Source organism: Gossypium arboreum, chromosome 8 (genome assembly GCF_025698485.1).
Source record: "Gossypium arboreum isolate Shixiya-1 chromosome 8, ASM2569848v2, whole genome shotgun sequence".
Taxonomy (NCBI): Eukaryota; Viridiplantae; Streptophyta; class Magnoliopsida; order Malvales; family Malvaceae; genus Gossypium; species Gossypium arboreum.
Window position 1 is genome coordinate 65,523,336 of NC_069077.1, and position 144,179 is coordinate 65,667,514.

The following is a 144,179-nucleotide window of genomic DNA, read 5'->3' on the forward strand; positions in this document are numbered from 1 at the left end:
AACAAAACTTTAAAGTAAGTTTAGAAGCCTTCTAATCATGTTAAAACTAATTGAAAAACATTTTGAAACCACGTTTTTACTCAAAATCCTAAAATTCGCCATTAACGACCCAATTTTTAGCTTTTATTTAAAACATGCGATTTAACAGCTACTAATTCAATTTTAGGACTAGATAACATTAAAAACTCATAAGGATTTGAATAGTTGCCTTAGATGATGAAAATGGAGCATTTGATTGAAAACCCAAAAAACCAACAAACTTGACAATGGAGGAAACTATAGCGTTTTGGGTTCTTTTTCTTGGTTTTTATTGAGGTTTATAACTTAAGAGATGATAAAAAAGAAAAGGAATTAGGATTTGGAGTTCAAAATTGATTAAAATAGAAAGAGAGAATCAGGGGACTACAAATACAAATTTTGGGTAGTTTTTACATGAAATAACTGGGAGAAAAGAGGTTTCTTTAGCTTGAATTTTTAAATTTGATTAAATTGCTTCATAAAAACACTCAATTTTTACTCTTTTACAAATTATTCCTATTTTCAAAATTAAAGGTATTTAAAACTCATTTTCAAAAATTGATTTAATTTTGTAAAAACAAAAATTGAAAACATTACCAATATGCCATGTCACAAAATTCCAAACACTCTAAGGCTAAAATTCTTAAAAGACCTCTAAAACTCTTAGGCCCTATTTTGGGGTGTTACATCAATAAAGTTGAGTTCCCATTCTATAGCTAAATCCCCTAACTTAGATACTACAGAATAATCATCAATTGTGTTAGGGAATTTCATAGACTTAAAAACATTAAAAGTTACTTGATTCTCCTTAACACGCATAGTAAGCTTGCCCTTCTGCATATCAATAAGGATCCTTCCAGTTGTTAAGAAAGGCCTTCCTATGATGGCTGTACCTCTTTATCTGCTTCAAAGTCTAAAATAACAAAGCCAGTAGGAAAAATAAATTTGTCTACACGTACCAATACATCCTCAATTTTTCATTCTGGATGTGCTAAGGATCGATATACTATCTAAAGCGTAACTGTAGTTGGTCTAACTTCACCTATCACAAATTCTATAAATGCAGACATGGTCATCAAGTTGATGCTTGCATCCAAATCACATAATGTATTACCACAATAAATTGCTACAATGTTGCAAGGTATGGTAAAACTTCGAGGGTTCTACATCTTTAGGGGTAATTTATTTTGAAGGTATGCAGTCATTCCTTCGTCAGAGCTACAGTCACAAATTCTCTAAGTCTCTATTTCTTGGATAGGATATCCTTCATGAACTTAACATACTTTGGCATCTGCTCAAGTGCTTCTACCAATAGGATGTTGATATGAAGTTGCTTGAGTACGTCTAGGAATTTCTTAAACTAAACTTCTTACTTCTGCTACTAAAGTCTTTGAGGGTAGGGTGGTGGAGGATTCTTCACTTGAATTGATTGATTCATCTTTTATGGTAATTCTGCATCTAATGAAGTTGTTAGTTTATCAGAGTTGACTGGTTCAAAAGTTACCTTATCGGGTTTTGCATATTGTAGTTCCTGTGAAGCTGAGATATCAACACTTGGTTGAACTTTCACTTTATCTCGAGCATCAGTTTGCTCTTCCTCAACTTTAACAATGTTGGGCTTTATAATCTTTCCACTCCTTAGTTTCAATGCTTTACAATGATCTTTCCCCAGATTTATCGAGTTCTTCGTATCATTAGGTAAACCACTTTATGGTCAGTTCTTCAGTTTAGTTGCAAGCTGGCCCATTTGGTTTTCCAAGTTTTTTAATGTGGCTGCTTGGCTTTGGATTAACGCATCATTTGTTTCTATGTATGCCTTCAACAAGTTTTCTAAGCCATTAGAAGGTTCATCTTGAGCTTGTTTCTGAACCTGTTGGGTAAATACAAGTGGTTGGGCGGTCTAGGTTATGCATAAGTTTTACTAGGTCCAACTTTTTGGTTACTCTAAGAGAAATTAGGATGGTTTCATTAAGCTGGGTTATAAAAATTAGATTGCAGTCCTTGCTTTCCTTGATTCTCATTCATTTTACCCATGTAATACCCAAATTCTGTGTTTGATGGGCATTTTTCAATCAAGTGCCCTTCCCCACAATAAACACGGGCTACATTTTCAAATTGATTTGGTAGCTAAGCTGCAATATTATAAAACCCATTAGTAATAAAGTTTTTAAGCATTGAGAATATCGAGGATACCTGAGATGCAAGTGAAGTTCGAGCATCCACTTCATGTACTCCAGCAACTCATCTTCCTAACACTACTTGATTGGTTGGCTATTGATAATTGTTGCTGGCAATCCTCTCAATGATTTCATAAGCCTAGTTATAAGACATAAAATGGAGAGCACCATTAGCAAAAGTTTCCACTACCATCCTTGTGTGAGCATTGCGACCATTATAGAACTTCTCTAATTGGATGTAGTGATGGATTCTGTGATGAAGGCATCTTCATAATAGTTCTTTAAACCTTTCCCATACCTCATACAATGATTCGTCATCCATCTGTTGGAGGTAATGACCTCGTTCCTCAACTTAGTATTCTTACTAGGTGGGAAGTACTTAATAAGGAATCGTTCTGCTAAATCTTGCTATATGCTAATGGAGTTTTGTGGGAATGTGTTCGACCAAGCTCGAGCTCTATCCCTTAGTGAATTTGGGAACAGCTTTAATCATAGTGCATCTTCGGGTACTCTGGCTTATTTCAAAGAATCACTCACCTCCATAAATAATATTAAGTGAAGGTGAGGATCTTCGGAAGGCATTCCACTGAATTGGCCCATTGTCTGAAGCATCTGAAACATGACTCGCTTCAGCTTGAACTATTGTACCTTGATTTTAGGTCGCCTAAGACCCAGATTAAGCTCATGAAACACTAGCTCGACATACTGTCTTAAAGCTCTATCCCTATCATCAGCAATAAGGATAGCATTTTGAGCATGATTTGCTCTATTTCCTTTATTCAGATTTTCAAAGTTCATTTCTTCAGTCCTTCTCTGAACTGCTTGTCTTTTTCTTAGTGAAAAAGTTCATTCTATCTCAGGGTCTACAGGTAGTAAGTCGATAATTCTATCAATACTCATAAACACCTAAAACAATCACAGAAAAAAAAAAACAAAAATGATCAATTAGAAATTCCACAAATAGCGTCTTTTAAAACAGTCCCCAACAACGGCGCCAAAAACTTGGAATGATGAAAATATGCAAGTGTACACAAACACAAAAAATAATAAAGTTACAAGTAAGTCGAGTAATCATACCCATAGGGATTGTGAAAGAAAAATATTTATGAAATGTAAATCAAACACTTTGGTGATGTGAAAATTATGTTGTTTTGAAAAAGTGAGTTAAACTAAAAATTATTTAAGTAATAAAAATAAAAAGTAAAAATTTCAATGCAAGATTTCAAGAAGATGAGTTTTAATCAATATGATATAATTGTGTTGGATCAATTACATTCCTTAACTTAGAATTACTAAACCCATGTTCACGTTGTTACTAATATTTTCATGGCAACTTGGTAATTTGTTAACTACTGCACATACATACTTACTAAATTAACCAATCTCTTGAACATTTCTCAATGCCAATTCAAGCAATTAATCAATCTTCACAAGCACATATAAGATTAAGTGAAGTAACAATATATTTCTATATTGAAACAGTTTAATCACAATAATCTTACAAGTTATGCAAGGCTAACGTATCATTAATATCGTCGTTAATTTAACCTTCATCTACCTTAGAATATTAAACGTGCAATAATTAAATAATGTGTCAATTAATTACAATTTTAATACGTTTAATAATTAATTCATTTGTTACCTTACATTTATAATACAAGTATAACATAAACATGGTTTTATTTAATTGAACAACTTACCAAGGCCTATAACAACACAAAGTCCAACATGAATTAAATTTAAGCCATTTTAATTAGAACACGAAAAACACCAAAACAATTATTCATATTCATAATCACAACATAAATAAGAAAATTAAAGAGAAGGGAACTAGGAAGCAAAATAAGTATTTCTCTGAAGCTAGACTAGTGCACTCCTCTTCTTCTCTGCTCATTTTGTTGAACCAAGGCCTCTACGAACAATTGAATGCTACTATTCCAAGGTGGAAGAAGACTCATTTTCAAGAGGGAAATCAGAAAGGGAATGGATAAGAAAAATGGGGAAATAAAGAAGGAAATGGAAGAGAGAAAGTGAGTGAAAAAGAGAGATGTGTGGGAAATTAATGGTGTCTTGAATGAGGCAACAGAGGGGACATTTATAGGTGGGAGTGGTTGCTAAAAATATAAAATAATTAGCAACCATACACTCTTCCTTGGCCGTCCACAAAAGGAGAAAGTTTTTATAATTCAAACTTTGCTATATTTAGCTTGGGGCAAATTTTCAAACACACAAAAAGTAGAGGGGTTTGAATGGAGTTTAAAGAAACTTTGAAAGCTATTTTGCAAGTAATAAAATCAGTTAAATAACCAAATTGGTTTTGCTTATTGAACGGTTTTCGTCTACCATTTCTCTTGTTGGATCAGACTTCTTTTATTAGAATAATTGGGCCAGTTTCTCCTTCAGACTTTATATTAATATTTAACCTAATTAACTTTGGATAAAAATTAAATATAAAGTACATTAAATAATCATCATTTGGACCATCCTTGGCTGGAACATAAAATAATCATCATTTGGACCGTCCTTGGCTAGAAAAACATTCAGCCTTGCTCTTGCTCCATTTGATGCAAAGAATCACCCCAACGGTTCAAGCTTTCCAAAGTGTCTACCGAGCCAATTTTCACATTTTGTGTAAAATTGTTGAAAATAAACCAAATTTGTCTAAAATTATTATAAAAATAATTAAAATTAAATATTTTAATAATTTAAGTTCAATTTAATTATGTTATAATTAAAGTATGAATTTTGAAAAAAATTACTATGAAACTACATGAACTAGAGCTCAAAAGGTGCTAAAAAAGTCTATATATATTTTTGTTTCTAGTAAGCTATGACTTTTCCTTCTTGCATTAGTATACATCCTAGCCCTGTGTGAGAAGGATCGCTGTAAAGCACAAACTCCTTCCCTGCTTTTGGTTGAGTCAACAGAGGTGCTTTTGTGAGGATCGCCTTAAGCTTGTTCAAGCTTTGCTGCCTTTCTTCTCTCCATGTGAACTTTTCTTTCTTTTTGAGCAACTTTGTTAGGGTGCTGCTATAGTGGTGAACCCCTTAACAAACCTACGATAGTACCCTGTGAGCCCAAAGAAGCTTTATACTTTAGTAACATCTTTTGCCAATCTCAACTCTACAATGGCTTCAATCTTATTTGGGTCTACACAAACACCTTCAACTAAAACTAGTTACTCAAAAAATGCAACTTCCTTAAGCCAAAACTCAAACTTGCTGAACTTCACAAATAATTTCTTCTCTCATAGAACTTACAACACAGTTCGCAGATGAGTGATGTGCTCTTCTTCAGTTCACGAATGCAGTAGGATGTCATCAATGAAAACCACCATACAACGATCTAAGTATTCATGGAACACTCGGTTTATCAGGGCTATGAGAGTACCAGGTGCATTTGTTAACCTAAAGGGCATCACCAAAAACTCATAGCGCCCATACCTCATTCTAAGTGTTGTCTTCAAGATATAAACTTCTTTACCTTGAGTTAGTGGTAACCATATGGCAAATCAATCTTTGAAAATATTGTGGCACCTCACAACTGGTCAAAGAAATCATCAATTCTTGGCAATGGGTACTTATTTTTCTATAGTTAATTTATTCAACTACCTATAGTCAATGAACATCGACATACTACCATCTTTTTTCTTCACAAACAGCACTAGCAAATCCTACGGTGAAGTATTTGATCAAATGAGGACTCTATCAAGAAATTCTTGAAGTTGTATCTTTAGTTCCTTAAGTTCCTTGAGTGCCATACAATACGGCACAATGGACACTGGTGAACTACTAGGGTACAACTCTATGGTGAACTCCATATTGCGGTCTAGAGGTAACCCAGGTAACTCGTCAGGAAACACAGCAGGAAAGTCTTTCACAATTCATAACTCGCGAACACCTTTCTTCGAATCTTCTGAACCCATCACAAAAGTGAGATAGCCTTCGCAACCTTTGCCCAACATCTTTTATGCCTTTGTCACTGAGACCACATTAGACATAAACTCAGCTCGCTCACCAACCACAACAATTTCCCTACCTTCGTTGCTTTGTAAGATGACTCTTTTCAGCTTGAAGTCAATCATGGCTTCATGTTCTGCCAGCCAATCGATCCCCAAAATCATGTTAAACCCATAGAATGGCAATTTGATTAAGTTCACATAGAATATTTGACCTTGGATCATCAGTAGACACCTATGGTACACTCTATTGACCAACACACCCTTATTTATGGTTTCAACTGGAATTCCCAACTCATTAGCTAATTTTCTCAAAACTTATGAGTGCATGAAACTAGAGCCAATCAAGGAAAACAAGGGAATATTTTATAGAGTAAAAGTAATTGTAATAACAATAGTGGCACATTTCTCATCAGGTTCCCTTACAGCATAGACTTGTGTGAGATCCCCTGATTCATCTTGGGTCACAACTGTATGAGCTAATGTATGCTGCCCAAGTAACAGTCCGATTTTGACCCTAGTCGAAACAATGGTTTCGGGACCACATATCCGAGTCAAAAAAATATTTTAAATAATATTTTCTATATTTCTAATATGTGAATGAGCATGTGTGAAAGTCTCGTATGAAAATTTAATCGTTTGTGTGCCGATTCGATAATAAGGACTTAATCATGTAAAATATAAAAGTTGTCTGTTGTTTGTTAAAGTGTTGTATTGACACGTCTTTTTAAGTATGAAGTCCTTATGATGCAATTGGACCATTTAATTAATGCATGACAAGTATGGACATGAGTTAGTGAATTTTGAATGAAATTAAAAAGGTTATATTAGTAATTGATAAATAAATGTTGATTTAATAAAACAAATACATAAAATTTGTCCATTATCATCATCCTTGCCAAAATTTTGAAGAAAAAATTAGGGTTCTTAAGCTTTGAACATTCAGAAATTACAAGCATTAATTAGGTATGTGTTTTTGATCGGTTTTTGATAATTTCTACGTTTTTGTAATCGTTGCTTTGAATACTATCAAACCCATGCCTCAATTTCTAATTTTGATGATGATTTTTTAAATGTGCCATTGATGAAATTATGAGTTTTGTGAAGTTAGTTGTTGATAAATGGAAGTTTGATGTTAGGTTTACATGTTTTGTCTTTGGATTTTTTATGATTTTGAGTAAAATGGACTAAATAGTGAAATTTGTAAATGAGAGACTAAAATGTGAAATAAATGAAATGTGTGGACTTGTATGAGAGCTATGAAAATTCGTCTAAGCTTGTGTACAAGTAAACTTTGTGTATTTTGTGATTTTGTGAATTAGGGACTAAAGTGTCGAAATGTGAAAATGTGAAGGCTAGTTTGCAATATGCCTTAATTGTGTGTATTTGGATTGGTTTGAATGATTTAGTAAATAAAAGGGTTAATTTTGAATACATATAGATCAAGAAAAGAGGAATTCAGATTTAAAACAAGGGAAGTCGAAGGTTATTGAGTCAACAATCCGAGTTGGCAACTCTGAGTACGAGGTAAGTTCATACGTAAAACATGATGTTATAAGTATGTTTTGATGCTTTGTTTATACATAGATTGTATATACATTTAGTTTGGATGAATACGATGATAAATCAATGGTATTTGGCACTAAGCGTGCGATTTAAACTAACTTCGACTATATGAGGCACTAAGTGTGCGATACCGAGATAGCTTCGGTTAATTGAAAAAGCACTAAGTGTGCGAAATTATTATAGCTTCATCTAATCTTTAAAGCACCAAGTGTACGGATGTTTAAGCATTGGTAATCTTTGGAAAGTCTTAAAATATCTGAACAAGAGGTGAAAATGAAAATGAATGAATATGGGAATGTTTAGGTAAGTTTAATACCTATGTGGTTGGTGTAAACATATGGATGATGTTGGCATGAAATTGATAGATAAGTTGAGAATTTATAAGTTCTTATCTGTTGTCGTTTCATATTTTATATACTGCTGATGATTTTGGTATGAACTTACTAAGATTTTGAAAGCTTACTTTATGTGTGTTTGCTTTGTTTTATAGATATCGAAGCTACTGTGAGCTTGAGGATCGTCAAGTATCATCACCACACTATCGAACCTCATTCTGGTACTTTGAAAATGTATATATTAAAGTATGGCATATATAGGCTAGAAGTTGTGGGATTATGTTTTGTGATGTATATATTTAGCCATGTGATATGGCTTGGTATGGTTGTGGATATGTCATGGTTTCGGTATAATATATATGATGCCATATAATATATTTGATATGTTTTAGTTGAACAAAAGAAATGGTAAATGTTGGTAAGTTTTGACAAGCTTTTGACTTATGTTTTGATATAGATTGGTAAGGTTTATGAGTATGTATTTGATTGGAATTGATATGCTATGAGTGGTTTATGTTTTGGTTTGGAATTTGACTGAATTGGATGTGCATTTATGCTTATTTCTTTGCTTGTAGGTTGACCCAAATTGGGGTGGAAAATTGGCTATTCAAATGGCCTATTTTTGTTCACATGGGCAGAGACATGGATGGTGTGTCTCAGCCGTGTGCGACACACGGTTACGTTACACGGCCGTATGCCTCCTGGGGTACCCTACGAATTAAAGGCAGTATACCTGTAACACCCCATACATGTACACGAGATCGGGACCAAGTACGAGGCGTTACCAGACATGTACTCAAACATTTTGGGGAAATACGAATTATAAAATTCGTTCCAATTTGAACCCAATCAAACAACATCTTAGTGTCCGTAATATGGGCCTATGAGGCCCAAAACATACATTGAGAAAGGTCCGAGACTAAACTGAGGACCTAAGAAAGTTCTTGAAAAATTTTCCAAGTTAAGCCTCACACGCCCGTGTAGAGGCAATGCACACCCCCGTGTGCTTTGGGACACGTCTGTGTCCCTACCCGTGTAAAATTAATTGAATTTATTTTGTATTTCAAACCTACAGGGGTTTTCACACGGCCAAGCACATGCCTGTGTCCCTGGCCCGTGTCCTTCACATGGCCTAGACACGCTCGTGTGGTCGTCCATGTCCAAAAACTCGAGCATTTTGTTTAAGACGTTAGCATGCATTTAAGGGCATATGGCCAAGAAAGACTCCCGTGTGCTAGGTCGTGCCCTTTACACGGTTGAGACACACGGTCGTGTCTCTACTCGTGTGTTTACTTCCATGCATTCTGACTTAATATTTTTAGGGGGAGGGGACACACGACCATTTCACATGCCCATAGGGCGGTCTGTGTGTCACACACGGCCTAGACACATGCCCGTGTATCCACCCGTGTGGACCTTGTTAGGGTATTTTCCAAGCCTTAGGTCACCCTCTAGTAACCATATCCACTTATAGTTTTCAATAACACTTAACATGGTCTAATTATACTCTTAAATGGCCTTAATATACCTCATTACATGTAAGCCTCATCTCATCGGTTTTTATACATGCTAGGTTGTCCCTTTTATATTAAAGATTTCCATGACTTGTAATTCAATTAAGATTGGCTCGTTATCTTAACTCATTGCCAAAATTGTGGCCTAATCACCCCATGTGATTTGGTCATGCTACATATGACTAATTGTAATACACCATATATAATCATCACAAGAACATTGGAACATAACATGCACAATTTGGTAGGTCATAACCTACACCACCATGAGCCAATTTCCATGGCCATATACAAGTGAATATGTATACTTTTATAAGCCTTCATATTGGCTAATCAAATGACACATATAACAAAATAACAGAAGGCCTATACATGGTATTGAACAAAATAAGAGTATCTATTTACCAAAGTTAGACAAGATGATAGTGTGTTGACTTTTCGACCGTCTCCCAATTTTCGCAAGTCCATGAGCTCTGTAAGATAGGGAAAAGAGAGGGGTAAGCATTTACATGCTTAGTAAGCCCGAATAACTGGAAAGTAAACTTACCGATTAATTAGCATGCATCCATATTAGGCAATAAAACCAACAAGCATGAAATAATTTCCCTATCACATGCACTCAATCAACAAGTTAGTCTCATAACAGTACACCATGTAATTTTTCTTAGATGAGCTCATCATTCAGCATTTTCATTTTTATATCTCATGTTAATAATCTCGATGGATTACCCATTTACCATCAAGTCATAAATGCGATCATCTCATGTACGCACTCACGTGAACCTCGCATCTTATGGCGGGATTACCAGTTTAGGCTAAATCCCTCGTAATATCAACTCATAAGGTGATGTCGGGATTACCAGTCCAGGCTAAATCTCTTATAGCGACAAACACCCTTAATAAGCTTGGATCTGAATTACCAGTCCAGGCTAAATTCAGACCCTAATTAGATTGCCCGTCCGGGATAAATCCAAAATGCACACATATTCTTCGAAAGGCTCGATCACTCAAGGAACACCCGTCTGGGCTAGATCCTTTCTATATTTGAGATCAACGGATTACCCGTCTAGGCTAAATCCTTTCTACAACACATGCAGGATCCCAAGTCACATGTAAATCATGGTTTACCCATCGAACTTGCTTTTTAACCTCAACCGGGACATTTATCATAATGTCATTATTAATAACACATTTCATGCCATCAAATGCAATATTCATACATTCATGAAACATGCAATTAGGTATATTATGATTATACTTTAAGTTATTCGAATTTACCTGGTACTCGTTCCGGTATCATGTTTTAGTTATTCCGAAACCTTTTGTTTTCCTCGATTGACCTCCTGAATTTGTTCCTCAAGGTCTATAAAAATAAAAATGAATCATTAACACCTTACATTATACTATTCGAGTCTAATTTTCACCCCCGGTCCAAATGATCGTTTTGCTCCTAACCTTTCACATTTTTATGATTTAGTCCCTAAGCTCATACAATGAAATGCATGCAATTTTACCTTACCCAAGCATAGCTGAATGTTTTTCACTCTTATAGCATCCCACATCTTTCCATTATTTCACATTTCTACCACATATTTTACACCTTTTGCAAAAAGGTCATTTTAGGGTTTTTTTCATGAAAATCACCTAAGAAAAGATGTTTAACACACATCCAGCTTTCATATTCCTCCATAAAACATCAAAGAATAAACATGTCACACATGGGTCATTTTGAAAACATGAACCCTAACTCAAAATATAGGTAGAAATGGAGAGAGTAAGCTACCGGGATTTCAAAAATACAAAGAACATTAAAAACGGGGCTTGAGAGCAGTTACTGTTGAGCTTAAAAATGTTGAAAACCCTAGGTATAGAGACTTGAGAATTTTGACTGGACAAGGGAGAAGAATGGCTGATTTTTGCCTTCATTTTCCCATTTTATTTCATTAATTAGCCAAATGACCAAAATGCCCTTACCCCTTTCTTTAAAATTTCATCCATACATGCACATTTTTGTTCAAAAACTTAGAAATTGGGAAAATTTCTCTTTAAGACCTTCTAATTAATAATATAAAGCAATTTCATGCAAATTGCTTCTAGAATCCAAGTTTTACAATTTATTCAATTTGGTCCTTATTTTCCAATTGGACATCTTACTCATAAAATTTCTTAATGAAACTTTAACACATGCATATTATCATATTCTAGACCTCATAATAATCATAAAACAAATATTTCAATGTTGGATTTGTGGTCCTGAAACCAGTGTTCTGACTAGGCCCTATTTTAGGATGTTACAATACCCTCTAGTTTTGACACAGCTTAGACACACGGGCGTGTCTATTGGTTGTGTGTGGCACACGTGTTGGAACACGGACGTGTGGATAGCCGTGTGGCCAAGTCAGTATCCTCCCTAATTTTCACACTACCTAGAACACGGGCGTGTCTTGTGGCCATGTCGACAAGTAAGAATGTATGCTCTGTTTCACCACGGCTTAGACACATAGGCGTGTCTAATGCCGTGTGAGGCACACGGCCTGTTCACACAGGTGTGTGACCTTTTAAAAGTTGAAAATTTTTATAAGTTTTGAAAAGTTCACATGTTATAGATTTAGTCCCAGATGCATGGTTTAGACCTTGTATGCTCGGTTTAAGTTCATAATGAACATGAATGAATGGTATTTTATTGAATTGAGATGGTATTTGATATTTGGTTGTTTCGGTTTAAGCTACGAGTCTGATAATGCCTCTTAACCTATTCCGGCAACGGATACGGGTTAGGGGTGTTACATTTTATTGGTATCAGAGTTATGGTTTAGTCGGTTCTAGGACTACCATAGCGTATGTGAGTCTAGCTATACATACCATATTTATGAATTGTGATGGTGTGATGAATCCTGACATTGAAATGTGCTTTTATATAGAAAACGGATCCCAAAAGAGCCATAGTGGATGATGTCAAAACCAATGCGCCTACTCCTACGTAAGGGATGGCGCCATCTGATTCTCAACTGGCTACGAGTAGCCGTGATGGTGAGGCTAGACACGCTTTCTATCAGATGATGAATGATTGGTTCACCCAATATATTAGAACCAATCCAGCAGTACAACAACCTCTACCCCCGGTTAATTCTCCTCAAACTCCTATTATGCCACCAGTGAATCTGGTTTAGTTCAGTAGACCACCAGTCGATAAAATTAGAAAATATGAGGATAAAGAGTTCTGAGCTACAATGAGCGATGATGCTAAAAAAGCCAAGTTTTGGCTAGAGAACACGATAAAAGTGTTTGACGAATTATCATTACATCTTGAAGAATGTATAAAATGTGTTGTTTCCCTTCTGAGAGATATGGCGTACCATTAGTGGAAGACTTTGACATGTGTGGTTCCGAGTGAACATGTTACCTGGGATTTCTTCCAAGCTGAATTCCGGAAGAAATATATTAGTCAGAGATACATCGATCAGAAACGTAAAGAGTTTCTTGAGCTAAAACAAGGCCATATGTCTGTCATAGAATATGAACGAGAATTCGTAAGATTAAGTCAGTATGCTCATGAATGTGTATCTACGGAAGCAATAATGTGCAAAAGATTCGAGGATGGATTAAACGAAGATATTCGTCTGCTAGTCGAGATTCTAGAAATCAAAGAATTTGTCGTGCTTATTGAACGAGCATGTAAAGCTGAAGATCTAGGGAAAGAGAAAAGAAAAGCTAATTATGAAGCTAGAGAGGTACGAAAGAGATCATCAGCCAAGTCATTTCAATCTGGATCAAAGAAATTCAGAGATGATAATAGCCGTTCAAAGGCTACTTTGGGACATTCAAACAGAGATCGTGCTAGATCGCAATTGAACATTAAATGTAACACCTCATACCCATATCCTAAGTCGAGGTGGAATACGAGGCATTACCTAGCTAGAACTCATACTTACAACCAATTCTGAGTCATCATGACTTGGAAAATTTAAAACTTTCTTAAACTTATCAATATATTCCTAATATGGGCTTACAAAGCCCAAACACAAATCGAAAATCATTTGGGACCAATCTGGGTCCTTTTTCCAATTATAGAGAAATGTCACTCGACATAGGGGCACACTCCCGTGTGGGAGGGGCAACACGCCTTTGTGAGCAATCCAACATGGTCGTGCTTGTAACACCCCGTACCCGAGTCCGTTACCGGAGTAGAACACAAGGTGCACACAGACTTAACTTAATTATTTTCATAGTCCATAAAAAAAAAATTTTTTCCAGACAATTTCCAGACAAGCTGGTTACTGCGTCACTGTCTCCTTAAAAATCATATCTTGAGTTTCAAAGCTCGAAAATCAGTTTCGAATTTTTTCCCTGAAATTAAACTCATATTTCCATCTACATATTTTTTTCTAGAATTTTTGGTCGGGCCAATTAGTACAGTTTATTAGTTAAATTCTCCCCTGATTCTGGGTTCGACTACTCTGACCTTCATGTATTACGACTTGGATATCTCCATGTAAAGAGCTTCAATACTCATACCGTTTATTTCTAATGAAACTAGACTCAAAGGGGAATCTATAAATATAAGGCATGACTTCTAATTGTCTCTGGGTAATTTATGGTAAATTTTCAAAGTTGAAACAGGGGATCCAGAAACCGTTCTGGCCCTGTTTCACGAGAATTTCAATATCTCTTAATATACTGTTCATATGATCGTTTCGTTACTTTCATATGAAAATAGATTCATCATGGTTGGATTAAATAATTTATTCACTATTTAATTCCATTCCTACAAATTTTAGTGATTTTTCAAATCCACACCACTGCTGCTGTCAGCATCTGTTTTCAAGGTAAACTTTACCTATTTCGTGGTTTCCATGGACCAACTAGAGTTTTGTCATACATAGGTCCACATATAATCATATTTAGCCATTCCAATGGCTGATCATTTGCCCAACACTTCCATTCCAGTCCATAGTCACATCATGAAACCATACATATATACATAAACACAAATGGTCTAATGCTATACTCCACTTTTACGAGCCATTTTCGCATGGCTGTACACACATACATCACAAAACGTACTTGAAAAACAGCAAAGGGTAGTCCTATACATGCCATTTCAAAGCTCAACCAAAATTGTACCAAAAAGGGGCTTTGATAGTGTGGGAGACTTGACTTCCAAAAATCCCGAGTCCGATGGTGACGAGCCAAAATCTATAAAACAGAGAGCAAAGAAACGAAGTAAGCAATTTATGCTTAGTAAGTTTTGAGCAAGGATTCCAACACAACAAAAGCATAGCATTCATATAGCTAAACGGATAATTTCATATGCACACATTCTCAATATCATACTTACTTCACATTACCAACCCTTATGTTCATACACAAAAGATCAACTTAGCTAAAGGCGGTAGCTCGTTTATCAACCGGCGAATACTTATTTGTAAGGGCTCAACTAATTCAAAGCACATCTGAAACATACCTCATTGCTGGAATTTTGCAAGCGTATTAACTGAAATTTTTACAGCAAGATTGCTCATTCTGAATCGGTACCTTGGATTTTATCCGGATATAGCGACTTCGCTCAAAAGCCTTGGGACATAGCCCGGTTATAATAGCTCACACAAATGCCTTGGGACTTAACCCGGATTTGGGAACTCGCACAAATGCCTTCGGATCTTAGTCCGGATATGGTCACTTAGCACAAAGCCTTGGGACTTAGCCGGATATCATTCGAATAACCATGCACATTTAACACTAAATCATGACACATTCGCATTTCATTTTCATTAGCACAACTCAAACACAATACACTTATCACTCTTGCGAATTTCGGCTCAATATCCACACACAAAGAGCATGATTTTGATTTGCTTAAAACATGATCTAATCCAATCATAATTTAAGCTCTATTACTCAAGAACTTACCTCGGATGTGGTCGAGCGATTTCGACGGCTATTCGATCACTTTTTCCTTCCCCTTATCCAAATGTGGTCCTCTAAGCTCTTGACCTAATTCACACAAATTTAACTTATTAAAGTCTCATTATGCTAGCTTATGGACGAATATGACAAGGAGTTTAAAAGGTCATATGGCCACCCTTTAGCTCAAATACACAATGGTCATGCACATTTTTAATCACATCAAGCAATTCAATACAATTCATTCGAACATCAAAGAGAAGCTCAAGGTACTTAGCCCATATATACATTAGATATTAGAGTCACATGCGTACGAAATCACGAATCTAATTCAACATACTAGTTAATATTTCCCTTTAGCCGAATTTTCTAAGTCAAGCTAAAGCCATCAATAGGCTACCTATAGCCGAGCATACACATCAACTTACGTACTCATTCATGTGGCCGAACATACATGTCTATGTTGAGGCCGATTACGACACTTGATGCATTCTACAAGTATGGTCACTTGTATCGACTAAACACCATTTTGTTTCAAGTTCAAAACTAGGCTAATACACACATATACACTAGTAAATCAAACAGTAACATTTGTACCTCACCTTACTACCATTTCTCATTCAAATAACATGAACAACGACCATAGTTTTCTTTTACTTCCCACCATGGCCGAATGCCATACAACACCATACCATTTCAATTTTGGTCATGGTTGAACAAGGAACATAATGCCTCACTCAAAAATGCTAAAAAGAAGATTTAAGAGTCATCAATCCACCATCCCATGCATCATTACAAGCTTTACTTTTAGCATGCAAATGACATCCACAAATCCACCTTAGCCGAACATTATCTCCATGACATAGTGAAGATTTGAACCATGGGCTAGTTAGAACTCAAGCTAACTACTAAAACATGCTTGAATCTCAAGGCACAACATCAAACTTACCTTAATAGTGACCTAGGATAGCCGAATGCTTCACTCCCTTCTTCCCTTTTTCCTTCAATTTTTTTCAGCCAAAGATGTTCAAAGATGAACACTTTTTTTTTTGTTTTCTTTCTTACCTTCACGGCAATGGGGAGGGGGGGAGATGCCATCACACACATTTTTTATTTTTCCATACTCCTTATTTTATTTATTCCAACATAAACCACTTACAAAACATGTTTCATGACATGTTTTGCCCATCCCCCTTTGTCATGGCCGGCCACTAGTTCTTAAATGGGGAAATTTGACATGCAAACCCCTCATTTTTGCATGCATGATCAACTAGTCATCACACATTTCCCCATCATACTTTCAAAGTTTACTACTAGGTCCTTTCTAGTGAAATTCACATTTATAACTCTAAATCAAAACATCAAAAATGTCACACATGAGTTAACACACATTATAGGCATCAAAATAAAATTTAAATTATTTTTATGCCTCGGTTTTGTGGTCCCGAAACCACATTCTGACTAGGGTCATTTTAAGGCTGTCACAACTCTCCCCCACTTTAGAAATTTTCGTCCCCGAAAATCTTACCGGTAAATAGGTTTGGGTATTGCTCTTTCATAGACTTCTCGGGTTCCCAAGTAACTTCTTTTATCCCGTGTTTGAGCCATAACACTTTCACTAGCGGAACCCTTTTGTTTCGCAACTCTTTCATTTCACGTGCTAGGATATGAATCGGTTCTTCTTCATAACTCATATTGGCTTGAATTTCAACCTCTGATGGACTAATTACGTGCGACGGATCAGATCTATAACGTCGAAGCATCGAAACATGAAAGACGTCGTGAATCTTTTCGAGTTCAGGGGGCAAAATCAATCGATACGCAACTAGACCGACTCGTTCGGATATTTCATATGGCCCGATGAACCTCGGACTCAATTTGCCCTTACGCCCAAATCTGAGTATCTTTTTCCAAGGTGAAACTTTAAGAAACACTTTGTCTCCCACCCGATACTCAATGTCTTTTCGTTTCAGACCCGCGTACGACTTCTGGCGATCTGTGGCTACCTTCAGACTTTCACGGATTACTTTTACTTTCCGTTCAGCATCTTCAATCAAATCAACTCCGAAAATTTTACTTTCACCGAGCTCGGTCCAGAATAATGGTGTACGGCATTTACGCCCGTACAAGGCCTCGTAAGGTGCCATCTTAATACTTGATTGAAAACTATTGTTGTAAGTGAATTCAATCAAAGGTAAATACCGTTCCCATGAACCACTGAACTCGAGGATGCAACATCTCAACATATCCTCAAGTATCTGAATTATCCGCTCGGATTGACCATCGGTTTGGGGGTGAAAGGCGGTGCTGAAATGCAACTTGGTACTCAAAGCTTCTTGCAATTTCTTCCAAAATCGTGAGGTGAATCTCGGATCTCTATCCGACACGATAGAAATAGGTACCCCGTGTAATCTCAGAATCTGAGAAACATACAATTCAGCTAGTTTATCCATTGAAAAATCCGCGCGTACGGGGATAAAGTGAGCCGACTTAGTCAGTCTATCAACAACAACCCAAATCGCATCCTTCTTACTTGCTGACAATGGCAGTCTGGACACAAAGTCCATTGTGACTCGATCCCATTTCCACTCGGGTATCGTGATCGGTGAAGTAACCACAAGGCACTTGATGTTCCGCTTTCACTTGTTGACATATTAAACATCTCGAAACAAAGTCGGAGATGTCTCGTTTCATACTATGCCACCAAAACCGACGTTTCAAATCGTTGTACATCTTCGTACTCCCCGGGTGAATTGACATTTGGCTACAATGGGCTTCGTTCAGAATCATCGAAATGAGTTCCAAATTCCTTGGAACACACAGACGACTTCTGAACCTCAAACAATCATCATCATCAATTTGAAACTCCGATTCCTTGTTCGGAACACACTCAGCCTGTTTTGCAACCAACTCATCGTCAACTTTCTGAGCTTCACGAATTTGATGAGTCAATAATGGTTTGGCCTTTAATTTAGCTATTAACACATTTTCGGGTAGAATAGACAAGTGTACATTCATCGCTCGTAAAGCAAACAGTGATTTTTGGCTTAAGGCGTCCGCAACCACATTAGCCTTTCCCGAGTGATAATCAATGACCAGCTCATAATCTTTCAACAACTCAAGCCAACGCCTTTGTCTTAGATTCAAGTCTCTTTGAGTCATCAAATATTTGAGACTTTTGTGATCCGAAAATACATGGCACTTCTCACCAAATAAGTAGTGTCGCCATATTTTCAAGGCGAATACGATGGCAGCTAATTCGAGATCATGGGTCGGATAATTCTTCTCATGTGGCTTTAATTGTCTCGACGATAGGCCACAACTCGACCTTCTTGCATCAATCGCAACCTAACCCAAGTAGGGAGGCGTCACTATAGATGACAAACTCTTTGCACGATTCAGTCGCACTAAAATTAGACTTCGGTCAAATAAGTTTTCAATTGGTCAAAACTTTTCGACATTTTTCCGTCCATTCGAACTTAACATCTTTTGAAGTAGCCGTCATGGGTGTGGCTATCATCGAAAGCTTTACAAACCGTCGTAGTAATGCGGCAAGCCCCAAAAAGCTCGAACCTCGTAATATTTCTCGGAGGCTTCTAGTTAAGTATGGCTGAAATTTTGCTCGGTCGACTCGAATACCGATCTGAGATACCACATGACCCAAGAAGCTAACCTCTCTTAACCGAACTCACACTTGCTGAACTTAGCATATAAGCGCTTATCCGTAAAATTTGCAACACTAATCTCGGTGTTCAGCATGTTCGGTCTCATCTCTTGAATAGACCAAGATGTCATCGATGAACACAACTACGAACCGGTCCAAATCGTCATTCAAGATCCGATTCATCAAATCCATAAATCTGCGAGGGCATTAGTGAGCCCGAGCGGCATCACTAATAACTCGTAGTGACCGTACCTCGTTAAAGCGGTTTTGGGTGCGTCCGAATCTCGAATCCAGAATCGATAATAACCCGATCTCAAATCTATCTTTGAAAACACCGAGGCTCCCTTTAGTTGATCAAACAAATCATTAATCTGTGATAGCGGATATTTATTCTTTATCGTCACTTTACTCAGCTAACGATAGTCAATACACAACCTCATGGTTCCGTCCTTCTTTTTCACAAACAATACTGGTGCACCCCAAGGTGAGAAACTTGGTCGAGCGAAAGCTCTATCTGTCAATTCTTGCAACTGAGCTTTCAACTCTTTTAACTCGGTTGGTGCCATACGATACGGAGCTATCGAAATCGGCGTAGTCCCAGGTACAAGCTCAATACCAAACTCTATCTCCCGAATAGGTGGCAAACCCGGTAATTCTTCGGGAAAAAATCCGGGTATTCACAAACCACCGGCACAGATTCGAGTTTCTTTTCCAATTCCTTGTCATCAAGTACATACGCAAGGTATGCTTCGTACCCCTTCCTTACATATTTCTGGGCCAACATTGCTGATATTACAGCTGGCAACCCCTTTAAGTCCGTAGACTCCACTCGGATAATCTTGTTATTCGCGCACCTCAAATCAATAGTCTTGCTTTTGCAATTCACAATCGCATCGTGCATGGTCAACCAATCCAAACCAAGAATAACATCAAATTCATCAAACGGCAGAAGCATCAAGTCCACAGGAAAACAGGAACCTCGAATTACTAGGGGACATTTCTTACACACTTTGTCGACAAGCACGTAACGACCCAAGGGATTTGACACCCGAATTACGAACTCAGTAGACTCAATAGGTAAAGTCTTACTGGATGCTAAGGTTTCACATATATAAGAATGAGTAGAACCAGGGTCAATCAAAGCAATCACATTAGTATCAAAGAGAGTAAAGGTACCGGTAATAACATCTGGCGAGGAAGCATCCTGCGTGCGCGTATAGCATAATCCTGCGTGCTATGACACAAAGAGCATGATTTCGATTTGCTTAAAAAATGATCTAATCCAATCATAATTTAAGCTCTATTACTCAAGAACTTACCTCGGATGTGGTCGAGCGATTTCGACGGCTATTCGATCACTTTTTCCTTCCCCTTATCCAAATGTGGTCCTCTAAGCTCTTGAGCTAATTCACACAAATTTAACTTATTAAAGTCTCATTATGCTAGCTTATGGCCGAATATGACAAGGAGTTTAAAAGGTCATATGGCCACCCTTTAGCTCAAATACACAATGGTCATGCACATTTTTAATCGCATCAAGCAATTCAATACAATTCATTCGAACATCAAAGAGAAGCTCAAGGTACTTAGCCCATATATACATTAGACATTAGAGTCACATGGGTACGAAATCACGAATTGAATTCAACATACTAGTTAATATTTCCCTTTAGCCGAATTTTCTAAGTCAAGCTAAAGCCATCAATAGGCTACCTATAGCCGAGCATACACATCAACTAATGTACTCATTCATGTGGCCGAACATGCATGTCTATGTTGAGGCCGATTACGACACTTGATGCATTCTACAAGTATGGTCACTTGTATCGACTAAACACCATTTTGTTTCAAGTTCAAAACTAGGCTAATACACACATATACACTAGTAAATCAAACACTAACATTTGTACCTCACCTTACTACCATTTCTCATTCAAATAACATGAACAACGACCATAGTTTTCTTTTACTTCCCACCATGGCCGAATGCCATACAACACCATACCATTTCAATTTTGGTCATGGTTGAACAAGGAACATAATGCCTCACTCAAAAATGCTAAAAAGAAGATTTAAGAGTCATCAATCCACCATCCCATGCATCATTACAAGCTTTACTTTTAGCATGCAAATGACATCCACAAATCCACCTTAGCTGAACATTATCTCCATGACATAGTGAATATTTGAACCATGGGCTAGTTAGAACTCAAGCTAACTACTAAAACATGCTTGAATCTCATGGCACAACATCAAACTTACCTTAATAGTGACCTAGGATAGCCGAATGCTTCACTCCCTTCTTCCCTTTTTCCTTCAATTTTTTTCAGCCAAAGATGTTCAAAGATGAACACTTTTTTTTTTTGTTTTCTTTCTTACTTTCACGGCAATGGGGAGGGGGGGAGAAGCCATCACACACATTTTTTCTTTTTCCATACTCCTTATTTTATTTATTCCAACATAAACCACTTACAAAACATGTTTCATGACATGTTTTGCCCATCCCCCTTTGTCATGGCCGGCCACTAGTTCTTAAATGGGGAAATTTGACATGCAAACCCCTCATTTTTGCATGCATGATCAACTAGTCATCACACATTTCCCCATCATACTTTCAAAGTTTACTACTAGGTCCTTTCTAGTGAAATTCACATTTATAACTCTAAATCAAAACATCAAAAATGTCACACATGAGTTAACACACATTATAGGCATCAAAATAAATTTTAAATTATTTTTATGCCTCGATTTTGTGGTCCCGAAACCACATTCCGACTAGGGTCGTTTTAAGGCTGTCACAGTGCTGATGGCCAATGTGTCTTACATGGCCTAAGCAAGATAGGGACACACCTATGTTCTCCACTCGTGTGGAATTAAAACTAAATGCACACCTACAGGGGTTTTCACACGGTCTAGCACACGCCCATATCTCTGGCCTGTGTCCTTCACACGGCCATGACACGCCCGTCTCCTAGACCATGTGCAAAAACTTGGACATCCTATTTCTGACGTCAGCAATTCTTAAGGGTCACACGACCAAGGCACATGCCTATGTGCTAGACCATGCCCTTCACACGACTGAGACACACGGCCGTGTCTCTGCCCGTGTGTTTATTATCATGCATATTGACTTAAAATTTTTACGTACAGGGGACACACGGTTGGACAACAGGCCCATTGTGCTGGCCGTGTGTCACATACAGCCTAGACACACTCCCGTGTGCCTACCCATGTGGACAATATAAAGCTATTTACCAAGCCCCATTGCCAGCCTTGCATATGTAGTTCTATACAAATAGCAACCAATACCAAAACAAGCATAATTCTTATAACCAAATCAGCCACAAAAGACATTCATTCAACCATGATAATGCATCTTTTATAAATTCAAAATGAATGTTAGCCATCATTCAAGGCTTAATACAAATTAAAGAGTTTCCAACCCAAGCTAATACATATGGCCAAACCTCAATGACACAAAATAATAAAGTCTAAGTCTTATACATGCCATATTCAAAAATATAAATCCAACTGTACCGAATGCTTCGATTGATAGTGTGACCGATATCTCTAACTTCCAGTGATCCTTGAGCTAGTTAGGCGGCACTGTAAGGAAATGAAAAGGGAAGGGAGTAAGCATAACAGCTTAGTAAGTTGCATATAAGTAAGTATACAACAACAATTTATCAATAATCAACATGCTCATAACACCAATGTAGGCATAAGAATAACTTACTCATTACCATCCATACAAGTCACATATTATATATTGAGCTCATATCTCAAACGTACCAATTAGGTACCTGTACCACTCATAACACGATTATACTTTTCTCATTAGCTTAAGAATATAACTTTCACCGTTGAACCATTCAGAATACTATTGGATATTACATAAGCCCCAAGCATAGGATATGGTGCCAAGGCCATGTCCTAGACACGATCATACACTGGCTCATATATCTAGTCGATGCCATGTCCTAGACATGGTCTTACATTGACTATCATCTCGTAGCCGATGCATGTCCCAGACAGGTCTTACACCGGCTTACGTCTCAAGGCCAATGCATGTCCCAGACATATCTTACACTAGCCCTCATCTCAATGCCGATGCCATGTCCTAGACATGGTCTTACACAGGATCACACACGAATGACCCAAATGTCATGGCATGAATATCCGATTTACTTCCTAAGGTTCCAACGGAAATCCTATTATCTCATTTATCATTATACATTCTCAATTTCACAATCAAGCAATTTGTGCTGTAATAATTCAAGAACATATAATTAACAATGTAGTTGTATTATTTACATACAGCTTACCTCAGTTTACAAAATGTGGCGACTAGGCGATTTAGTTGATTTGCTTGGCTTTCCCCCGGTCTAGGTTCAGATTCAGTATTTCTTGATCTATAATAAAAAAATACAATTATTAAGTCACTTTATCAACCTAAGCACTCAACAATCCACAATTAGGCTAAATGACCATTTTGCCCCTAGACTTTTACAAAATTACCATTTTACCCCTTGGCCCAAAAATTAATTTTTATCAAATTTCTTTGTTTCACAGGACTAACTGAACCTCTTTGATTCTTATAGAAACTCCAAATTCCCACTATTTCGCACATTTATTATCTATTTTACAACTTATGCTCATTAGACCTTTTAGGTGTTTTCATGCTAACACATTTCATAAAAGTTGTTTATAAGACACCTAAGACTCATTTTCTTCCATAAAAACTCAGCAAACATCACAAATCCTTTCATGGAAAAACCCTAAACTCTTAATCATTTTGCAAAATAGTTCCCTCATTTGATAGCTCATGCTTCAAGGGCCTCAAAAGTACAAAAATATTTAAGAAAAGCCATTAGGATCACTTACTTGTGAAGGCTTAAGTCGCTAAAATTTCAAGCTCTTAAAACCCAAGCTTTTAAAACTCCACTCTTTGTTGAAAGTTTCGATAGAGGAAAAAGATGAAAATTGGTGATATTATCCTTCTTTTATTAATTTCTACTTTTGGTCAAAATAAACCACCTAACCTACCAAATTTCACAATTTTGTCTCCTCTTTGACTCTATGGCCAATAATGCTCCTTTAAAAGGGTCTAATTGCCCTTTAAAATCCCCCAATTTTGATTCTCTAATAAAATAACACCTTTAACTATCAAATTAAGACTTTTTCAGTTTATGCAATTTAGTCATTTTTCACAATTGGGCTCACAAACGTTAAAATTAGCTCACCAAAATTTTCATGCACTAATATAAACATGCTATGACTCTATATTAATAATAAAATAATTTATTTAACTTTGGATTTGTGGTCTCGAGACCACTATTCTATCTAGTCCCAAAATCAGGCTATTATATTTCTCCCCCTTAAGGATTTTCGTCCTCGAAAAACTTACCGGTGAATTTGTTTGGGTACTGATCTCTCATAGTCTCCTCAGGTTCCCAGATGGCTTCCTCGACTCCATGTCTATGCCATAAAAATTTCACAAGTGCTATACTCTTATTCCTCAACTATTTGACTTCACGAGTCAATATCTTGACAGGCCTTTCGCCATAAGTTATTCCCGGATGAATTTCAACCTCTGATGACGGATCACATGCGAAGGGTCTGATCTATATCGACGTAGCATGGACATATGAAACACATCGTGGATCTTTTCCAATTCTGATGGTAAAGCCAATCAATAGGAAATCAGTCCTACTCTCTCGATAACCTCATAAGATCCTATGAAACGAGGACTCAACTTACCTCTTCTACCAAATATGAGAAATTTTCTCCACGGGGATACTTTTAAAAACACTCGATCACTGACTTGAAATTCAATCTCCTTCCATTTCAAATCCGCATAGGATTTCTGCCTATCCGAGGCAGCCTTCAAACTGTCACGAATCACTTTAACTTTTTCTTCAGAGTTCTTGACTAAATCGACCCCGTGAATCTGACTCTCTCTGAGTTCGGTCCAATATAAGGGCGTTCGACACCTTCGCCCATATAAAGCCTCATAAGGCGCCATCTTCAAACTTGATTGATAGCTATTATTGTAGGTGAATTCAACCAATGGTAAATACCTTTCCCAACTTCCTTGAAACTCAAGAACACAACACTGCAACATGTCCTCTAAGATCTGAATCACTCTTTCCCACTGACCGTCGGTTTGCGGGTGAAATGCTGTGCTAAAACTCAACTTTGTTCCCAGTGCCTCTTGTAACTTTTTCCTAAACCTCGAGGTAAATCTCGGGTCCCTATCTAAAATAATCGACAAGGGCACCCCATGTAGCCTCACAATCTCAGAAATATACAAGTCGGCCAATCTCTCAAGGGAGTAGTCGGTACGCACTGGTACGCTACTTCGGTTGCTAGTGTGGGTAACAATCGCCAAGAAAAACCTGAATGTCCACAATGTGGAAGATGACATGTAGGTGAATGTTGGGGTAAGTCTACTAACAGGGCCTGTTACAGATGCGGTTCGAAGGATCACTTCATTAGAGATTCCACGGAACTTGATGAGAAAAATAAGATGCAATGTGCAAGACCTAGTGGAACAACGACTAGAGGTAGACCACCGAGAATTTCAGGAGGTAGGGGTGGTAGTCAGAGAGGGACTTCTGATGCGGCTGTTCGATCTGAGACTCGTGCTCCTGCTAGAGCCTATGCCATCCGCGCACGAGAGGAGGCATCCTCCCCTGATGTTATCACTAGTACTTTCACTCTCTTTGATACTGATGTGATTGCATTGATTGACCCTGGTTCTACTCATTCATATGCATGTGAGACTTTAGCATCTAGTAAGAGTCTACCTGTTGAGTCTATTGAGTTTGTAATTCGAGTGTCAAATCCCTTGGGTCGATATGTACTTGTCGACAAAGTGTGTAAGAAATGTCCTCTGATAATCCGAGATTCCTGTTTTCCAGTCGATTTGATGCTTTTACCGTTTGATGAATTTGATGTTATTCTCGGTATGGATTCGTTGATCGTGCATGATGCAGTGGTGAATAGCAAAAGAAAGACCATTGATTTGAGGTGTGCAAATAATGAGATAGTCCGAGTTGAGTCTACTGATTTGAACGGAGTGCCAGAAATAATATCCTCGATGATCGCTCAGGGATATATGAGAAAGGGGAGTGAAGCATATCTTTCGTACGTACTTGATCACAAAGAGTCGAAAAGGAAACTTGAAATGGTACCGGTGGTTCGTGAGTATCCAGATGTTTTTCCTGAGGAGTTACCGGGATTACCACCCGTTCGAGAAGTAGAATTTGTCATCGAACTTGTACCTAGGACTACACCAATTTCGATAGCGACGTACCGTATGGCACCAATCGAATTAAAGGAATTGAAAGCTCAGTTGCAAGAGTTGATAGATAGAGGTTTCGCTCGACCGAGTTTTTCACCATTGGGTGCACCAGTATTGTTTGTGAAAAAGAAGGATGGGACCATGAGGTTGTGCATCGACTATCGTCAGTTGAATAAAGTGACAATAAAGAATAAATATCCGTTACCACGTATTGATGATTTGTTTGATCAATTGAAGGGAGCCTCAGTGTTTTCAAAGATAGATTTGAGATCGGGTTATTATCTGTTGTGAGTTCGAGACTCAGATATACCTAAAACTGCTTTCAGGACGAGATACGGTCACTACGAGTTTTCAGTGATGCCATTTGGGCTCACTAATGCCCTTGCGGTATTTATGGATTTGATGAACCGAATTTTCAGGCAGTATTTGGACTGGTATTTATGGGCTCACTAATGCCATTTGACGCGTCGAGACAATTGAAACCACCTGAGAAAAACTATCCAACCCATGATCTTGAATTAGCTGCCATTGTTTTCGCTTTGAAAATTTGGTGACACTACTTGTTTAGAGAGAGGTGTCATATATATTCGGATCATAAAATCCTCAAATACTTGATGACTCAAAGAGATTTGAATCTGCGGCAAAGACGTTGGCTTGAGTTGTTGAAAGATTATGAGCTTGTCATCGACTATCACCCGGGAAAGGCTAACGTGGTTGCCGATGCCTTAAGTCGCAAATCACTATTTGTTTTGCGAGCAATGAATGTACACCTATCTGTTTCACCCGACAATGTGTTGGTAGCAGAATTAAAGGCCAAACCATTATTGATTCATCAAATACGTGAATCCCAGAAAGTTGACGATGAATTGGTTGCTAAATGAGTTGAATGTGTTTCAAATGTGGAATCAGAGTTTAAAATTGATGATGACGATTGTTTGAGGTTCAGAAGTTGACTGTGTGTCCCAAGAAATTCAGAACTTATTTCTTTAATTTTAAGCGAGGCTTATAGTAGCCGCATGTCAATCCACCCGGGTAGTACGAAAATGTACAACGATCTGAAACGTCAGTTTTTGTGGCCTGGTATGAAACGAGACATTTCTGACTTTGTTTCGAAGTGTTTGATATGTCAACAAGTGAAAGCGGAACATCAAGTGCCTTCAAGGTTACTTCAGCCGATCATGTTACCCGAATGGAAATGGGATTGAGTCACGATGGATTTTGTATCTGGGTTGCCATTGTCGTCAAGTAAGGAAGATGCGATTTGGGTTGTTGTTGATAGACTGACAAAATCGGCTCATTTTATTCCTATACGTATGGATTATTCCCTTGACAAGCTAGCTGAAATGTATGTTTCTCAGATTGTAAGGTTACATGGAGTACCTATTTCTATTGTGTCGGATAGAGATCTGATATTCACATCGCGATTTTGGTTGAAATTGCAAAAAGCATTGGGTACCAGGTTGCATTTTAGCACCGCTTTTCATCCCCAGACCGATGGTCAATCCAAACGGGTAATTTAGATACTCGAGGATATGTTGAGATGTTACATCCTTGAGTTTAGTGGTTCATGGGAACAGTATTTACCTTTGATTGAATTCGCTTACAACAATAGTTTTCAATCAAGCATTAAGATGGCACCTTACGAGGATTTGTATGGTCGTAAATACCGTACACCGTTGTTTTGGACCGAACTTAGTGAAAGTAAAATATTCGGGGTTGATTTGATTAGGGCTGCTGAGCAGAAAGTTCAAGTAATTCATGAAAGTTTGAAAGCCGCTTCGGATCGTCAGAAGTCGTACGCAGATTTAAAAAGAAAAGACATTGAATATCAGGTTGGAGATAAAGTGTTTCTTAAAGTCTCACCCTGGAAAAAAGTGCTGAGATTTGGCCGTAAGGGCAAATTGAGTCCGAGGTTCATCGGGCCGTATGAAATATCTGAACGAATTGGGCCAGTCGCATACCGATTAATTTTACCCCCTGAACTTGAAAAGATTCACAACGTCTTTCATGTCTCGATGCTTCGACGATATAGGTCCAATCCATCGCACATAATTGCTCTTTTTGAGATCGAGATTCAATCTAATTTGAGCTACGAAGAAGAACTGGTTCGCATTTTAGCACGTGAAGTAAAAGAATTACGAAATAAAAAAATCTCATTAGTGAAAGTAATATGGCTTAAGCATGGGGTTGAAGAAGCTACTTGGGAGCTCGAAGAATCTATGAAAGAACGTTATCCGAATTTATTCACTGGTAAGATTTTCGGGGACGAAAATTTTTAAGAGGGGGAGAGTTGTGACAGACCTAATTTGACCCTAGTCTGAATGTGGTTTCGGGACCACAAAATCGAGTCATAAAAAAATTTACTTTAATTTTTATTGCATATACTTGATGTGTAATAGTGTGTGTAGGAAAAATTAATGTTTTAATTTATTTTAGGAATGTGAATTTTCTTGAAAGGACTTAGTGGGAAACTTAGAAAAGATGATAGGTAAATTGTAAGGATCAAATAACAACAAGGTGAGAAAACTTGGGTTTGCATGTCAAATTGCCCAAAACTCAAGTAGTGGTCGGCCAAGCAATGATGGTTCTTCCACTAGGTTGAATTTTTAATGTAATGCTTTTATTAGTAAATGGTTAAAATAAATTAACGAAAGGAAAGATGAATAAAATAAGAAAGCAAGAGAAAGTCTTCATCTTCTTTCTTTTTCAAGTGCCGTGAGCTAGGAGAAAGAAGGAAGAAATGTTCTAAGACATTCGACCATCCTAAGGGGTTGATTAAGGTAGGATTCATGTTAGTTTTGTTAAAGTTTTTGTGAAAATCTAGTTAGTAGCCAATGTCTTATTATATCCCATATGTTAATTTTCTACCTAAATAGGTAATTAAATGGCATACGGTTAGGGAGAGGTAAATGCTAAGAGTATGGTGCTTTTGATGTTGTGAATGGAAATAGTAGAAAGGTGAAAGAAAATTTAGGTAGAAATGTAGTTATATGTGGATTTATATGATGTTACAAATAGATGTGAAGCTATGCTAGATTAGGAAAAATTCGGTCAAGTGTTCATGAGAGGAAACTATGTGTTTAAAAGAATAAAAATGATATTACAATTGATAGTATATGTATCCGGCCATCTAATTAAGTGTATAGGTGATGTTAAATCTAATTTTTGCACATTCGGCTATATAAGTATGCCCATTTGTGATATTACCTTTGATTGTATAAAATCGACTAAAATGAGTAATTAGTAAGGGGGTTGCCTAATATACAAATATGTATATATGTATGTGTAATTGGATTATTGATAGTAAGGTGATATTATATGGTTATTAGCCGAATGGCTCAAAAGCATAAGGTAGAAAGATAAAAATTTACCATGTGTTTCTTATGATATGAAATCATTAATATTTTGATATAAATATTTAGCAAGACGGTTAAACTAGTTTAACTTATTCGATTAAGCTCATGAAATTAAAGGAGGGGAATCAAGCAAGGGCAAAGCAAAGAACATCGAGTAGCCGAGTTGGAACCGTTTTACCCAACACAAGGTAAGTCCTTAAGCTTTTTTGTAAGGTTGATTAGTTTGTATATAAATAATACTAGTGAATCATAAAAGAATTCCTTTTGATGAGTATTCTTTTGGAGTGATTTTCCTATTTATTAAGGTGACCATATTGTGCTATTTGAATTAAGTAAATTGCCTCATCATAATGAGTTAACATACGGCACTATGTGTGCGGAATTAAGTGGCACTATATGTGCCGATTTGGATGTTGAAGCATGAGAGAAAATCCAATGCACTGAGTGTGCGGGTTACTATGGCACTATGTGTGCGAGTGTGACGAGCACTATGTGTGCAAATACGGTTGATAATATAAAGTGTGCATGAAAAAATGAAGTGGTAGAACTAGTAACTAAAATATCGAACTTGAGACATGTGCTGAGTAGGTATAAATTTATCTAGTGCATCATGATTCCATGCTTTGAGGAATCGGGTCTAAATCAATGGGGTTGTTTTGGTATTTGATTTGATTGTAGGACTTGGCATGAGATTGAATCGAAATTCTAAGAAATTATAGCATAGTTCGGTATGGTTGGAGTGGCGATTTTGCATTATTTGCTTTCTCTTATGATCTTTTATAAATGGACGGTATGTAAGGCTTATGACTTACTGAGTTATATACTCATTTGGTGTGTTTGTTTGTTACTTATTTAGGTTTCTTTGACCCATTTTGTGTGCTCGAGACCATCGTCGAAGTCATCACACCAGCTTGCAACTTTTTGGTACCCTCTTCTTAGTTGGTCTAAGAGAACATTTCGGCATGTATAGGCTATTATGTTTTGTTTGAACTTTAATATGTAAACTTTTAGCCATGCGAATATGGCTTAAATGCTAAGTTTGGATTTGGCCTCATGGGTGCTTAGTTATAAGGTTCAGGAAGTTTGGCCTTGATAATTCGGTTTTGATTGAGTAATAGTCTAAGTCTATTTGATTATTATGTCGTATGTCATGGCTGATCATTTTTGGTGTTACACTTATGATATGGTTATTGAGTAGTATGGAAATTCTTGGTAATGACTAGCCATTGGAATGGCTAATCATGATCATATTTGGTGTTATGTATGTCAAATTACTAGCTAATCCATGGAAATCATGAAATAGGTAATTTTTTTTACCATAAAATAGATTCAGACAGCAGTAGTGATGTGAATTTGAAAAATCACTAAAAATAGAAGAAATGGAATTAAATAATGAATAAATTATGGAATCGAAGCTTGATGAGTCTATTTTCATATGGAAGAATCAAAACAGGTATATGAGCTATATTTCATGAGATGTTTAAATTTTTGAGAAACAGGGCTAGAGCGATTTCTGGATCCCCTGTTCTGACTTTGGAAATTCACCATAAATTTTACAAAAATAATTAGAAGTCATGCCTTGTATGTACAGATTCAATATTGAGTCTAGTTTTATTATAGACAAACGACATAGGCATTGAAAGCCGGTACATGGAGATATCTAATTCGTAATGCATAGAGGTCAGAGTAGTCAAACCCTGATACAGGGGAGACTTTAACTAATAAACTATACTAATTGGCCCGACCAAAAATTCTAAAAAAATTTTTATTAGATAAATATATGAGTCTAGTTTCAGGAAAAATTTACAGAATTAGATTTCGAGTTATGGAACTCGAGATATGATTTTTAAAGCAACTATGATGCAATTAGCCACCTTGTCTAGAAAATTTTAAAATTGATTATATGAGCTGTTTAAGTAATGAATTACGCCCGTTAACACCTTGTGTTCGACTCCGGCAACGGTATCGGGTACGGAGTGTTACATTTTATTGGTATCAGAGCTATGGTTTAGTTAGTTCTAGGACTACCATAGCGCGTATGAGTCTAGCTATAGATGCCTTAATGTTAGTATTTGATAGTGTGATGACTTCTGACGGTCAAATTATTGTTTTGATTAGTAAATGGAACCCAATCTAGAGAGAACCTTAGCGGATGATGTTGAAAGTGTAGCGGCTGCTCCTGCGCAAGGGACACCGCCTGTTGAACCTCAATCATCCGCGAATAATCAAGATAATGGGGCAAAACAAGCCTTCTTTACCATGATGAATGAGTGGGTCGCACAATATGCCCGAACTAACCAGGCTGCTCAACCATTTCCAAATTTAAATAATTCGCCTCAGGTGCCTATAATACCACCAGATACTGATCCTCTAAGGCCGAGTAAACCTCTTGTGGATTTGATTAGGAAGCGCGGGGCTGAGGAATTCCGAGCCATAGCTACTGATGATGCTGAAAGGGCCAAGTTTTGGCTTGATAACACCATCCGGGTTTTTGATGAGCTGTCTTGCACACCTGATGAGTGTCTAAAGTGTGCCATATCTTTGTTACGAGACTCAGCCTACTATTGGTGGAGAACCTTGATTACTATAGTCCCGAAGGAATGAGTTACTTGGGATTTCTTCCAGACGGAATTTCGAAAAAAGTATATTAGTCAACGATTCATGGATCAAAAGCGTAAAGAATTCTTGGAGCTCAAACAAGGTCGTTTGACAGTATCTGAATACGAACGTGAGTTTGTAAGACTCAGCCGATATGCTCGAGAGCGTGTAGCTGATGAAATTGCTATGTGTAAAAGATTTGAAGAAGGATTGAATGAAGATTTAAAGCTACTAGTGGGTATTTTAGAGATAAAAGAATTTGTAACACTAGTTGAACGAGCTTGCAAGGCAGAAGAACTTGGAAAGGAGAAAAAGAATGCTGAATTTGAAGCTAGAGACTTTCGTAAAAGATTGGCGGGTAAAACTTCATTCTCGGCTGTAAAGAAGTTCAGGGAAGATACTAAAAAATTGAAGACAGATGCAGGAATTTCTATTAGAGAGCGACCATCAACGGACTCTCGAGCTACTTCGGTTGCTAGTGTGGGTAACAATCGCCAAGAAAAACCTGAATGTACACAATGTGGAAGACAGCACGTAGGTGAATGTTGGGGTAAGTCTATTAACAGGGCCTGTTACAGATGCAGTTCGAAGGATCACTTCATTAGAGATTGCACGGAACTTGATGAGAAAAAATAGATGCAAGGTGCAAGACCTAGTGGAACAACGACTAGACGTAGACCACCGAGAATTTCAGGAGGTAGGGGTGGTAGTCAAAGAGGGACTTCTGATGCGGCTGTTCGATCTGAGACTCGTGCTCCTGCTAGAGCCTATGCCATCCGCGCACGAGAGGAGGCATCCTCCCCTGATGTTATCACTAGTACTTTCACTCTCTTTGATACTGATGTGATTGCATTGATTGACCCTGGCTCTACTCATTCATATGTATGTGAGACTTTAGCATCCAGTAAGACTCTACCTGTTGAGTCTACTGAGTTCGTAATTCGAGTGTCAAATCCTTTGGGTTGATATGTACTTGTCGACAAAGTGTGTAAGAAATGTCCTCTGATAATCCGAGATTCCTATTTTCCGGTCGATTTGATGCTTTTACCGTTTGATGAATTTGATGTTATTCTCGGTATGGATTCGTTGACCGTGCATGATGCAGTGGTGAATAGCAAAAGAAAGACCATTGATTTGAGGTGTGCAAATAATGAGATAGTTCGAGTTGAGTCTACTGATTTGAACGGAGTGCCAGAAATAATATCCTCGATGATCGCTCAGGGATATATGAGAAAGGGGAGTGAAGCATATCTTGCGTACGTACTTGATCACAAAGAGTCGGAAAGGAAACTTGAAACGGTACCAGTGGTTCGTGAGTATCCAGATGTTTTTCCTGAGGAGTTACGGGGATTACCACCCGTTCGAAAAGTAGAATTTGGTATCGAACTTGTACCTAGGACTACACCAATTTCGATAGCGCCGTACCGTATGGCACCAATCGAATTAAAGGAATTGAAAGCTCAGTTGCAAGAGTTGATAGATAGAGGTTTCGCTCGTCTGAGTTTTTCACCATGGGGTGCACCAGTATTGTTTGTGAAAAAGAAGGATGGGACCATGAGGTTGTGCATCGACTATCGTCAGTTGAATAAAGTGACAATAAAGAATAAATATCCGTTACCGCGTATTGATGATTTGTTTGATCAATTGAAGGGAGCCTCAGTGTTTTCAAAGATAGATTTGAGATCGAGTTATTATCTGTTGCGATTTTGAGACTCAGATATACCTAAAACTGCTTTCAGGACGAGATACGGTCACTATGAGTTTTCAGTGATGCCATTTGGGCTCACTAATGCCCCTGCGGTATTTATGGATTTGATGAACCGAATTTTCAGGCAGTATTTGGACCGGTTTGTAGTTGTGTTTATAAATGACATCTTGATTTATTCACATGATGAAACTGAACACGCTGAGCACCTGAGATTAGTGTTACAGATTTTACGGGATAAGCAGTTGTATGCTAAGTTCAGTAAATGTGAGTTCTGGTTGAGAGAAGTTAGCTTTTTAGGGCATGTAGTATCTGCATCGGGAATTCGAGTTGAACCGAGCAAAATTTCAGCCATACTTGATTGGAAACCCCCGAGAAATGTTACTGAAGTTTGAAGCTTTTTGGGGCTTGCTGGTTACTATAGACGGTTTGTAAAGGGTTTCTCGATGATAGCCACACCAATAACGAGACTACTTCAGAAAGATGTTAGGTTTGAATGGTCAGAAAAATGTCAGAAAAGTTTTGATCAGTTGAAAACTTATTTGACTGAAGCTCCAGTGCTTGTGCAGCCTGAATCCGGTAAAGAGTTTATCATTTACAGTGATGCATCTTTGCTTGGTCTAGGTTGCGTGTTGATTCAAGAAGGTCGAGTAGTAGCTTACGCGTCGAGACAATTGAAACCACGTGAGAAAAACTATCCAACCCATGATCTTGAATTAGCTGCCATTGTTTTTGCTTTGAAAATTTGGCAACACTACTTGTTTGGAGAGAGGTGTCATAAATATTCGGATCATAAAAGCCTCAAATACTTGATGACTCAAAGAGATTTGAATTTGCGGCAAAGACGTTGGCTTGAGTTGTTGAAAGATTATGAGCTTGTCATCGACTATCACCCGAGAAAGGCTAACGTGGTTTCCAATGCCTTAAGCCGCAAATCACTGTTTGTTTTGCGAGCAATGAATGTACACCTGTCCGTTTCACCCGACAATGTGTTGGTAGCAGAATTAAAGGCCAAACCATTATTGATTCATCAAATACGTGAATCCCAGAAAGTTGACGATGAATTGGTTGCTAAACGAGTTGAATGTGTTTCAAATGTGGAATCAGAGTTTAAAATTGATGATGACGATTGTTTGAGGTTCAGAAGTCGACTGTGTGTCCTAAGAAATTCAGAACTTATTTCTTTAATTTTAAGCGAGGCTCATAGTAGCCGCATGTCAATCCACCCGGGTAGTACAAAAATGTACAACGATCTGAAATGTCAATTTTGGTGGCTTGGTATTAAACGAGACATTTCTGACTTTGTTTCGAAGTGTTTGATATGTCAACAAGTGAAAGTGGAACATCAAGTGCCTTCAGGGTTACTTCAGCCGATCATGATACCCAAATGGAAATGGGATCAGTCACGATGGATTTTGTATCTGGGTTGCCATTGTCGTCAAGCAAGAAAGATACGATTTGGGTTGTTGTTGATAAACTGACAAAATTGACTCATTTTATTCCTATACGTACGGATTATTCCCTTGACAAGCTAGCTGAAATGTATGTTTCTCAGATTGTAAGGTTACATGGAGTACCTATTTCTATTGTGTCGGATAGAGATCTGAGATTCACATCGCGATTTTGGTTGAAATTGCAAGAAGCATTGGGTACCAGGTTGCATTTTAGCACCACTTTTCATCCCCAGACCGATGGTCAATCCGAACGGGTAATTCAGATACTCGAGGATATGTTGAGATGTTACATCCCTGAGTTTAGTGGTTCATGGGAACGGTATTTACCTTTGATTGAATACGCTTATAACAATAGTTTTCAATCAAGCATTAAGATGGCACCTTACGAGGCTTTGTATGGTCGTAAATGCCGTACACCGTTGTTTTGGACCGAACTTAGTGAAAGTAAAATCTTCGGGGTTGATTTGGTTAGGGATGCTGAGTAGAAAGTTCAAGTAATTCGTGAAAGTTTGAAAGCCGCTTCGGATCGTCAGAAGTCGTATGAAGATTTAAAAAGAAAAGACATTGAATATCAGGTTAGAGATAAAGTGTTTCTGGAAAAAAGTGCTGAGATTTGGCCGTAAGGGCAAATTGAGTCCGAGGTTCATCGGGCCGTATGAAATATCTGAACGAATTGGGCCAGTCGCATACCAATTAATTTTACCCCCTGAACTTGAAAAGATTCACAACGTCTTTCATGTCTCGATGCTTCGACGATATAGGTCCGATCCATCGCACATAATTGCTCCATCTAAGATCGAGATTCAATCTAATTTGAGCTACGAAGAAGAATTGGTTCGCATTTTAGCACGTGAAGTAAAAGAATTACGAAATAAAAAAATCTCATTAGTGAAAGTAATGTGGCTTAAGCATGGGGTTGAAGAAGCTACTTGGGAGCTCGAAGAATCTATGAAAGAACATTATCCGAATTTATTCGCTAGTAAGATTTTCGGGGACGAAAATTTTTAAGAGGGGGAGAGTTGTGACAGACCTAATTTGACCCTAGTCTAAATGTTGTTTTGGGACCACAAAATCGAGTCATAAAAAAATTTACTTTAATTTTTATTGCATATACTTGATGTGTAATAGTGTGTGTGACAGCCCAAAATTGACCCTAGTCGGGAAGTGGTCTCGGGACCGCTAAACCGAGTCACCAAAATGTTTGAACGTAATATTTATTGTCTAGAATATGTATTTATGAATGTGTGAAAATTTCAAGCTTCGATTTAGTTGATTGCATGTGAATTCAGTTATTAGGACTTGTGTGACACTTTTGAAATGTGATAGGCTAATCTATAAGGACCTAATAGTGCATGTAATCCAAAGGGAGGACTTGCATGTCAAATTTCCCCCCCTAATAGCTAGTGGCCGGCCATGACAAGGGATTATGGGCAAAAACATGTCATAAAACATGTTGGGACAATGGTGTATGTAAGAAAAAATAAAATAATGAGCATGGGAATTGAATAATGAAAGGAAGAAAAAAAAGAGAATGGTGAGTGTCCCCCCCCCCATTGCCGTGAGTTGAAGAAAAGAAAAGAAAAAAATTTTGTTCATCCTTTTCATTCTCTCTTGGCCGAAAATTCTAAAGAAGAAGAGGGAGTTCTTGCTTCATGTTTGGTTTGGAAGAGGATTAGGAAGAGGTTTGGCCATACTTGTATCAAGATTAAGGTATGTTTGATGTTGTGCCATGAGATTTATGCATGTTTTTGGTTGCTAACTTGATGTTCTTATTAGCCCATGGTTCAAATCCTCGCTATGTCATGGGAGTGGTATTCGGCCAAGGTGGATTTTGTGTTAATGCCATTGCATGTTGAATATGAAGCTTGTTAATGATACATGTGATGGTGGATTGATGGCTCTTGGACTTTCTTTTTAGCATTTTTGAGTGAAACATTAAGTTCTTTGTTTAACCATGACCAAAATTGAAATGGTATGGTGTTGTGATGTATTCGGCCATGGTACATCCATAAGTATAATTTATGCTTATTGCATGGTAGGTAAGATTTGTGTTTTGGATTTATGTTCATGTTTAGTTATAATCAACATTGAGATTCGGCTCTAGCATATACATATATATATATATATATGTTTGCACATGATGTATTGGTATGACATATATACTATCTCAAGGTATATATTTTCATATGATGATGTTTGGTTATGAAGTAAATGATTGATGCGTATTGAGTTACAATATGGAATCGTTAGTTAGTAAAATGTATGCCGTTTATGTGTGGTATTAAGTGTATAATTGGCCTCAACATGGACATGCATATTCGCCACATGAGGGGATTGGTGTGCTTGCATTCGGTTAGAGGCAAGCATATTGATGCCTATTCTTGGCTTGGAAAATTCGGCTAAGGAGAGTACTAACTAATGTGTTGAGTTTGATTCATGATTTCCGTACATATGTGACTTAAATGTCTAATGAAAATATGTGGGCTAAGTACCTTGAATTCCTCTTTCGATGCTCAAATGATTAAATCAATTTATTTGTTAAATTAAGCTCAAGAGCAAAGGGGAGCTAAATCCGATAAAGGGAAGGAAAAAGTGGTCGAATAGCCATCGGAATCATTCCACAATATCCGAGGTAAGTTCTTGAGTAATAGAGCTTAAATTATGATTTGATTAGATCATGTTTTAAGCAAATCGAAATCATGCTCTTTGTGTGTGGCTATTGAGCCGAAATTGTAAATATGATAAGTGTCTTGTGTTTGAGCTTTGGTAAGGAGAATGTAATAAGAATGCGTATTGATTTGTTGATATATGTGCTTGGTTATTCGAATGGTATCCGGGCTAAGTCCCGAAGGCTTTTGTGCTAAGTGACTAAATCCGGGTCAATTCCCGAAGGCATTTGTGCGAGTTACCAAAACCGGGTTAAGTCCCAAAGGCAATTGTGCGAGTTACTAAATCCGGGCTAATTCCCGAAGGCAATTGTGTGAATCACTATAATCGGGCTACGTCCCGAAGACAATCGAGTGAGTCGCTATATCCGGTTAAATTCCGAAGGTACGTGATTCGGGAATGAGCAATCTTGCTGTAAAAATTTTAGTTAATACGCTTGCAAAAATTCCAGCAATGAGGTATGTTCGTATGTGCTTGAATTAGTTGAGCCCTTACAAGTAAGTATTATTTCAGTTGATAAGCGAGCTACCGGCCTTTGGCTAAGTTGATCTTTTGTGTATGAACATAAGGGTTGGTAATGTGAAGTAAGTATGATATTGAGAATGTGTGCATATGAAATTATCCATTTAGCTATATGAATGCTATGCTTTTGTTGTGCTAGAATCCCTTGCTCAAAACTTACTAAGCATAAATTGCTTACTCCGTTTCTTTGTTCTCTGTTTTATAGATTTTGGCTCGTCAGCTATCAGACTCGGGATTTTTGGAAGTCGAAGTCTCCCACACTATCAAAGCCCCTTTTGGTACAAATTTTGGTTGAGCTTTGAAATGGCATGTATAGGACTACCCTTTGTTGTTTTTCGAGTACTTTTGTGATGTATGTGTGTACTGACCATGCGAAAATGGCGCATAGAAGTGGAGTATGGCATTAGACCATTTGTGTTTATGTATATATATATGGTTTCATGATGTGACTATGGATTGGAATGGAAGTGTTGGGCAATGATCAGCCCTTGGAATGGCTAAATATGATCATATGTGGACCTATGTATGACAAAACTCTAGTTGGTCCATGCAAACCACGAAATAGGTAAAGTTTACCTTGAAAACAGATGCTGACAGCAGTAGTGGTGTGGATGTGAAAAATCACTAAAAATATCAGGAATGGAATTAAATAGTGAATAAATTATGTAAATTAGCCTTGATGAATCTACTTTCATATGGAAGAAACGAAACGATCATATGAGTTGTATGTTAAGAGATATTTAGGTATTCGTGAAACAGGGCCAGAACGGTTTCTGGATTCCCTGTTCCGACTTTGGAAATTCATTATAAATTAACCAGATATAATTAGGAGTCATGCCATATATTTATAGATTCCTCTTTGAGTCTAGTTTCTATAGAAACAAACTGAATCAGTATTGAAGCCCTGTACAGGGAGATATTCTAGTTGTAATGCGCGAAGGTCAGTGTAGTCGACCCCTGTAACATGGGAGACTTTAACTAATAAACTGTACTAATTGGCTTGACCAAAAATTCTAGAAACAAATATGTAGATGGACATATGAGTCTAGTTTCAGGGAAAAATTACGAAACTGATTTTCGAGTTTTGAAACTCAAGATATGATTTTTAAGGCGACAGTGATGCAGTAACCAGCTTGTCTGGAAATTTTTTTATGGATTGTGAAAACAATTAAGTTAAGTCTGTGTGCACCTTGTGTTCGACTCCGGCAATGGACTCGGGTACGGGGTGTTACAATTTTATTGGTATCAGAGCTACGGTTTAGTCGATTCTAGGACTACCGTAATGCGTTTGGGTCTAGCTATACATGCCATTTTATGTGATTATTTGATAGTGTGGTGATTTCTGACATTTGCAAATGTGTTTATTTATAGTAATGGATCCCGATCCCGACCGAAGCGGTGGTGATGATCTTGACGATGTAGCGCTGCTCCCGACAAGGGACAGCGTCGGCGGACTCTCAACCTAATGCTAGTAATCCAAATGACGAAGCTAGACAAGCTTTCTATAGCGTGATGAATGATTGGTTCTACCAATACATTCGAACTAATCTACTATTCCACAACCTCCATTCCCAACAAACACATTTCGCACCAACAATGCCTCCGAATCGACCAAATAAGGTCGAATAAGCCCCAGTTGATGAATCCGAAAACATGGGGCTACTGAATTTAAAGCTACTGAGATAGCGACGATGCCGAGCAAGTTGAATTTTGGTTGGACAACACTATCCGAATTTTCGATGAGCTATCTTGTACACGATGAATGCCTAAAGTGTACTATCTCCTTGCTACGATTCGCCTACTATTGGTGGAGTACTCGACTTGTTGTGCCCGAGAGCAAGTAACTTGGGAGTTTTTCCAAAGCGAGTTTAGGAAAAAGTATATCAGTCAGAGATTTGTTGATCAAAAACGGAAGGAATTTCTTGAGCTTAAGTAAGGTTCTATGTCAGTCACTGATTACGAGCGAAAATTTGTTAGACTTAGTAGATACGCTCGGGAATGTATTTCGTCCGAGGCTATCATGTGTAAACGATTCGAGGATGGGCTGAATGAAGATATAAAAATGTTCGTTGGCATTCTTGAAATACGAGAGTTCGTAGTACTTGTCGAGCGAGCTTGTAAAGCCGAAGAGCTTAGAAAAGAAAAACAAAAAGTTGATGTGGGAACTGGAGAGTTTTGTAAAAGATCCTCGGAAAGTCTCTTCAACAGCATCGAAGAAATTTCGTGATGATGTGGGCGGTCTAGAGGCACTTGGGCCTTTTAGGCGAGATCATGATCGACCCCAATGGGTACACGAGGCACTTGATCGCCGGTGTTGGGAATGAACCGAGACGAGCGAGTGTCGACATTGTGGCAAATGGCATTCGGAAGTTGTAGATTCCGTGACCGCTCTGTTACAAGTGTGGATCGATTAACCACATCATTAAAGATTGGCCGAGGTTGTGCGAGCAGAATGTAGATCGAGTGGGAACCAGGCGCTACCACCGCCGAGGTAGACCATCTAGAAATACGGGCAATGCTAGTGGTGGTCGAGAGGATCTAGAGATGCTACAACCAGATCCGAGGCTCGCGCTCCTGCTAGGGCTTATGCTGTCTGGCGCGACGCGAGGATGTTTCCTCGCCAGATGTTATTACTGGTACTTTCACTCTCTTTGATACTAATGTGATTGCTTTAATTGACCCTGGTTCTACTCACTCTTATATATGCGAAACCTTAGCATCCAGTAAGACTTTACCTATTGAGTCTACTAAGTTCGTAATTGGTGTCAAATCCTTGGGTCGTTACGTCTTTGGTCGACAAAGTGTGTAAGAAATGTCCCCTAGTAATTCGAGGTTCCTGTTTTCGGCGGACTTGATGCTTTTGCCGTTCGATGAATTTGATGTTATTCTTGGGTTGGATTGGTTGACCGTGCATGATGCGGTTGTGAATTGCAAAAGCAAGACTATTGATTTGAGGTGCGCAAATAACGAGATGATCCGAGTTGAGTCTACGGACTTAAAGGGTTGCCATTTGTAATATCATCAATGTTGGCCCGAAATATGTAAGAAAGGGTGCGAAGCATACCTTGCGTATGTACTTGATGATAAGGAGTTAGAAATAAAACCGAATCTGCGCGGTGGTTTGTGAATACCGGATGTTTTTCAGAAGAATTACCGGGTTTGCCACTGTTAGGAGATAGAGTTTGGTATTGAGCTTATACAGGACAACGCTGATTTCGATAGCTCCATATCGTATGGCACCAACCGAGTTAAAAGAGTTGAAAGCTTCGGTTGCAAGAATTGTGAGATAGAGGTTTCGCTCGACCAAGTTTCTCACCTTGGGGTGCACCGGTATTGTTTGTGAAAAGAAGGATGGAACCATGAGGTTGTGTATTGACTATCGTCGGTGAATAAAGTGACGATAAAGAATAAATATCCGTTACAGCGTATTGATGATTTGTTTGATCAACTAAAGGGAGCCTCGGTGTTTTCAAAGATAGATTTGAGATCGGGTTATTATCGATTCTTGGATTCGAGATTCGGACGTACCCAAAGCGCTTTCGAGCGAGGTACGGTCACTCGAGTTCTTAGTGATGCCGTTCGGGCTCACTAATGCCCTACGGTATTTATCGATTTGATGAATCGGATCTTGAACGATTTGGACGGTTCGTAGTTGTGTTCATTGATGACATCTTGGTCTACTCAAGAGATGAGACCGAACATCTTGAACACACGAGATTAGTGTTGCAAATTTTACGGGATAAGCGGTTGTATGCTAAGTTCAGCAAGTGTGAGTTACGGTTAAGGGAGGTTAGCTTCTTGGGTCATCTGGTATCGCATCGGGTATTCGAGGACGACCGAGCAAAATTTCAACCATACTTAGCTGGAAGCCTCAGAAATATTCTTGAGGTTCGGAGCTTTTGGGACTTGCGGTTACTCTTGACGGTTTGTGAAAGGTTTCTCGATGATAGCCACACCCATGACGAAGCTACTTCAAAAGATGTTAAGTTGAATGGACGGAAAAATGTTAGAAAAGTTTTGATCAACTGAAAACTTATTTGTGGAAGCTCAATTTTAGTGCTGACCGAGTCGGGCAAAGAGTTTGTCATCTATAGTAACGCCTCCCTACTTGGGTTGGGTTGCGTGTTGATGCAAGAAGGTCGAGTTGTGGCCTATGCGTCGAGACAATTAAAGCCACATGAGAAATATTATCCGACCCATGATCTCGAACTAGCTGCCATCGTATTCGCTTTGAAAATATGGCGACACTACCTATTTGGGGAGAAGTGCCATGTATTTTCGGATCACAAAAGTCTCAAATATTTGATGACTCAAAGAGACTTGAATCTGCGACAAAACGTTGGCTCGAGTTGTTAAAAGATTATGAGCTTGTCATTGATTATCACCCGGGAAAGGCTAATGTGGTTGCGGACGCCTTAAGCCAGAAATTACTGTTTGCTTTACGAGCGATGAATGTACATGTGATAGCCTTAAAACGACCCTAGTCAGAATGTGGTTTCGGGACCACAAAACCGAGGCATAAAAATAATTTAATATTTATTTTGATGCCTATAATATGTGTTAACTCATGTGTGACATTTTTGATGTTTTGATTTAGAGTTATAAATGTGAATTTCACTAGAAAGGACCTAGTAGAAAACTTTGAAAGTATGATGGGGAAATGTGTGATGACTAGTTGATCATGCATGCAAAAATGAGGGGTTTACATGTCAATTTCCCCTTTAATTTGCTAATGGCCGGCCATGACAAAGAATTATGGGCAAAACATGTCATAGACATGTTTTGTTGGTGCATCATGGGTGGAAAAATAAATTAATGAGAAGGAAATAAAGAAATGAAAAAAAATTGTGAGTAGTTGTTTCCCTCCCCATTGCCGTGAATGTAAGAAGAAAACAAAAAAAGTGTCCATCTTTCTCTCATCTTCTTGGCTGAATGAAGAGGAAGAAATAAGGGGAACTTACTAAAAGAAATTCGGCATTCTTCTTTAGCTAGTAAGAGGTAAGTTTTGAATTGTTGATTTAGTTTTATGATAGGTTAAGTTAGTAATTGGAGGCACTCTTAGTAATGTTAAGACAATTGGAGCTTTTATGGTGGTTTGGGCATCATGCCGTGAATCTAAGTGCTAACATTGGAGGTCACTTGCATGTTGTTTGGGTTAGAAGGGGGATGATAGTATGGAATGAAGATTGTTGAATAAGTAAGGTTTAATTTAATTTGGTATAATCGGCCATATAGGTGTATATGTTTGTGAAAATATATTTTTTCTTTTTTGTTAACTCTTTACAATCGATTGAAGGAGTAATATTGGCTTATAAGGTTGAGTTGATTCATGATGTTGTATATTAGGATTAAAAATACTTGAGACTAGGTTAACTTAATAGTGATAATACATTCGACCTTGAAGCATTAATCGAATAATGGTTGAGGTTTTGATGTTTTGAACAAGGATAGTTGTGAAATGGGGTGAAAACCATTAAATTATACACATAAGTATCCAGCAAGAAAATTAAACTACTAAATGTATTTATTTTAGATCAAGACATCAAAGAGGGAGAATCAAACAAAGGCAAAGCAAAGATAATCTAGTAGTCGATTGGGAATCATTAAGCATATATTTTGTATTAATTTAAATGGTCATAACGTCTATGTAATGATGCTGAATGGAATGATAAATATATATATATACATGTATGCATGGGGTGATGAAAGTATTGAATGAAAAAGAAAAGAGGTGAGATGTATTGAGTTATTGGTTTCGGCACTAAGTGTGCGGGTGTAAACATTTATGATCATGAATTGGCACTAAGTGTGCGGGTTCAAATTGTATAGCACTAAGTGTGCGAGTTTGATTATATAGCACTAAGTGTGCGAGTTTGACTATTAAGCACTAAGTGTGCGGGCTTATTATACATTCTCTAATAAATATACATGCTCTAAGTGTGCGGCCTTATCGAGTCAATCATGGACAACGGTACGAGTAAACACCTTGAGCTCATGAGGAATAGACATTTTATTTATATTTGGGATTGAGCTTGGTAAGTCTTGAACCTATGTGGTGATTATACTTGAAGATAAATGCATCCAATGTCATATGGTGTAATGTATGAAATATTAAAGTAGGGCTTGGTATGAGATTAAACCGAAATGCCTAAGGAATTATAGCACAGTTTGGGTGTGGATGGAGGATTTTAATCCCGCATTATTTATTTTCTCTTATGATATATTATTACTGAACGGCAATGTAATGCTTATGACTTACTGCGTTATATACTCACTCGGTGTTTGCTTGTCACCTACTTTAGGTTTCTTGGACTCGTCTTTTTGCGTGCTCGGGATTTGTCATCGAAGTCATCACACCGCTAGCAACTTTTGGGTATCTTCTTTTAGTCGGTCTAGGAGAACATTTCGGCATGTATAGGCTAATATGTTTTGTTGAAATTTGGTATGTAAACTTTTAGCCATGCGAAAATGGCATAAATGTTCGGTTGGATTTGGTTCTATAATGTTAGGTCGCAAGTCTTGGTGATTCGATTTTTATGCCATATGTTATGGTTGATTATTTTTGGTGTTAAAATTCATGATATGGAAATAGTGTAGTAGGGAGATATTTGACAATGATTAGCCTTTGGTATGGCTAGTCATGATCATAATTTGTGATATGTATGATGAATTACTAGTTAGGTCAAGGGGAAATCACGAAATAAGCATAGTTGCTTTAGTAACAGATGCTGGCAGCAGCAGTGACGTGAGATTGAAAAATCACTAAAAATAGTGGGAATGGAGTTAAATAATGAATAAATTATTTAATCAAAGCTCGATGAGTCTATTTTCATATAGAAGAAACGAAGCGACCATGTGAGCCTTATGTTAAGAGATATTTAAGTTTTCGTGAGACAGGGCCAGAACGGTTACTGGAGTCCCTGTCCTGATTTTGGAAATTCATCGTGAATGGACCAGAGATAATTAGAAGCCATTCCATATATGTAAAGATTCCTTTTCGAGTCTAGTTTCTGTAGAAACAAACGGCATCAGTATTGAAGCCCTGTACAGGGAGATATCCAAGTCGTAATGCGCAAGGGTCAGTGTAGTCGATCCCTGTAACATGGGGGACTTTAACTAATAAACTGTACTAATTGGCCCGACCAAAAATTCTGGAAAAATATTTTTAGATGCATATATGAGTCTAGTTTAGGGAAAAATTTACGGAAATGGATTTCGAGTTTCAGAACTCAAGATATGATTTTTAATGCGACTCGTATGCAGATTGGCAGCTTATGCAGGAAATTTCTAATAAGTGGTTTGAAGTGCATTAACACCTCGTGTTCGACTCGTGACGGTCTCGGGTTCGGGTGTTACATTTTACATTGGTATCGAGCTATGGTTTAGTCGGTTCTAGGACTACCATAGCACGTATGAATCTAGCTATACATGCCTTAATGTTAATGTTTAAATGTGTGATGACTTCGACGGTTAAAACTTTTGCTTGATTAGTAAATGGATCCCGTGTAGAGAGAACCTTGGCGGATAGCGTTGAAAGTGTAGCGGCTGCTCTGCACAAGGGACGCCGCTGTTGAACCTCGGTCATCTGCGACTAATCAAGGTGAGGGGCTAAACAAGCCTTCTTTACCATGATGAGCGAGTGGGTCGCATAATATGCCCGAACCAATCCGGTTGTCCAACACTTCCAATTTGAATAATCCACCCCAAGAGCCCGTAATGCCATCGATTCTTGATCACTGTGAATTTGAGTAAGCCACTGTAGACTTGATTAGGAAGCGCGGGCTGAGGAGTTCAAGGCCATAATTCTTGATGATGCCGAAAGGGCCGAGTTACGGCTTGATAACACCACTCGGGTGTTTGATGACTATCATGCACACCGATGAATGTCTAAAGTGTGCTATATCCTTGTTGCGAGACTCGACTTACTATTGGTGGAGGACTTTGATTTCCATAGTCCCAAAGCGAGCGAGTTACTTGGGATTTCTTTTAAATGAATTTGAAAGAAATATATTAGTCAACGGTTCATCGATCAAAAGCGTAAGGAATTCTTGGAACTCAAGCAAGGTAGTATGTGAGATCTGAATCTGAACATGAGTTCGTAAGACTTAGTCGGTATGCTCGGGAGTGTGTGGCTGATGAGGTTGCTATGTGCAAGAGATTTGAAGAAGGATTGAATGAAGATTTAAAGCTACTAGTGGGTATTTTGGAGATAAAAGAATTCGTAACACTAGTTGATCGAGCCTGCAAGGCGGAAGAACTTGGAAAGGAGAAGAAGAAGGTTGAATTTGAAGCTAGAGACTATCGTAAAAGATCGACGGGTAAAGCTCCGTTCTAGGCTGTAAAGAAGTTCAGGGAGGACACTAATAAATCGAAGACGACTGCGGGAATTTCCATTAGAGCACAGCCATCGACGGACTCCCGAGCTACTTCGGTAGCTAGTGTGGGCAATAATCGCCAAGAGAAACCTAAATGCCCACAATGTGGAAGACGACACATAGGTGAATGTTGGGTAAGTCTACTAACAGTGCTTGTTACGGATGCGGTTCGAAGGACCACTTCATTAGAGATTGCACGGAGCTTGATGAGAAGAATAGGATGCAAGGTGCAAGACCTAGTGGAATGACAGCTAGAGGTAGACCACCAAGAATTTCAAGAGGTAGGGTGGTAGTCGAGAGGGCCACCGTCACTACTGTTCGATCTAAGACCCGTACTCTGCTAGGGCATATGCCATCCGTGCGAGAGGAAGCATCCTCCCCGATGTTATCCTTTGGTACTTTCACTCTTTTGATACTAATGTAATTGCATTAATCGACCACAGCTCTACTCATTCTTATGTATGTGAGACTTTAGCATCGATGAAGACTCTACCTATTGAGTCTCTTGAGTTCGTAATTCGGTGTCAAATCCCTTGGGTGAATTCGTGCTTGTCGACAAAGTGTGCAAGAAATGTCCCCTAGTGCATGATTGTGTGAAAATTTTGTGAAGAAATTTTATGCATAAAGTGCTTAAATTGAAATTAGGGACTAAATCGAATAATTTGTAAAACTTGCATTCTAGAAGTTTCTAGTAAGAAATTGTTTTGAAATATTAATTAGGAGGTCTTAAATAGAAATTTTACCCATTTCTAAGTCTATGGACAAAAATTGGACATGGATGGAATTTTTGGAAAGTTTAGTAGTAAGGGCATTTTGGTCATTCAGGGGTAAAATGAATTAAAATACAAAATTAAAAGCCAATTTTGCTCATCTTCAACCCCATGGCCGAATATAGCAAGGAGAAACCATGGCTAGGGTTTTCAAGCTTCCAAGCTCGATTGTAAGTCCGTTCTAGCCTCGTTTTAATGATTTTTACGTTTTGGAGTCCCTTAGCTCGATTAAGCTTATGCTAGCAATAATTCAACCTAGGGTTCATATTTGGAAAAATACCCATAGGTGAAATTTGTGTATTTTGGTGTTTTATGATAGAATATGAGGTTTTAACTTATGTTAGACAACTTGTACTACTCGGTTTTAAGCGAAAACGAGCAAAAGGGCTTAATTGGTAAAAATACCTAATAGTTATAAGTACATGTTAGAGTGAGAATTTGATGTTACCATAGAAGGGAAAAATGATCAGCATGTCATAAAACATAAGAAAATAGGCTGAAGTTTAATTTACGAGCTTTGGGGCAAAAGTGTAAATATGCAAATGTTTAGGGGCAAAACTGTAATTTTGCCAAAATATGATTTTGGGTCAATTTGTATAATGTGAGTCCTAATTAGACTATATTTTAAATGGTAGAGCAAGGAAAACTAAAATTCGGGCTAAAATAGGGAAAATACCAAGTTGTGGACAAAATGGTAAAAGTAGCCATTTTCGCATACGAGGTAAGTTCATGTGTAAATGTAGTAACATAATTGTTGTTTTAAGGAATTTAATGTTGTTTATATGATATGATGCTTATTATTATCATGAAACATTATGTTTTGTGGTTATTGTTGAATAATATGTAATTATGTGAATTACTTGATGAGTATGAACTATCACCGAGTATCGGTTCCGATATTCCGTGGAAGACGGCAAAGATGTGAGATCGAGGAAAAAGCCCGTTTGAACCTTAGGAATAGATTAGGATATAAGTGACATGTCACTAGGATATTTGGGCATCCGAACTCGTTGAGTTGAGTCCGAGTTCACTTATGGATGCGAATGTCCGAACTCATTGAGTTGAGTCCGAGTTCGAGAGATGTAACTAGGCATCCGAGCTCGTTGAGTTGAGTCCGAGTTCACTTATGGATGCTAACATCTACTCTTGTTGAGTTGAGTTCGAGTTCACTTATGGGCGGGTTACATGGTAGCTTGGCTAAATATGTGGCACTTATGTGCAAACTTTCCATGTATCCGAATTATATTCCAATGTGTTCAACGGGTAAAATTCTACTCAAATGGAGGAATACTCGAGATGAAAGGGACATATTGGTAAGTGTTGTGAAATGAATACTTTGAACAGGTATGTACTTAACCCTCGGGTTGAAAACTCGATATAACAACAATATGGTAAGATGATAAATGAAAATGTGATATGAATGTCTCGGTGATGATTATGCAAATGATGTTTTATGTTTGCTTATATAGTTGTGTTACTTGCTATTTGCATGTGAGCTTACTAAGCATTTATGCTTACTCCCTCCTTTTCATTCCTTGTAGTGTTGACAAGCCAGCTCGGAAATCGGGAACGGTCGGAGGCACACTCACACTATCCGTATACCATCTTGGCATAATGACTTGTATATTTTGAGTATGGCATGTATAGCATTATAATCATTTTGTATATATGGTCTTATGATATGGTTATTGAGTGGTATGGAAATGCTTGGTAATGATTAGCCATTGGAATGGCTAATCATGATCATATTGGTGTTATGTATGCTAAATTGCTAGCTAATCCATGGAAACCATGAAATAGGTAAAATTTACCATAAAATAGATTGAGACAACAAGAGTGATATGAGTTTGAAAAATCATTAAAAATATTAGAGATACAATTAGATGATGAATAAAATATGGAATTTAAAATTATGAGTCTATTTTCATATGGATGGAACAAAGCAAGTATATCGGTTATATTTTATGAGATGTTTAAATTCTTATGAAACAGGTCAAGAGCAATTCTTGGATCCTGATTCGACTTTTGAAATTCACCATAAATTTTTCAAAGATAATTATAAGTCATGATTTATCGTACAGGTTCCTTATTGAGTCTAATTTTATTAGAAACAAAGCGCATAGTTATTGAAACTCTGTACAAGGAGATATCTAATTAAGTAATAGGCGAGAGGTCGAGCGATTGAACCCTAAAAGCAGGTAGAGTTTAACTAATAAACTGTACTAATTTGCTAGACCAAAACTTTTAGAAAAAATTAGTAAATATATATATGAGTCTAGTTTTAGGGAAAATTTACGGAATTGGATTTCGAGTTTTGGAACTCGAGATATGAATTTTTAAGCGACTATGACCAGATTTCTAGCTTGACTGAAAATTTTAAAAATAAATTGTTTGAGCTATTTAAGTAATGAATTAAGTCTGTTAACACCTCGTGTTCGACTCCAAAGACGGTCTCGAGTGCAGGCGTTATATTTGGTGGTATCGAGCAGGTTTAGTCGGTTTTGGACTAACTTAGCATGTGTAAAAGTTTAGCTATACATGCCAGCGATGCGTGATAGTGTGATGTCTTCCGAAGCGTGATGAGTCTGATCTTAGTCTTGTTTAGGCAGGTACTCTCCAAGCGAGCTGCGCCGACCATGTTCAATGTTATGTGAAGGTATTTAAGTAAAATTATGATTATGATAAGTCTCGGTTCAGAAAAGTATGAATAAAAGTTTATGATACATATGTGATAAATATCCATATCTCGCTTAATGCTTATATGATGTAGTGTATATGGCTTACTTGATAAGATGAGCGGAATAAATAGAAAGTAGTAGGCGTATGAATAAAAGTCATAATATTGTGATCTGAATGAAAATGTCCTTGTCTTGATTTGGACGTCGAATGTTGATGAATGCTAATGATATATAATTTTTATAAGATAAAGGATTATAATGAGATGAACTTATCTATGTTAAATTGTTGGACTGAATTATATGATTGTAATGATATGTACATGATGATGCACGAAATGAATGTTGTGATTGTGATGCAAATATCTATGTTTTTTTGGCCTTATATGATGTCATGAGCATGAATTAATTTAATTAAATGAATGGATAAGTAAAGCTATCTAGAAAACATAGAATATATGCATAAGTATATTGTCTAAATGGGACAATAGGAAAATTTGTGTAAGCCAACATGAATGTTGGATTACCTGAATGAATGACATGATTTTGATGATGTTGCTATGAGGATGGAAGTTGTGTCATATGTGTATGTATAAGAAAGTCGAGTCAGAGGTCCTACAACCCCTCCCCTTTACCGAAGTGGTACTTATAATGGAATTTCATGATGTTTGTATTGAATAAGTTTTCGGTTGAGAACCCAAAGAGTTCAGTGATAGAATAATTATAAGTATGATCAGAGATTGAAAATGAGCTGATAAGTAAAGTCAGAGTCAGTAAAGTATCGGATTGATATAAAGATTATTGGAATTATACCTTTGTCCCGGTTTGAGAAGGAAATTCTCTTTGGTAAATCGAATTACTCGGTGCGGTCGATAAAAGTGTAAATCAAAATTTATTGAGAATCTGACCTTCTTTAGTGAATGGTTTAATATGAAATTTGTGATGGCGAGAACTAGTTGGGGAAATGATATTTGAAATGTGAACTATCTGAGTGTGACAGATTATGGTTGGACATTTAGCGATCTCTTTTGAGTTGTTCTATGTGTTTACCCGTTCTCGAAATATTTCTATGGCTATTGATCTTTTGAAGAAATTCTTGTTATATGGGAATGTCTTCTAATTCTAATGTTGGATGAAAGCATTGGTAGTCGACTAGTTTATAATTTATATTGCTCTATTTCATCGGGTATTCTATTCCATTTAAATCGATAAGAATTGATGAGAGAATACATATGATATTATGATTCTGTTTCTTCTACTTGATGCTTCATCTGATATATATGTATGGGAAGATATATTGTTCTTGTTATATTTGATTCCAGTGGGATTGTTTTCTTTTGGACTTTCTTTCTTTGAAGAATTATCGGGGTATTCTGTATTTTCTCTATGAGTTTGGTTTTTGATTCTCCGGCATAGTATCGTGTCTTGGATTTCTTTATTCGGTTTTCTTGTTATCTTTGTTCTATAATTTGTCAATTATGACTCATGTTCGAAGTACGTTCTTCAACTTGTGATAATCATGTCAAATATGACTATACTTCTAATTTGATCTTGGTAATGTCGTGATTTTAGTATTGGGATTTTTTTCCTAATTTCTGTGTAAGGATTTGACATCACTAAAGGCATAGGTGATAAAAGCGCGAGTTTCAGTCGGTATGGTGAATTATTTATTTGAAAGACTTCATGTGACAATTATGTCAGGATTATTTTTCTCAAGTCGATAATATAATTTCATTTTGTCTTGATAAAAGAGTAAATAGTCGAGCGAGAAGTGTATATTTATTAGAAAGAGTTGGATATTAGTTAAAGTCACTACGAATGATAAGGTTTTCGTCTTGTGAAAGATGAAAAGTTTATTACATGTTGACAAAGTTTGGATAGATGAGAATATTGGAAACCGAAACGTCTAAACTAGACTAGTCTACATTGAGTAAAGACTTCCTGACTTTCAGTAATGTACCGTTGTATGAATTGTGATGTGTTTCAAGACAGTGAGGTTATGTGATAGTTTAGAGCTTTCGATGTTACAAAAAATCGGAGTTGTTAAAGGGGTTAAAGCCGAGCATTGGAATCTATCAAAGTTATCCTTGTCAGTGTTGATATTGGGATGGAAATGTGAAAGATTATTCTTGAGGCCATATCAGAATTAATTCCATAGCAGAAAGAGGAAAATGTGATGTATCCTATTGTTAAATGTTTAGCGAGATCTATAAATCATATTTGTATTGAATGAATTCCTACTCATCAGATTCATGGAATTTCAGGTCTCTTTGATTGTTGGATTTCTTGGAATTCCAGTCTCCATTAATCAAGTTAAGATCCGGGTTTTATGTCATGATATCATGGGAAACTGAGAAGTGTTGAAAATTTAAGAACAGGTGAGAGTTGAGACTGTAAGCTTTCAGATCATATGAGAAATTAAAGAGATGTATTGGAGGTACAGCCTAAGTGAAAGTTCTTCGGCACCGAATATGAGATTAAAAGTGAAGACCACTTTTCTGGTAAGATTTTCGGGGACGAAAATCCCTTGAGGGGGGGAGAGTTGTAATATCCTGATTTTGGGCCTAGTCGGAATAGCGGTTTCGTGACCAAAAAATTCGAGATAGAAATAATTATTTTATGATTATTTTGAGGTCTATGATATGATTGCATGATTGTGTGAAAATTTCGTGAAGAAATTTTATGCATAAAGTGCTTAAATTCGAAATTAGGGACTAAATCGAATAATTTGTAAAACTTGCATTCTAGAAGTTTCTAGTATGAAATTGTTTTGAAATATTAATTAGGAGGTCTTAAATAGCAATTTTACCAATTTCTAAGTCTATGGACAAAAATTGGACATGGATGGAATTTTTGGAAAGTTTAGTAGTAAGGGCATTTTGGTCATTCAGGGGTAAAATGAATTAAAATACAAAATTAAAAGCCAATTTTGCTCATCTACAACCCCATGGCCGAATATAGCAAGGAGAAACCACGGCTAGGGTTTTTCAAGCTTCCAAGCTCGATTTTAAGTCCGTTCTAGCCTCGTTTTTAATGATTTTTACGTTTTTGGAGTCCCGGTAGCTCGATAAAGCTTATGCTAGCAATAATTCAACCTAGGGTTCATATTTGGAAAAATACCCATAGGTGAAATTTGTGTATTTTGGTGTTTTATGATAGAATATGAGGTTTTAAATTATGTTAGACAACTTGTACTACTCGGTTTTAAGCGAAAACGAGCAAAAGGGCTTAATCGGTAAAAATACCTAATAGTATAAGTACATGTTAGAGTGAGAATTTGATGTTACCATAGAAGGGAAAAATGATCAGCATGTCATAAAACATAAGAAAATAGGCTGAAGTTTAATTGATGAGCATTGGGGTAAAAGTGTAAAATGCAAAAGTTTAGGGGCAAAGCGTAATTTTGCCAAAATATGATTTTAGGTCAATTTGTATAATGTGAGTCCTAATTAGACTATATTTTAAATGGTAGAGCAAGGAAAACTAAAATTGAGTGAAAATGGGAAAATACCAAGTTGTGGACGAAATGGTAAAAGTAGCTATTTTAGCATCTGAAGTAAGTTCATGTGTAAATGTAGTAACATAATTGTTGTTTTAAGGAATTTAATGTTGTTTATATGATATGATGCTTATTATTATCATGAAACGTTATGTTTTGTGGTTATTGTTGAATAATATGTAATTATGTGAATTACTTGATGAGTATGAACTATCACCGAGTATCGATTCCGATATTCCGTGGAAGACGCCAAAGATGTGAGATCGAGGAAAAAGCCCGTTTGAACCTTAGGAATAGATTAGGATATAAGTGACATATCACTAGGATATTTGGGCATCCGAACTCGTTGAGTTGAGTCCGAGTTCACTTATGGATGCGAATGTCCGAACTCATTGAGTTGAGTCTGAGTTCGAGAGATGTAACTAGGCATCTGAGCTCGTTGAGTTGAGTCCGAGTTCACTTATGGATGCGAACATCTACTCTTATTGAGTTGAGTCCGAGTTCACTATTGGGCGGGTTACATGGTAGCTTGGCTACATATGTGGCACTTATGTACAAACTTTCCATGTAACCGAATTATATTCCGATGTGTTCAACGGGTAAAATTCTACTCAAATGGAGGAATACTCGAGATGAAAGGGACATATTGGTAAGTGTTGTGAAATGAATACTTTGAACAGGTATGTACTTAACCCTCGGGTTGAAAACTCGATATAAGAACAATATGGTAAGATTGTAAATGAAAATGTGATATGAATGTCTCGGTGATGATTATGCAAATGATGTTTTATGTTTGCTTATATAGTTGTGTTACTTGCTATTTGCATGTGAGCTTACTAAGCATTTATGCTTACTCCCTCCTTTTCATTCCTTGTAGTGTTGACAAGCCAGCTCGGAAATCGGGAACGGTCGGAGGCACACTCACACTATCCGTATACCATCTTGGCATAATGGCTTGTATATTTTGAGTATGGCAAGTATAGCATTATCATCATTTTGTATATATGGTCTTATGATATGGTTATTGAGTGGTATGGAAATGCTTGGTAATGATTAGCCATTGGAATGGCTAATCATGATCATATTTGGTGTTATGTATGCTAAATTGCTAGCTAATCCATGGAAACCATGAAATAGGTAAAATTTACCATAAAATAGATTCAGACAGCATCAGTGATATGAGTTTGAAAAATCATTAAAAATATTAGAGATACAATTAGATGATGAATAAAATATGAAATTTAAGAATTATGAGTCTATTTTCATATGGATGGAACAAAACAGGTATATCAGTTATATTTTATGAGATATTTAAATTCTTATGAAACAGGTCAAGAGCAATTTCTGGATCCCCTGTTCTGACTTTGGAAATTCACCATAAATTTTTCAAAGATAATTATAAGTCATGATTTATATGTACAGGTTCCTTATTGAGTCTAATTTTATTAGAAATAAACTGCATAGTCATTGAAACTCTGTACAAGGAGATATCTAATTCGTAATAGACAGAGGTCAGAGCGGTCGAACCCTAAAATAGGGTAGAGTTTAACTAATAAACTGTACTAATTTGCTAGACCAAAACTTTTAGAAAAAAATTTGTAAATAGATATATGAGTCTAGTTTTAGGGAAAATTTACGGAATTGGATTTCGAGTTTTGGAACTCGAGATATGAATTTTTAAGCGACTATGACCAGATTTCTAGCTTGACTGAAAATTTTAAAAATAAATTGTTTGAGCTGTTTAAGTAATGAATTAAGTCTGTTAACACCTCGTGTTCGACTCCAACAATGGTCTCAGGTACGGGGCGTTTTATTTGGTGGTATCAGAGCAGGTTTAGTCGGTTTTTGGACTAACTTAGCATGTGTAAAAGTTTAGCTATACATGCCACTGATCTGTGATAGTGTAATGTGTTCCGACGCGTATGAGTACAGTACCGTCTTATTTAGACAGGGTACTCTCCAAACGAGCTGCGCCGACCATGTTCAATGTTATGTGAAGGGATTTAAGTAAAATAATGATTATGATAAGTCTCGGTTCAGAAAAGTATGAATAAAAGTTTATGATACATATGTGATAAATATCCATATCTGCTTAATGCTTATATGATGTAGTGTATATGGCTTACTTGATAAGATGAACGGAATAAATAGAAAGTAGTAGACGTATGAATAAAAGTCATAATATTGTGATACGAATGAAAATGACCTTGTCTTGATTTGGACGTCGAATGTTGATGAATGCTAATGATATATAATTTTTATAAGATAAAGGATTATAATGAGATGAACTTATCTATGTTAAATTGTTGGACTGAATTATATGATTGTAATGATATGTACATGATGATGCACGAAATGAATGTTGTGATTGTGATGCAAATATCTATGTTTTTTTGGCCTTATATGATGTCATGAGCATGAATTAATTTAATTAAATGAATGGATAAGTAAAGCTATCTAGAAAACATAGAATATATGCATAAGTATATTGTCTAAATGGGACAATAGGAAAATTTGTGTAAGCCAACATGAATGTTGCATTACCTGAATGAATGACATGATTTTGATGATGTTGCTATGACGATGGAAGTTGTGTCATATGTGTATGTATAAGAAAGTCGAGTCAGAGGTCCTACAACCCCTCCCCTTTACCGAAGTGGTACTTATAATGGAATTTCATGATGTTTGTATTGAATAAGTTTTCGGTTGAGAACCCAAAGAGTTCAGTGATAGAATAATTATAAGTATGATCAGAGATTGAAAGTGTGCTGATAAGTAAAGTCGAGTCGATAAAGTATCGGATTGATATAAAGATTATTGGAATTATACCTTTGTCCCGATTAGAGAAGGAAATTCTCTTTGGTAAATCGAATTACTCGGTGCAAGGTCGATAAAAGTGTAAATCAAAATTTATTCAGAGCTGACCTTCTTTAGTGAATGGTTTAATATGAAATTTGTGATGGCGAGAACTAGTTGGGAAATGATATTTGAAATGTGAACTATCTGAGTGTGACAGTTATGATTTGGATGATTTAGCGATCTCTTTTGAGTTGTTCTATGTGTTTACCGTTCTCGAAATATTTCTATGGCTATTGATCTTTTGAAGAAATTCTTGTTATATGGGAATGTCTTCTAATTCTAGTGTTGGATGAAAGCATTGGTAGTCTGATTGGTTTATAATTTATATTGCTCTATTTCATCGGGTATTCTATTCCATTTAAATCGATAAGAATTGATGAGAGAATACATATGATATTATGATTCTGTTTCTTCTACTTGATGCTTCATCGATATATATGTATGGGAAGATATATTGTTCTTGTTATATTTGATTCGGTGGGATTAAATGATGTTTTCTTTTGGACTTTCTTTCTTTGAAGAATTATCGGGGTATTCTGTATTTTCTCTATGAGTTTGGTTTTTGATTCTCCGGCATAGTATCGTGTCTTGGATTTCTTTATTCGGTTTTCTTGTTATCTTTGTTCTATAATTTGTCAATTATGACTCATGTTTGAAATACGTTCTTCAACTCGTGATAATCATGTCAAATATGACTATACTTCTAATTTTATCTTGGTAATGTGGTGATTTTAGTATTGGGATTTTTTTTCTAATTTCTGTGTAAGGATTTGACATCAGTAAAGGCATAGGTGATAAAAGCGCGAGTTTCAGTCGGTATGGTGAATTATTTATTTGAAAGACTTCATGTGAAAATTATGTCAGGATTATTTTTCTCAAGTTTGATAATATAATTTCATTTTTGTACTGATAAAAGAGTAAATAGTCAGAACGATAAGTGTATATTTATTAGAAAGAGTTGGATATTAGTTAAAGTCACTACGAATGATAAGGTTTTCGTCTTGTGAAAGATGAAAAGTTTATTACATGTTGACAAAGTTTGGATAGATGAGAATATTGGAAACCGAAACGTCTAAACTAGACTAGTCTACATTGAGTAAAGACTTCCTGACTTTCAGTAATGTACCGTTGTATGAATTGTGATGTGTTTCAAGATAGTGAGGTTATGTGATAGTTTAGAGCTTTCGATGTTACATAAAATCGGAGTTGTTAAAGGGGTTAAAGCCGAGCATTGGAATCTATCAAAGTTATCCTTGTCAGTGTTGATATTGGGATGGAAATGTGAAGGATTATTCTTGAGGCCATATCTGAATTAATTCCATAGTAGAAAGAGGAAAATGTGATGTATCCTATTGTTAAATGTTTAGCGAGATCTATAAATCATATTTGTATTGAATGAATTCCTACTCATCAGATTCATGGAATTTCAGGTCTCTTTGATTGTTGGATTTCTTGGAATTCCAGTCTCCATTAATCAAGTTAAGATCCGGGTTTTATGTCATGATATCATGGGAAGCGAGAAGTGTTGAAAATTTAAGAACGGTGAGAGTTGAGGCGTAATCTTTCGGATCATATGAGAAATTAAAGAGATGTATTGGAGGTACAGCCTAAGTGAAAGTTCTTGACACGAATATGAGATTAAAAGTGAAGACCACTTTTACGGTAAGATTTTGGGGCGAAAATCCCTTAAGGGGAGAGTTGTAATATCGATTTTGGGCCTAGTCGGAATAGCGGTTTCGTGACCAAAAATTCGAGATAGAAATAATTATTTTATGATTATTTTGAGGTCTATGATATGATTGCATGATTGTGTGAAAATTTCGTGAAGAAATTTTATGCATAAAGTGCTTAAATTCGAAATTAGGGACTAAATCGAATAATTTGTAAAACTTGCATTCTAGAAGTTTCTAGTATGAAATTGTTTTGAAATATTAATTAGGAGGTCTTAAATAGCAATTTTACCAATTTCTAAGCCTATCGACAAAAATTGGACATGGATGGAATTTTTGGAAAGTTTAGTAGTAAGGGCATTTTGGTCATTCAGGGGTAAAATGAATTAAAATGCAAAATTAAAAGCCAATTTTGCTCATCTTCAACCCCATAGCCGAATATAGCAAGGAGAAACCATGGCTAGGGTTTTTCAAGCTTCCAAGCTCGATTTTAAGTCCGTTCTAGCCTCGTTTTTAATGATTTTACGTTTTGGAGTCCGGTAGCTCGATAAAGCTTATGCTAGCAATAATTCAACCTAGGGTTCATATTTGGAAAAATACCCATAGGTGAAATTTGTGTATTTTGGTGTTTTATGATAGAATATGAGGTTTTAAATTATGTTAGACAACTTGTACTACTCGGTTTTAAGCGAAAACGAGCAAAAGGGCTTAATCGGTAAAAATACCTAATAGTATAAGTACATGTTAGAGTGAGAATTTGATGTTACCATAGAAGGGAAAAATGATCAGCATGTCATAAAACATAAGAAAATAGGCTGAAGTTTAATTGATGAGCATTGGGGTAAAAGTGTAAATATGCAAAAGTTTAGGGGCAAAACTATAATTTTGCCAAAATATGATTTTGGGTCAATTTGTATAATGTGAGTCCTAATTAGACTATATTTTAAATGGTAGAGCAAGGAAAACTAAAATTCGGGCTAAAATGGGGAAAATACCAAGTTGTGGACGAAATGGTAAAAGTAGCCATTTTCGCATACGAGGTAAGTTCATGTGTAAATGTAGTAACATAATTGTTGTTTTAAGGAATTTAATGTTGTTTATATGATATGATGCTTATTATTATCATGAAACGTTATGTTTTGTGGTTATTGTTGAATAATATGTAATTATGTGAATTACTTGATGAGTATGAACTATCACCGAGTATCGGTTCCGATTTTCCGTGGAAGACGGAAAAGATGTGAGATCGAGGAAAAAAGCCCGTTTGAACCTTAGGAATAGATTAGGATATAAGTGACATGTCACTAGGATATTTGGGCATCCGAACTCGTTGAGTTGAGTCCGAGTTCACTTATGGATGCGAATGTCCGAACTCATTGAGTTGAGTCCGAGTTCGAGAGATGTAACTAGGCATCCGAGCTTGTTGAGTTGAGTCCGAGTTCACTTATGGATACGAACATCTACTCTTGTTGAGTTGAGTCCGAGTTCACTTATGGGCGGGTTACATGGTAGCTTGGCTACATATGTGGGACTTATGTGCAAACTTTCCATGTATCCGAATTATATTCCGATGTGTTCAACGGGTAAAATTCTACTCAAATGGAGGAATACTCGAGATGAAAGGGACATATTGGTAAGTGTTGTGAAATGAATACTTTGAACAGGTATGTACTTAACCCTCAGGTTGAAAACTCGATATAACAACAATATGGTAAGATGATAAATGAAAATGTGATATGAATGTCTCGGTGATGATTATGCAAATGATGTTTTATGTTTGCTTATATAGTTGTGTTACTTGCTATTTGCATGTGAGCTTACTAAGCATTTATGCTTACTCCCTCCTTTTCATTCCTTGTAGTGTTGACATGCCAGCTCGAAAATCGGGGACGGTCGGAGGCACACTCACAATATCCGTATACCATCTTGGCATAATGGCTTGTATATTTTGAGTATGGCATGTATAGCATTATAATCATTTTGTATATATGGTCTTATGATATGGTTATTGAGTGGTATGGAAATGCTTGGTAATTATTAGCCATTGGAATGGCTAATCATGATCATATTTGGTGTTATGTATGCTAAATTGCTAGCTAATCCATGGAAACCATGAAATAGGTAAAATTTACCATAAAATAGATTCGAGATATAGCATGATGATATGAGTTTGAAAATCATTAAAAATATTAGAGATACAATTAGATGATGAATAAAATATGGAATTTAAAATTATGAGTCTATTTTCATATGGATGGAACAAAAGCAAGTATATCGGTTATATTTTATGAGATGTTTAAATTCTTATGAAACAGGTCGAGCGATTTGGATCCCCTGTTCTGATTTTTGGAAATTCACCATAAATTTTTCAAAGATAATTAGAAGTTATGATTTATACGTATAGGTTCCTTATTGAGTCTAGTTTTATTAGAAACAAACTGCATAGTCATTGAAACTCTATACAAGGAGATATCTGATTAAGTAATGAGCAGAGGTCGAGCGATGAACCCTAAAAGCGATTGTAGAGTTTAACGAATAAACTGTACTAATTTGCTAGACCAAAACTTTTAGAAAAAAATTAGTAAATAGATATATGAGTCTAGCTTTAGGGGAAATTTACAGAATTGGATTTCGAGTTTTGGAACTCGAGATATGAATTTTTAAGTGACTATGACGTGATTTCTAGCTTGACTGAAAATTTTAAAATAAATTGTTTGAAATTTGTTTAAGTAATGAATTAAGTCTGTTAACACCTCGTGTTCGACTCAACAACGGTCTCTAGTACGGGGCATTATATTTGGTGGTATCAGAGCAGGTTTAGTCGGTTCTCGGACTAACTTAGCATGTGTAAAAGTTTAGCTATACATGCCAGCGATGCGTGATAGTGTGATGTCTTCCGCGCATATGAGTCAGATCTAGTCTTATTTAGGCAGGGTACTCTCCAACCGAAGCTGCTGCCGACCATGTTCAATGTTATGTGAAGGTATTTGAGTAAAATTATGATTATGATAAGTCTCGGTTTAGAAAAGTATGAATAAAAGTTTATGATACATATGTGATAAATATCCATATTTGCTTAACGCTTATATGATGTAGTGTATATGGCTTACTTGATAAGATGAACGGAATAAATAGAAAGTAGTAGAGGTATGAATAAAATTCATAATATTATGATACGAATAAAAATGTCCTTGTCTTGATTTGGACGTCGAATGTTGATGAATGCTAATGATATATAATTTTTATAAGATAAAGGATTATAATGAGATGAACTTATCTATGTTAAATTGCTGGACTGAATTTTATGATTGTAATGATATGTATATGATGATGCACGAAATGAATGTTGTGATTGTGATGCAAATATCTATGTTTTTTTGGCCTTATATGATGTCATGAGCATGAATTAATTTAATTAAATGAATGGATAAGTAAAGCTATCTAGAAAATATAGAATGTATGCATAAGTATATTGTCTAAATGGGACAATAGGAAAATTTGTGTAAGCCAACATGAATGTTACATTGCCTGAATGAATGACATGATTTTGATGATGTTGCTATGATGATGGAAGTTGTGTCATATGTGTATGTATAAGAAAGTCGAGTCAGAGGTCCTACAACCCCTCCCCTTTACCGAAGTGGTACTTATAATGGAATTTCATGATATTTGTATTGAATAAGTTTCCGGTTGAGAACCCAAAGAGTTCAGTGATAGAATAATTATAAGTATGATCAGAGATTGAAAATGAGCTGATAAGTAAAGTCAGAGTCAGTAAAGTATCAAATTGATATATAGATTATTGGAATTATGCCTTGTCCAGTTAGAAGGAAATTCTCTTTGGTAAATCGAATTACTCAGGTGCAAGGTCGATAAAAGTGTAAATCAAAATTTATTCAGAATGACCTTCTTTAGTGAATGGTTTAATATGAAATTTGTGATGGCAAAACTAGTTGGGGAAATGATATTTGAAATGTGAACTATCTCGAGTGTGATGATTATGGTAGATGATTTAGCAATCTCTTTTGAGATGTTCTATGTGTTTACTGTTCTCGAAATATTTCTATGGCTATTGATCTTTTGAAGAAATTCTTGTTATATGGGAATGTCTTCTAATTCTAGTGTTGGATGAAAGCATTGGTAGTCTGATTGGTTTATAATTTATATTGCTCTATTTCATCGGGTATTCTATTCCATTTAAATGCGAAAAGAATTGATGAGAGAATACATATGATATTATGATTCTGTTTCTTCTACTTGATGCTTCATCTGGTATATATGTATGGGAAGATATATTGTTCTTGTTATATTTGATTCCAGTGGGATTAAATGATGTTTTCTTTTGGACTTTCTTTCTTTGAAGAATTATCTGGGTATTCTGTATTTTCTCTATGAGTTTGGTTTTTGATTCTCCGGCATAGTATCGTGTCTTGGATTTCTTTATTCGGTTTTCTTGTTATCTTTGTTCTATAATTTGTCAATTATGACTCATGTTTGAAGTACGTTCTTCAACTCATGATAATCATGTCAAATATGACTATACTTCTAATTTGATCTTGGTAATGTGGTGATTTTAGTATTGGGATTTTTTTTCTAATTTCTGTGTAAGGATTTGACATCAGTAAAGGCATAGGTGATAAAAGCGCGAGTTTGATCGGTATGGTGAATTATTTATTTGAAAGATTTCATGTGACAATTATGTCGGGATTATTTTCTCAAGTCGATAATATAATTTCATTTTTGTCTTGATAAAAGAGTAAATAGTCGAGCGAGAAGTGTATATTTATTAGAAAGAGTTGGATATTAGTTAAAGTCACTCTGAATGATAAGGTTTTCGTCTTGTGAAAGCTGAAAAGTTTATTACATGTTGACAAAGTTTGGATAGATGAGAATATTGGTAGCAAAGCGTCGAACTAGACTAGTCTACATTGAGTAAAGACTTCCTAACTTTCGATAATGTACCGTTGTATGAATTGTGATGTGTTTCAAGGCGGTGAGGTTATGTGATAGTTTAGAGCTTTCGATGTTACATAAAATCGGAGTTGTTAAAGGGGTTAAAGCCGAGCATTGGAATCGATCAAAGTTATCCTTGTCAGTGTTGATATTGGGATGGAAATGAGAAGGATTATTCTTGAGGCCATATCAGAATTAATTCCATAGCAGAAAGAGGAAAATGTGATGTATCCTATTGTTAAATGTTTAGCGAGATCTATAAATCATATTTGTATTGAATGAATTCCTACTCATCAAATTCATGGAATTTCAGGTCTCTTTGATTGTTGGATTTCTTGGAATTCTAGTCTCCATTAATCAAGTAAAGATCCGGGTTTTATGTCATGATATCATGGGAAACTGAGAAGTGTTGAAAATTTAAGAACAGGTGAGAGTTGAGACTGTAAGCTTTCAGATCATATGAGAAATTAAAGAGATATATTGGAGGTACAGCCTAAGTGAAAGTTCTTCGGCACCGAATATGAGATTAAAAGTGAAGACCACTTTTCTGGTAAGATTTTCGGGGACGAAAAACCCTAAAGGGGGGGAGAGTTGTAATATCCTGATTTTGGGCCTAGTCGGAATAGCGGTTTCATGACCAAAAAATTCGAGATAGAAATAATTATTTTATGATTATTTTGAGGTCTATGATATGATTGCATGATTGTGTAAAAATTTCGTGAAGAAATTTTATGCATAAAGTGCTTAAATTGAAATTAGGGACTAAATCGAATAATTTGTAAAACTTGCATTCTAGAAGTTTCTAGTATGAAATTGTTTTGAAATATTAATTCGGAGGTCTTAAATAGCAATTTTACCAATTTCTAAGTCTATGGACAAAAATTGGACATGGATGGAATTTTTGGAAAGTTTAGTAGTAAGGGCATTTTGGTCATTCAGGGGTAAAATGAATTAAAATACAAAATTAAAAGCCAATTTTGCTCATCTTCAACCCCATGGCCGAATATAGCAAGGAGAAACCATGGCTAGGGTTTTTCAAGCTTCCAAGCTCGATTTTAAGTCCGTTCTAGCCTCGTTTTTAATGATTTTTACGTTTTTGGAGTCCCGGTAGCTCGATTAAGCTTATGCTAGCAATAATTCAACCTAGGGTTCATATTTGGAAAAATACCCATAGGTGAAATTTGTGTATTTTGGTGTTTTATGATATAATATGAGGTTTTAAATTATGTTAGACAACTTGTACTACTCGGTTTTAAGCGAAAACGAGCAAAAGGGCTTAATCGGTAAAAATACCTAATAGTCATAAGTACATGTTAGAGTGAGAATTTGATGTTACCATAGAAGGGAAAAATGATCAGCATGTCATAAAACATAAGAAAATAGGCTGAAGTTTAATTTACGAGCATTGGGGCAAAAGTGTAAATATGCAAAAGTTTAGGGGCAAAACTGTAATTTTGCCAAAATATGATTTTGGGTCAATTTGTATAATGTGAGTCCTAATTAGACTATATTTTAAATGGTAGAGCAAGGAAAACTAAAATTCGGGCTAAAATGGGGAAAATACCAAGTTGTGGACGAAATGGTAAAAGTAGCCATTTTCGCATACGAGGTAAGTTCATGTGTAAATGTAGTAACATAATTGTTGTTTTAAGGAATTTAATGTTGTTTATATGATATGATGCTTATTATTATCATGAAACGTTATGTTTTGTGGTTATTATTGAATAATATGTAATTATGTGAACTACTTGATGCGTATGAACTATCACCGAGTATCGATTCCGATATTCCGTGGAAGACGGCAAAGTTGTGAGATCGAGTAAAAAAGCCCGTTTGAACCTTAGGAATAGATTAGGATATAGGTGACATGTCACTAGGATATTTGGGCATCCGAACTCGTTGAGTTGAGTCCGAGTTCACTTATAGATGCGAATGTCCGAACTCATTGAGTTGAGTCCGAGTTCGAGAGATGTAACTAGGCATCCGAGCTTGTTGAGTTGAGTCCGAGTTCACTTATGGATGCGAACATGTACTCTTGTTGAGTTGAGTCCGAGTTCACTTATGGGCGGGTTACATGGTAGCTTGGCTACATATGTGGCACTTATGTGCAAACTTTCCATTTATCTGAATTATATTCCGATGTATTCAACGGGTAAAATTCTACTCAAATGGAGGAATACTCGAGATGAAAGGGACATATTGGTAAGTGTTGTGAAATGAATACTTTGAACAGGTATGTACTTAACCCTCGGGTTGAAAACTCGATATAACAACAATATGGTAAGATGATAAATGAAAATGTGATATGAATGTCTCGGTGATGATTATGCAAATGATGTTTTATGTTTGCTTATATAGTTGTATTACTTGCTATTTGCATGTGAGCTTACTAAGCATTTATGCTTACTCCCTCCTTTTCATTCCTTGTAGTGTTGACATGCCAGCTCGAAAATCGGGGACGGTCAGAGGCACACTCACACTATCCGTATACCATCTTGGCATAATGGCTTGTATATTTTGAGTATGGCATGTATAGCATTATAATCATTTTGTATATATGGTCTTATGATATGGTTATTGAGTGGTATGGAAATGCTTGGTAATGATTAGCCATTGGAATGGCTAATCATGATCATATTTGGTGTTATGTATGCTAAATTGCTAGCTAATCCATGGAAACCATGAAATAGGTAAAATTTACCATAAAATAGATTTAGACAGCAACAGTGATATGAGTTTGAAAAATCATTAAAAATATTAGAGATACAATTGGATGATGAATAAAATATTGAATTTAAGAATTATGAGTCTATTTTCATATGGATGGAACAAAACAGGTATATGAGTTATATTTTATGAGATGTTTAAATTCTTATGAAACAGGTCCAGAGCGATTTCTGGATCCCCTGTTCTGACTTTAAAAACTCACCATAAATTTTTCCAAGATAATTAGAAGTCATGATTTAGACGTACAGATTCCTTATTGAGTCTAGTTTTATTAGAAACAAACTTCATAGTCATTGAAACTCTGTAGAAGGAGATAACTGATTCGTAATAGACAGAGGTCAGAGCAGTCGAACCCTAAAATAGGGTAGAGTTTAACTAATAAACTGTACTAATTTTCTAGACAAAAAATTTTAGAAAACAATTAGTAAATATATATATAATTCTAGTTTTAGGGAAAATTTACGGAATTGGATTTCGAGTTTTGGAACTCGAGATATGAATTTTTAAGCGACTGTGACGCAGATTGCTAGCTTGACTGAAAATTTTAAAAATAAATTGTTTGAGCTGTTTAAGTAATAAATTAAGTCTGTTAACACCTCGTGTTTGACTCCAGCGACGGTCTCGGGTACGGGGCGTTACACAAAGTATTTTTGAAAGTCTCACTATGGAAGAAAATACTTAGATTCGAACGTAAAGGCAAATTGAGTCCGAGATTTATTGGGTCGTATAATATTATAGAGCGTATCGGACCTATTGCGTATATATTGTTGTTGCCACGTGAGTTAGAAAAGATCCATAATGTATTCCATGTCTTAATGCTTCGTAGATGTCGATCTGATCCCTCACATGTGATTAATCCATCACAAATTGAGATTAAGTCCGATATGACATATGAGGAAGAACCGATTCTCATTCTGGCTCGCGAAGTTAAAGAGTTGAGAAATAAGAAAATTTTGTTAGTTAAAGTACTGTGGTATAAACACGGAGTTCAAGAGGAAACGTGGGAGCCAAAAGATGCAATGGAAGAACGTTATCTGAACCTATTCATCGGTAAGATTTTCGGGACGAAAATTCCTAAGGGGGAGAGTTGTAACAGCCCAAATTAAACCATAATTGGAACGGTGGTTTCAGGACCACGAATCTGAGTCAGAAAAATTTTTAAAAATTATTTTGTGTTTATTTTGTGTGAATTTATATCTGTGAAATTTTCGTGTTTTAATTTTGTTGTTTGAGTGCCCGATTAAATAAAATGGCTTAATCACGTAAAATGAAAACTTGATAGTTTAATATGTAAGGGTCGAATTGTTGTTGTCTTTTAAAATGAAGGCATTTAAGTTGCAATTAAACCATAGTTATAGGTGTTGGACAGTAATGGCCATGATTTAAAATGGTTTGATATTTATAATAAGGTTAAATATGTAAATTAGATATTATGTTAATATATGTTATATTATAACATAAACATAAAAAGTCATTTTTTTGTGTTCATACCTTGTTCTTGCCGAAAAGAAAAGAAAAGAAAAAGAAAACTTAGGTTCGGCCATTCTCAAGCTTGATTCAATGTAAGTTCTAGCTCGATTTTTGATAATTTTTACGTTTTTAAGATCGTTGCTAAGTTATCTACAAAACCCAAGCTTGAATTTCTAATTTTGGTGAATATTTTGAGTTATGCCATTGATGAATATTTGAGGTTTCTGATGTTAGTTGGTGAAATATGAAAGATATGTTTTGGATTGATATGTTTTGTATTGAAATTTTTGATGATTTTGAGTAATTAGGACTAAATTTCAAAAATAATAAATTGAGGGACTAAAATATGAAATAAATGAAATGTATGGACTTGCATGAACACTAGGAATATTCGGCCTCAGCATGTTGTGTGCAAATTTTTCATGTTTTGTGTTTTGTGCAATTTGGACTAAGTTATAAAAAGTGTAAAATGTCAGGGTAAAATGGTAATTTTCCCATTTATGTGTTTTTGGACTAAAATGAGTGAAAATATGTTGAATGAGTTTAATTTGAATATGTTTAGATCAAGAACCAAGGAAATCGAATTTGGACCGGGGAAAACTAAAGTTGTCGACTAGTCGTCCCGTTCTGTTTTTCATCGTCCGAGGTAAGTTCATAAGCAAATAGATATTGTTAATATTTATATAAATACGAGTTTATATGCTGAAATTGAATTATGTGAATTTATATAAGTGAAAGCCAAATGTATATATGCATGAGAACTAAGTTTACGAGTTTGATACGATTCAGTTACGAAGTCTAGAAGCCCCATAGAACCATAGGATTATGCTATGTGTTTTCGTGTAAGACCACATCTGGGATGTTAGCATCGATATATGTGTTTTCATGTAAGAGCACGCCTGGGACGTTGGCATTGATATGTGATTACAAGTAAGACCATGTCTAGGACTTCGGCATCATATTTGATTCATGTACGACCCTGTCTAGGGCAGTGGCATTGATATGAGACACCATGTAAGATGACGTCCGGGACATTGGCATTGTTCAATATATGTGATTATCCGAGTATCCTATTCGATCCCTAATAGTCCAACGGGTAATATCAAGATAAGATCGAATGTGAAATCGAGCTAAAATGTTAGGTATGTGCTAAGTTAAAAGACTTAAAAGACAAGGAAAGTATATATTTGATATGGACAAATGAAAAATGTATTATGAAAGTGAGAATTATATATGTTTATGAACTTATGTGTATTCGGCCAAGTTAATATAATTACATATCGTTCATGTAATGGTATATGAGTTTTAAGCATGAAAAATGTGTATTTGATTATTGATTACTTAATTCATTCTAGTTGATTCAATACTAATGTTCATTTAATGATTTATTTGCGTATGACTTACTAAGCTACAATAGCTTACTCTGTGTGTGTTCTTGTTTACCTCTGTTTTATAGATTTTGGATTCAAGTTACAAGGTTGGAGATCATCAGCAAAGTCTATCACACTATCAACTGTCTTCAATATTTTTATAAGTGAATTTTCAAATCTATGGCATGTATAGGTTGGATTATATTTTTGAAATGTTGAATTTTGGGTTCATGTATAATTTAAGCCATGCAAAAATGGCTTAACTTCTATGCCTAAATTTGGTTATGTTTGATTATAGTTTAAGTTCATTTTAGTTATAATGTTATGCGTCATTGATGAAAGGTATTTGTGATATGTGTTTTATACATTGAAAATGGTTGGTAATTTTGGATGTATATGTATTTGGTTGACTAGCCTATGGTATATGCATTAGCGATAATATATGTGAATTCGGTTGTTGAGCTTTGGTAAGTAACACAAATAGTTTATAATTATGATCAATTATGGTACGTTTGAAATATGATATGTATTATCTTGTGAATGGTTTAGTAATTTGGGCTTAGTAATGGAATATAAAGTTGATGATTTAGATATAAATTATATATATTTTTGAGTGTGTATTAGTCTTTTTGGGTAGGTTTGTAATGAAAATGTATGTGCATATTTTATGCTCGGTTGGTTGATAAATTAGGTGTGGTTGATGAATATAAATATTGAATGATGTGTAAGTTGATAATGCATTATATTTGTGGATTGAATATAATAATTTAATTTATAATTCTCTTGTAAGTTTTGTTTGGAATTGATACTAATATGCATGTATATTCAGCTAATGTATGAAAAATTGACCAAATGAATAGTGAAATTTTATTGATAATACCAATTGATAATATGAGTGTTATATGATACATATATGTTCGTTATGGTTAAAAATGATGTTTAAATAGTGTATAGATTCTTCATTTATTGATGAGCATAAATTGGTTGATTTAATAGTAAATTAGTTCATGGTTTAATTCATTTACATTATATCTGATGAGTGTATATGTCTGAATATGATATGGCTAAATTGACATGATCATGTATACTTAGTTATGTAATAGTTAATTACGTATAATATCTAACATGCAAATGTGGTGTACTATGAGTTATATTTTGTGTATTTAATGATTCATAGTGATATGATAAAATGTGTATTATTTATATATAGTATTAAAGATATATTTGGTCATATAGTAATGTTTGACTCATTAAAGCTGTGTATGGATTGGTAATGCCTCGTAACCCTAATCTGACGACGGATATGGGTTAGGGGTGTTATAACTTAACCATATGAATAGTTTTTACATTAATCAAAATGCTAAAATTGTATCAATTTTTATGAGGGTATCGATATTTTCCTTTAAATATCGATACCTTTATATTGCTTATTAAATAGAATTAAATTTTGGTATCATTATGTAGACATGGCATAGATACGGTATCAATACCGTCAATTATTTATCGATACAATTTTTTTGAGACTTTAAAACTTTGAAAGTTTTGCAAATCAATTCTATATATTACCTGAATTTCACCATTAAGTCCTTGTATACTTGAATATATTTTTTTGCAATATGTTTGGATTATATTGTATAAATTTCTGAAATGGTTGTGATTGTTGCATGTAGCATCCTTTTATTTAGGTTCAATGACCGACCGGGCAAGGGTTATTATAGCCATTTCCATTCGTGACCTACTTTAATGCGAAGTAAGAGAGGAGTGGGCGAATTCATTGCAAACTCAGTGAAAAATCAGGAACCAATAAGGTATGCTATAAAATGGAGCTTATAGGTGAGTACTCACAATCCTTTGGTATACCAATATATCCAACATATAAGCTTGTAGAGGAGCTCATACAAAACTTATCATATAAAGCTCACATAAAGAGCTCGTAAAAACATAGCTTACAAAACGTAGGCTCGCATAAGAGCACAAGTAAAACATATCTTTAAAGCACAACTTAAAAACATAACTAGAAAATAAAGTATCAGAACTAAAAAATAGAGTTTTATAGAAAAACTAAGTTTAAAAATGAAGTTACTGGAAACATAACAATCCGCACACAAGTTACAAATCCTGAGCATTCATCCTAAGAACATGATAGTTAGCACACTTATGAAAATTCTTAATCGCACACCAATAAAGCTGAGAATTTAAACGAGTTTTTCTTTGCCTTTTTGTTAGCTGGTAGATGGTCCAGCTGGTTCACAACATACATAAATACACTCAGATTACTTAAATAGACAAAACTTACAGAATTCACACATGCAAGCGAACCTAGCTTTCTGGACAATCAACCCTAACAAAATGATTACCTTGATTTCTACTAACTTGGTTCACAATAGAGACTTGACAACAAAATATTGATGAGAGAGTTTTCATAGAATAGGATTGTATTTATAGGCACTAACTGACCTAATGATCTTAGGATACCCTGCTTGACTTAGGAGCCCTAGTTGGTTTAGAAGAACATTACTTGCATGAAAAGTATCCTAGATACACAATATATTTATTTCCTAATTTGAGTCTAACTCAACTTTTGACTAATGAACTTTCAGTTGGCAAACAGATTGGCGAACATAAGTTTCAATGAATCTGACAAACCTCTTACTGCATCCTTTGGTGTATATTGCTTTGTCAAATTTCGGGTGAACTCCTTGCTAAAAATCTTTTGGCAAACCCTTAGTTTGCTGGAAAATTAGTGAACCCTCACTTGTGAGATCAAAAATTTCAAACCCTTTCTTAGGATGTTACACCAAAAACCCCTCATGTAACATGAAAGGGGTTGCAACCCTAGTAGGAATAGAAGGGTGCGCAATCCACCCCTCTCCTACTCTAAGTAGGAAGTTATTTTTTTCTATTTGAAATAAACCACTACAAATCAATAAGGGGTCTACTTTCTCCTCCTATAAATAGATGGCACCAGTAGAGCTATTTACACAACTTTGAAATATTATTATTCTGTCAAAAAAATAGAGAGAATTTATTCTCAGCTATTACATATATTTTTCAAAATAACAATTCTACCGATTTTTATTACAAAGATAGATTTTTCATTTTCACCCCAAAAGAAGAGAACTTTTTCTAGTTATTTGTTTTGATTCAATTGTCTTGAGCCCACACTCAAAGCAGTTCGTGGTACAAGAATAGCAAAGAAAATCATTTGGTTCCCCAAGTTGAAAACATAGGCCCGAATTCAGTTAAGGGTTATTGTTATAAATATCACAAACTGGGTTGATTTTCAAAATTTTAATTTTCCTCTGTGCAAGAAAACCACTTTTAGACCGAGATTTTTCCAACAATACCTTCAAGGGATGCATTAAATAATCTATGTACTACAACCAAACACTTTGCTTCTTTCTTCCTCTAGGCCAAGTTTTGCATTCTAGCATTTGGATGGCTATGTATAGTGGGCATTGGCACTGGCACTGAGCATTTCCATCTCATGTCATGCAATATTTTAAAACACCTTGGTTTGATATTCCCTAGTGTGCCATAATAATGATAAATGATTCTAGAATAAGTAAATGCCTTCTTGCAATCTTAATCATCACGGCCTTTAAAGACCATTCTTCCGATTCATCATGAATTGATTCTTTCACAAACATGGTAGGACTCTTCATAATTTCTTTTCCTTTATCAAAAAGTCCACTCCTTCCTAGATCTCTTCTACTAGTAGTAAGAATTTCATCTAGTTTACTGCTACCTGTATTGAATTTGTTCAGCATTAATTTGGTTTCAGCCAACTCCTTCATGTTATTAACAAGATTATCCAATTCTTTGTACAGCAATGACTTTTTAGCCTTAATTTGTTTAACCAACTTTTATTTTCTTCTTTTAGTTGCAAGTTATTTAAGCCAAATTGAATTCAAATCACGTACATGTTCCCATTTTTCCAATATGTTCTTATAAGTCCTTAAAAAATCTTCCTCGGTTTCTTCATTTGGATCATCATTTGTCTTCTTCTTAACTAGATATTACACTCTAGTAAATGCCACATAATTCTTCACCTAATGTTCATCAGAATCAAAATTGTTAGAGGCATCCTCATCACTCTAGGTAACACAAAGGGACATGTTTTTCTTCTTTAGAGTGTCCACACTCATCCTGGATGTGACCATAACCAAGGCATTAGTGACACTAAATGCCCTTCTTCTTTTCTTTCTTAGACTCCTCTTTTACAATAGCTCTTTTGTTCTTGGTCTTTTGGTTGTTATTTGATTTTTCAAATTTTTTGAACCTCATTGCTTACTTTTTAAAGTCCTTGTTAAAATTCTATATAAGTAGAGCATTATTTTCTTGAAGTTCTTCTATTGTAGTGACATTGGGAATGGAAACTTTATCAGCTACTTAAAGAGCAATACTTATTTATCTCTTTGACCTACTCCTCTTTAGTTTATTTGATTCATGTTGAATGTTTGCAGGGACCTAATCAATTCATCAATTCTCATACTCTCTAGATCTTTGGCATCTTTGATAACAGTTACTTCAATAGAGAATCTTTCAGGTAGTGATCTTAGAACCTTTTCCATGGTAGTCAACATCTGCATCTTGGATTTCTTAACAATAGCTTTTCCCTTGTGAATAGTTTGAAGAATATCTCATACTTTCTTTACAACAGTGCATTTGAAAACATGTTTGAACTCTTGAGTATTCATACCACAAAATTTGACATATAAGGCTTTAGACTTAGCATTAACAACTTATTCTTCCTTAGTTTTCCACTCAACTTCAGGTTTAGGAATATCTCCAACTTCAAAATTGATAGTAAGAGCTTGCCAACTAGTAAGAACAAAACGCCTTGCCCTCTCATCAATAGACTTGATATAGGCATTTATCTTAGCCTTCCAATAGGGATAATTATCACCTTATAACATAGGGGATGGTTAACTGAAGATCCTTTCATTTTCAGTGAGTAGCAACACCAAGAGTCAGCATTAAATACGTTAAGTGTTAAGCTCTGGTAGTAATTGTTACTACCTAAAGTTGATGATCATTTAAATAAACTACAATGTACGGAAGTGCTTAACTTACTTAACTAAATACATTAACTTAATGTAACACCCTCAACCCAATCCCATTAACTGGATCTGGACCTTGGGTATTACAACACAAATATAGACACAAGCTTAATTTACTTAGATGTTTTACATATACTAACAACTTACTTAACTACAAAATTTCAAACTAAAATACATAAGTAAATACAACTATAACTCAAGGTAATTAAATTACAACAATATCTAATTTTTAAAAAAAACTAATCTATTACAGATACCCCAAAACATAGACTCTGAAGTGGCAATTTAAACTTTAAATGCACTACTAGCTCACTCTGTATGCATAATGACCTGATACGCCACTTTTTGGCGTAATCCTAGCATTGCCCCTCCTGGTGTAGACTCGTATCAATTTACCTATAACATATCACATACACAAGTAAGTTCATAAGAGCTTAGTGATGGAAACATCATTTACCTGAGTCTTATTTTCACATTGCGTAACTTCATAAGAGCTTAGTGATGGAAACATCATTTACTTGAGTCATATTTGCACATTGCAACTGAAAACTTATATAGATGATATCATTATTCTTATCCATCAACTTAGTCTTTGGTGAATATTTCCTCAGTAACCATCCTAACCCGTATCCATCGTCGGAATAGGGTTACGGAGCATTACTGAACTTAAAAATCAAACAATAATATGTTTCTCATACATTTTTCATATCCAATAAAATGCATTCACAATCAATCACAATGTCCCTAATACGAGCCTACGAGGCCTAAAACATGCATTAGAAGTGGTTCAAGACTAAACTGATAACTCAGGAACTTTTTGGAAAACATAGAAATTTTTATAAAATATAAGGGACACATGCCCGTGGTCTCACACAGCCAAAGACACGCCCGTGTCACAAGCTGTGTGGACATTCGAAATGGGATCACATGGCCATGTCTCAGCCTGTGTCTGACCCCGTGTAACTCTCTGACTTGGGTCACACGACCAACATACACGCCCGTGTGACTAGCCTGTGTGCCCTTCAAAATGGCCACACACGCCCATGTGCCAGGCCGTGTGCTAGGCCATGCCAAAACTGTAGGGTATACTGACTTATGCTATACGGCCAAGTTACATGCCCGTGTGCTGGGCCTTGTAGAGCATACTGACTTGATTTCTAATTAAACACTAAGGGACACACAGCTGTGTCACTTGATCGCATGTCACAAACAACTGAGACACACGCCCGTGTCTCTGCCCGTGTGGACAAAAATTGGCTATTTACCAAACCATTTTTCTCACCCAAACTTTCAATCACCTACACAAACCAAATGGCATATAACATTACATAAATAGGCATTTCAACCAACCTCAATCAAGCCTAATTCATGCTAAATCCATACCATTAATCACAAGATACACAAGTATCACAATAAGACATTCAATTTCATACCAAAATTCAAATTCTCAAAACATCAATATGGTCACTTTCAATTATGCATCACTTTTCCTAAAACCACAAGCATTCAAATCTCAAATTCAACCATTTGATACTCCAAATACCAATTCATAATAAGAATATAAATGAAAATTATACACAACATATCAAAAGGCCTTTTTGCACATATATACATCACCAAGCAAGCCAAAATAAACCAAGTCACATGGCTATAAACATAACTAATCGTTCATCATTTACAAGCCAAATTAAATGGCTAAATTCATTACTAACAAATGTACCAAAATGAACACAATTCTTATACATGCCGTATAACCAAATACATAAGTTCAAAAATACAAAACTGATAACTTGATAGTGAGATGAGATCTACAACGATTCCCAAATCTAAGCTAGCTTTGATAAACACTAAAAAACACAGAAAAGTAAATAGAGTAAGCCATAAAGCTTAGTAAGCTCGTATAATTAATAAGTAAAACTCATCATTCATTCACCATTCAAGTAATATAGCATAATATACTACAAAACCATTTAAAAGGTTAAAATATTTTCATTCACATAATGATTATGAATTCACAGTTTCATGGATTCAATACTCATATGAAATTTTTGTACATACCTTTATTGGTACGTAACTATCTCTCACCATTTCATATCTTCAATATACCCATTGAACCATTTGAAATAATATCAAATACTCAGGAATCTAGCACCCTGAGTGCCAATACATAGTCGAAGCTATCTCAATCTCATATCTCATAGAATGCTCACTCTCGAGCTATCAATGGGTCTGCTCACACAAGCTAACGAGAATCCGTAACACATGCCGGATAACTCAGCCACCGTTAACATCTCGAATTAGGCCCTAATCGGAACAATGGTTTTGGGACCAAAAATCTGACATAGTAAAATTTTCTTTTATTATATTTTTATGGTCTACAATTTCACCGAATGATTTCGTGAAAATTTCGTTCGAAATTTTTGACGTTTGGGCACTCAATTTGGTCAAAAAGACTAAATTATAAATAGTGCAAAAGTTGAGTTCTACATGTTAGAGGTGTTTAATTGTTATGAAATTTTAAATTGTAGGCCCTTAAATGTTAATTAGACCGTTGGATAATTTTTTAGACAAAAATGTACATGAAATGGGTGAAATAGAATATTTTTAAGTTAGGGGCATTTTGGTAATCTAGTAATTAAAATGAATTAAAAACAAAATTAAAAGCCAATTTTTGCCCATCTTCTGCCCCATGGCCGAAACTTGTATGGAGAAGACACAGCTAGGGTTTTTCAAGCTTTCAACCTCGATTGTAAGCCCGTTCTAGCCCCGTTTTTAATGATTTTTATTGAAATCCTCGTAACAAGATCTACTCATTTCTACCCATATTTTGAGCTAAGGTTTGTGTTTAAAAATTTACCCATGGATGACATGTATGTTTTTTGATGTCTAATGGTAGAAAATGAATGCTCGGTGTGTAATAAACGACTTTTCCTAAGTGATTTTTGGTGAAATTGTGAAAAAAGACCGTCTTGCAAAAGTTACAAAATTTGTCATAAAAGTGTGATTTAGTGGAAAGTAGAGGCTGCTATAGTGAGGAAAATGATTTGGCTAGGCTTAAAATGCAAGTAAATTAGATAAAAATCATTTTACGAGCCTTGGGGCAAAAGTGCAAATATGTGAAAGTTTAGGGGTCAAAATAAAAATTTGTGATAATATGATTTATTTGACCCATATCAATAATGTGACTAATTAGTAAGCTAAATGTGATATTATAGATTAAGGAAAATAAGACCCGGGCATAGATTGGAAATGAATGAGATTATGGACTAAATCAGAATATATAGTTGTGCCCGCATTCGAGGTAAGTTTGTATGTAAATAATATATCGGTTCTTTTTATGTTATTATATTTTGTTATTATATAAGATGTGGTTGCCTATAGAATGATCATTTGATGTAAATTACGAATCGAAATAGACTATGAATGAATTTGTTAACTGTTGAAATGTGAGGAATTTCCCGGTTGAACCTTCAAAATAGAAATGATACGAATCATGTTAATAATTTTCTTATTATTTTCATATGGACTTACTAAGCTTTAATCTTACTCCCTCCTTTCCATTTCTTTAGTGTTGACAGGTTAGCTCGGGGTTGGAAATCGTCAAAGGCAACCTCACACTATCAAGCTACCTCTTTTGGAGTATTGATGAATCTTAATTTCTTCAAGTGAGTGGCATGTATAGGGAATTAGTTTTATGATAGATGCTATCATGATTAGCCATATGTATTGGCTTATATTTGATTCATTGTATATAGCCATGAATGTGGGTTGTAATGCTTGTGGCTTGTAAGCCTAATTATCCATGATAAGTTCTAATGCTTGTGATGCGATATGTGTTTATGCTTGTTGGATATGTATGGTTTGTATTTTGACATATATGCATGATGGGTGCTTCTTGACTGATTGAAATGGTCATAGCCACGTGGTAGATGTAAAACATGGAAATAAGTTGATAATGTTTGAATAGGAATACTTGCTGTTGATTGAAGCTACTTGATAAATTGGTGGTTATGAAAGTTTGGTAAAAGTGGTCATCAAATGATAAGGCCGATGAATATAGAATTGTTGTGTCTAGATCTGATATCATATGAGTATGTGTAATAAGTGAATGATAGCATGTTAAAGTTAAGAATATACATTAGTGAAGTATGTGAAATTATTAAAATGATGCAATGATGTATATCTTTGATGTGTGTAAAGATGTGAGGGATTAATGGTAACAAAAGGCTTGGAAAATAGCCTAAGTACTAGTCACACGGGCAAAGATACGACCATGTGTCTCAACCGTGTGGAGGACACGGCCTAGCACATGGGTGTGTGGCCTGGTCGTGTGGCTAAATTTGTTTTGCTGATGTCATAAACAGAGAGTTACACGGCCTGAGGACATGGGCGTATTGGAGACACATGGGCGTGCCCTTGTGTCCACACGGACGTGTGACCCTATTTTAGGAAAATTTTTCTATGTTTCCCCAAAACTTTTTAAAGTTCTCGATTTAGTCCCAAATCAGCTTTAATGCATGTTTAGAGCCTCGGTAGCTTGTGTAAAGGACATTATGCATGTGATTGAATGCTTTTAATTTAAATGAAATTTTATGGCCCGATTTTGATGTTTGTGAATGTTTAAGTCCAGTAACTCCTCAAAACTTATCCCGGCATCGGATACGGGAAAGGAGTGTTACATTTAGTGGTATCAAAGTTATGGTTCAGTTGGTTCTCAGACTAACCTAGCATGTATGAGAGTCTAGCTATACATGCCACAAATCCGTGATAGTGTGATGTCTCCCGACGCGAATGAGAACCATCCTTTTTGCACAAAGGTGCTCTCCAACTGAGCTATACTGACCATTTTTAATGTGAAGCTGAGGCATTTGGGTAAAGTACAGTTATGGTGAGCCTAAACTCAGAAAAGTATGAATAAAAGTTCATGATATGTATGTGATAACATGTGAGATGAAAGTTCATGTTGTGATGAGTACCTATGCTTGTTTGATATTCATATGATGTTGTGCGCTTGATTTACTTGATTAAGTGAATGTGACAAATAGAAATTCATAAAGGTATGAATAAAAGGTTCATAATAACATGATACGGATAAAATGTCGTTGTCCCGATTGAACATTGAATGTTGACGGATTGCAATGATATTTTTAAATGAGATAAATGAATACACTATGATAAGCTTATCTATGTTTAGTTGACAGTTCTATGATATATATGATCAATTTGCTCTAGTGAACTTATGTATTTGGGTAACCCACCAACCTTATTAATGGAATAATGTTCGTGTATACTTGTTTGGATAATTATAATGGGCAAACTAGTACAGTTTAAGTAAATGTGCTAAAATTGATTGAATTGAGTTACATGATGGTAATGATATGTGTAGGATGATGTGTAAGATAAAATTTTTAGTTGTGACATACTTATCCATGTTTGTTTTTGGCCCTCATAAGATGTTATGTGCATGACTTGTTTGATTAAATGAATGGGATAAGTAAAGTTATTCAGAATCCATAGAATGAATGTATAAATGCACTGGTTTAAATAAGATAATTGGAAGGTTCATGCCATACAGGTGTGAATAATAAATTTCCAGAAGTGGATGATATGTTTGTGAAAATGTTACTATGATGATGAAATAGTGTTATATGTATATGTATATGAGAGACGAGTTAGGGACCTTACGACCCCACCCATTTACCAGAGTGGTGTTTTGTAAAGGATTTTATAAGATCAGTGTTGAATAAGCTCACAAGTATGAGACCAAAGAGTTCAGCTGTAGAATGATTATAACTATGATCAGAGATTAATTAGATTGATAAGTAGAGACAGAACTTGTAAAGTGCGATGTCAAGAAACGTATTAACTGGAATTTCTTCAGAACCAATCTTCATCAATGAAAATCATAATATGGGATTTGTAATAACAGAAATAGTTGGAGGAATAAATCTTGAAATGTAAGATATCTGAATGTGGTAATTATAGTAAGCAGATTATGACTGTCTCTCTTGAGGTACTTTATGAGTTCATTTGCTCTCAGAAGTATTACTGGGGCTATCTATTTTCAGATAAATTGTTATCGTGTAAAAATGTTTTCTAATCTTGGAAGAAGACGAAAGTATTGATAGTTTGACTGGTATATAATCTGTATTGCTCTATTTTTCCTCTGGCATTCTATTACGTTCCGTCTGTTGGGATTTTATGAGATAATGTACATGATGTTATGATTTTGTTCCTTCTAATGGATGCTCTATTCGATATATATATATATATATATGGGAAGGTACATTATCCTTGTTGCATTTAATTCCAGTGGGCTTGAATGATATATTCTTCTGGACTTCTTTCCTCTAGGAAATTATCGAAATCTTCCATATTTTCTTATGAGATTTGTTCTGGGTCTTTCATTATGATATTGTATCTTGGATTTCTTTATCTTGGATTTCTCTATTTTGGACTTCTTAATCCTGGTTTTCTTGTTATCTATATTCTAGAATTTATCAATCACGACTCATATCTACAGCGTGTTCTTTAGTTGTGATAATCATGTCAAATGTGACTATGCTTCTGGTTTGATCATAGTAATGTGGTAATTCTAGTATCTAGATTTCTCTAAATCTTCGTGAAGGATTTGACATCGGCAAAGGCATAAGTGGTGAAATTGCTAGTATCAACTTGTATGATGGATTTCTTTTCTCAAGAAAGTTAATCAAGTTAATGCCTTCTATTGTGAACATTTATACTACCTTGAGCTAATGCAATTGAAATGAATTTTGATTAGTATGATGAGTGAATTTTGCATGATTACTTATTAAATCGTTTTGTCAACTAAAAGGAAGTGTAACACCCCGAACCCGAGACCATTGCCGGTGTCGGACACGAGGGGTTAACAAGCCAAAACCACCTATAGCAACGACCAACTTGACATTCCCAGGCAAGCTGGAAAACTGCGTCACTATTGCCTTAAAAAGAATATCTCGAGTTAAAGAACTCGGAAACTGATTCCGTAAATTTTTCCTGAATTTAGACTCATATATCCATCCCTGGATTTTTTTCTAGAATTTTTGGTCATGCCAATTGGTACAGTTTATTAGTTAAAGTCACCCATGTTACAGGGGTCGACTACACTGACCTTTGCGCGTTACAACTTGAATATCTCTCTGTACAGGGTTTCAATACTGATGCCGTTTGTTTCTAATGAAACTAGACTGAAAACGGAATCTGGACATATAAGGCATGACTTCTAATTCATTCTGGATAATTTATGGTAAATTTTCAAATTTGCGACAGGGGACCCAGAAACCATTCTGGCCCTGTCTCACGAGAACTTTAATATCTCTCAGTATACTATTCATATGATCGTTTCGTTACTTTCATGTGAAAATAGACTCGTCAAGGTTAGATCACATAATTAATTCACTATTTAACACCATTCCTACAAATTTTGGTGATTTTTCACATCCACGTCACTGCAGCTGGCAGCCTCTATTTTTAAGGTAGGCTTTACCTATATTGTAGTTCCCATGGACCAACTATAGTCTAGTCATACTTAGGTCCACATATGATCATATTTAGCCATTCCAATGGCTGATCATGTGACCAACACTCTCATTCCAAACCATAATCACATCATGAAACCAAATATAATTACAAACCACATATGGTCAAATTCCATACTCCACTTTTACGAACCATTTTCGCATGGCCGCACACATATACATCACAAAGTACTTAAAAACAACCGAGGGTGGTCCTATACATGCCATATCCAAAACTCAACTAAAGGAGTACCAAAAAGGGCTTTGATAGTGTGGTTGACTTCAACTTCTATGATCCCGAATCCGATCGCTAACGAGCAAAATCTATAAACAGAGAAACAAAGAAACGGAGTAAGCAATTTATGCTTAGTAAGTTTCAAGCCATAATATACACACAACCAAAGCATAGCATTCAAGTAGCTAAACAATAATTCATATGCACAATTTCTCAAAGACATGCTTACTTCACAATCCCAACTCTTATATTCATACACAAATAACGGCCTAGTTAATGCCGATAGCTCATTTATCATTAGAGCGAATATTCATACGCACTTACTCATAGTGTGCGAAGCACACACAAAACATACCTTGTTTGTTGGGATTTTGACAAGTGCATTAACTGAAAATTTTCCAGCAAGTTCAAAGTTCTCGAATCACATACCTTCGGAGTTTATCCGGATATAGCTACTCGTTCAAACGCCTTGGGACATAGCCGGTTATGGTAACCCGCACAAAGGCCTTGGGACTTAACCCGGATATCACAATTTGCACAATTGCCTTGGGCTTAGCCGGATATCATAACTCGCCTAATTGCCTTGGGCTTAGCCCGGATATCATAACTTCGCACAATTGCCTTGGGCTTAGCCGAGATATCACTCGAACATTCATACACATCTTTGTTTCAATTTCATAACACAAATTTTATGCACAATTCACTTAGCAAAAATATCATTTCGGCTCAATGGCCACATACAAAGGCACAATTTCGATTGCTTATTACTTCATTCAATCGAATCAAAATCTAAGTTTCGATACTCGAAAACTTACCTCGGACGTGGTCGAACGATTTCGACGGCTATTCGACGACTTTTCCTTCCCTTATCGGATTTAGCTCCCTTTGCTCTTGAGCTTAATTTAACAAATAAATTGGTTTTATCATTTGAGCATCGAAGAGGAATTCAAGATACCTAGCCAATATATATGCTCATTAGGCATCAAAGTCGCATATGTACGAAATCACGAATCGAACTCAACACATTAGTTAATATTCCTCTTAGCGAATTTTCTAAGCCAAGAATAGGCATCAATATGCTTGCCTCTAACCGAATGCATGCACACCAATTTCCCCTCATGTGGCGAATATGCATGTCCATGTTGAGGCCAATTATGCACTTAATACCACACAATAACAGCATGCATTTTACTAACTAACGATTACATATTGTAGCTCAATACACATCTCTCATGTACTTCATAACGAAACATCATCACAAGCAAATATATACCTTGAAATAGTATATATGTCATGCCAATACATCATGTGCAAACATGTATACACATATAGGTGCAAGGCGAATCTCAAGGGGTTCATACCCATCCAAACACAAATTTTACCAATCAAGTAACAAGCATAAATCATGCTCATGAATGCACCATGGCGAATACATCACAACCATACTCTTTCAACTTCGGTCATGGTTAAACAAAGAATTCAATGTCCTACTCAAGAATACTAAAAAGAAATTTCAAGAGTAGTCAATCCATCATTACATGCATCATCAACAAGCTTCACATTTAGCATGCAATGGCTTTAACACAATATCAACCTTGGCCAAATACCATTTTTCATGGCATAGCAAGGATTTGAACCATGGCTAACATGCACATCAAGTTAGCAACCAAAACAAGCATGAATCTCATGACACAACCTCAACATACCTTAATCTTGATGCAAGTATAGCCAAATCTCCTTCTAGATCTCTTCTAAACTAAAAATGGAGCAAAATTTCCTTCCTTCTTAGAATTTTCAGCCCAAAGAAAATGAGAATGGATGAACTAAATTTTTCTTTTCCTTTCTCTCAACTCACGGCCAAGGGGGAAGCATGGATGAGACCATTTTTTTCTTTCTTTGTCCATGCTCTTTATTTTATTATTTCACCCTAATGCACCAACAAAACATGTTTCATGACATGTTTTGCCCATCCACTCTTGCCATGGCCGGCCACTTCATGTTGGGGAAATTGACATGCAAATCCTTATTTTTGCATGCATGTTCAACTAGTCATCACACCTTTCCCCATCATACTTTCAAAGTTTACTACTAGGTCCTTTCTAATGAAATTCACATTTATAACTCTAAATCGAAACATCAAAATGTCACACATGAATTAACACATATTATAGGCATCAGAATAAATTATAAATTATTTTTATGCCTCGGTTTTGTGGTCCCGAAACCACCTCCCGACTAGGGTCAATTTTGGGCTGTCACAGGAAGGATTTCCTGAAACTTTATCAAGTAATAATTAAGACCGACTTGGTTGTTCAGTTTGTATGCATTATTGTTTGAAAGATTTAATGGGATATTTATGTCCTAAATTTTTCCCAAGTCTGCAAATAAGATTTTATCTCTCCAAGTAAAAGACAGATAGTCTGAATGAAAGTGTATATATCATAGAAGACTTTGATACAATTTAAAGTTGCTTTGAATGATAAATTTTTCGTCTTGTGAAAGTTGAATGGTCTACTACATGTTGGTAATGATTTGAATATATGAGAATATTGTTAACCGAAGCCTTTGAACTGGGTTAGTTTGCATTGAGCAAAGACTTCTCAATTTTCAGTGATGTGCTTTAAGACAAGAAGGGCAGTGTGATATCTTAAAGTATCTGTTGTCATAGAAAAACTTAAGTTGAGATAGTGTAGCTGACTTAATTTGTTAAAGGATGATAAGATATTTATGGTATGATCTCTGAGAATGAGATTACTATAGATTTCATATCAAAATTATTCCTATCTTTGAAAGAGAAAGATGTCATATGACTTATGGTTAAGTAATTGATGAATCTGCAAATCACGTCGGTAAGTATTGAATTTTTACTTATCAGACTAATGGGATTAAGTATCTTTGAGATTGTTGAATTCTTAAAATGCTAGTTTTTGTTAATTGGATTGAGATCCGAGATTTATATCGTGAATTATTGAAAAAAGCTAATTGAGGCTCTGAATTTTAATGATGACCAGAGGTCGAACTAGTAAACTGCTGGGCTGTATAAAATGATAGAGAACTTAAGGCCATGATGATCGGGCTGGCTATGCCATTTGAATCCGAGAGGATTCATGTATGATGTGTATATACATATTTTATGACGGTATGGGTTCAACCCTTGTATACATGAGTTCTCTAATAGAAGTCAAGATTCGATTGATGCGTCATATAACACGAAATTGTTCATGACTTTAGTATGAGAAATTAAAGAGCTAAGTATTAAACATAGTCTGAGTGAAAGTTCTTCAGCAATGATTAAGCGATAGTAGAGTTTATGTGAAAACCGACCACTCTTCTCATAAGATTTTCGGGGACAAAAATCCCTAAAGGGGGGAGAGTTGTAACATTTTAAATTAGGGCCTAGCCAGAACAGTGGATTCAAGACCAAAAATCTGACACAGTAAAATTTATTTTTATTCTATTTTTATGGTCTACAATTTCACGGGATGATTTCGTGATAATTTTGTTCGAAAATTTTAACGTTTGGGCACTCAATTTGGTCAAAAGGACTAAATTGTAAAAAGTGCAAAAGTTGAGTTCTAAATGTTAGAGGTGTCTAATTGTTATGAAATTTTAAATTGGTGGCCCTTAAATGGTCATTAGACCATTGGATAATTTTTTGGACAAAAATGGACATGAAATTGGTGAAATAAAATATTTTTAAGTTAGGGGCATTTTGGTAATCTAGTAATTAAAATGAAATAAAAACAAAATTAAAAACCAACTTTTGCCCATCTTCTGCCCCATGGCTGAAACTTACATGGAGAAGACATAGCTAGGGTTTTTCAAGCTTCCAAGCTCGGTTGTAAGTCCGTTCTAGCCTCGTTTTTAATGATTTTTATGTTTTTGAAATCCTCATAACAAGATCTACTCATTTCTACCCATATTTTGAGCTAGGGTTTGTGTTTAAAAATTTAACCATTGATGAACTGCATGTCTTTTGATGTCTAATGGTAGAAAATGAATGCTTGGTGTGTAATAAATGACTTTTCCTAATTGATTTTCGGTGAAATTGTCAAAAAGGACCGTTTTGCAAAAGTTACAAAATATGTCATAAAAGTGTGATTTAGTGGAAATTAAGGGCTGCTATAGTTATTTAAATGGTTTTTCTAGGCTTAAAATGCAAGGAAATTAGATAAAAATCATTTTACGAGTCTTGGGGAAAAAGTAAAAATATGTGAAAGTTTAGGGGTCAAAATGAAAATTTGTAAAAATATGCTTTTTTGACCCATATTAATAATGTGACTAATTAGTAAGCTAAATGTGATATTATAGATCAAGGAAAATGAGATTCGGGCATAGATTGGAAATGAATGAGATTATGGACTAAACCGGAATATATAGTCATGCTCACATTCGAGGTAAGTTTGTATGTAAATAATATATCGATTCTTTTTATGTTATTATATTTCATTATTATATGAGATGTGGCTACCTATAGAATGATCATTTGATGTAAATTACGAATCGAATAGACTATGAATGAATTTGTTAACTGTTGAAAGGTGAGGAATTTCCTGATTGAACATTCGGAATAGAAATGATACGAATGATCCATTGTGAGAACACATGTGTAGTACTATGTGTAGGCTACTATGTTTTTAAGATGGTTGTAGGTCACGTGTGTAGTACTAAGTGCAAGCTACTACATGTACCAGATAGTTAGGTCACATGTGTAGTACTAAGTGCAGGCTACTATGCGTACCCAACAACTTCGATCACGTGTGTAGTACTAACTGCAGGCTACTACGTGTACTAGATTGTTGGTCGCATGTGTAGTACTAAGTGCAGGCTACTATGCGTACTAGATAGCTTTGGTTACAAGGGTGGTAATATGTGCATGCAACCATATATCTGTTATTATTCCGATGAGTTCAACGAGAAATCGACTAAGTGAAAATACATGTGAACATGACCATGTGATGAATAAGTGCAAGTATATGTTTGTGGAAATTTATGAGTAATGTGCTCGATAGTTGAGCGAACTTTCGGTAGGATGGAATGGAGTAAGTGAAATTATGTAAGAGTGAAATTTGTAATAAAACAGTTTTGGACAGCAGCAGTTGTGTAACTTTGAGAAATCACCAAAAATCGTGGAAATCTAATTAGAGGTTGAATAAGATATGAAATTAAATCTTATTAAGTCTATTTTTATATAAAGGAAACAGTGTAAGCAAAAGAATTTCATATTATGAGATATTTAATTTTTTATGAGACAGGGTCAGAAAGATTTTGGAATCCCCTGTTTTGACTTGGAAAAATCATTAAAAATTTTACAGAAATCATTACAAACAGGAAAATTATCCAAATCTTGTACGAAGATATAATTAATTTTTAGTTCAGAGGGGTCGGAACTGTCAGACAGCAAAATAGGGGTGACTTTAAAGAATAAACTGTACTTATTGGCTAGACCAAAAATTCTAAAAATTTAATGGTAAGAAGATAAGTGAGTCTAGTTCGGGGAAAATTTACGGATCTTAATTTGGAGTTCTGTAGCTCCAGATATAAATAATTTAGTAACTATGACTCGAGAAAACAGCTTGACCAGAAAATAAGTAAAAGTGAAATTATGATTATATTTCCATGGAATCATGTTGATAATTTGCTTATTATTTTCATATGGACTTACTAAGCTTTAAGCTTACTCCCTCCTTTCCATTTCTTTAGTGTTGACAGGTTAGCTCAGGGTTCGAGATCGTCAGAGGCAACCTCACACTATCAAGCTACCTCCTTTGGAGTATTGATGAATCTTAATGTCTTCAAGTGAGTGGCATGTATAGGGACTTAGTTTTATGATAGATGCTGTTATGATTAGCCATATGTATCGGCTTATATTGATTCATTGTATATAACCATGAGATGTGGCTTGTAATGCTTGTGGCTTGTAAGCCTAATTATCCATGATAAGTTCTAATGCTTGTGATGCGATGATGTGTTTATACTTGTGGGATATGTATGGTTGGTATTATGACATATATGCATGATGGGTGATTCTTGACCGATCGAAATGGTCATAGCCACGTGGTAAATGTATAATATGGAAATAAGTTGATAATGTTTGAACTTGAACACTTGATGTTGATTGAACCTACTTGATAAATTGATGGTTATGAAAGTTTGGTAAAAGTGGTCATTAAATGATAAGGTCAATGAATATAGAATTGTTGTGTCCAGATTTGATATTATATGTGTACGTGTAATAAGTGAATGATAGCATGTTAAAGTTAATAATATACCTTAGTGAAGTATGTTAAATCATGTAAAGATGTGAGGGATTAAAGGTAACAAAAGGCTTGGAAAATAGCCTAAGTACTAGTCACACGGGCAAAGACACAGCCATGTGTCTCAACCGTATGGAGGACACGGCCTAGCACACGGGCGTGTGGCCTAGCCATGTGGCTAAATTTGTTTTTCTGACGTTATAAACAAAGAGTTACATGGCCCGAGGACACAGGCGTGTTGGAGACACATGGGTGTGTCCTTGTGTCCACACGAGCATGTGACCCTATTTCAGGAAAATTTTTTAAAGTTTCCCCAAAACTTTCTAAAGGTCTTGATTTAGTCCCAAGCTGCCTTTAATGCATGTTTAGAGCCTCGGTAGTTCGTGTAAGGGACATTATACATGTGATTGAATGCTCTTAATTTAAGTGAAATTTTATGGCCCGGTTTTGCATGTTTGTGAATGTTTAAGACTAGCACCCAAACACATAACCCTTAATGACATGCCATTCGTATCCTAATCTATTCCTAGGGTTTAACCGGGATTTCACACTGCTGAATCTTCGTCGAACATATCCGTAAGGCCGTATTCACAATTAATTCATTCTGTTAATTATTTATTATTCATTCTATTCAAATTTAATCTTTTCATTATTCATTCTACTCAATTTAGCCCAAAAATCACATTATGGTAAAATTACACTTTTACCCCCAATTGTTCAACATCTTTACAAATTAGTCCTTAGCTCTTAAAAACACAAATTAATGCAATTATGTCCCTACCCATGCTAGTCAAATTTCTATTATCAACATAGCAGCCCATATTTTCCATTTATTTCAAATTTCTACCACAAAATTTTCACATTTCTCAATTTAATCCCTAATTGACAAATTTACCAAAAATCACTTTACAAATGTTGTTTATCTAAAAACAACCATTTTCTATCATCAAACATCAAAATATATGCACATTCATCAATGGAAAAACCCTAAACCTTTAACAATTTTGCAAATTAGTCCCTGGCTAGCTAGATTAAATTACAACGACTCTAAAAGCATAGAAATCATTAAAAACAGGACAAAGTATGTACCAATTAGACAAGGAAGAGATTGATGAAAGATTGAGAAGAAAAATGGCTTCCTAATCCCTAATTTTTGGTTGTAGAAGATGATATAAGAACAAAATTTTGTTTTATTTTATTTAATTAACCTTTGTTTACTAAATACCAAAATTAACCTTAAAAATTATCACAAATTTCAAAATTACCAAGCTATTATCATCCACTAACATATTAATGGGCTAAATATCACATAAGTACCTCCACTTTAAGGTTCCATAGCTATTAGACACCTTTAGCTATTAGAACACCACTATTGCACTTTACGCGATTTAGTCCTTTTTATCAAATTAAGCACTCAAATGATAAAATTTCTTCACGAAATTTTCACACAATCATAATATCATACTATAGACATTAATACAATAATAAAATGATTATTTTGACCCAGATTTATGATCCCAAAACCACTGTTCTGATTTGACTAAAAATGGGTTGTTAGAACTCTTCCCTCTAAGCAATTTTTGTCCTCAAAAATCTCACTAGAAAATAGGTTCGGGTATTGTTTTCTCATAGCTTCCTTGAGTTCTCATGTTGCTTCTTTGACATCGTGCCATTTCCAAAGTAATTTTACTAAAGCTATACTTTTATTTCTTAACTATTTAATCTCTTGAGCTAGAATTCTAATCGGTTCTTCGCTATACGTCATATTTGGCTAAATTTCAATATCTATTGGAGAAATTATGTGTGACGGATCTGATCTATATCGGAATAGTATCGACACATGAAACACATTGTGAATCTTTTCTAACTCGACACATGAAACACATTGTGAATCTTTTCTAACTCTAATGGTAAAGCTTTTAACGCCCTAAATTTTGGGCCTAGAAGAAATGGGCTTCGTGTATCGGAGGAATTGGAATTTAGTTGTGCAAGTGAATGACACAAATAAATGCCTACTTCAGTGGTTACGTGTCCTGAGAAGTGCCTGAGAAGTCTTAGGTTCAAGCCTTGGCTCTTGCAAAATTTTGGTTTTTAAGGGATGAACCATGGCTCTGCCATGTAGGCTTTATAAATAATTGTGGATGATTTATGACGTAGAAAAGCTTGTGGTGGAGTGGCAAGGTGGCGTGTTGTGTAATTGTGAGGTCTAAGGTTCAAGTCTTGGGATGCACAATGGTTATTTTGCTGTTTGATCTGTGTAGGAAGTGGAGTTGGACTAAGACTCTGAGGTTGAATTGGTCATGAGAGTTTGAATGGGAAGTTGGAGTGATTTATGGAGTGCATCATGGAGAGATATTAGGAGAAAATCAAGGAATGATTTATGGAGAGATTTAAGAAGGAAAATATGGTATTTTATGTGGGTTATTGTTATCTTGTGTTCAAAGAATTCAGTTCCCATTCTTTTCCCAAAAAATATTATAGAAAATAGTTTTCCTCTGCTTCTCAGGTTTCCCATTTGGATTCTTTGCCGACTTTTGCTAATTTCTTTCAATTCCCTTTTTGTTCTGTTCTTTCCTATGGCAACATTTGCACCCTCTTTCTCCCTTGTCAATTTTTCATTGTCTACTTTTGTTTCTGCCAACTGCCTGTTGAACTTTCTTTTTCTTTCTTCTCACAGCTTTGGATTTTCCTTATAAGCCATTCCTTCCTTAATCCTTGGTTTTCGTCGCCGCAACTTGCCACCTCTGTTTGGGTTCTTGCATTATTGGTAAGTGTTGCAACTATGAAGTATTCTTTTCATTTATGTATTTTTGGTGAATCGATTGACTTTTCTATTTGCGAAGGTTAAGGGTTGGAACAACTCGATTAGCGTTGGAATAGTGCGACTCTACTGTTATGCGGTTGGTAGGTAAAGTGGCTATATTTTGGTGGTGTTAAAGGAAAGTTTTTCTTTATCCCTTGGATATGAAATCTAAATTCATGTTGGTATTGGGTTTTTACAGAATTGTCTCCGGCAAATTGTGGAGTTGTGAACTATCTTGTTCGGATCTACAGGTCCTGTAGTGCTCGATAGTGTTTTACAGCAAATCGCATCAGGTGTGTAGTAGTATTGTATTTGATAATCGGTCAAAAGTCGAAAGAGTGTGTGAATCCACACACATTGATTTGACCATAGGTCGGCAAATGCCGAAATACTGAACACCGAGAAGCTGAAAAGTTGAAATAAAAGGGCTTGTGGTAAATTGAGCCCACAAAACGTGGGTGTATGGCAGAAAAGGCCGCCATGAACGAATTCCTAAGCTTAGGCCATAATGGCCGAATGGGGCGATGGGCCAGTGGGCCTGCTCGTGTAAATCTAACTGTTAGGTGGAAAATAGTGGGGCTTGTCATGTCGCGCACATGGCATAGGCCATTCTAGGCCTCAATGGGCTTAAGTGGGTCGTGTGGGCCCAATGGACTCGTGGGCCCCGCACGGATAAAATCCTCGATAAGTGACAAACTTTGGACTAGGCTGTGTAGTACACATAGCCATGGATAATCCTGGGCTAATTGGGCCACACGAGCGTGTGGGCCCATTTAGGCCGAATAATGGGCCTTGGGCCCATTTTCACCGATAGGACCGTTAGGGTTGTAAAACTCACTCAGGGCAACTGTAAACCTTCGAATGGGTCGATAACCATGTTTAGGCCAAACTGTTTAAAATTACCGATGTAACAGCCCGATTTAGGGCAAAATGGAACAGTGGTTTCGAAACCACGAATCTGAGGTTGAAAATTTTATGATTGGGTATTTAATTTGATGTTTAGGACTAAATTGAAATAGGTGAAAAATGTGTGTTCTCGTTCATAAAGTACTTGATTGAAATAGGGGTTTTAAGTAGAGGTTCTTAAATGGAATTAGACCATTATACTTTAAATGGACAAAAATGGGCATGAATAGGACAAAATTTTAAAGAAAGGCCTTAAGGGTATTTTTGTCATTTGGTAATTAAAAGAAATAAAATTGGAAAAATAAGCCAAAATTTTGTCCCTGCATCTTCTTCCTTGGCCTAAACTTGTATGTTCACCATAGCTAGGGTTTTTTCCAAGCTTTCAAGCTCAATAGTAAGTGCATTCAAGCCTCGTTTTTAATGTTCTTTACATTTTTGAAATCCTCGTAGCTCAGTCTACCTATTTCTACCATTATTTCGCATTAGGGTTTATGTTTAAAAATTTACCCATGAATGATATGCATGTATTTTGGTGTTTGATGGTAGAATATGAATGTTTGAAGTTAGGAGAACGATCTTTTCTAAGTGATTTTTAGCGAAAACGAGCAAAATGGCATAATCGGTAAAAATACCTAATGTTCATAAGTACATGTTACAATGAGAATTTGATGTTTCCATAGAAGAGAAAAAATGTTCAGCATGTCATGAAACATAAGAATAAGGTCTGAAATTAAATTTCCGAGCCTAGGGACAAAATCGTATTTTGTAAAAGTTAGGGGGCAAAAATGTAATTTTTTCATAATGTGATTTTTGGATTGAAATAGATAGTATGAGTGTTAAAAGAGCTAAATGTGTTGTTATAGATCAAGAAAGGCGTGGAATCGACCTCGAAGGGGGGAAGGAAACGATTTTGGACTAAATTGCAAAATTTCTATATTTTGCACCGAGGTAAGTTTGTATGTAAATAATACATTATCTTTATTTATGCTTTTATATTTCAGCATATTTTATATATTGTAGCTGATTTTGAATCATAATTGACAATTGGAAGAACGAAAATAAGTATTAGAAAGTGAAATACTTCCTGGTTGAACCTTCGAAATCGAAAGATACAGATGGTATGTAGCTAGGTCACATGTATGGTGCTAAGTGCGCATCATGTGTACAAGAGAGCTACGGGATACTATGTGGTAGCTAGGTCACATGTGTGATACGAGATGTATACCATGTAGACAAGAGAGCTACAGGATAAATGTAGCTAGGTCGCATGTGTGGTTCCAGGTGAAGGACACCATGTAGACAAGAGAGCTACGAGATAAAGTGGCTAGGTCACATGGGTGGTACTAAGTGATCATGTTCACCATGTGTACACGAGAGCCGAACTATATGATAGGTGGAACTACGTGCTGAAACCACCAAGCATCGGGGACTCGATCTGAAGTGTTCAATGGGAAAATCGACTAAATGAAATTATGTATGACCTTGTAATGATAAGTGCAAGTATATACATGTGTAATGTATGAGCAATAAGCTCGATATGTGATTGGAAGTTGGGAAAATTGTTAAGGATAAGTAATGAATGCAACTAAAGTGTGAAAGATCAAAATTGATAATAAAACTGTTTGGAAAGTCGCAGTGATGTGAATTTGAAAAATCACCAAAAATAGTAGGAATTTAATTAGAGGCTGAATGAGATATGAAATTAAAGCTTAATAAGTTTACTTTCATGTAAAAGAAACAGAGCAAGTAAATGAATCCTATATTTTGATATATTTATATTTTTGTGAGACTTGTTCAGAATGACTACGTGATCCCCTGTTCTGACTTTGAAAAATCATTACAAATTTTACAAAAATAATTAAGAATATAGTTTATATACCTAGATTTCTCAATAGTTTTAAATGAAATAAATTTCATGGCTATTTTTCTTTTTTACTGAGGAGAAAATCAATTTGTAGTGAGCAGAGGTCGATCGATGAAATTGTATAACAGGGAAACTTTAACTAATAAAGCAGTACTAATTGGCTAGATCAAAATTCTATAAAAAAATTTAGTAAGAATTTATATGAGTCTAGTTTCAGGAAATTTTATGGATTTGAGTTTGAGTTTCAGTAACTCGAGTTATGATTTATTTAGTGAACATGACGCAGGAGGGATGACTTGATCAAATTGGAGTAAATAGTGAAATTAAAATAGATATAATTGAGTTGTTTTGTAAACATATTAGATTCCTTATTTATTATTTATATTCTTACTTACTAAGCTATAAGCTTACTTTCTTTTCTTTTTTTTGTCTTATAGTGCCATCCAGCTAGCACTGGAGTTAGAGATCGTTGAAGATCTGCCCACACTATCAATACTTTTGGTATTTGAACTAAACATTTTGAATTATGGCATGACTAGTAGGCTTAGTTATTTTGTTACGTGTCATAATTTCCTAGGTTTAAAATATTGGTTCTGATTTTTGTTGATTATTTTGTACAAAGCCATTGAAGTTGGCTAATATTGTTAAAGGCATATGTTATAATGATTCATGATTTAATTGGATGCCATATTTCTGTCTCAATTTTATTTAATGGTATGTGTTATGTTCTAGTAATACCTCGTACCCTGTTTCGGTGTTGAACGCGGGTAAGGGGCGTTACATTTAGTGGTATCAGAGCTATGGTTTAGTTGGTTCTCAGACTAATATAGTGTGTGCAAAAGTCTAGCTATACATGCTATAAATATACTGTGATAGTGTGGTGACTCCTGGTCATTCTAAATTGTGTTTTGTTTTAATATAGTAATGGATCCCGACGGAACTGCTGTGACAGCCCTAAATCGACCCTAGTCGGAAAGTGGTTTCGGGACCACGAAACCAAGTCTTATAAGAAATTAAAAGTTATATTCCGTGTTTATGATGTGAGTAAATGCATGTGTGAAACTTTCGTGCATTAATTTGATCATTTTTATGTGAATTTATTAAAATGGACTTATATGAAACATTGTTGGAAAGTGATAGGTTAATCTTACAATGGTCTATTAGTACATGCATTGAAAAGAGTGGTTTTGCATGTCAATTTACCTATAATAAACATAGTGGCCGGCCAAGAAATGACAATGCTTCACTAGTTCAAATTTAAAATAATTTTATAGTAACAAATGATTTAATAATTGAAATAAAATGAATTAAATAAAAGAGAAGAAAGAGGAAGGTGTTCATCTTCTTCTCCTACCTCTCTCAAAGCCGAAAAAAAAAAAGAAAAAGGAAGGGAAAATTTACCTAGAGCAATTCGGCATTCATCTTTGGCTATTAGGAGGTAAGCTTTGAATTTGTTGATTTGGTTTCATAATATGCTAAGTTAAATTGTGGATGCACTCTTGGTAATGCCAAGAAAGTTGAGATTTCTTATGGTGATTTGGGCAATATGCCGAATGATTAAGTGTTAGAATTAGAGCTTATTTTCATGTTGTATGGAACAATAGGGGAATGACTAGAATGGGGTAAAGATTTTTGGGATGAGTAGTAGTTTAGAGGCACCTTGTACATTCGGTCAAAAATTGAGCTTATTTAGAATGTTAATTTCTTCCTCTATGATTATTTTCCTTGCATGTTAAATGGTTCTTGATAGGGGCGAATGAGTTATGAAAGTTTTTATAAATGTATGAAGTTCAAGGTGCAACAAAATTTTAGTCTTGATGTTATGAATAATTCGGTTGAAATATGAAGAATGGGAGTTGTCATTTAGGTTAAGATCAAAGGAATGATAAATAGGCACTAAAAGGTTAAATGTGTGAAATTTAAGGTATAAGAACCTATAGGTAATTACATAGGTAATGTTAAAAAAAAAAATTAATGTGGTATATTCGGCCATGTAGGGTATATCCTAAAGATATTATGTTTAATTCCCTATAATCGGCTAAATGGGTGATAATGGTTTATAATGTTGAATTGAATTATGATTATGTACGTTAGAATTAGATATAACAAAAACTATGTGAATTTTGGATGAATATGAATTATGTATATACGTTAAGGTTAATGACTTTTCTAAATGACGGCATATATGATATTATGTTTTAAATATGTGAATGAGAACCTTACAGAGTAAATTGTATAAATCTGCTAGGGACAGCAGCAGTAGCGTGTTTTGGAAAAATTACCATAAATTGTGGGAGTTGAGTTAAAGGCTGAATAAATTATGTAATTAAAGCTTGATGCGTCTAGTTTCGTATAAAAGAAATCGTGTAAGTAAAGGGGTTGCCGATAATGAGATTTTCAAAGTTGTGTGAGACAGAGTCAGAATGGCCCCGAAATTCCCTATTCAGTATTTGGAAAATCATTATAAATCGTACAAAAATGATTATAAGATAAAATTATATGCTTAGACTCCTTAATGAGTCTAGTTTCAAACAAAATAAACGAAAACATATTTTGAATTCTGTACAATGAGAAATTAAATTCTTAGTGAAGAGTAGTCAGAGTAGTCAAGCAGTAAAACAGGGGAAATTTAAGAAACAATCTGGTATTGATTGGCCAAACCAAAAATTCTGAACATTTTGTGGATAGAGGATATACGAGTCTATTTTCATGGAAAATTAACGGCACATAATTTGGAATTTCGTAGCCCCAGTTACAAATAATTTAACGACTGTTGCTCAGGAAAACAGCTTGTAGAGGATTTGTGGTTATGTTGTAAACATGGATAAAACTTGTTTTAGTTGCTCATAAGCTATTGATTAAACCCATACATGAATTCTAAATTGTGATATTATAAAATGATATATGAGTGTTAGATGGATCTTTGATATTAAAATTTGTGAAATTGTAAGTTTATAAGTATTGAATATGAAATGATAGTATGGCATGAAATTGAATTATTCATTGGAAAATGATAGATGTAGATTCAGCCAAGACAAAGTGTATACATGAAAGTATATGTGGTATTTTAAGTATAATTGTTCATTTGATGAAGTTGGCTAATAGTTCAAGTAAGGATTTCTCTATTCGATATGTCCATGAATTGAGGCAATGGGTTGATAATTAGCTTAAGACATTCGGGTAATATCACATGTCCGATCATAGTTAAACATTAACGATTATGATTCTTTGGCTATAATGTTTGAATATCACTATGGAGAAAAATATATATATATATATATGATCGGTTGCCTATTATTTAGTTTGAAATGAATCTTAATAAATAGGTATTCGTATATAGTAAAATTGGACAAGTAATTGAATAAATTTATTTGTTTTATTAAGCTCAAGAGCATAGAGGATCTAAATCAGATAAAAGGAAAGAGAAAGCAGTCGAATAGCCTATCCTCAACCGTTCTAATATACCGAGGTAAGTCTTTAAGTAATTAAACCTAATTTGAGTTTTGATTAATGGATACTATTATAAAAATGGCTAAATTGAAAAATATGATGTGGCCATGATATGTTTTAAGGCCGAATGGAAAATTTTATGTATTTGAATCAATTTACTAATGTGATTTTGTACCTAAGACGAAATAAAATGACAAGACGTAATATCTGGCTTAAGATTGAATGGCCAACGTGATGAATGTGAAAGTGTGTATTTGTGATAAGGCCGAATGGCCAGTGTGATATATGTGTAAGTGAATATGTGACAAGGCCGAATGACCAATTGTGAAAAGTGTGCAATATTAGATATTTAATGAGGCCAAAGTTAGTAAATAAATAAATATATATTAAATGAATTGTGCGGAGATTGTATCTGGGTTAGAGACCCACTGGCTTCATGCTGGGATTGTATCCGGGTTTAAAGTCCCGCAGGCTTAATGCTGGTGAATTAAGTAAGATTATGATCTTGAATGTTTGCAGTGAGCTACTATCAAGTAAGTACTATACATTTAAGATGTTCAGATACATATTACCTCCTCATTTGTAAGTTTACCTCAAAGTGAATCACTAGCATTCAAGAAAAACGTATATGTGATTGAATATTATATTGCGAAAATGAGGATGACCTAATCAGTCTTGGTATGCTTGTATAATGTAGTATATACTAAGCTTTCATGTATGTACTCGTGTACATTCGGCCAACGATTCGGTGAATTATTAGTATTAAATAACGATACATATGTGGGAATGATTATTATATCTTGAAATAAGGGAATAATCTATTCGGTCAATGGTTGTTAGTATGACAAAGTGTTTGATTTAAATTTATCGTATGAGCTTTAAGTAAAGAAAAGTATGTGCTGAGATTTATATATGTAATTGTGCATATTCGGCCAAGAAGGCCCTATAAATTGAGAATAAATTATATTCGGCTAGATGTACAAATACAAGGGAAGGATTGTATTTTGTCAACCTACGTATATGTGCTAAGGTTTATGTTTGGTTCTTTGCGTACCCATACTGTAATTTAATACATGCCACGTTGAAATACTCGAAAGTTTTGATGCGATTATGAAATAAGGAATTAAGTTTTATATATATATATATATATATATATATATATATCCATGTATGTGCATGAAACGAGTACGTTTGAGCAAGTGATTATGATTATTGAAAGAGTATATGTTATGCTAAATGAGTAGTGACTCTATGAATCTATTCACGATGGATTATGATATTACTATGTGCTTCTAAATAGGGAAATTAAACGTGGTAAAAGTATTATATTTTAGTTTGATTGATTGAATTAGAAGTAGATATGAGGTTTCTAGATGCGAAAGACTATGTGAATCAAATTTGGAAGAAATAGATAAACTATATATGCATGCATGAGGTTTGAACTATTTGACGGAATGGTGAGATCTCTTGATATTGTTAAGCGGGGTTTCGCAAGGTCTAAGGCACGAGGCTTAGTAATGAAACGACAGTTAAAGATGTTCAGTACATTAAGTTGGCCATGTATGTATCAGGTACTTGTATGTGATTTTCAATTCGGATTAGATCAAAAGTATACAAAGCGATGCATATGTGAATAAGTGTATGAATACAAATGTGACCACAGTCCATGTGACTATGATACATTTGGCCAATGTGTTATGCCATAAGAATGTATTCGATTAAACTATAATAGAGGCATTTAGATTAGAGTGTAATTATGAGCTAAGTGTGCCTTGTGAGCATACGAATATTTGACCATTTTGGTCATTATCATGAAATAATTTGTGGTAACTAAATGATGTGGTTATTGAAATTATAGTTCGTTATGGAGCTCTAGATTGACTTCATTTATTAGAAAAATCGAGTGATAAATGATAATTGAATTTGATTCTGCAAAAAAAAAAAATTATCGTTTTACTTAAGACTTACTAAGCTTATGTAAGCTTACTTCGTTCGACTTTTGTCTTTGTTTTATAGATTGTGGACTCTGATTACCAGCTCGGGGATCATCAGCACTTCATCACACTATCTACTATTATGGAAACCTTGTGATTTGGATTTAGCTTATGGCATGTATAGGATATATTATACTAGAATGATATCATAACTATTGTTTATAAGCCATGCGAATATGGCATCCTTTGGAAGTCTACTTTTATAAGTTATAAGTTTGATCTTTGTTTGTGTTTAGAAATTTAATTAAATGAAAAATCTTTATTCACGAAAAAGAAATAAAAATGTTCAAAATTTTACTGTTTTGATCAGCTTCCAAACTGTCTGGTAACGCCTCGTCCTATTCCGGCGACGGTTACGGGATAGGGGTGTTACAACTGTGGCTGATGATGCTACTAGAAATGCGCTGGCTCCTGCACAAGGGACCGCACCTGTAGAAAGTAGACTTGAGACATTGAGACAGGGAGATGAGGCTCGGGATGCCTTTCTACAAATGATGAACAATTGGTATACTGAGTTTATTCGAGCAAACCCAAATGCTCAACCTCCTCCACCCCCTCCCATACGTCAGACGGTTCCTGTAGCTACTCAAGGCATAGATTTGGTAAGAATGAACAAGCCACCGGTTGACAAGATTAGAAAATAAGGGGCCGAAGAGTTTAGAGCAAAGATCGATGATGATCCCGAGAAAGCGGAGTTCTGGCTTGAAAATTCTATCCATGTATTTGATGAGCTCTCATGTACACCCGAAGAGTGCTTAAAGTGTGTTGTATCACTTTTGAGATTCGGCCTACCATTGGTGGAAGAATTTGGTAGCAGTGGTGCCAAAAGAAAGGGTTACATGGGATTTCTTCCAGGAAGAATTCAGAAAGAAATACATAAGTCAGCAATTTATTGATCAAAAACGGGAGGAGTTCCTTGAATTGAAGCAGGGCAAGATGTCTGTGGCAGAGTATGAACGCGAATTTGTTAGACTCAACAAGTATGCCCAGGAATATGTGTCCACCGAGGCTATTATGTGCAAAAGATTTGAGGATGGGCTTAATGAGGACATTAAAGTGCTTGTGGGAATTCTGGAGCTGAAAAAATTTGTAGTATTGGTTGACCGAGCTCTTAAAGCCTAAGAATTGAACAAAGAAAGAAGAAAAGCTGCTAATGAGGCTCGAGATGCCAGAAAGAGGCCGAAGCAAGTCATTTCAATCCCAATCAAAGAGGTCCAAAGAGACAAACCCTCGAATGATAGTTTCAGCTAGGGATTCACACAGAGATCGTGGTAAGGCATATTCGGGGTCTAAAGCTCAAGCTACTTCAGTGGCAAGTGTGGGTAATGTGTGGTCTAGAAAACCTGAATGTCAGCAATGTGGTAGGCAACATTTTGGTTAGTGTTGGGGAAATCAGCGAGCTTGTTTCAGGTGTGGTTCTCGCGAGCATTTTATCAGAGACTTTCCGGAGAAAGTTAAAGAAGAAAATTTTCAGAGTGCTAGACAGAGTACTACTGCCAGCAGAGGTAGACCACTGAGAAATACTGGAAGTGGAGCTAGCAGTAAAATTGTGATGAAAGATTCAGTGGCGAGATCAGAAGCTAGAGCACCTGCTAGAGCTTATACCATATGTGCCCGAGAGGATGCATCATCTTCCGATGTGATTACTGGTACATTTTCTCTCTATGATACTATTACTATTGATTGATCCCGGGTCTACTCATTCCTATATTTGTCTGAATTTAGTATCTAATAAGAAGTTGCCTATTGAGTTTACTGAGTTTGCAATTAAAGTGTCGAACTCCTTAGGGCAATATGTGCTAGTTGATAAGGTTTGCAAGAATTTCCCATTAATGATTCAAGGTCACTGTTTTTCGGATAATCTGATGCTGTTACCATTTGATGAGTTTGACGTTATCTTGGGAATGGACTAGTTGACATTGAATGATGCCAAGGTAAATTGTAAACAGAAAACACTAGAGTTGAAATGTGAAAATGGCAAAATTCTGTGGGTTGAAACAGATGAATCAAATAAATTGCCTATGGTGATTTCGCACATGTTTGCACAGAAATACATGAGGAAAGGGTGCAAAGCTTATCTTGCCTATGTAATGAATACTGAGATGTCTGAATTGATGCTTGAATCAATGCCGATAGTTTGTGAATTTCCAGATGTATTTCCAGAGGAATTGCCTGGGTTGCCTCCGAACAGAGAGATAGAGTTTGCCATTGATTTGTTGCTGGGGACTGCACCGATCTCAATTGCTCCATATAGAATGGCTCCAACTGAATTAAAAGAATTGAAGGCTTAGTTGCAAGAGTTAACAGACAAGGGATTTGTGAGATCGAGTTTCTCTCCCTGAGGTGCTCCTATATTGTTCGTAAAGAAGAAAGATGGCTCAATGAGGCTTTGCATTGATTACCGTCAGCTCAATAAGGTGACTATAAAGAACAAGTACCTGTTATCGAGGATTGACGTTATTCGATCAGTTGAAGGGGGAAACAGTGTTTTCAAAGATCAATTTTAGGTCCGGTTACTACCAGTTGAGAGTTAAGGAGTCAGATGTGCCAAAAACCATATTTAGGACAAGGTATGGACATTATGAGTTCCTTGTGATGCCTTTCAGCTTAACTAATGCTCCAACTATATTCATGGACTTGATGAACTGAATCTTTCAACCATATTTTGATAAGTTTGTGGTAGTGTTCATAGATGACATCCTAATCTATTCTCGGGATGAGTCTGAGCACGCCGAACACTTGAGAACCATATTGCAGATCTTGAGAGAAAAGAAATTGTTTGCTAAGTTTAGCAAAAGTGAGTTTTGGCTTCGTGAAGTCGGATTTTTGGGACATATTGTGACAGCCCAAAATTGACCCTAGTCAGGAAGTGGTTTCGGGACCGCTAAACCGAGTCACCGAAATGTTTGAACGTAATATTTATTGTCTAGAATATGTAATTATGAATGTGTGAAAATTTCAAGCTTCGATTTAGTCGATTGCATGTGAATTCAGTTAGTAGCACTTGTGTGACACTTTTGAAAAGTGATAGGCTAATCTATAAGGACCTAATAGTGCATGTAGTCAAACGGGAGGACTTGCATGTCAAATCCCCCCCCCAAGTGCTAGTGGCCGGCCATGACAAAGAGTGATGGGCAAAAACATGTCATAAAACATGTTGTGACAATGGTGTATGTAAGAAAAAAATAAAATAATGAGCATGGGAATTGAATAATGAAAGGGAAGAAAAAAAAAAGAGAATGGTGTGAGTGTCCCCCCCCATTGCCGTGAGTTGAAGAAAAGAGAGAAAAAAAAATTGTTGTTCATCCTTTTTTTTTCATTTCTTTGAGCTGAAAATTCTAAGGAAGAAGGAAGGGGTTTTTGCTTCATGCTTGGTTTGGAAGAGGATTAGGAGGAGGTTTGGCCATACTTGTATCTAGATTAAGGTATGTTTGAGGTTGTGCCATGAGATTCATGCATGTTTTTAGTTGCTAGCTTGATGTTCTTATTAGCCCATGGTTCAAATCTTTGCTATGTCATGGGGATGATATTCGGCCAAGGTGGATGTTGTGTTAATGCCATTGCATGCTAAATATGAAGCTTAATAATGATACATGTGATGGTGGATTGAGGACTCTTGGATTTTCTTTTAGCATTTTTGAGTGAGACATTAAGTTCTTTGTTTAACCATGACCAAAATTGAAACGGTATGGTGTTGTGGTGTATTCGGCCATGGTATATCCATAAGTATGATTTATGCATATTGCATGGTAGGTAAGATTTGAGCTTTGGATATATGTTTATATTTGGATATAAGCAACTTTGAGATTCGGCTCTAGCATATATATATATATATATATATATATGTTTGCACATGATGTATTGGTATGACATATATACTATCTCAAGGTATATATTTTCATATGATGATGTTTCGGTTATGAAGTAAATGATTGATGCATATTGAGTTACAATATGGAATGCGTTAGTTAGTAAAATGTATGTCGTTTATGTGTGGTATTAAGTGTATAATTGGCCTCAACATGGACATGCATATTCAGCCACATGAGGGGGATTGGTGTGCATGCATTCGGTTAGAGGCAAGCATATTGATGCCTATTCTTGGCTTGGAAAATTCGGATAAGGAGAGTACTAACTAATGTGTTGAGTTTGATTCACGATTTCCGTACATATGTGACTTTAATGTCTAACGAAAATATGTGGGCTAAGTACCTTGAATTCCTCTTTCGATGCTCAAATGATTAAATCAATTTATTTGTTAAATTAAGCTCAAGAGCAAAGGGGAGCTAAATCCAATAAAGGGAAGGAAAAAGTGGTCGAATAGCCATCGGAATCATTCGACAACATCCGAGGTAAGTTTTTGAGTAATGGAACTTAGATTATGATTTGATTAGATCATGTGTTAAGCAAATTGAAATCATGCTCTTTGTGTGTGGCTATTGAGCGAAATTGTAAATATGATAAGTAACTTGTGTTGGAGCTTTGGTAATGAGAATGTAATAAGAATGTGTTATGATTTGTTGATATATGTGCTTGGTTATTGAATGGTATCCGGCTAAGTCCCGAAGGCTTTTGTGCTAAGTGACTAAATCCGGGACAATTCGAAGGCATTTGTGCGAGTTACCAAAACCGGATAAGTCCGAAGGCATTTGTGCGAGCTATTATAACCGGCTATGTCCCGAAGGCTTTTGAGCGAGTCGCTATATCCGGATAAAATCTGAAGGTACGTGATTCGGGAATGAGCAATATTGCTGTAAAATTTCAGTTAATACGCTTGCAAAATTCCAGCAATGAGGTATGTTTCAGTATGTGCTTTGAATTAGTTGAGCCCTTACAAATAAGTATTCGCTCAGTTGATAAACGAGCTACCGGCCTTTGGCTAAGTTGATCTTTTGTGTATGAACATAAGGGTTGGTAATGTGAAGTAGTATGATATTGAGAATGTGTGCATATGAAATTATCCGTTTAGCTATATGAATGCTATGCTTTTGTTGTGCTGGAATCCCTTGCTCAAAACTTACTAAGCATAAATTGCTTACTCCGTTTCTTTGTTCACGGTTTTATAGATTTTGGCTCATCAGCTATCGGACTCGGGATTTTTGGAAGTCGAAGTCTCCCACACTATCAAAGCCCCCTTTTGGTACAATTTTGGTTGAGCTTTGAAATGGCATGTATAGGACTACCCTTTGCTGTTTTTCAAGTGCGTTTTGTGATGTATGGGTGTCTGACCATGCGAAAATGGCTAAATAAAAGTGGAGTATAGCATTAGACCATTTGTGTTTATGTATATATGTATGGTTTCATGATGTGACTATGGACTGGAATGGAAGTGTTGGGCAAATGATCAGCCATTGGAATGGCTAAATATGATTATATGTGGACCTATGTATGACAAAACTCTAGTTGGTCCATGGAAACCACGAAATAGGTAAAGTTTACCTTGAAAATAGATGCTGACAGCAGCAGTGGTGTGGATTTGAAAAATCACTAAAATTCGTAGGAGTGAAATTAAATAGTTAATAAATTATGTAATCGAACCGTGATGAATCTATTTTCATATGAAAGTAACGAAATGATCATATGAACAGTATATTAAGAGATATTAAAGTTCTCGTGAAACAGGGCCAGAACTGTTTCTGGATCCCCTGTTTCGACTTTGAAAATTTACCATAAATTACCCAGAGACAATTAGAAGTCATGCCTTATATTTATAGATTCCCCTTTAAGTCTAGTTTCATTAGAAACAAACGGCATGAGTATTGAAGCTCTGTACAGGGAGATATCCAAGTCGTAATACATGAAGGTCAGAGTAGTCGAACCCAGAATCAGGGGAGACTTTAACTAATAAACTGTACTAATTGGGCTGACCAAAAATTCTAGAAAAAAATATGTAGATGGACATATGAGTCTAATTTCGGGGAAAAATTTTGAAACTGATTTTCGAGCTTTGAAACTAAAGATATGATTTTCAAGGCAACAGTGACGCAGTAACCAGCTTGTCTGGAAATTGTCTAGAAAAAATTTTTTTTTATGGACTGTGAAAATAATTAAGTTAAGTCTGTGTGCACCTTGTGTTCGACTCGTAGCGGACTCAGTGCACGGGTGTTACAATTTTATTGGTATCGAGCTACGGTTTAGTCGATTCTAGGACTACCGTAATGCGTTTGGGTCTAGCTATACATGCCATTTTATGTGATTATTTGATAGTGTGGTGATTTACGACAATTGCAAGTGTGTTTATTTATAGTAATGGATCCCGATCCCGACCGAAGCGGTAGTGATGATCTTGAGAGTGTAGCGCTGCTCCGCAAGACAAGGGACAGTGCCGCAGACTCTCAACCTAATGCTAGTAATCCAAATGATGAAGCTAGACAAGCTTTCTATAGCGTGATGAATGATTGGTTCAACCAATACATTCGAACTAATCTGGCTGTTCCACAACCTCCATTCCCAACAAACACAACCCCGACCTACAATGCCTCCGGTAATTGACCAAATAAGGTCAAATAAGCCCCAGTTGATGAATCCAAAACATGGGGCTCTGAATTTAATGCTATGGATAGCGGCGATGCCGAGCAAGCTGAATTTTGGTTGGACAACACTATCAAGATACTCGATGAGCTATCTTGTACACCCGATGAATGCCTAAAGTGTACTATCTCCTTGCTCTGCGATTACGCCTACTATTGGTGGAGTACTCGACTTACATTGTGCCCGAGAGCAAGTAACTTGGGAGTTTTCCAAAGCGAGTTTGGAAAAAGTATATCGATCGAGATTTGTTGATCAAAAGCGGAAGGAATTTCTTGAGCTTAAGCAAGGTTCTATGTCAATTCTCGATTACGAGCGAAAATTTGTTAGACTTAGTAGATACGCCGGAATCTATTTCGTCCGAGGCTATCATGTAAACGCTTTGAGGATGGGCTGAATGAAGATATAAAAATGTTTATTGGCATTCTTGAAATACGAGAGTTCGTAGTACTTGTCGAGCGAGCTTGTAAAGTCAAGAGCTTAGAAAAGAAAAAGAAAAAGTTGATGTAGGAACCGGAGAGTTTAGTAAAAGATCCTCGGAAAGTCGCGCTAACAGCATCGAAGAAATTTCGTGATGATGTGGGCGGTCTAGAGGCACTTGAGGCCTTTTAGGCGAGATCGTGATCGACCCACAATGGGTACACGAGGCACTTGATCGCCGATGTTGGGAATGAGCGTTGAGACGAGCGAGTGTCGACATTGTGGCAAATGGCATTCGGAAGTTGTAGATTCCGTGGCGCTCTGTTACAAGTGCGATCAGTTGACCACTTCATTAAAGATTGCCCGAGGTTGTCCGAGCAGAATGTAGATCGAGTGGGAAACCGGGCGCTACCAACGCCGAGGTAGACCATCTAGAAATATGGGCAATGCTAGTGGTGGTCGAGAGGATCTAGAGATGCTACGACCAGATCCGAGGCTCGCGCTCTGCTAGGGCTTATGCAATCTGCACGCGAGGATGCTTCCTCGCCGGATGTTATCTGGTACTTTCACTCTCTTTGATACTAATGTGATTGCTTTGATTGACCTGGTTCTACTCATTCTTATATATGTGAAACCCTAGCATCCGATGAAGACTTTACCTATTGAGTCTCTTGAGTTCGTAATTCGGTGTCAAATCCCTTGGGTCGTTACGTGCTTGTCGACAAAGTGTGTAAGAAATGTCCCTAGTAATTCGAGGTTCTGTTTTCCAAGACGGACTTGATGCTTCGCCGTTTGATGAATTTGATGTTATTCTTGGTTTGGATTGGTTGACCATGCGATGCGATTGTGAATTGCAAAAGCAAGACTATTGATTTGAGGTCTTGTGAATAACGAGATAATTGAGTGGAGTCTATGGACTTAAAGGGCTACCGGTTGTAATATCGACAATGTTGGCCCGAAATATGTAAGGAAGGGTGCGAAGCATACCTTGCGTATGTATGATGACAAGGAATTGGAAAAGAAACCGAATCATCTTGGTGGTTTGTGAATACCGGATGTTTTTCGAAGAATTACCGTGTTTGCCACCTATTCGGGAGATAGAGTTTGGTATTGAGCTTGTACCTGGGACTACGCCGATTTCGATAGCTCCGTATCGTATGGCACCAACTGAGTTAAAAGAGTTGAAAGCTCAGTTGCAAGAATTGACGGATAGAGGTTTCGCTCGACCAAGTTTCTCACCTTAGGGTGCACAGTATTGTTTGTGAAAAGAAGGACGGAACCATGAGGTTGTGTATTGACTATCGTCGGTGAATAAAGTGGCGATAAAGAATAAATATCCGTTACGCGTATTGATGATTTGTTTGATCAACTAAAGGGAGCCTCGGTGTTTTCAAAGATAGATTTGAAATCGGGTTATTATCGATTCATGGATTCGAGATTGAGACGTACCCAAAGCGCTTTGAGCGAGTACGATCACTACGAGTTCTTAGTGATGCCGTTCGGGCTTACTAATGCCCTGCGGTATTTATGGATTTGATGAATCGGATCTTGACGATGATTTGGACCGGCTCGTAGTTGTGTTCATCGATGACATCTTGGTCTATTCAAGAGATGAGACCGAACATCTTGAACACCGAGATTAGTGTTGCAAATTTTACGAGATAAGCGGTTATATGCTAAGTTCAGCAAGTGTGAGTTACGGTTAAGAGAGGTTAGCTTCTTGGGTCATCTGGTATCGCATCGGTATTCGAGTCGATTCGAGCAAAATTTTAGCCATACTTAGCTGGAAGCCTCCGAAAAATATTCTTGAGGTTGAAGCTTTTTGGGGCTTGCGGTTACTACCGACGGTTTGTAAAAAGCTTTCTCGATGATAGCCACACCCATGACGAAGCTACTTCAAAAGATGTTAAGTTGAATGGACGGAAAAATGTCGAGAAAAGTTTTGATCAATGAAAACTTATTTGTGGAAGCTCAATTTTAGTGCGACTGAATCGAGCAAAGAGGTTGTCATCTCGGTGGCGCCTCCCTACTTGGGTTAGGTTGCGTATTGATGCAAGAAGGTCGAGTTGTGGCCTATGCGTCGAGACAATTAAAGCCACATGAGAAGAATTATCCGACCCATGATCGCGAATTAGCTGCCATCGTATTCGCCTTGAAAATATGGCGACACTACTTATTTGGTGAGAAGTGCCATGTATTTTCGGATCACAAAAGTCTCAAATATTTGATGACTCAAAGAGACTTGAATCTACGACAAAGGCGTTGGCTTGAGTTGTTGAAAGATTATGAGCTAGTCATTGATTATCACCCGAGAAAGGCTAATGTGGTTGCGGACGCCTTAAGCCGAAAATCCTTTGTTTGCTTTATGAGCGATGAATGTACACTTGTCTATTCTACCCGACAATGTGTTAATAGCGAATTAAAGGCCAAACCATTATTGACTCATCAAATTCGTGAAGCTCGTAAAGTTGACGATGAGTTGGTTGCAAAGCGGTGAGTGTGTTCGAACAAGGAATCGGAGTTTCAAATTGATGATGATGATTGTTTGAGTTCGAAGTCGTATGTGTGTTCCAAGGAATTGAACTCATTTCGATGATTCTGAAGCGAAGCCCATTGTAGCCGAATGTCAATTCACCCGGGAGTACGAAGATGTACAACGATTTGAAGCGTCGGTTTTGGTGGCATAGTATGAAACGAGACATCTCGAATTTGTTTGAGATGTTTAATATGTCAACAAGTGAAAGCGGAACATCAAGTGCCTTGAGGTTACTTCAGCCAATCACGATACCCGAGTGGAAATGGGATCGAGTCACAATGGACTTTGTGTCCGGACTGCCATTGTCTGCAAGTAAGAAGGATGCGATTTGGGTTGTTGTTGATAGACTGACAAAGTCGGCTCACTTTATCCCCGTACGCACGGATTTTTCAATGGATAAACTAGCTGAATTGTATGTTTCTTAGATTGTGAGATTACACGGGGTACCTATTTCTATCGTGTCGGATAGAGATCCGAGATTCACCTCACGATTTTGGAAGAAATTGCAAGAAGCTTTGGGTACCAAGTTGCATTTCAAGACCGCCTTTCACCCCAAACCGATGGTCAATCCGGCGGATAATTCGAGATACTTGAGGATATGTTGAGATGTTGTATCCTCGAGTTCGGTGGTTCATGGGAGCGGTATTTACCTTTAATTGAATTCGCTTACAACAATAGTTTTCAATCAAGTATTAAGATGGCACCTTACGAGGCCTTGTACGGGCGTAAATGCCGTACACCATTGTTCGGACCGAGCTCGGTGAAAGTAAAATTTTGAGTGGATTTGATTAAAGATCTTTGAATAGAAAGTAAAAGTAATCCGTGAAAATCGAAGATAGCCTCAATCGTCGGAAGTCGTGCGGATCCGAAACGAAAAGACATTGAGTATCGGTGGGAGATAAAGTGTTTCTTAAAGTTTCGCCTTGGAAAAAGATACTCAGATTTGGCCGTAAAGGCAAATTGAGTCCGAGGTTCATCGGGCCATATGAGATATCCAAACGAGTCGGTCCAATTGCGTATCAATTGATTTTGCCCCCTGAACTTGAAAAGATTCACGACGTCTTTCATGTTTCGATGTTTCGACGCTATAGATCTGATCCATCGCACATAATTAGTCCATCAGAGGTCGAAATTCAAGCCGATATGAGTTATGAAGAAGAACCGATTCGTATCCTAGCACGTGAAGTGAAAGAGTTGTGAAACAAAAGGGTTCCGCTAGTGAAAGTGTTATGGCTCAAGCACGGGATGGAAGAAGCTACTTGGGAACCCGAGAACTCTATGAAAGAGCGTTACCCAAACCTATTTACCGGTAAGATTTTCGGGGACGAAAATTTCTTAAGTGGGGGAGAGTTGTGACAGCCCAAAATTGACCCTAGTCGGGAAGTGGTTTCGGGACCGCTAAACTGAGTCACCGAAATGTTTGAACGTAATATTTATTGTCTAGAATATGTAACTATGAATGTGTGAAATTTTCAAGCTTCGATTTAGTCGATTGCATGTGAATTCAGTTAGTAGGACTTGTCTGACACTTTTGAAAAGTGATAGGCTAATCTATAAGGACCTAATAGTGCATGTACTCAAAAGGGAGGACTTGCATGTCAAATTTCCCCCCCCAAGTGCTAGTGGCCGGCCATGACAAAGAGTGATGGGCAAAAACATGTCATAAAACATGTTGTGACAATGGTGTATGTAAGAAAAAAATAAAATAATGAGCATGGGAATTGAATAATGAAAGGGAAGAAAAAAAAAAAGAGAATGGTGTGAGTGTCCCCCCCATTGCCGTGAGTTGAAGAAAAGAGAGAAAAAAAAATTGTTGTTTATCCTTTTTTTTTCATTTCTTTGAGCTGAAAATTCTAAGGAAGAAGGAAAGGGTTTTTGCTTCATGCTTGGTTTGGAAGAGGATTAGGAGGAGGTTTGGCCATACTTGTATCTAGATTAAGGTATGTTTGAGGTTGTGCCATGAGATTCATGCATGTTTTTAGTTGCTAGCTTGATGTTCTTATTAGCCCATGGTTCAAATCTTTGCTATGTCATGGGGATGATATTCAGCCAAGGTGGATGTTGTGTTAATACCATTGCATGCTAAATATGAAGCTTAATAATGATACATGTGATGGTGGATTGAGGACTCTTGGATTTTCTTTTAGCATTTTTGAGTGAGACATTAAGTTCTTTGTTTAACCATGACCAAAATTGAAACGATATGGTGTTGTGGTGTATTCGGTCATGGTATATCCATAAGTATGATTTATGCATATTGCATGGTAGGTAAGATTTGAGCTTTGGATATATGTTTATATTTGGATATAAGCAACTCTGAGATTCCGCTCTAGCATATATATATATATATATGTTTGCACATGATGTATTGGTATGACATATATACTATCTCAAGGTATATATTTTCATATGATGATGTTTCGGTTATGAAGTAAATGATTGATGCGTATTGAGTTACAATATGGAATGCGTTAGTTAGTAAAATGTATGCCGTTTATGTGTGGTATTAAGTGTATAATTGGCCTCAACATGGACATGCATATTCGGCCACATGAGGGGGATTGGTGTGCATGCATTCGGTTAGAGGCAAGCATATTGATGCCTATTCTTGGCTTGGAAAATTCAGCTAAGGAGAGTACTAACTAATGTGTTGAGTTTGATTCACGATTTTCGTACATATGTGACTTTAATGTCTAATGAAAATATGTGGGCTAAGTACCTTGAATTCCTCTTTCGATGCTCAAATGATTAAATCAATTTATTTGTTAAATTAAGCTCAAGAGAAAAGGGGAGCTAAATCCGATAAAGGGAAGGAAAAAGTGGTCGAATAGCCATCGGAATCATTCGACAACATCCGAGGTAAGTTTTCGAGTAATGGAACTTAGATTATGATTTGATTAGATCATGTGTTAAGCAAATTGAAATCATGCTCTTTGTGTGTGGCTATTGAGCCGAAATTGTAAATATGATAAGTAACTTGTGTTGGAGCTTTGGTAATGAGAATGTAATAAGAATGTGTTATGATTTGTTGATATATGTGCTTGGTTATTCGAATGGTATCCAGGCTAAGTCCCGAAGGCTTTTGTGCTAAGTGACTAAATCCGGGACAATTCCCGAAGGCATTTGTGCGAGTTACCAAAACTGGGTTAAGTCCCGAAGGCATTTGTGCGAGCTATTATAACCGGGCTATGTCCCGAAGGCTTTTGAGCGAGTCGCTATATCCGGATAAAATCTGAAGGTACGTGATTCGGGAATGAGCAATATTGCTGTAAAAATTTCAGTTAATACGCTTGAAAAATTCCAGCAATGAGGTATGTTTCGTATGTGCTTTGAATTAGTTGAGCCCTTACAAATAAGTATTCGCTCAGTTGATAAACGAGCTACCGGCCTTTGGCTAAGTTGATCTTTTGTGTATGAACATAAGGGTTGGTAATGTGAAGTAGTATGATATTGAGAATGTGTGCATATGAAATTATCCGTTTAGCTATATGAATGCTATGCTTTTGTTGTGCTGGAATCCCTTGCTCAAAACTTACTAAGCATAAATTGCTTACTCCGTTTCTTTGTTCTCGGTTTTATAGATTTTGGCTCATCAGCTATCGGACTCGGGATTTTTGGAAGTCGAAGTCTCCCACACTATCAAAGCCCCCTTTTGGTACAATTTTGGTTGAGCTTTGAAATGGCATGTATAGGACTACCCTTTGCTGTTTTTCAAGTACGTTTTGTGATGTATGGGTGTACAGCCATGCGAAAATGGCTCGTAAAAGTGGAGTATAGCATTAGACCATTTGTGTTTATGTATATATGTATGGTTTCATGATGTGACTATGGACTGGAATGGAAGTGTTGGGCAAATGATCAGCCATTGGAATGGCTAAATATGATTATATGTGGACCTATGTATGACAAAACTCTAGTTGGTCCATGGAAACCACGAAATAGGTAAAGTTTACCTTGAAAACAGATGCTGACAGCAGCAGTGGTGTGGATTTGAAAAATCACTAAAATTTGTAGGAGTGAAATTAAATAGTTAATAAATATGTAATCGAACCGTGATGAATCTATTTTCATATGAAAGTAACAAAATGATCATATGAACAGTATATTAAGAGATATTAAAGTTCTCGTGAAACAGGGCCAGAACTATTTCTGGATCCCCTGTTTCGACTTTGAAAATTTACCATAAATTACCCAGAGACAATTAGAAGTCATGCCTTATATTTATAGATTCCCCTTTAAGTCTAGTTTCATTAGAAACAAACGGCATGAGTATTGAAGCTCTGTACAGGGAGATATCCAAGTCGTAATACATGAAGGTCAGAGTAGTCGAACCCAGAATCAGGGGAGACTTTAAATAATAAACTGTACTAATTGGCCTGACCAAAAATTCTAGAAAAAAATATGTAGATGGACATATGAGTATAATTTCAGGGAACAATTTTAAAACTGATTTTCGAGCTTTGAAACTCAAGATATGATTTTTAAGGCGACAGTGATGCAGTAACCAGCTTGTCTGGAAATTGTCTGGAAAAATTTTTTTTTTATGAACTGTGAAAATAATTAAGTTAAGTCTGTGTGCACCTTGTGTTCGACTCCGGTAACGGACTCGGGTACGGGGTGTTACACATATAGTCTCAGGAGATGGTATTCGGGTGGATCTGAGCAAAATTTTCGCGATCGTTGATTGGAAACCGCCAAAGAATGTATCCGAGGTTAGAAGCTTTTTAGGCTTGGCCAGGTATTATAGATGTTTTGTCGAGGGATTTTCGATGGTTGCCTCTTCTATGACTAAGTTGCTGCAAAAGAATGTTAAGTTTGAATGGACTGATAAATGTCAGTAGAGTTTTGAAAAGCTGAAAGCACGATTGATTGAAGCACTGACTTTAGTACAGCCCGAGCCAAGGAAGGAGTTCAGAATTTATAGTGATGCATCATTGACAGGCCTTGGATGTGTGCTGATGCAAGAGGATAAAGTGGTAGCTTATGCATCGAGACAGTTAAAACCGCATGAAAAGAACTATCCTACACATGATTTGGAATTGGCCGCTATTGTCTTTGCCTTGAAGATCTGGCGTCATTATTTGTATGGTGAAAAATGCCGAATTTTAACTCATCACAAAAGTTTGAAGTATTTGATGAATCAAAAGGATTTAAATCTGCGACAACGGAGATGGCTTGAATTATTGAAAGATTATGAGCTAGTGATTGATTATCATCCGGGGAAAGCGAATGTAGTTGCTGACGCCTTGAGCAGGAAATCTCTTTTTTACCTTGAGAGCCATGAATACGAGGTTAGCATTGTCTGATGCTGGGTCAATCTTGGCAGAGATAAGGGATAAACCGTTATTTCTCCAGCTAATTTGTGATGCTCAAAAGAACGATAGTGAGTTGCGAGCCAAGAGAACTCAGTGCGAATCGAGTTACGACTCAGATTTTCGAGTTGGACTAGATGACTGTTTGATGTTTCGAGATAGGATATGTGTACCAAAAAATGATGAATTGATTCAGAAAATATTACATGAGGCGCACAGTGGCTGTTTGTCAGTTCACCTTGGTAGCACAAAAATGTATAATGATTTAAAGAAGTTAAATTGGTGGCCAGGCATGAAAAGGGACATTTCTGAATTTGTAACCAAGTGTTTGATCTGTCAACAAGTAAAAGATGAGCATCAAGTGTCTTCAGGATTACTCCAACCGGTGATGGTACCTGAGTGGAAATGGGATAGGATTACCATGGATTTTGTAACCGATTTGCCTTTGACTCCTAAAAAGAAGGATGTTGTCTGGATAGTGGTTGATAGGTTAACAAAGTCAGCTCACTTTATACCGGTACGTACAAATTACTCACTTGATAAATTAGCTGAATTATATATTGCTGAAATTGTGAGGTTGCACGGGGTACCTATGTCTATAAATCAGATAGAGATCCGAGGTTTACCTCGAGATTCTGGAAAATGTTACAAGAAGCTTTGAGTACAAAATTGAACTTTAGTATCGCGTTTCACCCATAAACAGATGGTCAGTCAAAAAGAGTAATCTAGGTACTCGAAGATATGCTTAAATGCTGTGTTTTAGAATTTGAAGGCAGTTGGGATAAATATCTACCTTTGGTTGAATTTGCCTACAATAAAAATTTTCAGTCGAGTATACAGATGGCACCATATGAAGCCTTGTATGGTTGCAAGTGTCGGACTCCTTTATATTGGACCAAACTTAGTCAGAAACAGATTCACAGAGTTGATTTACTTAAAGAAACCGAAGAGAAAGTAAAAGTAATTTGTGATTGCTTGAAAGCTGCTTCAGATCGACAAAAGTCATATGCAGATTTAGAAAGAAAAGAGATTGAATTTTAGGTGGGTGATAAAGTGTTCTTAAAGGTGTCACCATGGAAGAAGGTTCTGAGATTTGGTCGAAAAGTCAAGTTGAGTACGTGTTTTATTAGGCCGTATGAGATTATTGAAAGGATTGGACCAGTGGCATATCAATTGGCTTTACCGGCAGAGTTAGAAAGAATTCATAACGTGTTTCATGTATCAATGTTGCAACGTTATCGTTTTGATCCTTCACATGTGATTTCTCCAACAGAAATTGAGATTCGATCGGACTTGACCTTTGATGAGGAACCGATTAAGATTTTGGCTCGAGAAGTGAAACAGTTGTGAAAGAAAAGCATAGCTTTAGTGGAAGTGTTATGGCAAAGACATGGAGTAGAAGAAGCTACGTGGGAACCGAAGGAAGCCATGAGAAAATAGTACCCAAACCTCTTTACCGGTAAGATTTTTAGGGACGAAAATCCCTAAAGGGAGGAGACTTGTAATAGCCCGATTTAGGGCCAAAACGGAACAGTGGTTTCAAAACCACGAATTTGAGGTTGAAAATTTTATGATTGGGTGTTTACTTTGATGTTTAGGACTAAATTGAAATAGGTGAAAAATGTGTGTTCTAGTTCATAAAGTACTTGATTGAAATGGGGGTTTTAAGTAGAGGTCCTTAAATGGCAATTAGACCATTATACTTTATATGGAAAAAAATGGGCATGAATAGGACAAAATTTTAAAGAAAGGCCTTAAGGGTATTTTTGTCATTTGGTAATTAAAAGAAATAAAATGGGAAAAATAAGCCAAAATTTTGTCCATCCATCTTCTTCCTTGGCCGAAACTTGTATGTTCACCATAGCTAGGGTTTTTTCCAAGCTTTCAAGCTCAATAGTACGTGCATTCAAGCCCCGTTTTTAATGTTCTTTACATTTTTCAAATCCTCGTAGCTCAGTCTACCTATTTCTACCATTATTTTGAGTTAGGGTTTATGTTTAAAAATTTATCCATGAATGATATGCATGTATTTTGGTGTTTGATGGTAGAATATGAATGTTTGAAGTTAGGGGAACGATCTTTTCTAAACGATTTTTAGCAAAAACGAGCAAAACGGCATAATCGGTAAAAATACCTAATGTTCATAAGTACATGTTACAGTGAGAATTTGATGTTGCAATAGAAGAGAAAAATTTTCAGCATGTCATAAAACATAATAATAAGGGCTAAAATTAAATTTCTGAGCCCAGGGACAAAATCGTAATTTTGTAAAAGCTAGGGGGCAAAAACGTAATTTTTTCATAATGTGATTTTTGGATTGAAATAGATAGTATGAGTGTTAAAAGAGCTAAATGTGTTGTTATAGATCAAGAAAGGCGTGGAATCGACCTCGAACGGGGGAAGGAAAAGATTTTGCACTAAATTGCAAAATTTCTATATTTTGCACCGAGGTAAGTTTGTATGTAAATAATACATTATCTTTATTTATGCTTTTATATTTCAGCATATTTTATATATTGTAGCTGATTTTGAATCATAATTGACTATTGGAAGAACGAAAATAAGTATTAGAAAGTGAAATACTTCCTGGTTGAACCTTCGAAATCGAAAGATACAGATGGTATGTAGCTAGGTCACATGTATGGTGCTAAGTGCACATCATGTGTACAAGAGAGCTACGAGATACTATGTGGTAGCTAGGTCACATGTGTGATACGAGATGTATACCATGTAGACAAGAGAGCTACAGGATAAATGTAGCTAGGTCGCATGTGTGGTTCCAGGTGAAGGACACCATGTAGACAAGAGAGCTACGAGATAAAGTGGCTAGGTCACATGGGTGGTACTAAGTGTTCATGTTCACCATGTGTACAAGAGAGCCGAACTATATGATGGGTGGAACTACATGCTGAAACCACCAAGCATCGGGGACTCGATCCGAAGTGTTCAACGGGAAAATCGACTAAATGAAATTATGTATGACCTTGTAATGATAAGTGTAAGTATATACATGTGTAACGTATGAGTAATAAGCTCGATATGTGATTGGAAGTTGGAAAAATTGTTAAGGATAAGCAATGAATGCAACTAAAGTGTGAAAGATCAAAATTGATAATAAAGCTGTTTGGATAGTTGCAGTGACGTGAATTTGAAAAATCAAAATAGTAGGAATTTAATTAGAGGCTGAATAAGATATTAAATTAAATCTGAATGAGTCTATTTTCATTTAAAAGAAACAAAGAAAGTAAAGGAATCCTATATTTTGAGATATTTATATTTTTGTGAGACTTGTTCAGAATGACTACGTGATCCCCTGTTCTGACTTTGAAAAATCATTACAAATTTTACAAAAATAATTAAGAAATATAGTTTATATACCTAGATTAATTATTGAGTCTAGTTTTAAATGAAACAAATTTCATGCCTATTTTATTTTTGCACAGGGTGAAAATCAATTCGTAGTGAATAGAGGTTAGATCAGTCGAGCTGTATAATAGGGGAAACTTTAACTAATAAATTGTGCTAATTGGCTGGACCACAAATTCTAGAAAAAAAATTTAGTAAGAATTTATATGATTCTAATTTCATGGAAATTTTATGGATTTGAATTTCGAGTTTCATAACTCGAGTTATGATTTATTCAGTAAACATGATGCAGGAGGGACAGCTTGATCAAATTGGAGTAAATAGTGAAATTAAAAATAGATATAATTGAGTTGTTTTGTAAACATATTAGATTCCTTATTTATTATTTATATACTTACTTACTAAGCTATAAGCTTACTTTCTTTTCTCTCTTTTGTCTTATAGTGTCATCCAACTAGCACTGGAGTTAGAGATCGTTGAAGATCTGCCCACACTATCAATACTTTTGGTATTTGAACTAAACATTTTGAATTATGGCATGAATAGTAGGCTTAGTTGTTTTGTTACGTGTCATAATTTGCTAGGTTTATATATTGGTTACAGTATTTGACCGATTATTTTGTACAAAGCCATTGAAGTTGGCTAATATTGTTAGAGGCATATGTTATAAAAATTCATGATCTAATTGGATGCCATATTTCTGTCTCGGTTTTATTTAATGGTATGTGTTATGTTCTGGTAATACCTCGTACCCTGTTTTAGTGTTGAACGAGGGTAAGGGGCGTTACAACTGAAATACCCCCGGTTTGTAAAATTACCAAAATACCCTCAGTTTATAAAATTACTAAAATTCCCCTTGTTTGTAAAATTACTAAAATACTCCTAATTTGTAAAATTACCAAAATACCCTCGATTTGTAAAATTAGTAAAATACCCCCAGTTTGTAAAATTACCGAAATATCCTTGGTTTGTAAAAATACTAAAATACCCCCTGTTTGTAAAATTATCGAAATACCTTTGGTTTGTAAAATTATCGAAATACTCTCAGTTTTAAAAATTACTGAAATATCCCCAGTTTGTAAAATTACAAAAATACCCCTGTAGGGTAAAATGACTGTTTTGCCCTTGTGGGTAAATTACTGACTTTGACTATGAATTTGACTGATTTGACTGTGATTGTATGACTGTGCTTTAACTGACTTGATGGTGGTTGTACGACTGATATGCTTGTAATATATGTTTATATGATTGTTACTGAGCATGGCCATTTTGCATACACGTGTGATGATTGAGCATGACATACATGACATATTGCATGGGGTTGGGACATTGATACGGAGGAAGTTTTGATAGGATCGTACGGGTCTCATGAGACGACTGTGGATCCAGTATTGATCTGTTAAGGTCGCACGGGTCGAACGAGACGACTGTGGACCGATGAACGGGTTAGTGCTGCTTAATCTGATTATAGCTCTATGCCAACCTAAATATGGCTATGTGTTATGTTCTTTATGGCTTTGTGCAAATCATATTTACCAGTGGCTATGTGCCTATCATATTTATTGATGACTCTGTGTCGATCATATTTACCCATGGCTGTGTGTCGATTATATTACCGTTGCTGATGGCTATGTCCTGAACTTATGACAGTTACCGATGGCTTTGTGCTAATTATAATACTGCTACTGAAAGCTTAAAGTCGTATATGTACTAGTAGCTTTGCTGCGATTTCGGTTAGTGCTACAACCGGTGCTAACATTGTAAATGTAGGGATGGTGTGGATGAGTTATTCCCTACATGTAGTGTAGGGTTGGACGGAGACAAGTGCAGGGTTGGATGGGATAGCATGCATCCATGCATTCAAAAATTTTGTTTTATTACTGAAATGGGCTAGGCCCAATTGATTTTGTTACGGGCTATGATAGAAATGATAATGTAATGGGCTTTGGCCCACTTATGCTCTGAACTGGATTGTACTGTTGCTCTTAAAGGGCTCTGGCCCAGACTATTTTTATTTCTATTTCTGTATACTGAATGTTACTCCAGTAAGGGGATTACACACTGAGTTTTAGTAAACTCACCTCGTTTTTAACTGTACAGGTAGTCCCCAGTGTTAGGCGGATCGGTGCTGCGAGGGACTCAGAGATGGCCACACTACTGCTTCTACTGCTACGTTAAATTGCTTACTGGTATTTTTTCTTTTGGATTTCTGGTTTGTAATAAGACCATTTGTGGGATTTACTTTTAATTGGGCTTTTGATTACTCACTTTAAGCTGCTAGTCTAGGAAAAGACGAGTTTTCAAACCAATTACTGTTTCCAAAAACATATGTTTTAAACTTCTTTAATTTAAATTAGCTTCCGCAACTGTAAGAGATTTTTAACAAAATTAATAACGTTTTTTAAAAGTGATTAACTTTCCAATGAACCACGTTTTGAAATTAAACGAACACAAACTAAGACTTTACACAAGTTTTAAATAGTAAGAAGGGTTTTTTAATGAAATCACGGTTTCGAAAAACACTTCAATGTGACACCGCCAGATTCAGCCATAACATCTAGGTTGGGTTTGGGTGTTACAAAGCTAGTCGATATGCCACTGGCCCTATTCTTTCAATAATCTCATACGGCCCTATAAATCACGGACTCAATCTTCCTTTGCGACCAAAAGGAAGAATCTTCTTCCACGGAGATACTTTCAAAAACACTTTATTGCCAATTTGAAATTCAATATCTTTACGTTTCAAATCTGCATACGATTTCTGTCGATCTAAAGCTGCATTCAAACAATCGCGAATTACTTTCACTTTATCTTTGGTCTCTCTAACCGAATCAACCCCATGAATCATTTTCTGACTAAGTTTCGTCCAATACAATGGAGTTTGGCATTTGCGACCATACAATGCTTCATACGGTGCCATCTTTATACTCCATTAAAAACTATTATTATACATGAATTCAACCAACGGTAAATATTTTTCCCAGTTGCCTTCAAACTTTAGAACACAACAACTAAGCATATCTTTGAGAATATGAATTACTCTCTCAAACTGACCATTAGTTTATGGATGAAATGCAGTACTTAAGTGCAACCGCGTACCCAAAGCTTCTCGCAATTTCTTCAAAAATCTTGACGTAAACCTCAGATCTTTATCCAAAATAATAGAAACTGGCACCCCATGCAATCTAACAATCTCAAAGATTTACAATTCAGCTAATATATTGAGTGAAAAGTCTGTACTTATTGGAATGAAATGTGGAGATTTCATCAGTCTATCAACAACAACCCAGATAGTATCTTTCTTTTTTGGAGATAGGGGTAATCCCGATACAAAATCTATTGTAACTCTATCCCATTTCTACTCTGGTATCATCACAGGCTGTAGTAGTCTCGAAGGCACTTGATGTTTGGCTTTAACTTGTTGACAAACCAAGCATCTTAACACAAACTCTGAAATGTCTCGCTTCATACCCGACCACCAATACAACTGTTTCAAATTATTGTACATCTTAGTACTTCCCGGATGAACGGATAAACAACCACTGTATGCTTTGTGTAGAATTTTTTGAATGAGCTCAAAATTCTTTGGTACACAAATTCTATCTCGGAACATCAAACAATCATCGGATCTGATCTGATATTCTAAATCAATTGTCGAGTTGCATTGTACTCTTTTAGCTTTTAATTCATTATCACATTTTTGAGCCTTGCAAATTTGCTGAAAAAATACTGTTTAGCTGTGACATCCCTAATTTGACCTTAGTCGGAAAGTGGTGTCGGGACCACTAAACCGAGTCTTATAAGTAATTAAAAGTTATATTCTATGTTTATGATGTTAGTAAATGCATGTGTGAAAGTTGCATGCATTAATTTGATCATTTCTATGTGAATTTATTAAAATGGACTTATATGAAACATTGTTGAAAGGTGATAGGCTAATCTTTCAATGGTCTAATAGTATATGCATGCAAAAGAATGGTTTTGCATGTCAATTTACCCAAAGAAAAGGAAGTGGCCGGCCATGGTAATGAAGATGGGCAAAAGAAAACATGTCTTAAACATGTTTTGCTAGTGGTGGATGTTAGAAATAATAAAATAAGAGCATGGGTAAAGGAATGAAAAAAAAAAAAAAGAAAGGAAGAAAAGTGTTCATCCTCCTTAGCTTGGCCGAACCTCAAAGGAAGAAGGGGAGATAGCCAATCGGTCACCCTTAAGCTTGGAACAAGGTAAGTGATTTCATGTTAGTTCTTGAAATATTAGCATACATCAAGCTAGTTACTAAGTTTTCTACTTAGCCTTGTCAAGATCTTGATTGTGTGGTGATAGTGGGTAATCGGCCATGGAAGAAATGGAGGAAAATGATTGTTGTCTTGTGTTTTAAGGAGAAATGGTGGATGGGTGAAAGAAACAAGTTTTTGTTTCTTGTTTCTTCTTGGCCGATTCTAAGGGAGCAACCATTCGGTTTCTAAGCTATAAATAAAGTGAGAAATTCATGTGAATTCTTGAAACGTTAGATGAAATTGAGCTAGTTACCAAGTTCTCTAGGTAACCCATGCTAGAAATTGTGATTTTGGGTTGACTAGGATTTTCGCCATAGTGGTCATTGAGGATTAAGGTTTGTGTTTCATGCTAAACTTGATGAATCTTGGTGTATGGGTGTTTGAACTAAACTAATGATCAAATAGATGCACAAATACAAAGTAAGAAGAATCGGCTATTGTATGTAATACTATTGCCGAATGTGAAATTACTATACTTGAGTAATGAATGTGGTTGGAGTTGATAATCTGAAAGGAATGCTTAAATGTGTTTGTTTAAAGAAGAAATTGATGAAGAATGTATGTGAACCTAGCAAGTGTATTCGGCTTAGTACCTTATAATGTGAAAACCTTGGAATTTATTTTTGATTTCGTGTATGTATGACCAAGAACAATCGGCCTTATAATGGCGTTTTGGTTTAAAAGTCGATTGATAGTTTATAATAAAATGAGTTGATATGAGATGCTGAATGTGATTAACAAGTAAACATTATTGAGAAAAATATTGAATACTTCTACTTGCATTCATTAAGCTCAAGAGCAAAGGGGAGCTAAATCCGATAAAGGGAAGGAAAAAGTGATCGAATAGCCATTGAAGCCGTTCGATAGCATCCGAGGTAAGTCCTCAAGAAATGACCCTACTTGAATTATGTGAAATGAAATATGGATGTGTAATGATTATTGATTTATGTGTGTATGAGTATTTGAATGATACCCGGGCTAAGTCTCGAAGGCGATTATGCTAGTGATATGTTTGTGTTTGAGCCTTAGTAACGAAAATGAAATATGAATGTGAAATGATTATTGATGTATATGTGTGCATGAGCAATTGAATGATATCCGGGCTAAGTCCCGAAGACATTTATGCTGGAAATTATATCCGGTTAAGACCCAAAGGCAATTGTGCTAGTGACTACATCCGGCTAAGACCAAGGCATTCGTGCAAGTCGTTCTATCCGGCTAAGACCCGAAGGCATTCGTGCATGTGGTTATATCCGGTTGTATTCCGAAGAAGCTTGGGCTGAAGGTGAGCGTTGGTTGCTGTAATAAATTTAATTAGTACGCTCGAAAAGCCCAAAGGAAAAGGTATGTTTATATGTGCATTGGAAAAGTCGATATGTTTGAGTAACATTCGTTCAATCGACTAACGAATTTTCAGCTATTGAATTGGTTGATATCTTGTGAAAGTATACAATGATGAAGTGTGAAGCAAGTATGATTATGTGAATGTGTATTAATGAAATGATTCATTTGGCTATGTGAATGTAATGCCTTAGTTAAAGCTGATTTTATTGCTTGAGACTTACTAAGCATAAAAATGCTTACCCGTTGCTTTGGCTCTGTTTTATAGATTTTGCTCGTTAGCGATCGGATTCGGGATCATTAAAGTTGAAGTCATCTACACTATCAAAGCCTCCATTTTGGTATAATTTTGGTTGAACTTTGAAATGGCATGTATAGGACTACCCTAATGTTGAAGGTCATGTACCTTTCGGTTTTGTGTAAGCTTGGATAGCCATGCGAAAATGGCTTATATCGTTTTAGTATGATTCTATAATAGTTTGTATGATAATCACTATGGGGTATGAAATTGTCTGAAAGGATTAGCCATTGGAATGGTTAATCATAATCACACTTTGTGCTATGGTGCAAAAAGGGCCATTTGAATCATGGAAATCATGAAATAGGTAATGGTTACTTTGAAAACAGATGCTGGCAGCAGCAGTGGTATGGTTTTGAAAAATCACCAAAATTTGTAGGAATGGTATTAAATAATGAATAAATTATGTTAATGAACCTTAATGAGTCTACTTTCATGTGGAATAAATGAAACGGTCATAGGAGTTACATGTTAAAGCTATTGTGAGATAGGGCCAGAACGGTTTTTGGGTCCCCCGTCGCAACTTTAAAAATTTATTATAAATTATCCAGAAAGAATTAGGAGTCATTCCTTATATGTACAGATTCCATTTTGAGTCTAGTTTCATTAGAAACAAATGGCACCAGTATTAAATCCCTGTACAGAGAGATATTCAAGTTGTAACGCGCGAAGGTCAGAGCAGTCGATCCCTGTAACATGGGTGACTTTAACTAATAAACTGTACCAATTGGCCCGACCAAAAATTCTAGAATTAAATCCATGGATGGATATATGAGTCTAAATTCAGGGAAAATTTACGGAATCAGTTTCTGAGTTTTGAAACTCGAGATATGATTTTTAAGGTGACAGTGACGCAGATTTCCAGCCTGTCTGGAAATGTCAAATTGGTGGGTGAAATATGTGGATTTGGCTTGTTAACCCCTCGTGTCCGACACCGGCGATGGTCTCGGCTTCGGGGTGTTACATTAGCTTTTCACTAAGCCAAAATTGAACCATCATTAGACAAAGTTAACTGTGTATTCATTGCCCGTAAATCAAATAAAGATTTTCTACTCAGAGCATCCGCAATACATTCGCTTTCCCCGGATGATTATTAATCACTAACTCATAGTCTTTCCACAATTTTAGCCATCTTCATTGTCACAAATTCAAATCTTTCTAAGTCATTATATACTTCAAAATCTTGTTGTCAATAAAGATATGACACTTCTCACCGAATAAATGATGTCACCAAATTTTCATGCAAATACAATGGCAGCCAATTCTAAATTATGTGTCGGATAATTCTTTTCATGCAGCTTCAATTGTCTAGAAGCATAAGCTATCACTTTGCCCTCTTGCATCAAAACACATCCCAAACCATTTAACAGTGCTTTCAACTTTTCAAAACTCTTTACCCAACTCAGGTTGAACTAAAACTGGTGCTTCAATTAACAATGCTTTCACCTTTTCAAAACTCAGTTGGCATTTCTTGGACCATTTGAACTTCACATCTTTTTGTAGCAATCAAGTCATCGTTGTAGCAATAATCGAGAATCCTTTTACAAAATGCCGATAGTAGCCAACTAATCCCAAAAAACTTTTGACTATAGACACGCTTCTTAGTGGTTTCTAGTCAACAAATGCTGATATCTTACTCGAATCAACTCGTATACCTTCCGGTAAAACAATATGTCCTAAAAATCCAACCTCTCGGAGCCAAAACTTGCATTTTTTGAATTTAGCAAACAATTTTTTATCTCTCAATGTTTGTAATACAATTCTCAAATGTTCAGCATGCTTAGACTCATCTCGGGAATAGATCAGATTGTCACCAATAAATACAACAACAAATCTGTCTAAATACGATCTAAAGATTCGATTCATCAAATCCATAAAAATTTCAGGAGCATTAGTTAATCCAAATGGTATAACAAGAAATTCATAATGCCCGTACCTTGTTCTGAATGCAATTTTCGACACATTTGAATCTTTAACTCGCAACTGATAATAGCCAGATCTTATATCAATCTTCGAATATACTGTAACTCCTTTCAACTGATCAAACAAATCATCAATTCTCGGAAAAGGATACTTATTCTTAATTTCAACCTTTTTGAGCTAACGATAGTCAATACATAGTCTCATCGATCCATCTTTCTTCTCCACGAACAGCACTGGTGCACCCCAAGGCGAAAAACTAAGCCGTGCAACACCTCTATCTGTTAACTCTTGCAACTAAGCTTTCAATACTTTCACATCTTTCAAAGCCTTTCTATATGGAGCAATCGATATTAGTGATGTTCCCGGTGCTAATTCAATAGCAAACTCGACTTCTCTTGTAACAACCCGTTTTTAGACAAATCAGAATAGTGGTTTTGGGACCAAAAATTTAAGGTCAAAATATTTATTTTATTATTATTTTAATTTCTACAGCATGATGGTATATTTGTGTGAAAATTTTGTTTAGAAATTTTATCATTTGAATGTTTAATTTGATAAAAAGGACTAAATCGCGTAAAGCGTAAAACTTGAGTTCTATTAGCTAAAGGTGTCTAACAGCTATGAAATTCTAAATTAAAGGTCCTTATGTGGTAATTAGACCATTTTTAATGCTAATGGACATTTATGGACATGCATTTAGTAATTTTAATGTTTTATAACCAAGGTTACATATGTAATTCAATAAATAATCTTAAGTAAAATAACATAGACTTTGATATTATCTTCTTCCTATTATAATTTCATCGAAAATTTGAAAGGAGAAAATCCATTTTTAGGGTTCAAGGTTCGGCCAACTATACTAGGTGCATGTAAGTTCGTTATTGTCTCGTTTTTAATGATTTCTATGTTTTTGGAATCGTTGCAGCTTAATCTAGCTAGCCTAGGGACTAATTTGCAAAAATGTTAAAGGTTTAGAATTTTACCATTGATTAATATGTGTGTATTTTGATGTTTGATGATAGAAAATGTATGCTTGTTGTTAGATAAACAACATTTTGTAAAGTGATTTTCGACAAAATTGACATTTACGAATTTAATTAAGAAATGTTGAAATTTTTTGGTTAAATTATGAAATAAATGAAAAATATGGGCTGCTAAGTATTTAATTGAAATTCGGCTAGCATGGGTATAGGTTGAATTGCATGAATTTGTATTTTTATGAGATAAGGACTAAATTGTAAAATTGTTGAAATATCTGGGGCAAAAATGTAAGGTTGCCTTAATGTGTATTTTAGACTAAATTGAATAGAATGATAACTAAATAAGTTAATTTTGATTACATTTAGATCAAGAAAAATGAAATTTGGATTTAGATATGGGGAAAAAAAAAGTATTGGACTAATCGACTTATTTTTTTTGTTTTTGCAATCGAGGTAAGTTCGTATGTTAATAAGCATTATTGTAATTGTGTTTTAAATGCTTTAATAATGAATAAATTGTGTATACGGTCTTGCGGATATAATCGACAAAGATTCGACATTGAGAAATCCCAGTTGAACCTTAGGAATACATTAGTATAGGAATGACATGTCATTAGGGTTTATGTGATTTGGATGCTGGTCCGTACGTCCTACCGGTTGCTGAGTTATCCGGCATGTGTTGCAAATTCTCGTCAGCTTGTGTAACAGCACCGTGTAGCTTTGTCATGACTGTTAGCCTGTGTGAGCAGTCCCATTATTAGCTCGAGAGTGAGCATTATATGTGATATGAGATTGAGATATCTTCGGCTATATAACACCCCTACCGTATCCGACACCGAAATAGGGTTATGAAGCATTATCGACCAATACATCTCATTCACATACATTTATACAATCATAAACAAAATTCATTCACAATGTCCCTTACAAGGCCCTACAAGACCTTTAAACATGCTTAAGAGTGTTCCGGGACTAAACCGATCACATGTAAAAATTTCCAAACACTTAGAAAAAAATTTCATGAAATCATAGGTCACACGCCCGTGTGAACAGGCCGTGTGCCTCAAATAGCTACCTGACACGCCCGTGACACAGGTTGTGTGAAAACAGGGCATACATACTGACTTGTACCACAAGGCCGGAGACATGCCCGTGTGCCTTGGTGTAACAGTCTAGTTTTGACCCTAGTCAAAATAGTGGTTTCAGGGCCAAAAATCTGAGTTAGAAAAATATTTTAATATTATTTTCCCGTGCCTATTATAAGTGAATTAACATGTGTGAAAGTCTCATGTGAAAATTTAACTGTTTGTGTGTTTAATTTACAAGAAGGACCTAATCGCGTAAAAGGTAAAAGCTGTGTGTTAGATGTAAGTGTGCCTATTTGCTATGGCTTTTTATTTTTGAAGTCCTTATGTTTTAATTGGACCATGGTTAGTGGGATTGGTCATAAATGACCTTCTAATGGATGAATTAAAATGTTTTAAACAAAAGGCAAAATTGGTATTTGATAATTAATATGGGTTAATACTAAATAAACATGAAAATAAGGCCATTATTATCTTGTTTGGCCGTATACATCAAAGAAAAAGAAAGAAAAATTCAAGCTTAGGGTTCGGCACTTACTTTGCTTGATTGAGGTATGTAATTAGCTCGGTTTTTGATAATTTTTACGTTTTTGTAATCATTGCCTCATATACTATCGAACCCATGCTTCAATTTCTAATTTTTGGTGATGATTTTGAAATTTTTCATTGATGAAACTATGAGCTTTGTCATGTTAGTTGATGAATTATGGAAGCTTGATGTTTGGTTTAAATGTTTTGTATTTGGATTTTTGATGAAATTGAGTATTTTGGGTTAAATTGTAAAAATGTTATTTTGGGAGACTAAAATGTGAAATAAATGAAATGTATGGATTTGTATGACAGTTAGGAGAATTCGGCTAGGCTTGTGTACAAGAAAATTTTGTGTATTTTGTGATTTTGTGAATTAAGGACTAAAGTGTCAAAATGTGAAAATGTAACGGCTATTTTGTAAAATACCCTAATTGTGTGTATATGGATTATTTTGAATAATTTGGTGAATAAAAGGATTAATTTCAAATACATATAGATCAAACAAAGAGGAATTCAGATTTAGATCGACGGAAATCAAATATTATAGAATAAACGTTCGAGTCGACAACTTCAAGTACGAGGTAAGTTCGTACATAGAAAATGATATTATAAATACATATTGCTATTTTGATTATGCATAGATGTATATATAATTGAGCTGGATAAATATGATGATGAATTGAAAGTATTTGGCACTAAGTGTGCGATACCTGCTTGGTTTCGAGTAATTAAGATGGCACTAAATGTGCGGAAACGTTCTAGCTTTGGCTAACATTTAAGCACTAAGTGTGCGGATGTTTAAAGCATTGGTGATTTTGGAAAGTCTTAAAGTATTTGAACAAGAGGTGAGATTGAAAATGAACAAATATAAAAATGTTCAGGTAAGTATGATACCTATGTGATAGATGATATTATGTTTATAAAGCTCATTAAATTGGTAAGAACTTATGGATTGTGTTGGTATAGATTTGATAGATGAATTGAGAAATTGTAATTACTTAAGTGTTGATGATTTATGTTTTATATACTGTTGATGATTTTAGTACGAGCTTACTAAGCTTTTGAAAGCTTACTTTGTGTGTTTGCACTGTTTTATAGATATCAAATCTACTACAAGCTCAGGGATTGTCAAGGATCGTCACCATACTATCAAACCTCATTTCGGTACTTTTGAAAATGTATATTTTGAAGTATGGCATGTATAGGTTAGTAGTTGTGGAAGTATGTTTTGTAATGTATATACTTAGCCATGTGATTAAGCTAATTTGTGCTTGAACTCATAGTTGATAATCGTTTATGGTATGTGATGTTATTATGCAGTTGTGGTATGTTTTAGATGGACAAAAGAAATGGTAATTGTTGGTAAGTTTTAGTAGGTTTAGTATGGGTTTGAATGATGTATGGAAGTAAATGTTTTGATATGAATTTACCCATGTTTGGAATGAATTGGTAAGGTTTATGAATATTGAATTAGGTAACTATTTTATGAGATGAATAGCTTAAGATTTGGTGTGGAATTTGGCTGAATTGGTTATACAAAAACACTTAGTTCTTTGCTAGCAGGTTGATCCAAGTTTGGGGTGACAAATTGGCTATTCAAATGACCTATTTTTGTCCACACGGGCAGAGACACAGGCGTGTGTCTCAGCCATGTGCGACAGAAGACTATGTTGCACGGTCGTGTGTCCCCTAGGGTACCCTACAATTGTAAGTCAGGCTTGAACACGGTCAAAGAACACGGGCGTATGGGTAGCCATATGGCCCAAGTCAGATCCGACCATAGCCAAGACACACGGGCGTGTCTTGTGGCCGTGTAGGCAAGTCAGTATATATGCTCTGTTATGGCACGGGCTGGACACACGGGTGTGTCTAAACCATGTGAAGCACATGGCCTATTCACATGGACTTGTGACCTTTTAAAATTTGAAAGTTTTTATAAGTTCTAAACTTTTTGTATGTTATCAATTTGGTCCTAAATGCATGTTTAAGCATTGTATACTCGATTTTATGTGAATATTGAATGTGAATAAATGACTTTTATTAGTAATGATATGATATTTGATGTATGGTGGTCCTGATCTGAGTTATAAGTCCGGTAATGCCTCTTAACCTATTATAGAGACGATTACGGGTTAAGGGTGTTATGTTTTATTGGTATCAGAGCTATGATTTAATCAGTTCTAGGACTACCATAGCGTTTGTGAGTCTAGCTATACATGCCATATTTATGAACTGTGATAGTGTGATGAATCCTGACATTGAAATGTGCTTTTATATAGCAAATGGATCCCGAAAGAGCCGTAGCAGACGATGTTGAAAGTAATGCGTCTGCTCCTACGCAAGGGACAGTGCAAGCTGATTCTCGACCAACTACGAAAAGCCGTGATGGTGAGGCTAAACAAGCCTTCTATCAGATGATGAATGATTGGTTCACCCAATATATTAGAACCAATCCGGCTGTACAATATCCTCCACCCCTGGTTAATCCTTCTCAGGTTCCTGTTTTGCCATCAATGAATCTAGTTCAGTTAAATAAACCACCAGTTGACAAGATTAAAAAGTATGGGGCCGAAGAGTTCCGAGCTACAACAAATGATGATGCCGAAAGGGCCGAGTTTTGGTTAGAAAACACAATACGAGTATTTGATGAATTGTCATTGAATGCCGAGGAATGCATAAAGTGTGTCGTTTCCCTTTTGAGAGATACATCGTACCATTGGTGGAAGACTTTGACATTTGTGGTTCCAAGTGAACGAGTTACGTGGGATTTCTTCCAATCTAAATTCCGGAAGAAATATATCAATTAAAGATTCATTGATCAGAAACGTAAAGAGTTTCTCGAGCTTAAACAAGGTCATAGTCTATCATAAAATACGAGTGGGAATTTGTAAGGTTGAGTCAGTATGCCCGTGAATGTGTATCTTCGAAAGCAATAATGTGCAAGAGATTTGAATATGGTTTGAACGAGGATATTCGTTTGTTACTCAGGATTTTAAAAATCAAAGAATTTGTTGTGCTTGTTGAACGAGCGTGTAAAGCTAAAGATCTTGGAAAAGAGAAAAGAAAAGCTGATTTTGAAGCTAGAGAGGTACGAAAGAGGTCATTGGGCAAATCATTTCAATCTGGATCAAAGAAATTTAGAGATGATAGTAGTCATTCAAAGACTAGTGTGGGACATTCGAACAGAGATCATGCTAGATCGCAATCGAATTTCAAATCTTCAGCTACGTCTGTTGCCAGTGTTGATAATGCAAAGAACGAAAAGCCTAAGTGTGATCAGTGTGGAAGACGACACTTCGGTGAATGCTGGGGAAAAAGTAATAACTGAGCTTGTTATAGTTGTGGTTCAAGAAATCATTTTATAAAAGATTGTCCACATTTAGCTGAAAAAGATAATATTCAGAATCTGAGGTAGAGTGGTAACGCTTCTCGTGGTATACCTCTTAGAAATTCAGGAAATATAAGCAGTAGTGAAAGAGGAACAAAAGAAACGGCTGTTAGATATGAGGCTCATGCACATACCAGAGCCTATGCTATCCGAGCTCGCGAGGAAGCTTCATCACCAGATGTCATTACGGGTACATTTACTCTCTATGATACTTTTGCAATGCTTTGATAGATCCAGGATCGACACATTCGTATATATGCATAAACTTAGTGAACAATAAGACTTTAACTGTAGAGTCTACTGAATTTGTAATTAGAGTTTCAAACCCCTTAGGCAGATGTGTTCTGGTTGATATAGTCTGCAAGAATTGTCCGTTAATATTTTGAGACACTTGTTTTTCGGCTAATCTAATGCTATTACCTTTTGATGAATTTGATATAATTCTGGGTATGGATTGGTTAACTTTGCATGATGCTATTGTGAACTGCAAACGGAAAACTATGATTTGAAATGCAAGAATGATACAATAGTCAGAATTGAATCTAGTGATTTGAATGGATTGCCTGCTGTGATATCTTTGATGAAAGCTTTAAGTATTGTGAGAAAGGGTTGTGAAGCTTATTTTGCATATGTGATTGATTTGAGAATGTTAGAAAGGAAAGTTGAATCTGCGCCTGTTGTCTATGAGTTTCCTGATGTGTTTCCTGAAGAACTTTCAGGATTACCTCTGGTTAGAGAGGTAGAATTTGGCATTGAACTGGTACCTGGTACTACTCCGATTTCAATAGCTCCATACAGAATGGCTCCGACTGAGCTAAAAGAATTAAAGTCATAGTTGCAAAAGTTGACCGATAGAGGCTTTGCTAGACTGAGTTTCTCACCTTGGGGGTACTCCGATTCTATTCGTGAAAAAGAAAGATGGCACAATGCGAATATGTAATGACTATCGTCAGTTAAATAAAGTGACTATCAAGAATAAGTATCCTCTACCTCGAATTGATGATTTGTTTGATCAGTTGAAAGGAGCTGCTATGTTTTCGAAAATAGATTTGAGATCAAGCTATTATCAGCTGCGAGTGAAATACTCAGATATTCTGAAGACTGCTTTCAGAACGAGGTACGGTCACTATGAATTCTTAGTTATGCCTTTCAGATTGACTAATGCACCTGCTATACTTATGGATTTGATGAATAGAATTTTTAGACTGTATTTAGATCAATTTGTTGTGGTATTCCTTGATGACATATTGATTTATTCACGTGATGAATTCAAACATACCGAGCATTTGAGAATAGTGCTACAGACTCTACAAGATAAACAATTGTATGTGAAGTTTAGTAAATGTGAGTTCTGGTTGCGGGAAGTTGGTTTCCTGGGTCATATTGTATCAGTATCTTGTATTCGGGTTGATCCAAGAAAAATTTTAGCTATTTTAGATTGGAAACCTCTAAGGAATGTTTCTGAAGTCCGCAGTTTTCTGGGACTAACTGGTTATTATAGAAGATTTGTGAAAGGTTTTTCAATGATTGCGACTCCGTTGACAAAACTGTTACAAGAAGATGTGAAATTTGAGTGGTCTAAAAAATGTCAAAATAGCTTTGATCAGTTGAAAACCTTGTTGACTGAAGCTCCGATATTGGTACAACTTGAATCGGGTAAAGAATTTGTGATCTACAGTGATGCTTCATTAATTTGTTTGGGATGTGTTTTAATACAAGAAGGAAAAGTTATTGCTTATGCTTCGAGACAATTGAAGCCGCATGAAAAGAACTATCCGACGCATGATCTTGAATTAGCTGCGATTGTCTTTGCTCTAAAGATTTGGCGCCATTACTTTTTCGGTGAAAAGTGTCACGTAAACTCTAATCATAAGAGTTTGAAGTATTTGATGACTCAGAAAGATTTGAATTTGCGACAAAGAAGATGGCTAGAACTGTTAAAAGATTATGAACTTGTGATTGATTATCATCCGGGAAAAGAAAATGTTGTCACTGAGGCTGAACAAGCCTTCTATCAGATGATGAATGGTTGGTTCACCCAATATATTAGAACCAATCCGGCTATACAACATCCTCCACCCTTGGTTAGTCCTTCTCAAGTTCCTATAATGCCACCACTGAATCCAGTTCAGTTAAGTAGACCACCAGTTGAAAAGATTAGAAAGTATGGGGCTGAAGAGTTCCAAGCTACAACAAATGATGATGCTGAAAGGGCCGAGTGTTGGTTAGAAAACACAATACGAGTATTTGATGAATTGTCATTGAATGCTGAGGAATGCATAAAATGTGTCGTTTCCATTTATCGTACCATTGGTGAAATACTTTGACATCTGTGGTTCCAAGTGAATGAGTTACGTGGGATTTCTTCCAATCTGAATTCCGAAAGAAATATATCAGTTAAAGATTCATTGATCAGAAATGCAAAGAGTTTCTCAAGCTTAAACAAGGTTGTATGTCTGTCACAAAATACGAGCGGGAATTTGGAAGGTTGAGTCAATATGCCTGTGAATGTGTATCTTCAGAAGCAATAATGTGCAAGAGATTTGAATATGGTTTGAACGAGAATATTCGTTTGTTAGTTAGGATTTTAGAAATCAAAGAATTTGTTGTGCTTGTTGAACGAGCATGTAAAACTGAAGATCTTGGAAAAGAGAAAAGAAAAGCTGATTTTGAAGCTAGAGAGGTACGAAAGAGATCATTGGGCAAATCATTTCAATCTGGATCAAAGAAATTTAGAGATGATAGTAGTCGTTCAAAGACTAGTGTGGGACATTTGAACAGAGATCGTGCTAGGTCGCAATCGAATTTCAAATCTTCAACTACATCTGTTGCCAGTGTTGATAATGCAAAGAACGAAAAGCCTCAGTGTGATCAGTGTGGAAGACGACACATCGGTGAATGCTGGGGGAAAAGTAATAACCGAGCTTGTTATAGTTGTGGTTCAAGAAATCATTTTATAAAATCTTAGTGTTTTAAATAAAATTCATACATAGTTTTTTTCACAGTCCCTGTGGATAGAATAACTCGACATTTACTTGTCACTTTATTACTTGTTGCAATTGTGTACACTTGCACATTTTCGTCGTTCTAGTAGCTCACACAGCCAACGACACGCCCGTGTTAAAGGCTGTGTGGACATTCAAAATGTAATCAAATGGCCGTGTCCCAACCCGTGTTCGACCCCGTGTAACTCTCTGATCTTAGGTCACACGGCCAACATACACGCCCGTGTGAGTAGCCTGTGTGTGTAATATCCCGAATCAGGGCCTAATCGGAATAGTGGTTTCGTGACCATAAATCCGAGATAGAAATAATTATTTTATAATTATTTTGAGGTTTATGATATGATTGCATGATTGTGTGAAAATTTCGTGATGAAATTCTATGCCTAAAGTGCTTAAATTGAAAGTAGGGACTAAATCGAATAAGTTGCAAAACTTGTATTCTAGAAGTTTTTAGTATGAAATTGCTTTGAATATTTATTAGGAGGTCTTAAATAGCAATTTTACCAATTTTAAGTTCATGGAAAAATTTAGGACATGGAAGGAATTTTTGGAAAGTTTAGTAGTAAGGGTATTTTGGTCATTTAGTTATTAAAATGAATTAAAAACAAAATTAAAAGCCAATTTTTGTCCATCTTCTTCATTAGGCCGAAATTTCAAGGGTTCTCCATAGCTAGGGTTTGTTTCAAGCTTCCAAGCTCCATAGTAAGTGATTCCAAGCCCCGTTTTTAATGATTTTTACGTTTTTGAGATCCCAGTAACTCGATAAAGCTTATGTTAGCAATAATTTAACCTAGGGTTTATATTTGGAAAAATACCCATAGGTGAAATTTGTGTATTTTGATGTTTTATGATAGAATATGAAGTTTTAAATTATGTTAGACAACTTGTACTACTCGATTTTAAGCAAAAACGAGTAAAAGGGCTTAATCGGTAAAAATACCTAATAGTCACAAGTACATGTTAGAGTGAGAATTTGATGTTGCCATAGAAGAGAAAAGTGATCATCATGTTGTAAAACATAAGAATAAGGAATAAAGTAAATCCCGAGCCTAGGGGCAAAAATGTAAATATGCAAAAGTTTAGGGGTAAAATTGTAATTTTTCCAAAATTTGAGTTAAGGATTAATTTGATAATGTGAGTATTAAATAAGCTAAATGTGTTATTTTAGATCAAGAAAGACGTGGAATCGACCTCAATCGAGGAAAAGAAAAGATTGTGGACTAGATTGCAAAATCCTTGTATTTTGGTACCAAGGTAAGTTCATGTGTAAATAAAGTAGCATAATTGTTATTTTTAAGTTATTGATGTTAATTATATGCTATGCTGAATTTAATTATGAAATGTATGCTTTGTGGTTAATTTCAAATAATATGTAAATTATGCGAGCTACTTGTTAAATATAATTGTTACCAAGTATTAATTTCGGCATTCTACGGAAGACGGCAAGGATAAGTGTTCGAGGAAAAAGCCCGTTTGAACCTTAGGAATAGATTAGGATACAAGTGACATGTCACTAGGATGGTTGAGCATCCGAACTCGTTGAGTTGAGTCCGAGTTCACTTATGGATGCGAATGTCCGAACTCGTTGAGTTGAGTCCGAGTTCGTGAGATGTAACTAGGCATCCGAACTCGTTGAGTTGAGTCCGAGTTCACTTATGGATGCGAACGCCCGAGCTCGTTGAGTTGAGTCCGAGTTCGCTTATGGGCGGGTTACATGATTGCTTGATTGCATATATGGCACTTATGTGCAAGTTATCCATGTATCCGAATTATATTCCGATGTGTTCAACGGGTAAAGTTCTACTCAAATGGAGGAATATTCGAGATGTAAAGAGACATATTGGTAAGTGATGTGAAATGGATATTTTGGACAGGTATGTATTTAACCCTCAGGTTGAGTATTGATACAACCACAATAAGGTAATAAGATGATGAAAAATGATTAAAAATGTGATATGTGTTTTAGTGATACATGCTAATGTTGATTGGGATGACTGCTTGTTATGTTACTTATTATTTGCATATGAACTTACTAAGCATTTATGCTTACTCCTCCTTCTTACTCATTTTAGTTTTGGACAAGCCAGCTCAGAGTCGGGATAGGTCGAAGGCTCACCACACTATCCTAAGACTTTTGGTAATGGCTTGTAAATTTAAGTATGGCATGTATAGCAATATACCTTTTTGTGTAAATGATCTTATGGTATGGTGATGGAATGGTTGAGGAAATGCTTGATAATGATAAATTATGAAAATAGTTAGTTTAGATTATATTTGATGTTAAGGAGAATTATTAAGATACTTAGTGCATAAAAGCTCATAAAAGGGATGAAATTTGCCATAAATGAATCATCTGCAACAACAACGACGCGAGTTTAAAATTTACTACAAATCATAGAAATTGAACTTGGTGATGGACTACATATAAAATTGAAGCTTATTATGTCTAGTTTCACATGAAACAAATGAAACAGGTAAAGGAATTATATGTTACAAGATATTTGAATTTTAGTGAAACAGGGTCATAGCAGTTTCTGAATCCCCTGTTCCAAATTTAGAAATTCACCATAAATTGTAAAGATATAATTAGGTTGTGTATTTTATATTCTAAGAATCCTTATTGAGTCTAGTTTCAGGATAAATAAACATCATAGTCATATGGATTTTTTACAGAGAGAAATGGGGTTCGTAGTAAACAGAGGTCAGACCAGTCAAGTCCTAAAACAGGGGTAACTTTAACTAATAAACTGTACTAATTGGCCCAACCAAAAATTCTAGAAAAAAATTAATAGATAGGTATATGAGTCTAGATTTATGTAAAATTCTGGATCTTGATTTCGAATTTCGTAACTTGAGATATGATTTTTCGTGTGACTGTGATACAAGTAGCTTAAAAGCTGTGAATGTAGAAATAAATAATCCAAAGTTCTAAATATGTTAAATTAAGCTTAGTAACACCTCATACTCGACTCGTGACGGTCTCGGCGTGGGGCGTTACATTTAGTGGTATCAGAGCAGGTTTAGTCGGTTCTCGGACTACGTGTTGTATGTAGGATTTTGCTATACATGCCATATGTATGAATTGTGATAGTGTGACGACTTCTGACCTTTTTAAATGAATTTTTTTTTATAGAGTAAATGGATTCGATCCGGTATGGCGAGATGAAGTAGAGAGTAATGCCACTCTCATTTGAAGGAGCAGCACGACGGAAAACCCACCCCCTACTGTTGGTCAGGGAGGAGGAGAAAGGGATCGGGAAGCCTTTCTCCAAATGATGAGTTCATGGTACACTGAGTTCGTTCGTACGAATCCAAATGTACAAAATGATGATGATGCAGAGAAAGTAGAGTTCTGGCTTGAAAATTTTATCCGGGTATTTGATGAATTATCTTGTACACCTGAAGAATGTTTGAAATGTGCTACATCTTTGTTGAGAGATTCAGCCTATAATTGGTGGAAGACTTTGATTTCGGTGGTACCGAAAGAAAGGGTAACCTGGGAATTCTTTCAAGAAGAGTTTCGGAAGAAATATATTAGTGAAAGGTTTATTGATCAGAAATGTAAAGAGTTTCTTGAGCTGAAGCAAGGTAATATGACAGTCTCAGAATATCAAAGAGAGTTTGTTCGATTGAGTAAGTATGCCAGGGAATATGTTCCTACAGAAGCCAAGATGTACCGACGATTTGAAGACGGGCTCAACGAAGACATTAAAGTATTTTTCGGGATCCTTGAACTAAAAGAAATGGTAGTACTGGTTGATCGAGCTTGTAAGGCCGAAGAATTACTTAAAGAAAAGAAAAAGGTAGAGGCTGAAACTAGAAATTGGAAGAAAAGACCGATGAGTAGTTCATTTTCACAAGAACTGGAAAGTCAAGGAATATGAATCCTCGTTCCCAAGCTTCATTTGGGCAATCATATGGGAATTATAAGAAGCAAAATGTGGGTCCTAAATCTCAGAATACTTCGGCAGACAGTGTAGGGAACTTGAGATTTGTTAAACCTGAGTGCCAGCGGTGTGGTAGAAATCATTTTGGTCCGTGTAGAGCAAATGAATGTTTTCGATGTGGTTCTCCGGATCATTTTATTAGAGCGCTTGAGAGAGCTGAAAAGAAAAATTTCGAATACAAAACAAGTGGGATGGATTCGAGAGGAAGATATCCAAGAAAAGCTGGGATCGAAGCAAGCAGTAAGAATGTAGCCAGGGATGCACCGGTTAGACCTGAAGGAAGGGCTTCGGCTAGAACATATGCTATTAAAGCGCGTGAAGATGCTTCCTCACCGATGTGATTACCGTACATTTTCTCTCTATAATGTTAATGTTATTGCTTTGATTGATCCGGTTCTACTCATTCATATGTGTGCATGAAATTGGTGTCTAGTATGAATATACTGTTGAGAACACGTAATTTATGATTAGAGTGTCGAATCCGTTAGGCAAATGTGTATTGTTGATAAAGTATGTAAGAAATGTCCCTTAATGATTTGGGATCATTACTTTCCGGCCGACTTGATGTTGTTGCCGTTTGATGAGTTTGATGTTATTTTGGGTATGGATTGGTTGACATTGCATGATGCTAAAATAAATTGCAAAGAAAAGGTTATAGAATTAAAGTGTGAAAATGGTGAAACTCTGCGGGTTGAATCGGATAAATCGAGGCATTGCCTAGTGTGATTTCTTCAATGTCGGCTCAAAGATATCTGCGAAAGGGTTATGAAGCTTATTTGGCGTATGTAATTAATACAAAAGAAGTTGAAAAGAAAGTTGAATCAAGACTGGGTTGTGTGTGAATTTGCGAACGTATTTCGGAAGAATTGCGGGTTTGCCTCGGTCGGGAAGTAGAATTTGGTATTGATTTGATACGAGAACGACTCGATTTCAATTGCTTCGTATAGAATGGCACCAGCAGAGTTGAAGGAATTAAAGTCGCAGATTGCAAGAGTTGGTGATAAAGGTTTTGTGAGACCGAGTTTTTCACCTTGGGGTGCTCCGTGTTATTTGTGAAAAAAAGGATGGTTCTATGAGGTTGTGTGTTGATTATCGGCGGTTAAACAAGGTGACAATAAAAACAAGTATCCGTTGCCAAGAATTGATGATTTGTTTGATCACTAAAAGGAGCGACATGGTTTTCAAAGATTGACTTGAGATCTGGGTATTACCAACAATGGGTAAAGGAGTCGGATGTGCCTAAAGCGCTTTTAGAACAATGTACGGTCATTATGAATTTTTAGTTATGCCATTCGGGTTGACAAATGCTCTCATTGTGTTTATGGATTTAATAAATCGCATATTTCGCCATACTTAGACAGATTTGTTGTGGTGTTTATAGATGATATTTTAATTTATTCAAAAGATGAGACGAGCATCTTGAGCATTTGAGGATAGTTTTGCAAACTTTGAGAGATAAGCATTTGTATGCTAAGTTTAGTAAAAGTGAATTTTGGCTCAGGAAGTTGGATTTTTGGGTCATATTGTTTGGTGATGGTATACTGGTTGATCCTAGTAAAATTTCAGCCATTGTTGATTGGAAACCACCAAAAACGTGAATCGAAGTTAGAAGTTTCTTGGGGCTAGCTGGGTATTATCGGCAGTTTGTAAATGGATTTTCTATAATTGCTGCTCTTATGACTAGACTACTTCGAAAGGATGTTAAATATGAATGGATGGAAGAATGTCAACAGAGTTTTGAAGAATTGAAAAAGTTATTAACTGAAGCACCAGTGTTGGTACAACCTGAATTAGGTAAAGAATTTGTGGTGTATAGTGATGCTTCTCTAAATGGTTTGGGGTGTGTACTCATGCAAGAAGGAAAAGTGGTGGCTTATGCTTCGAGGCAGTTAAAACCTCATGAGAGGAATTATACTACTCACGATTTGGAATTGGCTGCAGATGGTGTTTGCTTTGAAGATTTGGCGACATTATTTGTATGGTGAAAAGTGCCGAGTATATACCGATCAAAAAGTCTTAAATACTTGATGTCACAAAAGACTTGAATTTGAGACAATGAAGATGGTTGGAGTTATTGAAAGATTATGAGCTTGTTATTGATTATCATCCGGAAAAGCGAATGTGGTTGCCGATGCTTTAAGTAGAAAGTTGTTGTTTGCTTTGAGAGTTATGAACACTCGATTGAAAATGTCGATGACGGTTCTATTCTAGCGAGTTAAGAGCAAGACCGATGTTTTACAAGAGATTTCAAACTCGGAAAAATGATCAAGATTTGCTAGCCAAAAGAAAATAAAGTGTGAAGTCGATCACGGATCGATTTGAATTGGTTCGATGGGTGCTTAATGTTTAAAGATCGGATTTGTGTATCAAGAATGAGGAATTGATTCAAAAGATCCTACAGGAAGCACATAGTGGTTATTTCTCGATTCATCCGGTAGTACGAAAATGTATAATGACTTGAAGAAAATGTATTGGTGGAATGGAATGAAAAGAGATATATCGAGTTTGTGTCCAAATGCTTAATTTGTCAACATGTGAAAGTTGAACACCAAGTACCTTGAGGATTACTCCACCTATTATGGTTCCTGAATGGAAATGGGATCGGATTACTATGGATTTTGTTTCAGGATTGCCATTGACTCCGGGAAAGAAAGATGCCATCTAGGTAATAGTTGACTGATTAACTAAGTCGGCTCATTTTATCCCGATGCGTCTGATTATTCTCTTAACAAGTTGGCTAAAGCGTATATTAGAGAAATTGTTAGATTACACGGAATACCATTATCGATTATTTCAGATAGAAATCCAAGGTTTACCTCGCGGTTTTGGCAAAAGTTGCAAGACGCGTTAGGTACAAAGTTAAATTTTAGTATTGCTTTTCATCCACAAACTGATGGACAATCAGGGAGAGTAATTCATATTCTTGAAGACATGCTCAGATGTTGTGTATTGGAATTTCAAGGAAGTTGGGAAAGATATTTGCCGTTGGTAGAATTTGCTTACAACAATAGTTATCAGACGAGCTTGAAAATGGCACCTTATGAAGCATTATATGGTCGTAAGTGTCGAACGCCATTGTATTGGACTGAACTCAAGGAAAATCAAATTTATGGAGTTGATCTAATAAAAGAAACGAAAAAAAGTGAAGATAATTGAGATTGTTTGAAAGTCGCTTCAGATAGACGTAAATCTTATGCGAGACCTAAAGCGAAAGGACATTGAATTTCAAGTTGGTGATAAAGTATTTTTAAAGGTGACTCAGTGGAAGAAAGTCCTTAGATTTGGATGAAGGGCAAATTAAGTCCGCGTTTTGTTGGGCCGTATGAAGTAATTGAAAAAGTTGGACCGGTAGCATATCGGCTAGCATTACCACCGAATTAGAGAAGATTCATGATGTGTTCCACGTATCTAAGTTACGTCGGTATCGTTCGGATCCTTCACATGTAGTTTCACCGAGCGAAATTGAACAACAACCGGATATGACCTACGAAGAAGAACCGATTAAGATTTTAGCTCGAGAGGTCAAACAACTAAGGAATAAAATGTTACACATGTGAAGGTGTTGTGGCAAAGGCATGGAGTAGAAGAAGCTACATGGGAATCCAAGAAACTATGAGAAATCAATACCCACATCATTTATGGTAAGATTTTCGAGGACGAAAATCCTTAAAAGGGGAGAGTTGTAATATCCCGAATCGGGGCCTAATCGGAATAGTGGTTTCGTGACCATAAATCGAGATAGAAATAATTATTTTATAATTATTTTGAGGTTTATGATATGATTGCATGATTGTGTGAAAATTTCGTGATGAAATTCTATGCCTAAAGTGCTTAAATTGAAAGTAGGGACTAAATCGAATAAGTTGCAAAACTTGTATTCTAGAAGTTTTTAGTATGAAATTGCTTTGAAATATTTATTAGGAGGTCTTAAATAGCAATTTTACCAATTTTAAGTTCATGGAAAAATTTAGGACATGGAAGGAATTTTTGGAAAGTTTAGTAGTAAGGGTATTTTGGTCATTTAGTTATTAAAATGAATTAAAACAAAATTAAAAGCCAATTTTGTCCATCTTCTTCATTAGGCCGAAATTTCAAGGGTTCTCCATAGCTAGGGTTTGTTTCAAGCTTCCAAGCTCCATAGTAAGTGATTCCAAGCCCGCTTTTAATGATTTTTACGTTTTGAGATCCCCGTAACTTGATAAAGCTTATGTTAGCAATAATTTAACCTAGGGTTTATATTTGGAAAAATACCCATAGGTGAAATTTGTGTATTTTGATGTTTTATGATAGAATATGATGTTTTAAATTATGTTAGACAACTTGTACTACTCGATTTTAAGCAAAAAGCGAGTAAAAGGGCTTAATCGGTAAAAATACCTAATAGTCACAAGTACATGTTAGAGTGAGAATTTGATGTTGCCATAGAAGAGAAAAGTGATCAGCATGTTGTAAAACATAAGAATAAGGAATAAAGTTTAATCCGAGCCTAGGGGCAAAAATGTAAATATGCAAAAGTTTAGGGGTAAAATTGTAATTTTGCCAAAATTTGAGTTAAGGATTAATTTGATAATGTGAGTATTAAATAAGCTAAATGTGTTATTTTAGATCAAGAAAGACGTGGAATCAACCTCAATCGAGGAAAAGAAAAGATTGTGGACTAGATTGCAAAATCCTTGTATTTTGGTACCAAGGTAAGTTCATGTGTAAATAAAGTAGCATAATTGTTATTTTTAAGTTATTGATGTTAATTATATGCTATGCTGAATTTAATTATGAAATGTATGCTTTGTGGTTAATTTCAAATAATATGTAAATTATGCGAGCTACTTGTTAAATATAATTGTTACCGAGTATTGATTTCGGCATTCAACGGAAGACGGCAAGGATAAGTGTTCGAGGAAAAAGCCCGTTTGAACCTTAGGAATAGATTAGGATACAAGTGACATGTCACTAGGATGGTTGAGCATCCGAACTCGTTGAGTTGAGTCCGAGTTCACTTATGGATGCGAATGTCCGAACTCGTTGAGTTGAGTCCGAGTTCGTGAGATGTAACTAGGCATCCGAACTCGTTGAGTTGAGTCCGAGTTCGTGAGATGGGCGGGTTACATGATTGCTTGATTGCATATATGGCACTTATGTGCAAGTTATCCATGTATCCGAATTATATTCCGATGTGTTCAACGGGTAAAGTTCTACTCAAATGGAGGAATATTCGAGATGTAAAGAGACGTATTGGTAAGTGATGTGAAATGGATATTTTGGACGGTATGTATTTAACCCTCGGGTTGAGTATTGATACAACCACGATAAGGTAATAAGATGATGAAAATGATTAAAATGTGATATGTGTTTTAGTGATACATGCTAATGTTGATTGGCATGACTGTTTGTTATGTTACTTATTATTTGCATATGAACTTACTAAGCATTTATGCTTACTCCTCCTTCTTACTCATTTTAGTTTTGGACAAGCCAGCTCAGAGTCGGGATAGGTCAAGGCTCACCACACTATCCTAAGACTTTTGGTAATGGCTTGTAAATTTAAGTATGGCATGTACAACAATATACCTTTTTGTGTAAATGATCTTATGGTATGGTGATGGAATGGTTGAGGAAATGCTTGATAATGATAAATTATGAAAATAGTTAGTTTAGATTATATTTGATGTTAAGGAGAATTATTAAGATACTTAGTGCATAAAACTCATAAAAGGGATGAAATTTGCCATAAATGAATCATGCAGCAACAACGACGCGAGTTTAAAATTTACTAAAAATCATAGAATTTGAACTTGGTGATGGACTACATATCGAATTGAAGCTTATTATGTCTAGTTTCACATGAAACAAATGAAACAGGTAAAGGAATTATATGTTACAAGATATTTGAATTTTAGTGAAACAGGGTCATAACAGTTTCTGAATCCCCTGTTCCAAATTTAGAAATTCACCATAAATTGTAAAGATATAATTAGGTAGTTTATTTTATATTCTTAGAATCCTTATTGAGTCTAGT